Source organism: Aquarana catesbeiana, linkage group LG10 (genome assembly GCF_042186555.1).
Source record: "Aquarana catesbeiana isolate 2022-GZ linkage group LG10, ASM4218655v1, whole genome shotgun sequence".
Lineage (NCBI taxonomy): Eukaryota > Metazoa > Chordata > Amphibia > Anura > Ranidae > Aquarana > Aquarana catesbeiana.
Window position 1 is genome coordinate 210,732,831 of NC_133333.1, and position 142,028 is coordinate 210,874,858.

The following is a 142,028-nucleotide window of genomic DNA, read 5'->3' on the forward strand; positions in this document are numbered from 1 at the left end:
TGCAGCTTTTCCTCTGCTGTTTACTTTCGAATTCCAAGGACTACATATCCCATGGTACCTTGTTGTCTGAAAACTGTGATTCCTGTACTAACTCCTCCTCCTGAAACTCCTCCCCTTAGCACCTCAGTAGGCAGGCTCTGTGAAATGTGTGACACGGCAATGCCTACTCACAGAACATTGTGAAAAAATGGCACAGAATTGAAGGAAGTAAATGTGTGAAGATCTTCACAGAGTAAGTTTACAAACTTCAAGATCATTCAGAGTAAGAGCAGTAGGCTAGAAATCATTAAAATACTAGAGTTGTCCCAATACTAGTATTGGTACCGATACCGAGCATTTGTACTCGCGCAAATGCCCCGATGCTTGACCCGATACTTGGGCAGTCAGAGGTGATCGGTGCGACAGTAGGGGGGGGGGAGTTACAAGCAGTGATTTCCCTGTATATATTTCAATAAAGCAGCTGACAGATGCTCTTCCTCCTCTCTCCCCCCCTGCGGCTTTCAGCTGCTATATTGAAATCTATACAGGGGGAATCGGTGCTTGTAACTCCCCCCACCGTCGCACCAATCACCTCTGACTGTCCCCGGTGTCCTCCTTCAGTCCCCCTCTGTGTCCTCCTCTGTGTTCCTCCAGTCCCCCCCTCCTGTCCCCCTCTGTGCTCCGCTCCCTTCTCCGTGCTCTGCTCCCCCCTCCGTGCTCTGTTCCCCTCTCTGTGCTCCATTCCCTTCTCCATGCTCCGGTCCCCCCTCCGTGCTCCGCTCCCCCCCTCCGTGCTCCGTTCCCTGTTCCCGTCTCTGTGCTCCATTCCCTTCTCCATGCTGCGGTCCCCCCTCCGTGCTCCGCTCCCTTCTCCATGCTCCGCTCCCCCCCCCTCCGTGTTCCGTTCCCTTCTCCATGCTCCATTCCCTTCTCCATGCTCCGGTCCCCCCTCTGTTCTCCGCTCCCTTCTCCGTGCTCCGCTCCCTTCTCCGTGCTCCGCTCCCCCCCCCCTTTCCATGCTCCGTTCCCGTCTCTGTGCTCCATTCCCCATGCTCCATTCCCTTCTCCATGTTCCGGTCCCCCCTCCGTGCTCTGCTCCCTTCTCCGTGCTCCATTCCCTTCTCCGTGCTCCACTCCCCCCTGTCCTCCTCCGCCCCCCCTCCCAGATCTTTCGGGATGGAGAGCGGATGAACGAGCTGGTAAATCTTTCATTTACTGGCTCCTTCCTTTTCCAAATAAACAGAGTCAGTGATCACTGACACTGTCCATTCAAAACTGAGCATCGTAATCTGTGTTTACAATGCTTCAATTTATGAATGGAGAGGAGCCTCTGTCTCCTGAGGCCACAAAGGGACTGGGGAATATGTGTCCCTTTCCCTGTCTCAAAGGGGAGATGTCAGGGGTCTATTTAGACCCCTGATATCTTGCCAAAGTCCCCCAACAGGGCTGATTAAAAAAAAAAAAAAAAAAAAAAAGAATTGTAATAAATATTCAAAGGTTAAATTTTAAAAAATAATGACAAAAAATTAAAAAAAAATTGTAAAAAATTAAATTGTAAATAAAATAAAATAAAAATAAAAAAACTACTGACACAGTCCATGCGTCATCAGTGCTGCATATTAGTGCCACTGTCACATGACATTTAAAAAAAGTATTGGCGAGTACTTGAAAAAAAGTATCGGTACTTATACTCGGTCTTCAAAAAAGTGGTATCGAGACAACCCTATAAAATACAATGTAGAAATTAATACATGAGTTGCCAATAGATATGCTTTTATGTTATCCTAATGCTACATTAACAATTAAAGTGGCTGTAAACCCGATTTATGAAATTTGACATGGGCACATATTTCTGTAGTGTTTTCTTATCTCTCTCCAAAGCCCTGAGTCTCTGTTATCAGCATAATAACTTCTGACAAGTTCTCTAAGATGGGAGATAAAAGCAGCTGAAAATGTGTGTCGTGGGAGGTTGCTCTAGTATAAATAGATTGGCACAGAGCTTGTCTTGTCCCAGCACAGCTTTGAAAGTATCTTTGTACTTCTATGTGGAGGGGGGGGGGGTTCCTCCAATCAGCTGCCTCCCAGTGCTAAAGAATATAGCAAGCTCAAGACAGCAGATATACATGTAGGGAGCTTTGTAAACTTATGTAGGGAGATTTGTTTAATCTCTGTGCATCATCTGAGGCTGTTCACTTCACTGGGTATATGTGAGGGTTTACATCCACTTTGCCTAGGTTCACATTGGAGAGAGTTGTCATGAAATTTGAGAAATCAAATCGCATGACAGGTCGCAGCCTATTGGAGGAAATAGCACTGTTGCAATCGTTGCAATGCCGATTTTGCGGTGCCGCACTGATTTGCAAAAGTAGTTTGCGCGATTTCAAAGTAGCATCAATGTGAACCAGGGCTCTAAGCAATCTGCTTTTTGCCTGCATGAGTTGCAATGTAGCGTTGAAAGGAAAATAACATTTTCCTAAATTAAAATATCTGTTCACTTTGAGCTTTACCAATCCAATACATTGCATAGAAGTCACATAAATGTAATGCCATTTTCAGAAGACGATTTTGATTATTACATTTTGGAGTAAACATATAGGGGAATGCAATTTACATAAACACTGCGATGGAAGAAATTACACGAAAATGCATTTTTACTCTTTATCCCCCCCCCCAAAAGAAAAAAACAAGAAAATAAAAACCATTTGTATTCAAATTTACTACCAAATTAAATCCCTACCCATTATGCCAAAACAACCTAGTTTATAATACATTTGAGTAGACAGATGCTAAAGGGTATAATGTGCCGAAGCAAGCAGGATCGGATTAAGAGCATCATTGGCCTGGTGGGAGAGGTAAAGAGGGGGCAGAGAGAAAGAGTAGGGGTAAAGAGTGAGTGTGAGAGAGACAGAGGGGGGAAAGAAAGGGGTGATAGAGAGACAGAAGGGTGAGGGAGAGAGGAATGGGGGGTAAGGGAGATAAGAGAGAGAGAGAGAGAGAGAGAGAGAGAGAGAGAGAGAGGGGGGGGGGTAATAGAGAGAGGAGGATAGAGAGAGGGGGAGAGGTGGAGTGAGAGAGGGGGAGAGGTGGAGTGAGAGAGAGGGAGACAGCAAAAGAGAGAGAAATGGGGGAGAGAGGGGTAATAGAGGGGAGTAAGGCAGAGAGAGAGAGAGAGAGAGAGAGAACAGGGGGGAGAGAGAGGGAGGGAGGGAGAGAGAGAGAGAGAGAGAGAGAGAGGGGGGTAAGAGAAAGAGACAATAGAGAGGCAGGATAGGGTGTGAGAGGGAATGGGGGGTGAGAGAGAGAAAGAGGGTGTGAGAGAGAGAGATAGAGAGGGGGGGGGTAGGAGAAGGAGAGAGGGGTAATAGAGAGAGGGGAATGGGAGGGGGAAAGAAAGGGGAAATAGAGAGGGGAATAGGGGGAGGGGGAGGGAGAGAGATTAGAGAGAGGGGGAGGGAGAGAGATGAGAGAGAGGTGAGAGATAGAAGCGGAGTGAGAGAGATAAGGGGGAGTATGAAAGAGAGGGGAGTAGGAGAGTAAGAGAGCGTAAGGGGGTGAGGGTACGAAAGAGAGAGGGGAACAAGAGAGAGAAAAAGGAATGGGGGGAGAGAGAGAGGGAGTAAGAGAGGGAAATGAGGGGAGAGAGGAGTAAAAGAGGGGTAACAGAGAGAGAGGGGTAATAGAGAGAGACAGCAAAAGAGAAATGGGGGGTGAGAGGAGTAATAGAGGGGGGTAAGGGAGAGAGGGAGAGAGAGAGAGAGAGAGAGAGAGAGAGAGAGAGAGAGAGAGAGGGAGGAAAACAGGGGGAAGAGAGCGGGGGGGATAGAGGGGGGTAAGAGAAAGAGACAAGATAGGGTGTGTAAGAGAGGGAATGGGGGAGTGAGAGAAAGGGGGTGAGAGAGAGAGAAGAAGAGGGGGGTAAGAGAAGGAGAGGGGGGTGAGAGAGGGGAATGAGAGGGAGAGGGGTAATAAAAAGAGAGGGGAATGGGGGGGAGAGAGGGTTAATAGAGAGAGGGAAATAGGGGGGAGATGAGAGAGGGGGAGATGAGAGAGGGAGGAGGGGGAGAGAGGGGAGTAAGAGAGGGGTAATAGAGAGAGGGGGGTGAGATTGAGACAGCGAAAGAGAGAGAAATGGGGGAGAGAGGGGTAATAGAGGGGGGTGAGAGAGAGAGGAGAACAGGGGGAAGAGAGAGAGAGGGGGGATAGAGGGGGGTAAGAGAAAGACAATAGAGAGGCAGGACCCCAAAGACAGACAGACCCTGAGCCTGTACAGACTGAGCGCCCACAGCCTGGAAATCGAATTAGGATGGCACAGACAGACCTACAAGCCCAGGGAGAGTAGACTGTGCCAGCAATGTGACCAGGGGGTCCTGGAGGATGAGGACCACTTCCTGCTACATTGCCCAAAGTACTCATCAGTGAGGGACACTCACTTCCAGAGACTCTCCACTCTCATCCCAAACTTCAATTCTATAGAAGAGAAGAGGAAACTCCAATTTCTACTGGGAGAAGTGGAGCCAACAGTAAAAATTGTTGCCCAATATGTGACAGCGTGTCACCGACTGAGAGGGACATGAAACACTGAGGACTTAAAAATCCTTTACACGGACTTATGCCAATTCCCCTCTATATTACCCCCTACCCCTCCCTCCCCCCTCTTTTTCTCATAGAAACTCAACTGCTTTGGCAATGCTAACTTGTATGTGGTCCTGCCAATAAAGCAGAATGGGGGGTGAGAGAGACAGAGAAAGAGAGAGAGAAATGGGGGGAGAGAGATTATAGAGAGGAGGGATAAGAGAGAGAGAGGGGAATAGGGAGAGATGAGAGAGAGGGAGAGAGAGAGAGCAAGAGAGAGAGAGAGAGAGAGAGAGAGCGAGCAAGAGAGAGGAGGGACAGCACGAGAGAGATGAGAGAGAGGGGGAGGGAGAGAGAGATGAGAGAGAGGGGGAGGGAGAGAGAGATGAGAGAGAGGGGGAGGGAGAGAGAGATGAGAGAGGGGGGGAGGGAGAGAGAGATGAGAGAGGGGGGGAGGGAGAGAGAGATGAGAGAGGGGGGGAGGGAGAGAGAGATGAGAGAGGGGGGGAGGGAGAGAGAGATGAGAGAGGGGAAGGGAGAGAGAGAGATGAGAGAGGGGAAGGGAGAGAGAGATGAGAGAGAGCGAGAGAGAGAGAGAGGGGGGAGAGAGAGAGAGCGCGAGAGTGGGGGAGAGAGAGAGCGCGAGAGAGGGGGAGAGAGAGAGCGCGAGAGAGGGGGAGAGAGAGAGAGCGCGAGAGAGGGGGAGAGCGAGAGAGGGGGGAGAGAGAGCGAGCGCAAGAGAGATGAGAGAGAGGGGGAGGGAGAGAGATGAGAGAGAGGGAGAGAGAGATGAGAGGGAGGGGGGAGAGAGAGATGAGAGAGAGGGGGGGAGAGAGAGATGAGAGAGAGGGGGGGAGAGAGAGATGAGAGAGAGGGGGGGAGAGAGAGATGAGAGAGAGGGGGGAGAGAGAGAGATGAGAGAGAGAGAGAGAGAGATGAGAGAGAGGGGGGGAGAGAGATGAGAGAGAGGGAGGGAGAGAGAGATGAGAGAGAGGGAGGGAGAGAGAGATGAGAGAGAGGGAGGGAGAGAGAGATGAGAGAGAGGGAGGGAGAGATATATGAGAGAGAGGGGGAGGGAGAGGGGGAGGGAGAGAGAGTGGGGGGAGAGAGAGTGGGGGGGGGGAGAGAGAGGAGAGTAAGAGGCGGGGAGAGGGAGAGCGAAAGAGAGGGGTACAAGAGAGAGAGAGTGCGAAAGAGAGAGGGGTACAAGAGAGAGAAAGAGGAATGGGGGATAGAGAGAGGGAAATGAGGGGATAGAGGGGAGTAAGAGAGGGGTAATAGAGAGAGAGAGGGGTGACAGAAGAGGAATGGGGGGTGAGAGAGACAGAGAAAGAGAGAGAGAGAAATGGGGGGAGAGAGGGGTGAGAGAGGTTATAGAGAGGAGGGAGAGGGGGGTAAGAGAGAGAGGGGAATGGGTAGAGATGAGAGAGAGGGGAATGGGGAGAGATGAGAGAGAGGGGAATGGGGAGAGATGAGAGAGAGGGGAATGGGGAGAGATGAGAGAGGGGGCAAGAGAGAGGAGGGGAGAGAGCAAGAGAGGGAGAGAGAGCGAGAGAGAGGAGGAAGAGAGCGAGCGAGAGAGGGGGGAGGGATAGCGAGAGAGGGGGGAGAGAGAGCGAGAGAGGGGGGAGGGAGAGCGAGAGAGGGGGAGGCGAGCAAGAGGGGGGAGGGAGAGAGAAAGAGAGAGGGAGAGAGAGAGAGAGAGAGAGGGAGAAAGAGGGGGGAGGGAGAGAGGGAGAGAGAGAGAGAGAGAGAGAGAGAGAGAGAGAGAGAGAGAGAGAGAGAGAGAGAGAGAGGGGGGGGGAGAGAGGGGGGGGGGAGAGGAGAGGGGGAGAGAGGGGGTGAGGGAGAGAGGGGGTGAGGGAGAGGGGTAGTGTGTGTGTGAGAGAGAGAGAGGGAGGGGGGTGAGAAAGAGGTGTGTGAGAAAAAGGTGGTGAGAAAGCGCGAGAGGGGGATAAGAGAGAGATTGGAATGGGAGTTAAAGAAAGAGGGGTAATAGAGAGATAAGTGAGAGAGAGAGAGAAAAAGAGGGGAATGAGGGGGTGAGAGAGAGAGAAGGGTAGGATAGAGGGGAATGGGGAGAGAAAGAGAGGTAAGAGAGAGTGGAATGGGGGGGAGAGAGAGAGGTAAGAGAGAGGGGAATGGGGGAGAGAGAGGTAAGAGAGAGTGGAATGGGGGAGAGAGAGGTAAGAGAGAGGGGAATGGGGGGATAGAGAGGTAAGAGAGAGGGGAATGGGTGGAGAGAGAGGTAAGAGAGAGGGGAATGGGGGGAGAGAGAGGTAAGAGAGAGGGGAATGGGGGGGGAGAGAGGTAAGAGAGAGGGCAATGGGGGGAGAGTGAGAGGGGAATGTGGGGAGAGAGGGGGGGGGGATGGGGGAAGAGAGAGGGGGGGATGGGGGAAGAGAGAGAGAGGGGGATGGGGGGAGAGAGAGAGGGGGATGGGGGGAGAGAGAGAGGGGGATGGGGGGAGAGAGAGAGGGGGATGGGGGGAGAGAGAGAAAGGGGGATGGGGGGAGAGAGAGAGGTAAGAGAGAGGGGAATGTTGGGGGAGGTAAGAGAGAGGGGAATGGGGGGGAGAGAGAGGTAAGAGAAAGGGGAATGTTGGGGGAGGTAAGAGAGAGGGGAATGGGGAGGGGGGAGAGAGAGAGGTAAGAGAGAGGGGAATGGGTGGGGAGAGGTAAGAGAGGGGGATGGGGGGAGAGAGGGGTATGAGAGGGGAATGGGGGTGAGAGAGGGGGATGGGGGGAGAGAGGGGTATGAAAGGGGAATGGGGGTGAGAGAGAGGGGAATGGGGGGAGAGAGGTAAGAGAGGGGAGAATGGGGGGAGAGAGGTAAGAGAGAGGGGAATGGGGGGAAGAGAGAGGTAAGAGAGAGGGCAATGGGGGGAGAGTGAGAGGGGAATGTGGGGGGGAGAGTGAGAGGGGAATGTGGGGAGAGAGAGGAGGAATGGGGGATAGAGAGAGGTAAGAGAGAGGGGAATGTTGGGGGAGGTAAGAGAGAGGGTAATGGGGAGAGAGAGAGGTAAGAGAGAGGGGAATGGGTGGGGAGAGGTAAGGGAGGGGGATGGGGGGGAGAGAGAGGCATGAGAGGGGAATGGGGGGGGGGGGGGGGAAGAGGGAAATGGGGGGAGAGTGAGAGGTAAGAGAGAGGGGAATGAGGGGGAGAGAAAGAGGTAAGAGAGGGGAATGGGGGGGGGAGAGGTAAGAGAGGGGAATGAGGGTGAGAGAGAAGGGTAAGAGAGATGGGAATGGGGGTGTTGACAAATAGCCCTGCAACACCTTCATCCATCACCTCACTAATCCCCAACCACACAGCACACCAAGTGGTGGAAAGGGTGGAGCCGGACACTCTGGTCTGGTCTGGTCTCTTTAGCCTTGCTAACCAGAGATCAGGAGGCTGCAAAGTGGAATCTCCGCCCATATTTTCTCCCAGGTGTAGTGCTCGACTTTTAGGGTGGAGGGCAGGGCTTATCAGCTACATTGAAAGAGGGGGGGTAGAGCGGGGCATTGGAAGGACAAGCATGGCCTGACCAGCCAAATAGGGCGCATGTTAACGCCCAACTTCTGCTCATCCTGCGCCCCATTAGTGCCCATCTTCCGTCCACCCTGCGCTTCTTTGGCGTCTATTTTACGTCCACCATACGCCCCATTGGTGCCTATCTTCCGCCCACACTGCACTGCGCTAATTTCTCCCTACAGCTCTCCATCATGCTTCTCACTGTAGCTGTCAAACCCTGCCCAGCACCTCCTTAAAAGTACTTTTAGAGACTCAGGAAACGGGCAAGGAATCTCTGGCCGCATCCATTTCTAGCAGCAGTGCTCCATTGTTCCATCAGAATCAGCGACCCGTCAGATTAAGTGATGTTCCATCAGCTGAATACTTACTGCACATGCGCCGGTTTGGTAATCTGACAGAACACCTGCAGTCATAAAACGCCCGCGGACATTTTACTAAACCCAGCTACATCTTGAATTTCTCAGTCATTTTACCGATAAAGTGAGCGTATGTAAATAAACATAGTATATTCAGATCCGTCATGCTCGTTTCATGTTACATTTTCAATGTGTAAACATTTAGCGCTGACCAGTGTGGGGTGTAGCAAGATGGCCTCCGCTACCTTCCTACTGCTGGCGTCCAGCTTCTTTCAAAAGGTAACATTAAAAACAGCATCACAGAGGTCAATATACTAGATTTATTTATATCCGCTCATTTTATTGCTAAAATGTCTGTGAAATTCAGGACGTAGTCAGGTGTAGTAAGATGTCCGCTGCCGCCTTATGACTGCAGCTGCTCTGTGAGATTAGCAAACCTGGTACGCATGCGCAGTAAGTATTCAGCGGACAAAACATCACCTCCATTACCTAATCTGAGGGGGTCGCCTATTATGACGGAACGCCTGTTCTGCCGAGAAAGTTCCGCTCGGCGGCTAAGTTCCCCCCTCTACTGAGCAGGCGCTGCGCCTGCGCAGTAGGATTCGGCGGAAATAGCCGAAGCGGAAAAGCTGAAAATCAGCTGTACACGGCGCCTGTAAGAGGGCCCCTCGCGGGCTCGCTTCGCTCGCCATGCTTCGGGCACGGCCTCGCTTCGCTCGGCTCTTTTAGATTCCCCCTATAAGTCCACTTGGATGGTGGGGAAGGAACCTGGACCTAGGGCGCAGGCGCCGTGTACAGCTGATCGAAGCGTTTGAGCTTCGGCTACCTCCGGCGGCTGACAGTAGTCCGTACTGCGCAGGCGCTGCGCCTGCGCAGTACGGGGGGGAACTTATCCACCGAGGGAACTTTCTCGGCAAGACACCGGTTCTGGAAGTGGTGGGCGGGGCTTGCCAGCTATAGCGAGAGGCAGAAGCGAGACGGGGCGCTAGAGGCACATGTTAGGCACTAATGGGGTGCAGGGAGGGAGCAAATTAGGCACTAATGTGGTGCCAGCTGTGCGCCTATTTAGCCTAGTACAGTTACACTTTTGCCTCTAGTTATCCCACTTCCCCACTCACCTGTAGGAGCAGCGCTGTCACACTGTCACTGATAGTACTCACCGAGGCCGAGATGCCGAGAGCGGTTTCGCCTTTGCGACTAAGCGCAGCTCGCCCCCTGGAGTTGGTACAGGGAGGGAACGGCACGAAGAGGCACAGGCTCCCCAATGGACTGTGGATGACTTGTTTGTGGAGTCTTTGGCAGAGAAGGGCCGCTGTGCAGGTACTGGTAGACAAGGTGCAGCTGGAGACCACAGGCGGGAAGTCCAGAACCAGGCTGGGGATCAAACACCGGGATGGTGCTATGGCACTGCAGGATCTGCAAGGTAGGATAACAAGATAGGAGAGTCCAGGTACAAGCAATAAGGTCAGGCTAGGAGACAGGAGATAGTCCAGGTAACAGGCCGAGGGTCAAACACAGGAGATTTGGTGGGAATCCGATAAACAGGCCGAGGTCAGGTCCAGGAGAGAGGCAAAGAGAAGTCCAAAGGCAAAGCCGGGTCACAACGGGTAGTCAAGCAGAGATACAGGATACAGGTTCAGATAACACAGGAAGCTGAGACAAACCAGCAACTTGTGTAATTCTCTGAGCGCCTTTTATAGGCTGCCCAAGGAATCACGTTGGGTGTGCACCAATGCGCGTGCGCGAGCGCCGAGCCACGAACGCGCATGCGCCGAAACGCCGTTCCGCCGGGAATGCGTGAGAAACGACCGGACCGGAATGAGGGCTTCTTCTGACAAGAGCATTGCCCTTAGGACAGAATATGCACTTGGCAGGTACAAGTTAGGTGCTGGTGGGCGTGACTATAGTGCAGGTTAGGAGATGAGAGGAGGCGTGTCACGTGAAACAGACACTCTCTCTGGTAACTGGTACTGTCTCTGGTAACTGGCACTCTCCTTGGTACTGTCTCTGGTAACTGGTAATGTCTCTAGTAACTGACACTGTCCTTGGTAACTGACGCTCTCTCTGGTAACTGGCACTGTCTCCGGTAACTAACACTCTCCCTGGTACTGAGTCTAGAAATTGATACTCTCTCTGGTGACTGGTACTGTCTCTAGTAAATGACACTGTCCCTGGTAACTGGTACTTTCTCTAGTAACTTACACTCTCCCTGGTAACTGATACTGTCTCTAGTAATGGAAACTCTCCCTGGTAACTGGTACTGTCTCTAGTAAATGGCACTGGCTCTGGTAACTGGCACCGTCCCTGATAAGCGGTACTGTCCCTGGTAACTGACACTGTCCATGGTAACTGGCACTGTCCCTGGTACTAAGTCCAGAAACTGACACTCTCCTTGGTAACTGGTACTGTCTCTAGTAACTGACACTATCCCTGGTGAGTGGCACTCTCTCTGGTAACTGGTAATGTCTCTGGTAACTGACACTGTCCCTGGTAACTGACACTGTCTCTAGTAGCTGACACTCTCCCTGGTAACTGGCACTGTCTCTGGTAACTGGCACTGTCTTTAGTAACTGACACTCTCCCTGGTAACTGACACTGACCACGGTAACTGGTACTGTCCCTGGTACTGAGTCTAGAAACTGACACTCTCCCAGGTAACTGGTATTGTCTCTAGTAACTGACACTATCCCTGGTGACTGGCACTCTCTCTGGTAACTGGCATTCTCTATGGTAACTGTTACTGTCTCTGGTAACTGACACTCTCCCTGGTAACTGGCACTGTCTCTAGTAACTGAAACTCTCCCTGGTGACTGGCACTGTCTCTGGTAACTGGCACTGTCTTTAGTAACTGACACTCTCCCTGGTGACTGGCACTCTCTCTGGTAACTGGTACTGTCTCTGGTAACTGGCACTCTCTCTGGTAACTGGTACTGCCTCTGGTAACTGGCACTCTCTCTGGTAACTGGTACTGCCTCTGGTAACTGGCACTCTCCCTGGTACTGTCTGGTAACTGACACTCTCTCTGGTAACTAACACTCTCTCTGGTAACTGGCACTGTCTCTAGAAACTGCTACTCTCCCTGGTAACTGGTGCTGTCTCTAGTAACTGACACTGTTTCTGGTAACTGGCACTCTCTCTGGTAACTGGTACTGTCTCTGGTAACTGACACTCTCCCTGGTAACTGGCACTCTCCCTGGTAACTGGCACTGTCTCTGGAAACTGCCACTCTTCCTGGTAACTGCCACTGTCTCTGGTAACTGGCACTGTCTTTAGTAACTGACACTCTCCCTGATAATTGGTACTGTCTCTAGTAACCGACACTGTCCCTGGTAACTGACACTGTCCACGGTAACTGGCACTGTCTCCGGTAACTGGCACTGTCTCCGGTACTAAGTCTAGAAACTGACACTCTCCCTGGTAACTGGTACTGTCTCTAGTAAATGACACTGCCCCTGGTAACTGACACTGTCCACGGTAACAGGCACTGTCTCCGGTAACTGGCACTGTCTCTGGTACTGAGTCTAGAAACTGACACTCTCCCTGGTAACTGGTACTGTCTCTAGTAAATGGCATTGTCCCTGGTAACTGGTAATGTCTCTGGTAACTGACACTGTCCCTGGTAACTGACACTCTCTCTGGTAACTGACACTCTCTCTGGTAACTGACACTCTCTCCGGTAACTGACACTCTCTCCGGTAACTGACACTCTCTCCGGTAACTAACACGCTCTCTGGTAACTGACACTGTCCCTGGTAACTGACACTGTCTCTAGAAACTGCCACTCTCCCTGGTTACTGGCACTGTCTTTAGTAACTGACACTCTCCCTGATAACTGGTACTGTCTCTAGTAACTGACACTGTCTCCGGTAACTGGCACTGTCCCTGGTACTGAGTCTAGAAACTGACACTCTCCCTGGTAACTGAACTGTCTCTAGTAAATGGCACAGTCCCTGGTAACTGGTACTTTCTCTGGTACTGTCTCTAGTAACTGGCACTGTCACTGGTAACTGGCACTGTCTCTACTAATTGACACTGTCCCTGGTAACTGACACTGTTCACTGTAACTGGCACTGTCTCCGGTAACTGGCACTGTCCCTGGTACTGAGTCTAGAAACTGACACTCTCCCTGGTAACTGGAACTGTATCTAGTAACTGACACTGTCCCTGGTGACTGGCACTCTCTCTGGGAACTGCCACTGTCTCTGGGAACTGCCACCCTCCCTGGTAATTGTCACTGTCCTTGGTAACTGGTTCTGTCTATAGTAACTGGCACTGTCCATGGTAACTGGTACTTTCTCTGGCAAGTGGTATTGTCTCTAGTAACTGACACTATCCCTGGTGACTGGCACTGTCTCTAGAAACTGCCGCTCTCCCTGGTAACTGGCACTGTCTCTAGTAACTGACACTCTCCCTGGTAACTGACATTCTCTCTAGTAACTGACACTCTCTATGGTAACTGACATTCTCTCTAGTAACTGAAATTCTCTCTGGTAACTGACACTCTCTCAGGTAACTGACATTCTCTCTGGTAACTGACATTCTCTCTGGTAACTGACACTGCCCATGGTAACTGGTGCTCTCCCTGGTAACTGGCACTGTTTCCGGTAACTGACACTCTTCCTAGTAACTAACTGGTACTTTCTCTAGTAACTTACACTCTCCCTGGTAACTGGCACTGTTCCTAGTAACTGTTCCTGATATCTAGTACTGTCTCTGGTATCATCCCTGGTAACAAGCATTGAGCTTCGCCTCCCGCAGTGACCCCTCCCACAGCCCAGCACCTGGCAGGTACATAGAGAGGCCGCAGCCAATCAGCGTCCTCGTCTCATCCTCCCAGACACCCTCAGCATAAGCAGAGCACTGTGAATGGATCAATACCCGCCAGCCAGTCAGGTGACTTCTCTCCTCTTACCGGAAGTCGGACGCTGTTGCTGTGGGAACCTCTAGACGCGGCCGTTTGAAAGTGTGTGTGTTCTGTGGAGGGAAGATGGCGCCGCCTGCAGTCTCTGCTCTGAGGAAGAGTCCGGAGCGAGGGAGAAGACACAGCCGGCTAGTGGTGAACCAGGCTGTACTGGCCGAGAGGAACCCGGGGGCTGTGGCCGCTGTGGGGGCCTGGATAGAGGCGGCTGAGAGGGGGGCCCCCAGCAGGGCCCTGGTAAGTGCTGAGTGAGGGCCCCGGGGAGGGCAGTATACTGGAGACACCACCATACTATCAGAATAATAATAATAATATTGTGTGATGAGGTGTCAGAGCCCTCCATAGATGATAGATATGGGGGGGTCTCCCTGTGCCTGGTGTTGAGTTGCTGAGTGAAGGAAGAATTCTTATAAATGTCCTGTAATAGGGAACCATCGTTCTCAGCTGTGCCCCCCGATCTTCCCTGGGTGACACCAACTATTCTCTGACTGTCACCGGAAGAGAAAACATTCAAATCTTCCCCCTTCACCACTTCAGCCCCGGACCATTTGGCTGGCCAAAGACCAGAGCACTTTTTGCGATTCGGCACTGCGTTGATTTAACTGACAATTGCGTGGTCGTGCGACATGGCTCCCAAACATTGACATCCTTTTTTTCCCCACAAATAGAGCTTTCTTTTGGTGGTATTTGATCACCTCTGCAGGGATTTTGCTAAAATAAATATCCCCAAAAAATATATTAACCACTTCCCACCCGGCCACTGCACATATACGGCCGGGTGGGAGCTCCCTCCTTCTGACTGGACGTTCCCGAACGTCCTTCAGAAGGAGCGGGATCACGCGGGCGCGCTCCCGCGCAGCCGCGCAATCCCGATGCGCGCGTGTCACTCGGACACGCCGCATCTCAGAGCGGCAGGAGGGCAATGTGATTTGCCCTCCTGATCCGCACGATGGCTGTGTGTAATCACAGCCATCGTATAGTAAACAAGGGGGAGGGGGTGGCAGATGACAGGAGATCGCGCCGCCACGTGCCCGCGCAGCGGCGCGATCCCGATCTGCCTGTGTCCCCCAGAGACAGCACAACACAGGAGGGCCCTGTGATTGGCCCTCCTGATCACATGACGACTGTGTCCAATCACAGTCGTCATGTAATGTAAATAGAGAGCGTAGTAACTGCTCTCATCTCTTCCTCTCCTCACACAGAGCCTGTCAGTGAGGAGAGGAAGAGAGATCTGTGCTGCAGCCAGGAGATCAGTGAGTAATAAAGCTGTTTGTCTGCTGTTTACCCACTGATCACCCAGCTAGTGTCCCCAAAACACAGTGTCCCCAAAACACAGTGTCCCCAAAACACAGTGTCCCCAAACAGTGAAAACACCTGTCAGTGAACATCTGCCCGTCAACAACTGGCACATCTGTCCGCCAACAGCGGGCACATCTGTCCGCCAACAGCCGGCACATCAGCCCGTCGTCATCAGGCACATCTGCCCGCCTGCCATCAGGCACATCTGCCCGCCATCAGGCACATCTGCCCGCCTGCCATCAGGCACATCTGCCCGCCAGTCATCAGGCACATCTGCCCACCAGTCATCAGGCACATCTGCCCACCAGTCATCAGGCACATCTGCCCACCAGTCATCAGGCACATCTGCCCGCCAGTCATCAGGCACATCTGCCCGCCAGTCATCAGGCACATCTGCCCGCCAGTCATCAGGCACATCTGCCCGCCAGTCATCAGGCACATCTGCCGCCCGCCATCAGGCACATCTGACACCGTCAACAGCTAACACATCAGCCCGTCATCAGCTGACACATCAGCCCGTCAACAGCTGACACATCAGCTGCCCACCATCATCAGGCACATCTGCCTGCCTGCCATCAGGCACATCTGCCCGCCAGTCATCAGGCACATCTGCCCGCCTGCCATCAGGCACATCTGCCCGCCTGCCATCAGGCACATCTGCCCGCCAGTCATCAGGCACATCTGCCCGCCAGTCATCAGGCGCATCTGCCCGCCAGTCATCAGGCACATCTGCCGCCCGCCATCAGGCACATCTGTCGCCCGCCATCTGACACCGTCATCAGCTGACACATCAGCCCGTCATCAGCTGACACATCAGCCCGTCAACAGCTGACACATCAGCCGCCCACCATCATCAGGCACATCTGCCCGCCCGCCATTAGGCACATCTGCCAGCCGCCATCTGCCCACGATCAGGCACATCTGCCACCCACCATCTGGCACAGCCGCCCACCATCTGGCACATCTGCCGCCTGCCATCTGACACATCTGCCCGCCAACATGACAAAAAGGTCTTACAGCGCAGAGGAGGCTCTCCAAATACTCCAGAGTATGTCGGACGAGAGTAGCGGGGAATTCTCTCCGTCAGACTCGGATAGTGACTATGAGCCAGTGGAAAGCAGTGGCTCCGAGTTGGAAACAGAGGAAGATACAATCCTAACAAGGAGAATCAGGAGAAATGAGCAGGAGGAGGCATTCACCAGCAGCGCAGCACTCCAGGGCATCCACCAGCAGGCATCCACCAGCAGCGCAGCACTCCAGGATGATATGCAGGCATCCACCAGCAGCCCAGCACTCCAGGATGACATGCAGGCATCCACCAGTAGCGCAGCACTCCAGGGCATCCACCAGCAGGCATCCACCAGCAGCGCAGCACTTCGGGATAGGCGGGCATCCACCAGCACTTCTGCAACCTTCCTAGAAGATAGGCCAGATGCTAGCAACGGATCCCATCAACGAGGCAGTGCCCATACTAGCCTCCCAGATGTTCTACTGTATCCAACATGGCTGCCCGATACATCAGTAGAACCTGTAATACCCCTTTTCACAGCCCAGCCAGGCCCTCAGATGCAGACGGAAAATGTAACCCCACTTTATTATTTTCATTTATTTTTTACCAATGAACTCCTAACCTACATTGTGGAGCAATGTAATCTATACGCCAGCCAACACATAGCCAACAATCCCAGTTCCTCATATGCCCGTCCTTTTGTTTGGAAACCCCTCACCGTAGAAGAATTTAAAATTTTCCTTGGCCTAACCCTCAACATGGGGCTGACAAAAAAAAATGAACTCCATTCCTACTGGTCTACCCAACCTATCCACCACATGCCGATCTATTCGTCATTTATGCCCAGAACCCGTTATGAGATGATCATGAGATTTTTACACTTCAATAACAATGCCCAATGCCTCCCTCGAAATCATCCCAGTTACGATAAGTTATTCAAAATTCGGCCCCTAATCAATTTTTTTTGCGCCAGCTTCAAGGAGATGTTTACCCCTGATAGAAACATATGTGTGGATGAATCCCTGGTGCACTTCACCGGAAGACTGGGAATAAAACAATACCTCCCCAGTAAAAGAGCCAGACGTGGGGTAAAATTTTATAAGGTGTGTGACAGGGCCACGGGTTACACATATGATTTTATGATTTATGAGGGAAAAGACAGACAGCTAAACCCCCCTGGATGCCCTACCTACATGGGAACAAGTGGCAAAATTGTCTGGCAGCTGATCCAACCATTACTTGGGAAAGGTTACCACCTTTACGTAGACAATTTCTACACTAGTCTCCCACTTTTCCGCCATTTGTACCTGAAGAACACTGTGGCCTGTGGGACAGCACGGACCAACCGCAAAGGCTTCCCACAAAGATTGGTCACCAAGAAATTAAGGAAGGGTGAAATGGCCAGTATGCGAACTGAAGAAGTACTAGCGGTGAAGTGGAGAGATAAAAAAAGAGATGTCTACATCCTTTCAACAATACATGACGACACCTTGGTGGAACTTCAGAGAAGAGGAGGCCCCATACAGAAGCCAAAATGTGTGCATGAGTACAACCTATACATGGGGGGGGTGGATATGAACGACCAGATGATGCAGCCCTACTTGGCCACCAGGAGATCACTATTTTGGTACAAGAAAGTCGCCATTTATTTGATGCAACTTGCCCTATTTAATTCCTATATCATTTTTTCTAAGTGCACCCAAAGTTCCCTACCCTATCTAAAATTCCAAGAAGAAGTTTTCACAGCCCTTCTCTATCCCCAAGGCCAAGCCCCTCAACTAATTCGCTCAGATGCGTTAGCCAGACTCCATGAAAGGCACTTTCCCGAAATCCTCCCTCTTACCCAAACAGGTCGCAAACCCCAAAAAAAATGTCGTGTATGTGCAAGTAGAGGAATTCGCCGTGACACCCGATACTACTGTCCCGAATGTCCCTCCGAGCCAGGGCTCTGTATTGGAACATGCTATCGGAGCTATCATACTTCACTACACTATTAGTACAGTGAAGGTGATTTTTTTCCACTATCTGCCATTTCTGTGAATGACCCGGACTGTTAACGACTATGCCTCTGCCAAACATGTTTCTGCCTTCAACGTAAATTGACCCGGACTGTTAACGACTATGCCTCTGCCAAACATCTTTCTGCCTTCAACGTGAATTGACCCGGACTGTTAAATGACCATGATTTTTGCCTGCCTCCTGAACTGATCATTTGCCCTGCCACTGTACAGCACAGGGGTCTCACATATGTGAGGGGCTCCAGAAAAGGTTTTCCGAGTGGAGAAAACATTTTTCTCCGGGTTTTTAGTTTTCTCGGATTAGGGTCTGGAGACTCGGAGGCTTCGTAGAGATTTGGGTGGGAAGAAGCCTCTACCCCTGTCCTCAGGTCTTACCTGACCAAGGCCCAATGTACAAAGTGCTGCCTGCTGCCACCTGAACTGGCCATGCCTTTTGCCTGCCACATGACCTTGCCATGCATTTGCCTGCCACATGACCTTGCCATGCCTTTGCCTACCACCTGGACTGGCCATGCCTATGCCTGTTACCTGAACTGCCTGCTAAACCTTGGACTGTACTGAACCATGTTCATACTTTTCCATATCTGTCTGCTGCCTGGACAATTCCTGGACATTTCCTTTGGCTGTCTGGACAAATGCTTTGGCTGCTCTGGAACGGTATTCCTGCCTGCTAAAACCACAGGTGAGCTTTTTTTTTTACCTTTTGCTCAGCAGAATGTATTTTGGGGTGTAATTCTTGGTGTGTACATGCTATGTGTTAGAAGCCTGGAGGTGCTACTTGCATGTTGGGCCTCTGTATGTGGCCAGGTAGTGGAAAAGTCTCACACATGGGGTATCGCCATACTCAGGACGAGTGGCAGAATGTATTTTGGGATGTCATTTTGGCTATGTACATGCTATGTGTAAGAAAGATCTTCTAAATTGACAACTTTGTGAGAAAAAAAATAGGTTTTCATTTTCATTTTCCAAAAACTTGTGGAAAGAAATTACATGTTAAAAAGACTCATTATGCCTCATAGAATATACATTGGGTTGTTTTCTTTCCAAAATGGGGTCATTTTGTGGGTAATTCCATTGTCCTGGTGCTCCAGGGCCTTCAAAAATGTGATAGGTACTCAGGAAATGAAATGTGTAATTTATGCCTTTAGAACGCCTGATGGTGCTATATGGATGTTGGGCCTCTGTATGTGGCCAGGCTGTGGAAAAGTCTCACACATGGGGTATCGTCACACTCAGGACGAGTAGCAGAATGTATTTTGGGGTGTCATTTTGGCTATGTACATGCTATGTGTTAGAAAGATCTTCTAAATTGACAATTTTGTGAGAAAAAAATAGGTTTTCATTTTCTTTCCACATTTTCCAAAAACTTGTGGAAAGAAATGACATGTTCAAAAGACTCATTATGCCTCATAGAATATACATTGGGTTGTTTTCTTTCCAAAATGGGGTCATTTTGAGGGTAATTCCATTGTCCTGGTGCTCCAGGGCCTTCAAAAATGTGATAGGTACTCAGGAAATGAAATGTGTAATTTATGCCTTTAGAACGCCTGATGGTGCTATATGGATGTTGGGCCTCTGTATGTGGCCAGGCTGTGGAAAAGTCTCACACATGGGGTATCACCATACTCAGGACGAATAGCAGAATGTATTTTGGGGTGTCATTTTGGCTATGTACATGCTATGTGTTAGAAAGATCTTCTAAATTGCCAACTTTGTGAGAAAAAAATAGGTTTTCATTTTCTTTCCACTATTTCCAAAAACTTGTGGAAAGAAATGACATGTTCAAAAGACTCAGTATGCCTCATAGAATATACATTGGGTTGTTTTCTTTCCAAAATGGGGTCATTTTGTGGGTAATTCCATTGTCCTGATGCTCCAGGGCCTTCAAAAATGTGATAGGTACTCAGAAAATGAAATGTGTAATTTATGCCTTTAGAACGCCTGGAGGTGCTACTTGCATGTTGGGCCTCTGTATGTGGCCAGGTAGTGGAAAAGTCTCACACATGGGGTATCGCCATTCTCAGGACGAATAGCAGAATGTATTTTGGGGTGTCATTTTGGCTATGTACATGCTATGTGTTAGAAAGATCTTCTAAATTGACAACTTTGTGAGAAAAAAATAGGTTTTCATTTTCTTTCCACATTTTCCAAAAACTTGTGGGAAGAAATGACATGTTCAAAAGACTCAGTATGCCTCATAGAATATACATTGTGTTGTTTTCTTTCCAAAATGGGGTCATTTTGTGGGTAATTCCATTGTCCTGGTGCTCCAGGGCCTTCAAAAATGTGATAGGTACTCAGAAAATGAAATGTGTAATTTATGCCTTTAGAACGCCTGATGGTGCTATATGGATGTTGGGCCTCTGTATGTGGCCAGGCTGTGGAAAAGTCTCACACATGGGGTATCGCCATCCTCAGGACGAATAGCAGAATGTATTTTGGGGTGTCATTTTGGCTATGTACATGCTATGTGTTAGAAAGATCTTCTAAATTGACAACTTTGTGAGAAAAAAATAGGTTTTCATTTTCTTTCCACATTTTCCAAAAACTTGTGGGAAGAAATGACATGTTCAAAAGACTCAGTATGCCTCATAGAATATACATTGTGTTGTTTTCTTTCCAAAATGGGGTCATTTTGTGGGTAATTCCATTGTCCTGGTGCTCCAGGGCCTTCAAAAATGTGATAGGTACTCAGAAAATGAAATGTGTAATTTATGCCTTTAGAACGCCTGATGGTGCTATATGGATGTTGGGCCTCTGTATGTGGCCAGGCTGTGGAAAAGTCTCACACATGGGGTATCGCCATACTCAGGACGAATAGCAGAATGTATTTTGGGGTGTAATTGCAATTATGCCTGTACCGTGTGTGAGAAATAACTTGTAAATATGACAATTTAGTGAAGAAAAAAAAAAAAATCTATATTTCTTAATTTTCCAAAGCATTGTGGGGAAAAAATTTCAACTTCAAAAAATTCACTATGCCTCTTACTAAATACCTCAGACTGTCTTCTTTCCAAAAAGGGGTCTTTTGGGGGGTTATTGTACTGTCCTGACATTTTAGGGCCTCAAGAAATGAGATCAGTGCATTAGGCCATCAGTGCATTAGGATTGATACATTTTCAATAATGCGTAGCATGGCTTGTAGACTCTATAACTTTCACACAAACCAATGATCATACAATTATCAGGATTTTTTTTACCAAAGACATGTGGTAGAATACATTTTTGCCTAAATTTTCGACAAAATTAAATTTTTTTTGGTTTCTTTTAAAAGAGAAAGTAGAAAATTTTGTTTTTTTTTCAAAATATTCGCTCTTTTTTCGCTTATATCACAAAAAATAAAAAATGAAGTGGTGAATAAATACCACCAAAACAAAGCTCTATTTGTGTGAACAAAATGATAAAAATTTCATTTGGGTACAGTGTAGCATGACTGAGTAATTGTCATTCAAAGTGAGAGAGCACTGAAAGCTGAAAATTGGTCTGGGAAGGAAGGGGGTGAAAGTGCCCAGTATTGAGGTGGTTAAAAAAAAAAATATTTTTTTTTCCTCAGTTTAGGCCAATACGTATTCTTCTACATATATTTTTTGGTAAAAAAATTGCAATAAGCGTTTATTGATTGGTTTGCGCAAAAGTTATAGTGTCTACAAAATAGGGGATAATTTTATGGCATTTATATATATATATATATTGTGACTGCGACATTATGACGGACACATCGGACACTTTTGGCGCTATTTTGGGACCATTCACGTTTTATACAGTGATCAGTGCGATTAAAAATGCATTGATTACTGTGTAGATGTGAAGGGGTTAACCACTAGGTGGCGCTGTAAGGGTTAAGTGTGTCTTAGGGAGTGATTCTAACTGTGGGGAGGAGGGGCTATGTGTGACACAACACTGATCCCCGCTCCCAATCACAGGGAGCTGTGATCAGTGTCATTAGGCAGAACGGGGAAATGCTTGTTTACATCAGCATTTCCCCATTCTTCCTCTCCGTGAGACGATCGTGGGTATCCCCGCGTACATCGAGTTCACGGGACCGGCAATCACGCTCCCGGCATGCCTACAAGCCGCCTCTTAAAGGGCAACATACAGGTACGTGATTCTGCCTTTACGTGCCCTTCTGCCACAGTATTTCTGCGTGAGGCGGTTGGGAAGAGGCTAAAAGAAGAGTCGTTCCCCCCCCCCCCCCCCCCCGCTCTGATCTTCACACCCTTGCAGAGTTCCCACAGCTGAAATCTTTAGGACCTGTCACTTGGGGTGTATTGGATGTCTGTGTGTAATGGGGGGAGGGTGTTTTTGCATTGAAGTCAGTCGGATGTGATTTTTGCATTGAAATCAATGGGACGCAGCATGCCGTTGTTGCCACTTGTTTTTTGCCCGCCAATATATATCGGTGCATCCCTAATCTCAAGCCCAGGTCTTGCCAGTAACTAGAGAGGGCTAAGTCCATATGTGGTTCCAAAGGGGCAGCCAGGGAGGTGTGCAAGTTTGGATGGTGCTGTCTGAAACAGGACAGACGGAGGCCTGAGAGACGGAGCAGCATTTGTATGAGAGCATAGCGGGGCTGTGTTAAAGTTTCAGGAGGATCAAGGCACTAGGTCTTCCAAAGAGAGCCAGGGGGCTGAATATTGTTAATTTCATATTGATGGTGGAAACTCCCTGCGAGTGAAGTTGTTCGTTTGTTAGACTTTTCTTTCTGGTAAAGGGGTTTTAAAGTCTCCAGGTTTTTCATCTTAATGCATGTGATCCATTAAGGTGAACAACCTTCTGTGCTGCAGCTGCCCCAGACCCCTTTTTCTTACCTGAGCTCGTCCGTTCCAGCAATGCGCACAAGCCCAGCGACTCTAGCCGCTGTCTCCATCCTCATTGGATAGATTAATAGCAGCAGGAGCGATTTGGCTCCCGCTGTTGTCAATCAAATCCAGTGACGGGGGGAGCATGGCTGAGTCCTGCTGTCTATGTCAATGGACGCAGCAGCAGGACTCGCGAGCGCGCCTGCACGGGTGCCCCCCAGGGAAAGTGGCTCTCCATGGGGGCACCCAATAAAGAGGAGGAGCCAGGAGCGCTGTCGGGGCACCCCAGAGGAAGAGGATCAGGGCTGTTCTGTGTAAAACCCTTGCACAGAACAGGTAAGTATAATATGTTTTTTAAAAAAAAAACCATGAACCTTTAGGGCCCTTTCACGCGGGGGCGGCGTCGGCGGTAAAGCGCCGCTATTGTAAGCGGCACTTTACCGTCGGTATTCGGCCACTAGCGGGGGGGGGTAAAACCGAGAAAAGCGTTAAAAACCACCGGAAAGCGCCTCTGCAGAGGCGCTTTGCCAGCGGTATGGCCGCGCTGTCTCATTGTTTTCAATGGGCAGGAGTGGTGAAGGAGCGGTATACACTCCGCTCCTTCACCGCTCCGAAGATGCTGCTAGCAGGACTTTTTTTCCTGTCCTGCCAGCTCACCGCTCCAGTGTGAAAGCCCTCGGGGCTTTCACGCTGGAGACAAAGCAGCGGCACTTTTGGGTCGGTTTGCAGGCGCTATTATTAGCGCAATAGCGCCTGCAAACCGCTCCAGTGTAAAAGGACCCTTACAATCACTTCTAAATTAAAACAAGCTCTAAAATGGCATATCTGATGTGAACTTTAACTCGCCATGAAGCACTACCAATGAGCTAAACAACCCCCAAGTTGTCACACCATTGAAAAAGCCCATTCAGCTGTAAAAAAAAAAAAATAGGAGATTTTTCTATTCCCTTCTAATTTATAAATGGAGCTTTAGATATACATTATTGTTTGTTTTTTAGATCTCTGCGGAAGAAGTTGAAGAACAAATAATTCAGTATCAGCTGGAAAAAGAGCAGAGACTGATTCGTTTTCAGGGGGAAGTGAAGCGAAGGGTTAATCAACATGCCAAACAGCAGAAACGACTCCAGCTACAGAAATCATATGATGTGGTAAGTGCCTGTTGACCTTTATCAGTTCAGTAGTTCCATACCAGCTCTTTCTGGATGGAAGCCTAATTAAACCCTGGTTCACACCATTGCGGCTTTTCAATGCCGCAGATCAGTGCGATTTGGATCAGCGGTTTCACTTCGTCTTGCGACTTCATTTAACAGAAGTCTATGCAAGTTGCAATGAAATTGGAAAAAGTTCCTGCACCACTTTTCTGCAAAGTCGCTGCGACTTCGCAACCATTTGAACTGTTCCATTACCAAAAATAGTGTGCGACTTGGCATGCAATTTTGAACTGACAAATCCGCATGGCAAAAGCATTGGTGTGAACAAGGGCTTTATCCATCAGATCCTTCAAAAAAGTATTTAAATTAGCAAGTGTCATTGCAGTAAAATAGAACAGATTCTGGCAACCGCAAATCAAACATTTTGTATTAACCTCCCTGGCGGTATGATTATTTCGGATTTTAGGTGCTGAAAGCGGTACCATTATTTTGCATGGAAATTTGGCGTTTTATATTGTAGGTCTGTAAATCTTAACAATAACACACTTAAATCTGTCCAAACCAGAGTCTAGTAGATATCCCGGGTATGATAAAGTTTGAAACACAAAAACATAAATTATAATATAATAAATAAAAATAAATAATTAAAAAAAAAAAAAAAATAGTAATAAAATAAATTTCCCCACAATTCACTATCGCTCAATTCTGCAAGTGTTCTAATTTACTATCGCTGTTTTCTAGCTGGTCTAAAGCCACTTTTGACGTAAAGGGACACTTTTTGGTTGCTATGGACAATCTCCAGTTTCCAGGCAGAAAGAACAGTGTATATCATGTAAAATTGCATGCAGGGCATGGGAGAAAGCACTGGGGACAAAAGGGATGTGAAATCATTTCATACAGTAATTTAATCTGTAAGATTACAGTACTGTATGTGTTATGCTTTTGATATTTTTTTGAATTTGCCGCCAGGCTCCGCCCCCGTGCGTCGCGCCGCTCGCAGGGAACGGAGCCTGGCACGGAGAGGCTTCGGAGGAGGACGGAGCCCTCGGACACTGCGGGTGACATCGCAGGATCCCGGGGACAAGGTAAGTAACGCCGCACCAGGATCCTGCAATGCGATCCCGAGTGTGGCTCGGGGTTACCGCTAATGGTACTGAATTTTAACCCCGAGCCACACTCGGGAAAACCGCCAGGGAGGTTAATTGAGTTAATAGTTACACCTTTATTGGGTCAGAAAAACTATACGCACTGTACTTGTAATAAACAGAGGCACATATATTGCACAGTGCATGCCCGGTACAATGTCACTGAGCAAGGAACAATATTACAAGTTATAGCAGATCACTGTATCCTCCTTCCTTCTTTTTTTTTTTTTTTAACCTCTCTCCCCTGAGATCAGGAAGCCATCAACATGGGGAAAGAAAAGTGCAGACCACAGAGCTGGCTGCCTACTCTGAGTGTCTGTTGTCTGGCAACTCATTACAGAGAACCTGGTAGCTTCCAATTCTCCAATTTAGCTAGGCAGGGGGAGGAGATAGCTTCTCCCAGCTAATTCTCCCTCCAGTAAACATCTCTACAGATACTTATCAGAGGGAGTCAGCCCAATATGCAAATCTGCGCCTGGTCAGACTAGGTGGAGATCTGTGCCTAAATGTACATTGTAGCACATACATCAGTTTGTAGGGCACAGTAACTGCAACATTCCTGTAACAAATTTCCATTTGTGATTTTTCTTTCTCTGGCACACCTGTCACAAATCCTCTTTAACAAAGACGCACTGTATTGTTTAATTGACACATATCAAACGCACCAAAAAGTGTTGGAAAAACAATAGCTAATTGGGCCCATTATCTTGTGTCTGTGTTTCCATCTTGGTATGTGAAACTGTACAAGCTTTATTGCATGCTTTTTATTAGAAGTACCTGGTGTTCCTACCAGCCCACTTTGTTTTTGCTGACCTGACTATGCCAAGCATGGAAGCAGATCCGTGCAGACATGGTCAGTTTGCAGCTTAGTGCCTCTCTGTCAGAGTTGCAGGTTATTGTTTCTATGCATGACATGTCTCTGTGCTCAGTTCAGCCACTATAGGTTTGGTTTGCAGGACAGAAATGGAGCACAAAAACTTGGTAAACGGTGGCTTGAGACCTTAGACAGAATTTCAGGAGTCAATCTTTCATTTGTTCTTTTATTGCCAGGTTTACAATGCATTGTATACGAAGCTGCAGATGATGTGATCTTAGAAAAATAACTGATGCTCAGCATGATTATCAATGGCTCCATCCTACCTCTTGCCGGGAGCAGCTATGGCCTGTTTGGCGAGTATATTTGCTATGGCACCTATAGATGGGCAGATTCCTCACCATGAATAAGGGATGATGAGAATTTTCCCTGTTTTATGACCAGCCGCAGTGCAACTTGTGACTCAGCTGGGGTTATATTTGTCATTACCACTTCCTTCCCTTTCCAGTAACCTTCATTTGTGCAGAGATTTTCCTACAAGTTAATAGCAAGCACCTAAGTTAGTCCCAGCCTCTTATTTTCTCGCAATAAGAATTTCCTGCTCTATCCAGTTATTATTGAATTGTCACATTCTAAACTAGAGTTGTGCTCTGTATGTCCTCCCTTAGCTATAACCTCTACCCCCAATGCAAATATCCTCTCCTAGACTGTCTATAAATGGACAGATTTTCACAGAGAGATTACTGGAGTCAAAAGACAGTTAAGGCCTGTCATTGTCTCCTCTAATCGGTCAACAGATAGCTGTAAAGGATCTGTTCTCATTTCTACATAGAAAACTTAATGATTGGCCACTAAACACAGCATGCAGCATTTGGGACAGGGCAGACTGCACTGTTATTATTCTACTGGATTTATATAATGCCAACAATTCACACAGCGCTTTTCAATAGAACGGGAAACATTGCAGTTACAATACAAATCAAGACAAGAGAGTTGAGCGTTGCTTGTGAGCGCTTACAATCTAAAAGGGAGGAGCAAGGGATTAGAAAAGGTAATGGCTGTGTGAGAATAGGTTGATGGAGAAAGTAAAAGTTCAGCTTTTAGGTAGAGATGATTTTTCAGGGGGCGTGGCCTAGCGCAGGATTTGATCAGATGTGTTTCTGTCCAGCTCCAGTCTCTCCTACCATCCTGCATCATCCTTATCGACTATAGGTGAAAATCGACTCTAATTCACGTCTGCCCAGGTAGGATCATTTTCCGCATCCTGGGGAGACATTTTGGTGAATGGGAAAGCAGCGGGGGGACAAAGAAACCTCCAACCACGATGAGCATCACCACCCGCTCCTGCCAAGATGGCTGCCGCAACACCATCCATGGGCCTAGCGCATCACCAGCCCTCCACTCCTGATCTCTTTTGGGACAGCCAGGACGCTTTGCGGCCACCTTCTCCTGAGATCCCAGACCCCCCCGGCCGTGTCCCTGCAAGCAACCCAGGGTGAGGATGTCACGGATGACGGCAAGGGGCCTACACTGTCGGAGGTCCTCGCTATCATTAAGTTAAACCACACAGACCTTATGGGGAAGGTGGACGTCCTAAAGATCCACTTAACGATCATGCAGCAAGACATGCAAAAAATATGATGCCGGGTTACTGAGACTGAACAATGTATTCGTGACCTAGAGGGCACCATTAACCCCACACTGCCCAAACTTAATACATATGGGGTGAAAATTGCAACCCTAGAAGATAAGGTGGATCACCTCGAGAACCGTCTCCACAGGAATAACTTGCGTCTGGTTGGTCTCCCGGAGCGGGTGGAGGGATCTGACCCTGTAGCCTTCCTGGAAAGCTGGCTTGAACAAGAATTTGGCCGCAATCAACTCTCCCCCTGCTTCGTGATTGAGAGGGCCCACGGAGTCCCTGGGCGCCCCCTCCCTGAGGGACACCCTCCACGTACGATGGTGATTCACCTCCTTTAATTAGAGGGATTGTGACTCCATTTTGGGGGCAGCCAGGAAGAAGGGAAGTCTCCGTATCAACAACACTGTGGTGTCCCTGTTCCTGACTACTCTGCGACAGTCCGCAACTGAAGAGCCAGCTATCAGCGTGTCAAGCAGAAACTCCGGAGCAGAATATCCAAAACTCCATTCTGTTTCCTGCTACCCTCCGGGTTACCCACCAAGGGAGGGTTCAATTTTTGCAATCCCCGCAAGATGCCCTATCTTGGTGGGAATCATTAGCCCCCCCTCCCCCCCAAGCCACCTGCTTGATGGATGTCCGCACACTAAGCTGGAAAAGCTGAATTATCTTTCTCTCCTTATCCTTTTGTTATCCACCACCAAAGCTCTGTTAAGCGAAAGTTTGGTTGACCATACACATCTACTGCAGGAGAGTAACTGGCTCTCAGTTACTAAGCCGGCCTGAGCTGCCATGAGGTGAGTAACTCTAATGCCCCGTACACACGGTCGGATGGATGGAAAATGTGTGATAGGACCTTGTTGACGGAAATTCTGACCGTGTGTAGGCTCCATCACACATTTTCCATCGGATTTTCCGACACACAAAGTTTGAGAGCAGGATATAAAATTTTCCGACAACAAAATCCGTTGTCGGAAATTCCGATCGTGTGTACACAAATCCGACGGACAAAGTGCCACGCATGCTCAGAATAAATAATGAGATGAAAGCTATTGGCCACTGCCCCGTTTATAGTTCCGACGTACGTGTTTTACGTCACCGCGTTTAGAAAGATCGGATTTTCCGACAACTTTGTGTGACCGTGTGTATGCAAGACAAGTTTGAGCCAACATCCGTCGGAAAAAATCCTAGGATTTTGTTGTCGGAATGTCCGAACAAAGTCCGACCGTGTGTACGGGGCATTACTCCCCCCATTTATTTATTTATTTATTTATTTATTTATTTATTGTTGTTGAACACTGACTATTTTGTTTTTCTGAAACTCTTTGCTTTCTGTTGCTGGCCATGCGCCCCACGTATGGTACAAGTTCAGGGTATAAGCCCACTCCCCTTTTTTGGAGCTGGGCAGGGGTAATGCTACCCTTACTGGGTAATGATTATGCAATTGTACATAGTTTTGCTGTTGTGTGGATGATGTATGATTGTGCACCACTGCGACCCTCTCGACCTTCTGGAGATGGGGAGCCCTATGTGAGTCCCCCCCTCGCCCCTGCGGTTTTAATATCCTACCCTATGTCCACGGTAAATATTTGTTTGTGGAATGTCCGCGGACTAAACTCTAAATATAAAAGAGCATCTGTCTTTGAGGCCTTGAAGCAACATAAACCGCATGTCCTGTGTCTCCAGGAAACTTATCTCATAGGTTCTAAGATTTTGGCTGTCAAAAAACTTTGGGTGGCTCATAACTACCACTCTACCTATTATAACTACGCCCGGGAGGTTGCAATCCTAGTTCGTAAAGGATTACCATTCTCATGTCATCAAGTTATTCGGGACCCTAAGGGGCAGTATATTATTGTACATGTGACTATGTATGGAATTCCCCTCCTGTTGGCCACGGTGTACCCCCCCCCCCCCCTTCCAGTCACGGCTGCAGTGTTCTCTGAACTTGATGTGCATTTTGCCTCATTTCCTAGCTGTCCTATGCTCAATCTTGGGGATTTTAACTCTGTGTTGCAGCCTGAATTGCATAGGTTGAAGCCTCTACAATCTGAATCTAAATTGTTTCGTGTGTGGTGCAATACCTATGGATATGTAGATCTTTGGCGCTGGAAGTATCCTAGAGACGAGGTGTTCTCCTGCCAGTCCAGGTCCTATGCTGCCCTCTCCAGAATAGACTATGCACTGGCCACGGGTGACCTTTTACCCTGTGTCCAGTCCATAGCATATCTGTCCCAGATGGTGTCTGTTCATTCCATAATACAGGTGGGTGTGACTTTGGGCCACCCTCGTTTCTTGGCTTGGAGACTCAGCCCTCTCTGGATCTCTACGCCGGAAATACTAGAGTCTATTCCGACTGAGGTGGCCAATTACTGGTCCTCCAACTCAGACTCTGCAGCCGGGGGCCCTGTCTGGAGTGCATTTTAAGGCGGTTGTCAGGGGTTCCTATATCTCACGTATAAAACGTTCTAGATCCATTGGGCGGGCCACGCAAGAGGCTCTCCAAAAAATATTGGATGAGGCACGCTCCCGTCACATGGGTAGCCCTTCCTCCGAGACTCGTGATATGCTGAGATGCTCATCGGGTGCCGCAGCTTCATATGGTGGACTTGACTAGGAAGCAACAATTGTACCTCTCTGTTCGTATCCATGAGCATGGGGAGAAAAAAATGGTAGGCTTCTTGCGTATCTCGCCCACATGGACTTTCAGGATACTTCAATTGCTGAAATTCAACTTCCAGATGGGTCAACTACCTCTGACGCATTGACTATCAACCAAACCTTTGCAGAATTCTATAGCAAGCTCTTAGAAGATAAGACTGTACCTTTAGAGCAAGCCTTTATGGGTTTCTTTGAATCACTTGACTTTCCACTTGACTTAGTACCCCCCAGCAACTCCACATAGTATCACGTTAGAGGAAGTAACTATGACCATACGCCTATTACCAATCAGTGAAACTCTGGGCCTGGATGGCCTCCCCTCAGAAGGGTATCAGGCACACATAGGAGACCTGGCTCCCAGGCTCCTTAGGACATTGCAGGACTCTCTTAAGCAGGGGAAACTTCCTGACTCTATGAATGAAGCACTCATTGTTGTAATACCCAAACCTGGTAAGGATGGGTTGCAATGTGGGTCCTATCGTCCCATATCTCTCCTAAACAATGATGCAAAAATACTAGCAAAGATTCTCTCTTAGACAGATGGTTATTCTATCTCTCATACCGCTGGACCAATCCGGTTTTATGCCTGGCAGGAGCACCTTTGATAACATTCATAGGCTATTCTTGCATGTCCATAGTGCATCACATGCAAAACGTTGTGGATTGGTTCTATACTTAAACGTGTTAAAAGCCTTTGACACTGTGAGTTGGTCCTTTCTATGGGAAGCTATGGCATGGATGGGTTTTGGTTCACACTTTTTCCAGTGGGTTCGGCTATTATATGCAGACCCGAGGGCCAGAGTCCGCACCAACAATTTCTGGGTCATTTTCCTTGCAGAGGTGTACCAGGCAGGGGTTCCCTCTTTCTCCACTTCTGTTCGCACTGGCCAGTGAGGCCCTGGCCCTGGCGGTGTGGCAGACATCAGAGATGGGGGGCATCCGCTCTGGTCCAATAGAGGAGAAGATCTCTCTCTGCGAGGTTCGATGCCCTTATGTACTTGCTTATATACTCGGTAGAGAGAGCTTATTTACTAAACTGCTGCATGTGGTGGAGGAGTTTAGTGTGGTTTCGGGGCTTCAGGTGGGATGAAAAAGAAACAAAAGTGTAGCGCTATATATCACATCCACAGCCGTGTGTATTACAACAAAGACATATGTAAACGGAGAATATTACCAAAATATGTGTGACCATAATATAAATAATGTCAAATAGTTAATCAGTGTTGATCACATGTAAGGTAAATAGACAATAATACTTAGTTATCAGATGTGCCAGTGATTAGTAGAAACCCGTGCTGGTTCCATAAACCAAACACCAAACATAAAAAATAAAAATAAACACCAAACATAAAAAATATTAGAACTTAACAGTCCATAAAAGATGTGTGGAAAAATAGTGAAGAAAACATCAGCAGAGTTCAATGGGGGTGATGCATGGCCAGATGGTATTCACAGATGTATGATTACACCGAATCTGGTGAGTAGACAGAAGGAAGACCACAAGTGTGCGTAGATTGTACATCAGAAGTAGAGAAGGCTTACCGGAAAGAATTGACCTGAAATGGCGTACGCCAGACAAGTCAAAAAGGCTTAATAACCACTGGTTCTGAGAAATGCGTCTTGTCAGATGTCATCAACAGATGGTGGAAAGAAAAAGGGGAGGGTCCGCACGGCTTCCTCTCCCATAGGTAATCCAGCATAAGCCAAACGTGTAGTTCATATGCCATGCAAGGAGCAAACAAAACTCGCATAGCGTAATAACGTTTTAAAACACTAGTTTATTAAAATAATAAAAAACAGACTCACATTTTGGAAGAACAAAACAGAGCTCAAATATCAAATAGCGGCGATCGTGAGGGGTCCACCCGACATGTTTCAGCTATGGAGCCGTCATCTGGGGTATGGACCACCCTCACCTCACCACTCTATAAACAAGGAATGACGCCCACTGGGAGTGTCTACAAACTGGAAGTGCAACAAGTGAAAATCACTTCCGGTTTTCAGGGTCATAGGATGACTAATTGAATAGCTATATTAAAAACAAATAATGAAGCAGAGAACCATGTATCTCATGTTTCAGAGATTAGGAAATTAAAAATGGAAACTATGTACTATGTATCCCAGTTATATATTACTTGCCCAAAGTCCACAAGGACCCTCTCCACCCCCCGGGTCGACCTATAATTAGTGGTATCAACTCGGTCACCTCAAAAATTGGGAAATATATTAACTTTTTCCTACAGCATCCGTACTTAAGATGCCGTTCTACTTAAAAGACATTAAGGATGTGATTAAAGTGTTATCGAATGTTTCCCATTCTGGTGACCTTATCATGGCCACTGCGGACGTTGCGTCCCTTTATACCTGCATTCCACACCGTGAAGGGGTGGATGCGGTACATTGTTTTCTAAACAGGGATGCCTCCCTTGCTTCACCCCAGATAGAATTCATTATTGATTTAATTGAGTTTGCAACGCAACACAATTATTTCTGGTTTGGTGGTAAATTCTATCGCCAACATAAAGGGGTGGCTATGGGAGCAAAATTTGCTCCCAGCCTGGCCAACCTGTTCATGGCCAAGTGGAAGGAGGATGTCGTCTATGCCATGGAGAACCCACACCTTCTGTTGTGGGCCCGGTACATAGACGACATCCTCCTCCTATGGACAGGAAGTCATGATGGTTTGGTTGATTTTTTTCACAACTTTGAATAATAATGATAGGGGTATTGCCTTAGCCTTTGAAACTAGTAGCACCTCAATCCACTTTTTAGATCTTGTCATTAAAAGAAGTGGGTCCTCATTTATATTTAGTACTTATTTTAAATCCACCGACAGGAACGCATATATATCGACTGATAGTTGCCACCATAGTTCCTGGATCAGATCTGTTCCTAAAAGCCAGTTTCTACGATTACGAAGGAACTGTACTGATTTAGACACTTTTAGACTTCAGACTATGACCTTGAAAGATAGGTTCCTGGAGAAGGGTTATAACTCTGTGGATTTAGATAATGAGATTGAAAATGCTTGTACAACAGACCGTCAGTCATTATTAGAGGATAGACCTCGACAAATGAATGATGAATTCAAATGGTCCTTCTTGACATCTTTCTCCATGCAGCACAAACATGTTAAGAAAATCTTTGAAAACCACTGGGATGTTTTAAAAACAGATAAAATCTTGGGACCTTTGTTGCCCAAGACTCCGAAGGTGGTGTTCCATCTCTCCGGAACAGCACCTAATGTCATCAACCCACCAGAGAGACCATCCTTTTTCCATAATTTAATTGGATTTTATCCCTGTAAAAAGGGCTTAGTCTGTAAATTTAATACCTGTGGCAGAAGGGCTAGTCATAGTTTTTCTTCCACCGTAACCGTCCGTACTTACAAAATTAAACATTTTTGCACGTGTGCCACCACGGGAATAGTTTATCTTTTAACTTGCCCTTGTGGCAAGCAATATGTCGGTCGGACCATCAGATCTTTTACTACATGGGTTTGGGAACACATTAATCTCATCAAAGCGGGCAGTACTAAACACACTGTCCCTAGACACTACAGGGAAGTTCACGATCGGAACCCTGTGGGTACTCAATTTCTCATTATAGATAGGTACGTGCCCCCCTGGCGGGGCGGGTCGATTCTTAGAGGTGTCTCGCGGTTAGAGACCTACTGGGTATATGAGTTGGGGTCCCATTTTCCACAGGGTATCAACGTGGAGTGGGACATCAACTCCTTTATTAACCAAGCTTGAATATGAATATGATCTGTCTTTTATTGTCTAAATAACAAAGAATATGGTTATATCTTTACCATACAAGGTGATTATTGGTTGTTTTAATTTATATTATGGAGTCCGGGATAATTATGATTTAATTCAGAATGTAATATACATTTTTGCTATGTACGCTATCGATGCCCCCCATTGGCAGTGTCCCTTTAATATTATGGTTCATGATTTCAATATTGAACACTAATAAACCATAGTAGAATGCCCTTGTATCCTCTTTATAAGGTAATGTCATTGCGAGCATTAGCCTTGTGTAATATTTTTTAATTCTTTTTTCCTCTTCTTTTTTTCTTTTTTATCTGTTTTTATTTTAATATTAATGCCCCTTTCCCAGCTGACTTATTCCTCTCTGCTGACACTCTGCCTCAAATCGAGGCTTGGTTTCTTCCCTGTGAAGCGCAGTGGTATTGTATCCACTCTATGTGATGGGAAGTACATCACATATGAGAGTGAGGCATGAGGAGCAGGCTGGCTGACACTGACGCCGCCACGCCGAGCGGAATGACGCCACGACGTCCTTCCGGATATGACGTGCACTGGTGTTTGCACAGGAAGCGCCTCTTGGCACTGAAAGTGAGTCTTGGCTAGCGCTCTGACTAGTTCCAGTTAGATGGACTAATTCAGGGGGCAGCTTACTGTTTTTTTGTACATAGTTTCCATATTTAATTTCCTAATCTCTGAAACATGAGATACATGGTTCTCTGCTTCATTATTTGTTTTTAATATAGCTATTCAATTAGTCATCCTATGACCCTGAAAACCGGAAGTGATTTTCACTTGTTGCACTTCCGGTTTGTAGATACTCCCAGTGGGGGTCATTCCTTGTTTATAGAGCGGTGAGGTGAGGGTGGTCCATACCCCAGATGACGGCTCCTTAGCTGAAACATGTCGGGTGGACCCCTCACGATCGCCGCTATTTGATATTTGAGCTCTGTTTTGTTCTTCCAAAATGTGAGTCTGTTTTTTATTATTTTAATAAACTAGTGTATGAACTACACGTTTGGCTTATGCTGGATTACCTATGGGAGAGGAAGCCGTGCGGGGCACCCCCTTTTTCTTTCCACCATCTGTTGATGACATCTGACAAGACGCATTTCTCAGAACCAGTGGTTATTAAGCCTTTTTGACTTGTCTGGCATACGCCATTTCAGGTCAATTCTTTCCGGTAAGCCTCCTCTACTTCTGGTGTTGGCCCCGGCACTGATGTACAATCTACGCACACTTGTGGTCTTCCTTCTGTCTACTCACCAGATTTGGTGTAATCATACATCTGTGAATACCATCTGGCCATGCATCACCCCCATTGAACTCTGCTGATGTTTTCTTCACTATTTTTCCACACATCTTTTATGGACTGTTAAGTTCTAATATTTTTTATGTTTGGTGTTTATTTTTTATTTTTTATGTTTGGTTTATGGAACCAGCACAGGTTTCTACTAATCACTGGCATATCTGATAACTAAGTATTATTGTCTATTTACCTTACATGTGATCAGCACGGATTAACTATTTGACACTATTTATATTATGGTCATACATATTTTGGTAATATTCACCGTTTACATATGTCTTTGTTGTAATACACACGGCTGTGGATGTGATATATAGCGCTACACTTTTGTTTCTTTTGATTTTTTTTTGCCTTGAGTCTATAGGTGTGTTAGCTGCTTTTTCATTTTTTCTAAACGTAGCGCTGCACTTAATTTTTATTTTTGTTATCTATGCTTCAGGTGGGATGAGAAAAATCTCAGGGATTTCCCATAGGCCCCCCTTTCCCTATTGAATATCTACAGAGGTCACATCTCCAATTCTCCAATTAACCACTTGAGGACCAGCCTCGTTTTGAGATTTTGGTGTTTACATGTTTAAAACAGTTTTTTTTGCTAGAAAATTACTTAGAACCCCCAAACATTATATATTGTTTTTTTCTAACACCCTAGAGAATAAAATGGCGGTCATTGCAATACTTTTTTTCACACCGTATTTGCGCAGCGGTCTTACAAGTGCACTTTTTTTGGAAAAAAATTCACTTTTTTAAATAAAAAAATAAGACAACAGTAAAGTTAGCCCAATTTTTTTTTCTATATTGTGAAAGATAATGTTACGCCGAGTAAATTGATACCCAACATGTCAAGCGTCTAAATTGCGCCCGCTCATGGAATGGCGTCAAACTTTTACCCACAAAAATCTCCATAGGCGATGTTTAAAAAAATTCTACAGGTTGCATGTTTTGAGTTACAGAGGAGGTCTAGGGCTAGAATTATTGCTCTCGCTCTAACAATTGCGGGGATACCTCACATGTGTGGTTTGACCACCGTTTACATATGCGGGCGCTACTCACGTATGCGTTCGCTTCTGCGTGCGAGCTCATCGGGACGGGGCGTTTTTAAAAAAAAAAAATTTTTTTCTTATTTATTTCACTTGATTTTATTTTTACAGTGTTTTAAAAAAAAATAAATAAAAATTTGGGTCACTTTTATTCCTATTACAAGGAATGCAAAAATCCCCTGTAATAGAAAAAAAGCATAAGTCCTCCTTAAATATGAGTTCTGGGGTCAAAAAGTCCTCAGATCTCATATTTGGACTTAAATGCAATAAAAAAAAAAAAAAAAATTGTCATTTGAAAAAATGTGCCTTTAAGATATATGGGCGGAAGTGACGTTTTGATGTCGCTTCCGCCCTGCAGTGTCATGGAGACGGGAGGGGGCCATCTTACCCTCACTCGTCTCCATGCACAGCAAGTGAGAGGACGCGATCGCTCTCCCGCCACCGATAAAAGTGGTCTTGCTGCGAATCCGCTGCAGAGACCACTTTTATCTTGTAGCTGACCACCGGCCGAACACAGGGATACTGGGGTTATGGCAGCTAGCTGCTGCCATATCAACGATATCCGTCCCCAAAAAAGGGACGTACATCGGCGTGCGGCGGTCGGCAAATGGTTAACTTCATCCTTTTAAATACCTAGGCATCCAAATACATGGTGGTCTATCTAAATATGAAGAGCTCAACATCACTCCTATCGTCAAACAGATGATGGAAAGGTTTAATGCCTGGAGGTCACTGCCCCTCAATCTAATTGGCTGCATAAATATATTTAAAATGATTTAAAATGGCCTACGGCCATGCCTGGTTACACTCTGACCCCCAAACTTCCTCCACAGTGCTCCTGTGGACCCTCTACCTCTCTCAGGGACAAGCTACATAGGTCAAGGAGATCTGGGGGTTCCAGATTTCCCTTATCGTCTTTCAGGACAGCACTTGAGAGAGTGACTCCTCCCCTTGCCAACAGGAAACACTTCTTCCACCAAAGTTTAAAAGGAGGCTCCTTTCCACACATTGTCAGTTTTTGTGTTTCCTCCGGAGGGAACACTTCGTGGGAAGTCAGGGCTCTCAGGTGCTGTCCTGGGAGCTCAGGTTTCCTGGATTTCCATCAAACACTTTTTTACCTCATGAGAGCTGTTCCTCCCATTCCACAGCTGAGGTGAAGTGCTGCTGGCTGGGCTCCCTCTCCCTCTTCATATGGGCTCAGGGTGAGTCCGACTGTCGTGGGCATCGCTCCTAGGCGGCGGCAAGACAGACGGTGGCCGTTTACTATATTTTTTTCTCAGGTCCACCGCCTGTTGCTTATTGCACCGCCGCCATCTTGGGGATGGCAGCGGGGCTCCATCCGCCGGAAGTGAGGCATCCGGAGGGGGCGGCGCCCACGGAACAGGCGTGCGGCGTCATTTCCGCCGGAAATCACAGAGGGAAAGGGGAGGAACGGGGCTGGGGCTTATTTAGCGGTTCTGGTCCGGCGCACTGGCGCTATTGGAGTCCGGAACCGGCGTTTAGCCACACAAACACAGCAAGCGCTCCTCGATGGAATCGATGGCGGCAGCGAGTGGGACAGGCACAGGCACCAGCAAGGCCCAGGTAAGGTGCAGTTGTATACTGTCTTCCTTGTACTGTGGGGTCTCTCTCTCTCTATCTCTCCCCCCCCCCCCCCGGTGGCAGGGGCCTGTCTGGGCACATAAAGCAGTTAGCTCTTACTGTGCACCTGTGGTGAGCATCCTTGGGTATAGGACAGGTTGTCTCACTGGGATGGTTTCTTCTTTTGTCTCATGGCAGGCCAGAGCTCTGATCCAGTGGCAAAAAGAAAATGTCCTTCATGTAAATCCAAGCTACCTGAAGGATGGAAGAAGACGTTATGTCAAGCTTGTATTGATTTGCTAGTTAAAGAAGAAGCTTCTTCTGCTTGCAGCGACTTGATTGCATCGGTTAAAAAGGAACTTGATGCGACTATTCAATCATTTCGCTCTTCCCTAGCAAACCCATCCCTGAGTCAGCCTACTACCTCACAGTCCTCCCAAGGCTCACTTATAGTCCCGGCGATGGAGACTGAGGCATCTCCTACCCCAGAGGGACATTCCCACTCTCAATCTGAGGATTCTGATGAGGGTGAGGAAGGAGAAAATTTACCTTCAAGATTTAAATTGTCTTTAGAACAGGTAGATGGCCTGTTAAAAGCAATCTATACCACACTGGGTCTGGAGGAGGAAAGAAAGGAGTTATCTCTGCATGATAAAATGTATGCAGGGCTTAGCGAGCACAAAAATCGCAATTTCCCAGTACACTCTGTTATTTCTGAAGCTATTAAGAAAGAGTGGGCAGAGCCAGAGAGAAAGCCTTTCTTTCCCAAAGCCTTAAAAAGGCGTTTCCCTTTTGATGAAGATCCAGTGGCGGTTTGGAACAAAAACCCCAAACTAGATGCCGCGTTTTCCCAGGTCTCGAGGTCTACAGATTTGGCATTCGAGGACATGGGGGTGTTTAGAGATCCCATGGATAAAAGGATGGACCAGCTACTAAAGAGGGCTTGGCAATCCATCATGGGAAATCTTAAACCTACTATGGCAACTACAGTGGTATCCAGAAATATGGAGTTCTGATTAGAGCAACTTAAGGCCCATATCTCAGCAGACTCACCAAAACAAGAAATTTTGGATTCATTTTCAACTCTGTCTGCCGCTGTCGCATTTATATCTGATGCTTCAGCGGAATCAATTAAAATGACAGCTAGATCTGCTGCCCTAGCCAACTCAGCCAGAAGGTCTCTGTGGTTGAAAACTTGGCCGGGGGACGCGGTATCCAAAAACAAGCTGTGTGGGATACCGTTCCTGGGTGACTTGCTTTTTGGACCTGATTTAGATGCGGTTCTAGATAGAACTGCTGATAAAAAGAAGTCTTTTCCCATCAAAAAGAGAAAGCAGCCAGTTAAACGTTTTTTTCGTTCCCAAAGGGCTCAAGAACAAACCAAACCCCAGGAGAAAAGAAAAAATTGGGCATCGCAGAAGGGTAAAGGCAAAGGAAATGTCCTTTTCCATCCTCCTGCAGCCTCCGGTAAAGCACAATGACTTGTGCGTACCAGTGGGGGGAAGGCTTCAAAGTTTCCTTCCCCTTTGGGCCAGCATGACAGAAAGTCTATATATTTTGGACATGCTGTCCCAAGGTTACAGGATAGAGTTTTCGGATCGCCCGCCAGAAAGATTCTTTGTAACAAACCTACCAAGGGATCTAACAAAGGCTCTGGCCATGAAGAACCTTTTAAAGGATCTGAGGCACCAGAGGGTAGTGATACCAGTATCCCCAGAAGAACGGGGTCAGGGTTTCTATTCACACATCTTTCTGATAAGAAAACCATCCGGAAACTTCCGTCTTATCCTCAACCTAAAACCCCTGAACAAGTCAGTCCTATACAAAAAGTTTTGTATGGACTCAATTTTCACGGTCAGAAACATTCTGACAAAAGATTGTTTTATGGCATCAATCGATCTGAGGGATGCTTATCTTCATATTCCTGTAGCACCTCAGTCCCAGAAGTTCCTGAGGTTTGCGGTGAATATGGGCAAGGAGATTATACATCTTCAGTTCAGGGCCCTTCCCTTCGGCCTGTCGTCAGCTCCTCGTATTTTTACGAAGATAATGGCGGAAGCTCTCGCCCCTCTTCGACTCCAGGGGATTGCGGTAATTCCATATCTGGACGACCTCCTCTTTTTTGCCCCATCCAGGGAAAAGTTGCAGGAGGATTTGAACAAATCCCGCAGTCTTTTGGAGTCACTAGGGTGGATAGTGAATGTTCAAAAATCAAATTTCATCACAGCTCAGCAAGTACTGTTTCTGGGTTATTTGATAGATTCAGTGGAGCAAAAGATTTTTCTCCCAGAAAAGAAAAAGATCAAGGTCCAAAGGGTAATAACGGCACTACAAACAAATCAACTGATTTCAGTCCGAAAAGGTTATGTCGGCTCTGGGGACATTAACCTCTTCAATGCCAGCCATCCAATGGGCAAGGCTGCATTTCAGGGCCCTCCAGAGGTTCCTTCTAAGGACATGGAACCACAGGACAGAGAGTTTGGATACAAAAGTAAAGATTCCCACCAGAGTCAAACGTTCACTTTGGTGGTGGAAAAGTCAGGTGGTACTGCAAAGAGGTCTTCTTTGGTCTTTTCCGACCGGGAAAGTGGTCACAACAGACGCCAGTTTGCAGGGATGGGGGGCCCACATGGGTCAAGCCTTAGCGCAGGGAACATGGTCCCAGTTCGAGGCCCAAAGATCCTCAAATTGGAGAGAGCTGAAGGCAGTTGCCCTAGCATTAGCTTTCTTCTCTCAAAACCTCATAGGTTGCCATGTCCAGATTTTGTCGGACAATGGCACGGCCATAGCCTACCTGAACAAACAGGGAGGCACAAGAAGCAGGGCCCTTCACTTACTGTCAGTAGAGATTCTGGAGTGGGCGGAGAACCACTTACTATCTCTATCCGCAGTCCATCTAAAAGGCACATTGAACGAAGTAGCGGATTATCTGAGCCGACAAAAAGTTCAGGAATCAGAGTGGAGTCTGAACAGGAAGGTGTTTGCATTAATCACCAGTGTTTGGGGCCTTCCGCAGGTAGATCTGTTTGCTTCAAAACAAAACACGCAGCTCCCGAATTTTTTCTCCCTTCAGAGAGACATTTGCTCTCAGGGGATAGATGCTCTGGCACATCCGTGGGATTTTCACCTAGGGTATGCTTTTCCTCCATTTCGATTAATCCCTCTAGTGTTGAGGAAAATACTGAAAGAGAGAGTATCAATCATTTTGATTACTCCATATTGGCCAAAGAGAGCTTGGTTTTCCACGATTCTGCAGTTGGCAATCAAACCATGTTGGCATCTCCCGCTCAGTCAGGATCTGTTGATTCAGGGGCCAGTGCTTCATCCAGAGGTAGACAGGTTAAAGCTCACTGCCTGGTATCTGAGGAGCAATTAATGAGAAGCAAAGGCTTTTCAGAACGTTTAACTGCTACGTTGCTTTCCAGTAGGAAAAAGGTAACCAGGGATATTTACGCCAAAGTATGGAAAGTCTATGTTTCTTTCTGTCATTCCGAACATAGGGGGGTTAAAGACCTAGTTTCAGTGCTGGAATTTTTGCAAAAAGGTGCAGACAAGAATCTGGCGGTCAGCACTCTTAAGGTGCAGGTGGCTGCCTTGGGAGTTTATCTGGAGAGATCCTTATCTTCAGAAACTCTGATCATGAGATTTTTCAAAGCACTTTCCAGGTCGAGACCGGTACCGGTGAAGCATTTCCCAAATTGGGATCTCTCGGTGGTTCTGCAGGCTCTGGCAAAAGAACCATTTGAGCCTTTACAGGCCATATCCCTAAAGAATTTAACTTTGAAGACTATTTTTCTGGTCGCAATTACTTCAGCAAGAAGGATTAGTGAACTGCACGCCCTATCAGTAAAAGAGCCTTTTTTGTCAGTTTTTCCTGATAGAGTTGTCCTTAAAGTAGATCCGGGGTTTTTGCCAAAAGTGGCAAGCTTTAGTAACAGGTCTCAAGAGATTACTCTACCAACCTTTTCTGCTAACCCTTCGGATGCAAAGGAAGAGCAGTTTCACAATTTAGACGTAAGACGTATCCTATTACAGTATTTGGAAGTAACAGGAGGGTTTAGAGTTTCAGATTCATTATTTGTTCTTTTTTCTGGAAACAAGAAAGGCCAACAAGCATCAAAAGCATCATTGGCTAGATGGCTTAAGACAGCTATTTCTGTAGCCTATTCTCAAATGGGTTTATCTTCCCCGCTGGGAATTAGGGCTCATTCAACAAGAGCGCAGGCCACTACATGGGCAGAAAGAGCTGGTGCCACCCCAGATCAGATTTGTAAGGCGGCTACGTGGTCAAGCTACTTAACGTTTGTCCGTCATTACAGACTGGATCTCCTATCAGCAGGTGATCAGGCTTTTGGCAGAAAGGTTCTGCAGGCTGTGGTCCCTCCCTAGGGGGGTAAGTCTCTATTATCCTCTCAAGTGCTGTCCTGAAAGACGATAAGGGAAAATTCAAGTTAGACTTACCGGTAACTTGTTTTCCTTGAGTCTTTCAGGACAGCAGCATCCCGCCCTATTGTTTTTACCTATATATACTGTGACTAATCATATCTCGATTATGTGTTCCAGTTTGGGGCCGGAGGTTCTCTACTACTACTGACAATGTGTGGAAAGGAGCCTCCTTTTAACCTCCCTGGCGGTATTCCCGAGTGTGGCTCGGGGTTAAAATTCAGTACCATTAGCGGTAACCCCGAGCCACACTCGGGATCGCATTGCAGGATCCTGGGGCGGCTTTACTTACCTTGTCCCCGGGATCCTGCGATGTCCCCCGCAGTGTCCGAGGGCTCCGTCCTCCTCCGAAGCCTCTCCGTGCCAGGCTCCGTTCCCTGCGAGCAGCGCGACGCACGGGGGCGGAGCCTGGCGGCAAATTAAAAAAAAATGTCAAAATCATAACACATACAGTACTGTAATCTTACAGATTACAGTACTGTATGAAATGATTTCACATCCCTTTTGTCCCCAGTGCTCTGGCCCATGCCCTGCATGCAGTTTTACATGATATACACTGTTCTTTCTGCCTGGAAACTGGAGATTGTCCATAGCAACCAAAAAGTGTCCCTTTTACGTCAAAAGTGGCTTTAGACCAGCTAGAAAACAGCGATAGTAAATTAGAACACTTGCAGAATTGAGCGATAGTGAATTGTGGGGAAATTTATTTTATTACTATTTTTTTTAATTTTTTTTAATTATTTATTTTTATTTATTATATTATAATTTATGTTTTTGTGTTTCAAACTTTATCATACCCGGGATATCTACTAGACTCTGGTTTGGACAGATTTAAGTGTGTTATTGTTAAGATTTACAGATCTACAATATAAAACGCCAAATTTCCATGCAAAATAATGGTACCGCTTTCAGCACCTAAAATCCGAAAGAATCATACCGCCAGGGAGGTTAAAGTTTGGTGGAAGAGGTGTTTCCTGTTGGCAAGGGGAGGAGTCACTCTCTCAAGTGCTGTCCTGAAAGACTCAAGGAAAACAAGTTACCGGTAAGTCTAACTTGAATTTTTCTCCTGTTGATGTCGGTTTTATGGCTTGGAGGGCGGGGGGATATCTGGGTATCTCGCCACAGACCCCCTTATGGCAGAATTCTAATCTCCCTGAGCTCTTTGGTCACCCAGACTTGCCATGGTGGGGTCGATTTGGAATTACTCATCAGTCATAAACACCTTACATGCCTGTAATGTAAGTCCGTTTCTGGGGTCAGCCTGTCAGTGCTCAGACCATACGCCGCACACTGCATAAAATTGTTCTGCATGGATGTCATCCTAGAAGGAAGCCTCTTCTAAAAATGATACACAAGAAAGCCCGCAAACAGTTTGCTGAAGACAAGCAGACTAAGGACATGAATTACTGGAACCATGTCCTGTGGTCTGATGAGACCAAGATAAACTTATTTGGTTCAGATGGTGTCAAGCATGTGGGGCGGCAACCAGGTGAGGAGTACAAAGACAAGTGTGTCTTGCCTACAGTCAAGCAAGGTGGTGGGAGTGTCATGGTCTGGAGCTGCATGAGTGCTACCGGCACTGGGGAGCTTCAGTTCATTGAGGCAACCATAAATGCCAACATGTACTGTGGCATACTGAAGCAGAGCATGACCCCCCCCCCTTCGGAGAGGGTAGTATTCCAACATAACGACCCCAAACACACCTCCAAGACGACCACTGCCTTGCTAAAGAAGCTGAAGGTAAAGTTGATGGACTGGCCAAGCATGTCTCCAGACCTAAACCCTATTGAGCATCTGTGGGGCATCCTCAAACGGAAGGTGGCGGAGCGCAAGGTCTCTAACATCCACCAGCTCCGTGATGTCGTCATGGAGGAGTGGAAGAGGACTCCAGTGGCAACCTGTGAAGCTCTGGTGAACTTCATGCCAAAGAGGGTTAAGGCAGTGCTGGAAAATAATGGTGGCCACACAAAATATTGACACTTTGGGCCCAATTTGGACATTTTCACTTAGGGGTGTACTCACTTTTGTTGCCAGCGGTTTAGAAATTAATGGCTGTGTGTTGAGTTATTTTGATGGGACAGCAAATTTACACTGTTATACAAGCTGTACACTCACTACTTTACAATGTTACAAAGTGTAATTTCCTCAGTGTTGTCACATAAAAAGATATAATAAAATATGTACAAAAATGTGAGGGGTGTACTCACTTTTGTGAGATACTGTACATGAGTCATATACTTCTTGTGGAGCAATACTGAGAAAATGCCTGCACTGAGATGTATGTATTCCTCTTGGTTGTTCCCGCAGTCCTCATAGATTAAAAAGAATTGCTCGCTCTACATGTTTCGTGACCTGAACTGTCACTTCTTCAGCAGCTTCAATATTTCTATTTAGAAAGATCTACTTTAATTAGAATACAGTACACAATTTTTGTGTACAGTGCATGTGTATACAGAACTATACATGAACTCGCCAATAGTATGGTGCTTAAACAAAGAGTTTCAACGCTCACCTACGCCAGGAGGATCGTGACCGCAAGACGACCCCTTCCAAAAGGAGGTGACAGCTGGGGACACTGGTGCGGGGGGACAACCACAAAATTAGGCACATGTGTCAGGGTGTGAGGATGTACAAGGTAACTGAACATAAAGAGTATTTGAATAAGTATTAACAATTACTTCAATTAAAATTGAATAAGCTATAATTCTAGGTCCCATACTCGCATATCGATTGATATGTAGCCACTACTGTTCTAAACAGTAGTACTGTACTAAACAGGTACTTTCCCAATCTATAGAAAAAAACAGAGTTGGTCCTCTCAGAGTCTTTAACCATGTGATGGCACACTTTAACAAGTAACTTGGGCTGAGAAAGAAAGATGGTAGCTGACAAACCCGAAAATACCTTAGGTTCACTGATCCGGGATAGAAGTCGTGGTAGTGTGTGCACACATCCTACACCAGCAAGCTTTTACATCCACTTCCTAAAGGGCAGAGGAGACAGGGATGCCATGAGGACAGGGAGGATATATATATACACACTGGTGCCAAATAACTACTTAGCTGATACCAGAGCATGGTGCATGGTAAAGTACATGGAATTGCGGTGGTTCCGGGTCCCGAGTATGGGGCTGCCTATTTGCTGTTCCACGGGGTATGGTGGACACCTCCTTCCCTCCAGATTGCCTGGGGAATGATGTCCTATCCTCGCTATTTGTACACCCCAACTGAGCTCGGTCAGACTGGCGTCTGACGTCACTCACTCAGCCCGGCCACTGATGCACCGCGTATGCGCCCTAGAACACCGGACGCGCCGATCCTAGTGCCCGCCGTCTTCAGCGTCCATGGTGAACCTAGGAGACACAAGTTGAAGTGTGTCTCTGTGGTTGCCGCGGGTGGATGCAAGCCCTGTCTGTCCTAGGTCTGTATGACCTGGGAGAGTGGGCTGCAACCCCAATGTCTTGGGCGGTCACACATCCCGACTATGCCAATCATGGCGTCGCATAGCTAATGCCTCCAAGTGGCCAAAGGAAGAACTGCGGTCAGAAATCCTGGTCACAAATGAGGGGATACATACATACATACATACATACATACATCACATAGTGTAACACAGTGCCAGAAAACGAGATTCTTAGGTAAAATGGTTCAAATCTAGCAGTCCAATAAAAGTTGGATAAATGCTATACTGACACATACATATTGATTGAACATTGACTTTTAAAAGGCATTTCATGTTTGGATCTATTTAGTGATTTGTAGGCAGGAAAAATCTCATGTATGTTTGTTTGGAAGCTGTCAGAGCCAGCAGTTTAGCATATTGGGAATAGTAGATATGATCATTTATGCATTGTTTAAGCTGGCGGATTGTCTTGCCTACATAAAATGCTCTGCATCTACATACCATCAAATAGATAACTCCCTGCATATTGCAAGTTGCATGGAAATGTGGGTAAAACATTTCCCCATTGGGTAGATGGAATCTTGTACCCATGGGCAATAAGTGCATTGTCCGCAAGTGGAGATTCCTCGTCTTGTCGTTAGTGTTGTTATTTGGTATGTATTGACTGGTTGTAATTTTGTTACCTATTGAAGGGCTTTTGCGGAATACTATCTCTGGGGTGCCTCTGACATATTTATGGCGAATGGCATCTTCAATGAGAAGATGAAAGTGTTTTTGCATGCATATTCGAACTTGTTGGTGCTGGGCAGAATATCTGGTGATGAACTTAGTGGTCTGATCTTAGGAATTGGACTTTGCATTGGAGTAAAGTAATAGGTTTCTGTCTCTATTTAAGAGCTTTATTGTATGCCTTCCTAAGCAGGCTTTTGCTATATCCCTGTTGCCGCAGGCGTTACCCGAAGCCCGGCTGCTTGAGTCTTAAAATCGGATTCATGTGTACAGTTCCGCAGAAGGCGGATGTACTGAGCGTATGGTATGCTGTGAACAAGAGAGGAGGGGTGTCCACTCTGTGCATGCAGCAGCGTGTTGCCCGCGGTGCTTTTCCGATATAGTTTTGTGCCTAGATTATTAGATACATCTTTGTATATCAGTAAATCCAAAAACAATATAGTCTCCTTATGCCAATTCACTGTAAATTTCAGGTTGAACTGATTGGTGTTAAGCTGCTGCATGAACTCCTGTAGTGATTTGACAGTGCCTGTCCAAATCAAAAGGATATCATCGATATACCTAAACCAGCAAATGGCTTGGTCCAGGTATCGTCTGAGTGCCTCATTTGAAAAAATATCACGTTCCCACCCCCCCAGGTACAGGTTGGCATATGTCAGGGCACAGCAAATGCCCATGGCCATGCCCTGTAATTGGAGGTAGTGGGAATCAAAAAAAGAGAACCAGTTGTGTCTGAGGATGTAGGATAACAGCCTCAGCACAAATTAATAGAACTCATGCCACTGTCGGTGATCCTGTTCCATTAGGAATATTTTAATGGTTTGCAAACCTAGTGAACGGGGGGGATGCTGGAATATAATGCTTCTACATCAATTGTGACCAATAATGCATTCGGAGGGATTGTCAATCCATCCAGTCGCTTTTAAAAGGTCTGACGTATCCAACATAAGAGGGAAGTCCAGTCACATGAGGCATGAGGAAAAAGTCCACAAATCTGCTCGCATTCTCTGTTATGGAGCCGATTCCAGACACTATTGGTCTACCTGGAGGTTTCTCTATGTTTTTATGTATTTTTGGAATGGCATACAAAATAGCCTCTCTTGAGAAAGGTATGTTTTTAGGTACTCATATGTTTGTTTATCAATTAGAGCATTCATAAAGGCAGTGTAGATAAGCTGTTTGTATTCCTGCTTAAATTGGGAAGTGGTTTCAACTGTGATTGGTCGATACCACTCCACATTGTTTAAAATGTTAAAGCACATTGTTTCGTATTGTTGCTGGGTCATGAGCACTATGTTTCCACCCTTATCTGAGAGTTTGATGACTGTGTCCTATCTACAGTGTAATTGTTTTAGGGCTTGTTGTTGCACAGTAACGTTGGAAGTATTCGTTGTCATTGGCATGCATTTAATTTCACTAATCATAGCGATGAGGAAAGCTGATATCTGGGGATTTGTAGTGAGGTCAGGGAATTGATTTGATTTATTCTTAAAATGTGTATCGCTTTGTGGTTGTATATTTGATACTGAGCTGGATTCTATTTGTGAACTGTCGTTGTGCTCCTGATTTTCTTCCAACATAGGGCATAAGGTCCCTCAGGGCTCGAACATCCCTCATTGTAAATTTCTTAATTTGTTCCAACAGTTCTTTTTCTGTCCTTATCCACTTTTTATCTGGGTCAAATATAAATTTGTATGTAAGCTTTCCTCGCAAAGAGGTACAAATCCTTTATTACTTCATATTTATCCATTTTACTACTAGGACAGAAGCTAGGGCCTAATTGGAGGACTGTCAATTCATCCTGAGATAGGGGGTATGGGTTTAGAATAATTGCACTGAGTTTGTCATCATTAGTGCGGGGGGGGGAGCTTCCCCTAAAGCAGTGGTTCTCAACCCCTCTAGTGCTGTGACCCCTTGATAAAATTTCCCAAGTTGTGGGGAACCCTCACAGTAAAATTATTTTCGTAGTGTGGGTTGTCGGCACCCAAGGCAAGACAAGTAATTTGCGCCCCTAACCCACGGACATTTAGTGCTCCCTGAGCCCCTTCCACTCGTACAGTATTAAACCCCTTATGGTACATATGTTCAGTTACCTTGTACATCCCCCACACCCTGACACATGTGCCTATTTTGTGGTTGTCGACCAGCACCAGTGTCCCCAGTTGCCACCTCCCGTTTTGGAGTGGGGTCTTCTTGCGGTCACGATTCTCCTGGGGTAGGTGAGCGTTTAAACTCTTTGTTTAAGCACCATACTATTGGTGAGTTCATGTATAGTTCTGTATACACATGCACACTTGTATCATGGTACAAAAAATTTGCGTACTGTATTCTAATTTAAATGTCTTTCTAACTAGAAATAGTGAATTTCCTGAAGAAGCGACATTTCAGGTCGCAAAACATGTAGAGCGAGCAATTTTTTTTGATCTATGAGTACTGTGGTAACAACAAAGAGTAATACATACATCTCAGTGTGGGCATTTTCTCACTATTGCTTCACAGGAAGTATATGACTCAAGTATATCCTCTAGGACAAACCACTGTGTCCCATACCCTTTTATAAACATTATGTTGTATATGTATGAATTTTATGAGAACTATTAAAATGTGTTATTTTTATACGTGCCTACAAAGTCCATTATTCCCAAATTTCAGCATTCATAGATTATGTAGGATGTGGCACGTTTTATACCAAAGGTGTTTGATTGCCACCAGAGGGCAATGCAATCAATTAAATTTCATAGGCTGTACTTGGAGTCAATCCAACAGCATTTTCTGATGGTGATGAAGCTTGCCTGCCCCCTCCTGATGGTCAATATGGCAGCCCATTATAGTGATGGGCTAATGGGAATGATGGGTGCAGATGTCAGCGGCATACTGTGCCTATGTGAGCCTAACCCAATGGACTGTGAACTATTTGGTGCCATATCAGAGACTTCATGTTTTAGACTCATTTCTTGTCTCTGGTTCCCTTGATCAGTTGGCACGAGAGGGTCTTATCGTCAAGCAGTCTTCAGACGCTGCCATGCACCTCACTCCAAAGAGAAACACCTGTACTTACCGTAACACACAAGTCGTCATCGGTAGTCCTCACATCCGTTGTGTCTCGGCACAGAAGATAGGAAACAATGAAGAGGAAGCAGATGAAAATGGAAACCATTTATTTAAAGAGCATTCCAAAACTGTGAGTACTATATTACTATACAGACAAATTAATTCACAACTGGAACCAAAGTATGCCTTTAAAGGCTTTGAAAATATTTAGTAAAAGCTTTCTGTACACTTACTGTATATACTGAGGTCTGTGTGTGTATGCAGTCTTGTGCCCCATACACACGATTGGAAATTCCGCCAGCAAAATTGCGATGTGAGTTTTGGTCGGAAATTCCAACCATGTGTATGCTCCATCGGACTTTTGCTGGCAGAATTCCTGCCAGCAAAAGATTGAGAGCAGGTTCTTTATTTTTCGGTCGGAAAAAGTGCCGACCGGAAATTCCGATGGTCTGTACCAATTCCGACGCGCAAAATTCCTACATATGTTCGGAAACAATTCGACGCATGCTCGGAAGCATTGAACTTAATTTTCTCGGCTCGTCGTAGTGTTGTACGTCACTGCGTTCTTGACGGTCGGTTCAGAGAACTTTTGTGTGGGCGCGTGTATGCAAGCCAAGCTTGAACGGAATTCCGTCGGAAAAACCATCCACGATTAACCGACGGAAATTCCGCTCGTGTGTACGGGGCATTAACGTGGATAACTGTCATGGAAATGTTTTGTTTTAAAGTTACCATTGTGAGCATAATATATGTAAATACATATGGGGATGTGAGCAGTATGACCTGGATAAAAAAGTGACATTGTTTGGAAATAACCTGCTGCACATTAAGGGATGCTCGGTAGGGCTTACCTATGACTTATTATGGTTCAGTAGGTTCTTCTTTCTTCCTCCTTTTTTTTTTTTTTCTTCTTCTTCCTCCTTTTTTCCATCTTCCTTCTTCCTTTTTCTTTTTTTTATATATTGCATGTCATTTTGCACCAGTGTGTTTTGTAGACTCAGTGATGATGCTTTTCTGTTTATGAACATCTTTTAAAGCTTAAATCCAGCCTTCCCTTCAGTCTTGCACAGATGTACAGGCTCCTCTCCTGGACTGAAATTGCTTACTCTGATTTCACTGCACACATTAAGCCTCTCACAATGTGTAGTAGAAGCTGCAGCAAATCAGATGTTTGGTCAGCTGAAGGAAGTGATGGCACTTGTCAAAATTTTCTCAGTGTCTTTATTGTTTTCTCTTTTATTGACAGCTAAAGGAAACGATGAGACAGGTTCGTGGCCGTCTGGCTGCTATGAAAACTGTGGAGAGTGAGGAGTTAACCCTGCCCGGGGGCCTTTGGAAGGTTTCCCCCACCAGAGATGTAAGTTCAGAGCTTCCTTTATTGCCTTTTACTATACACTATTCCAAAGGGCAGAGTGGTTTCACCCTCCGAGTACCAGCCAGGATGCAATGCCTAATCCCAAATTTCCTGTTTATGATGCCTTATGTAGACTGAAAATCCAGATCATAAATTTTTATTCTTGTAATTGTATGTTGCAAAACCATCACTGGCTTTTCTTCTGCTGTAAAGTATTTCAGCATCTTCATGTCAAGGATAAAAATTGTGTCAAGTGACACAGAGGCCTTAAATGAAGGCAGAGAGATTGGAGGCGCACACACATGACTACGCACTAATAGAACCAAGTATAGCATATGCTTTCCCGACACCTCCAACTTCTCCTTTACAGCATTATATTTTTTTTTTATTAATGAACAAGTTTATTTGCAATATTAATAGACATACAGAAGAAAGACCATACATGTAGACAGTATATAGGCATATTTTACACTTTGCATATTTCCTGAGTGGTTATGTAGTTTTATATACATGTACAAGCCTTTTGTGAGAGAATAAACTAGAGAAGAATAAAAAAAAAAGTATATTAATAAAACTAATAACTCTGGCACTTTGTATAATGGCACTTGAGATTTGCTGGTAAGGCACATATAGTCTCCGATTTTCCGACCCATGGTATGATAACTTAGCCTTGCAGAACCAGGATAGCTCCACGTAACACTTCCACCGCCCCACACCCACCTATGCATCACATGTGTTGGTATTGTTAAGCCATGTATTCCAAATCCTGTCGTATTTAGCCGGACATCCCCTGTGTTTGTATATAACCTTTTTGTAAGGTAGGGACAGATTTACCATTTTGATCCATTCCTGAAAGGTAGGAGGGGAGGCCCTCATCCAGTGTTTTGCCACCAGTTTTCTAGCGCAAAATAGTGTTTCGTATAGAAAAGTAGCAGTGAATTTGTCTATGGTAACATCTGGGAGCAACCCCAACACACACAACCTTGGATCCACCTGAACTGGGGAACCCATTTCATCATGAAGAAATTTAATAATTTGATGCCAATAGGTTTGGATAACCGGACAATCCCATATCAGGTGGAAAAAAGAGCTTGACGGACTCGTACATCTTGGACATTGAGTGTCTTGGGTTTGGGAGAATTTGGCTAGTCTAGCTGGCGTGAGATAGGACTTGTGAATTATGTACAACTGCGTCATACGTTCTGGAAGACTGGGGGAGGTTTTTTTAACATTTTCTAGAATCTCGTCCCAGTCGTCTTCTTCCACTGGGCCTATATCCTCTTCCCATCTAACCTTTGCTGTATTAATTATGCCCGCAACCGAGCGCGCCCGCAGGGCTGAGTACAGGGTTGATATCAGTTTGGTTGGATCTGCGCCCGTTATAACATCCACCAAAGGCAGCACTTGTGGGTTTGGGAAGCCCGTAGCAAATTGTGCCTGTAGGGCATGTGTGAGTTGTCTGTAGTTAAATAGCATATGTGTGGGCAATTGGAACTCATCTCTCAGAGAGTTAAAATCTCTTATTCCCATTGGGGTGATTACTTGATGAAGGAAGATTATGCCTTTCATAGCCCATTTAACTGCCCCGGGAATCGAAAGTAGTTCTCTTAATTGTGGGTTGTGCCACAGGGGGGTATGCGAGTGAAAAAAGTCTGTATCGGTCAGTTTTAAGGCTATCTCCCATACTCGTCTATGTTGTTTCAATAGGGGTCCCCGGCCAGCCGTTCCCCTTCGACCTGAGCTACCTCTAAACAATACCTGTAAGGGGGTATGGGTATCTTTATTGGGTTTATTGCAAACCAGAGTCTGGTATTTAACGCTATCTGTGTTGTGAATGTGGTAAAAATGAGACAGTTGTGCGGCTATATAGTATGAATGAAAGTCGGGTAGGGCTGTTCCTCCTGATGTGGTGGGGTTTTTAAGGGTGTTCCATGCCAGCTTGTGTCTACCCGAGCCCCAGATGAATGAGTTAATAAGCTTGTCAATTGTTTTAAAGATTTTAAGAGGGATCAATATTGGTGAGTTCCAGAAAACATATAGAAACTTTGGCATTATGATCATTTTGATAAGGTTGACCCTACCCATGATCCCCAGTGGGAGCCGTGCCCATACCTGCATGTGTGATTTGAGGTAGGAGAAAAGAGGTTCTACATTGTTGTCTAAAAATTCCATGGGGTCCCTAGTTATTTTAATTCCCAGATATTGAATGCATGCCACCCTCTGCAAAGGAAGATTCGCTGATAGTTTATTGGGCGGTGAAATATCTAGAGGAAGGATTTGTGACTTTGCCCAATTCATATGTAGTCCCGAGTGTTTTCCGAAGTTTTCAATTGTGGTGAGAGCAGACTGTAGTGATAAGCCAGAGTCTTCTAGATATAAGAGCATGTCGTCAGCGTATAAACTGACCTTTTCGGTCAGGTTTTCAATTCTAAGACCCTGTATCTCTGGGTTGCTCCTGAGGGATATGGCGAGTGGCTCCACCGCCAAGGCATAAAGGAGCGGGGAAAGTGGGCAGCCTTGTCTAGTCCCTCTTTCAAGGGGGAATGGGTCAGATGTTCTCCCGTTCACCGACACCCTGGCTTCAGGTAGATAGTAAAGTAGCTTAACCCACTTTATGAAATTGGGTCCAAATCCAAACCCCCTCAAACACTCCCAAAGGTATCCCCATTCCACAGAATCGAACGCCTTGGCGGCGTCCAATGCTACCACCACCCTGCCACCCGACTCCTCGTGTACCGCCGAGACATTCATATGTAAGCGGCGTAAATTCATAGCCGTGTTTTTTCCCGGCATGAAGCCCGTCTGATCCGGATGAATTAGGGATAAAATGATTTGGTTTAGGCGCATCGCAAGTACTTTGGCCAAGATCTTAATATCGGCCTGAAGTAAGGAGATTGGGCGGTAGGATTCGGGATACAGTGGGTCCTTACCCGGCTTGGGAAGCACTATAATCACCGCTTGTCTAAGTGAGAGGGGAAGGGACTCAGACTCAAAAATATGGTTGTACAACCTTAGTAGCTCGGGCACCAGCACGTCCGAGTAGGCTGCGTAGAAATCCAACGGCAGGCCGTCCATCCCGGGGGCCTTAGCAGGCGCCAGGGAAGCCACCGCCGCCGAGATCTCGTCCACAGTAAGCGGGGCCTCAAGGGCCTCCAATTGTGATTCCGATATTTGGGGAAAGGGAATGTCCCGCAAGAACACCCCAGTTTCCTCTGCGGTGACCTGCACCTTAGATGAGTACAGGTCTGCATAGTACGCCCTAAAAGTGTCTGCCACCCCGATGGGGTCCGTTTGCAACACGTCACCCATGCCCCTCAGGGAGACAACCACCGGAGGCCTGGTGTCTTGTTTAGCCAAGTACGCCAATAGTTTACCCGCCCTTTCGCCTTGTTCAAAAACTTTTTGTTTCGTGAAAAATAGTTTTTGTTTGGCCTTTTCAAAATGCAGTTGATCTAACATTCGGGTATACAGTTTAAGTGCTGAGGCTTTGTCCGGTGTGGGGTCTGTGTTAAATTCATGTGTAATCTTGTCTAGTTTCTCGGTTGCCTCGTGGAGCACTGTGCTCGAGGTGGTTTTTAGTCTATTTATACGGGCTGTTAGTAGGGCCCTAACGTGCAGTTTGAATGATTCCCAGACCGTGCCCACGGGTGCAGTGTGATTGTTAGTGTTAAAGAAATGGTGCCATTCTCCCGGTATGTCTTCCTGATCCTCCAAAGTCGCCAGCCAAAAGGGGTGGAGGCGCCAAAGCCTAGGTCCCGGTGGCGGGGATAGTGATAGGGAGGCCCAACATGGGGCATGATCGGAAAGGGATCTTGTATGGTAGCCTGAGTCTGTCAACTGGGGGAGTAGAGTGTCCGAAATGAATATCATGTCTATTCGTGACATGGAGGAGTGTGATGCAGAAAAACAGGAGAATACTCTATCACCCGGGTGTTGATGTCTCCATGTGTCCGTGAGAGAAAACTCTGTCAATGTGCGTCCTAATCTGGTAATGGTAGAGGGTTGGGTATCTCGATTTATCTGTAGTCTATCGGCGGATGAGTCCAGTATCATGTTGAAATCCCCTAGCCAAATGGTTGGCAATAAGGGGTGTTGAGTCATGTATAGAAGTCCTTCGTTAATCAAGGTGGAAGTGTATGGTGGGGGTATGTAGAACGCCAGAATGAGGTATTGTGTGCCTGATATGGTGCAGTGCAGGAAAATGAATCTGCCCTGGGGGTCAGTCTTTACTGATATACAGCTGAATGGAACAAACTTGGCTATTAGTATTGAGACCCCTCGTGAGTATGGGGTGTGGGTGGCATGGTATGACCATCCTATCCAGGGACGTTTTAAGGCGCTCTGAAGGTGTCCAGTGACATGCGTCTCAGTAAGGACCATAATGTCGGCGCGATATGATTTAAGGCATCCAAAAATCGCGGATCGTTTGATCTTATCTCTGATACCTCTAACGTTCCAAGTTAGGAACTTTACACTAGTCATGTTTGGATTGTTTGTGAGTATCGAGACGCATGTCAATGGGGTGTGCTCGGGTCCCTAATGTCCTCCGCCCAGAAGGCTCCCAACCATGCATTCTTATACTGTGCCATTTAGGGTATCTATCAGTGCTTACTGTTGTGCCATCTATCCATAACCATAATTGTAACAAATAACAATTCCCCTCCCCCCTCCCTGCCCTCCACCTCCCAAACTTGGTTGGGGCATAAATCCCAAAACCTGTGCGGTCGCGCGAGGACGACAGTCCACTCATATAGACAGACGTACCACGCACGATCCTAACCTCCGTCCACTGGGGGCGTATCATCGCCCAATATAGCAAAGCACACGCCACCAGTGAGGGCGAACAAACGCTGGTATAAAGTTGGCAATGCAAAAAACAACGGCATTGATTAGCAGTAATCGGTATATAGCCGACCACTCCGCCGTGATATATAGTAAACATTTATGACATTTCTATAAAATGGTAACTTAAAAAAAAAAAAAAAAAAAAAAAAGGGGGGGGGGTGTAACAGCACAGGGTACCATACTCCATATATCTTCTCCTCCCCCTCCTCCAGGGGTTGTTAGAGGCCTTTCTAGTAAGGGGGTTATTGTGTAGAAGTTCTGATTGCCGTTTTGAAGCATGTATCTGGAAGGAAAAAAGTTTTCGCTGGTGCAGATCAGTGACTTGTAAAATTGATGTGTTCTGGGTAAGTCCTTTTGGACGAGCAATCTCTAAGTCACTCATTTGTGTGGAGTAAGTCTTCCCATACTCATAGTGGGCACAGGGGTGACACAAGGGCCCTATGTGAGTTTCGTATGAGTGTCAATGTTCACGGGGAGAGTAAGGTAAGGAAGGCAACTTACAGACGCCGGATCCGCGGAGCCAAAAGCCTAGCTGGTTGGGCGATTCCTTTCTGCCTCTCGGTGATCCAGCCAGGCCACTACTTGAGCCGGATCTTCGAAGAAGTGTGCGCGGTCTTCTCCAACAACCCGAAGGCGAGCAGGAAACAGCATTGCATATTTCAGGTTGTGGGCCCTTAGGCGTCGTTTAATTTCACCAAATCGAGCCCGCTGTTTTTGTACTTCTGCCGAAAAGTCCGGAAAGGCCATCACGTGACCCGATTGGAATGGTATATTCCCCTTGGTTCTTGCCATACGTAGAATGGTGTCTCGGTCCCTGAAATTCAATAGTTTTGCTATAAACGTGCGCGGCGGTGCGCCTTCAGGGGGACGGCGAGCAGGCATACGGTGGGCACGTTCCACCACGAATGTAGTAGAAAAGGCCTCCCGGCCATATGTGTTGATGAGAAGCTTTTCCAAAAATGTGGCTGGGTCAGGGCCCTCCGCACCCTCCGGTAAGCCGATGAATCGTACATTGGATCTGCGGGCCCGGTTCTCGAGCTCGTCATGTTTTTGAGCGAGTTGTTGGAGTTGACGCTGCATGTCCTCTTGGCTGTGCTGTAAGGGGTGAATTATGTCCTCCGCTCGGCTTATCCTGGCCTCCGTTTCTGTGACCCGTTCCCGGATCTTAGTCATGTCCTGGCGAATCAGTGAAATGTCCACTTTTACTTCTTCTATTTTGGAGGTCAGTGTGGCTTGGCACACTGAGATCGCCTCAAGGACTCTGTTAGTGTCTGCTGCCTCGTGTTCATCTTGCTGGGCTGCAGGAGATGTTGCCGAGGCGCCATCTTGTCCCCCCAGGTCCCGGTCTACACGGCGGTACCTATCTAGGGAGGAGGATGCCGCGGTACTTTTTCTCGGAGGAGACATGTTAGACCAGGGGGTGGCTGGATTAGTTACCCTCGTTGTGGATCGGTTTGCCGGTGAAAAATGTGCAGGAGATCGCTGTCAGGATATATCGCCGGCGGAGCTCTGCTCAGACGCGTCCGCTCACATTGCCGTCCAGGCCACGCCCCCTACAGCATTATATTTAAAGCCCAATCCATTCCATTTAATTTTTTTATTGTTATTATTAATAATGAGGCCAGCCCATGCGAAAGATTTTTTGTAAAATATACCCTTGTAGTAAGCCCTTCTCACGCTGCAAGGATTACATGTTCTAAGGGTAGTGGAATAGGGTGTAATATTCACTTCAGTCCTTGCTCGGGCAGGCTTCCACCACGGTAAATGACCAGTTCTTTGAAGCCTATTCTCTAAAGTGCTGACCAGTGGTCATATGTTGAGGTCACCACATACAACACAGGACCGTTAGCCCTGCATTGTATGTGAAGACAGCATGGGCCTGCTTAGAGAAGAGGAGAGCATTGGAAGCCTATCCAAGCTTCTGTAACTCAGTGGTTCTCAACTCCTGTCCTTAGGACCCACTAACAGGCCAGGTTTGCAAGTAAACTGAAATACATCACAGGTGGTATCATTTGCTGCTCGGTGATTGCAGTATTCTAGTCTGTATCTCCCCAAGGTAATACTTTAAAATCTGTCCTGTTAGTGGGTCCTGAGGACAGGAGTTTAGATCCATTGCTGTAACTGCTCCAGCATCCTTTGCCTGAGAGTGACGACTCGTTCACACCATACATGCATGAAAACTGATGGGAACCCAGCAGAGACATAAGTTTTTACATTCATCTTCATCCGTGTTTCAGTGATGTTTTGTGCACGTTGACATCAGGTTTCATGCGTGTCAGTTATGTGCTTTGTTTACACCAATGTTGATGCTGTGTCAGTTTTTTTTTCCTGTGCAGAAAACTGTATACACCTTGCAGATTCCTGCACAGAAAAAATCCACACGTGGTGTAAACGGGGCACATTTGTTTTTCTTTTTGTTTTTTTTTTTTTTGTGCTCTTGCAGAATGCGTGCAGAAAAAATGACATCTCTGCACCATGGTGTGAACGAGGCCTAAAGCAGAAGTTAAAGCGGAGCTCCGCCGAAATTTTTTTTTTTAAAAGTCAGCAGCTACAAATACTGCAGCTGCTGACTTTTAAAACATGGACACTTACCTGTCCAGGGCGCCCGCGATGTCGGCACCCGAGGCCGAACCGTCTCTCGGTCCTCGGGTGCTGCCGCCTCCATCTTCAGGAAGGGAATCAGGAAGTGAAGCCATGCGGCTTCACTTCCCGGTTCCCTACTGCGCATGCGCGAGTCGCGCAGCGCAATATGGCTGGTCCCTGCTGTCTCTGGGACCCGTGTGTTTCCCAGCAGACAGCTGGGGGGGGGACCGGAATGTGGCGTAAATAACCGCAGATTCTGCGGCTATCTACGCCGGAAGTGGTTACAGATACCTGTAATATACAGGTATCTGCACCCCCCTCCCCCCGAAAGGTGCCAACTGTGACACCGGAAGGGGGAGGAATCCGATGAGTGGAAGTTCCACTTTTGGGTGGAACTCCACTTTAAACCCTCCTATCCTTTTCAGCCAAGGAAGCTGCCATCATTGCCTCTGTTTGATCTGCAACTGCCATGGTGCTGCACATGTGATCAGCTTTGACACCCGCCGTTTAGGCTTGACTATTTGGTTTGGAGCACAAGCAAATGTGACAGTTAGCATTCCCAACATGCCGGGAATGCTAAGGCCCCTTTCACACTGGGGCGGTTTGCAGGCGTTATTGCGCTAAAAATAGCGCCTGCAAACCGCCCCTAAACAGCCTCCGCTGTTGTTCAGTGTGAAAGCCCGAGGGCTTTCACACTGAAGCGGTGCGCTGGCAGGAGAAGAAAAAATCTCCTGTCAGCCGCATCTTTGGAGCGGTGAAGGAGCGGTGTATTCACCGCTCCTAATCCGCTCCTGCCCATTGAAATCCATGGGACAGTGCGGCTATACCGCGGTAATACCGCGGCTATAGCCGCGCTATACGAGGGGTTTTAACCCTTTTTCGGCCGCCAGCGGGGGGTTAAAACCGCACCGCTAGCGGCAGAATACCGCGGTAAAACAGCGCTAAAAATAGCGCTGTTTTACCGCCGACGCCCCCTACCACCCCAGTGTGAAAGGGGCCTAACTGGTGTTTGAAACCGTTAAATTGCAAGGTTTAGTTCTGCTTTTAAACTGAGCCACAGACCTGCTTTTCAGTTAGAACTGTTCTGAACAGTCTTGGTGGTTAGAACTTCTGCTTTGCAGCACTGGGTTCCTGGTCAGGGCACTGTGTGCATGCAGTTTTATGTTCTCCCTGTGCTTGTGTAGGTTTCCTCCCACAATCCAAAGGTATGCCAGTAGGTTAATTGGATACTGTCTAAATTGATCCTAGTATGTATGCATGTGAGATCGTGACCTTTTAGATTGTAAGGTGGTGGAGGTTTTCCATATCAAACATTCAGATTGCAGCTTCAGCCATGAAAAGTTCATTGTATAGGCAAAGTGGTCACCTTCCCCTGAAAAGCAAGAATGCACAAAACTGAAGAGCGGCCCTGTCTATGTCGAGGCAAAGCAGAAAAACGGAGGAGTGTGACTGTACACAAATATATAAATGTGTGTTTTTTTTTCTTTCTGTAGAATCCCATCTCCCGGAGATCTCCTGTTCTGCATCAACCACATGCAGAGGAAGACCGATCCCTTCTGAGGGGGTATCATGACCTGCCAGTGGAGCTGCTTGTTCCCGAGCATGAGGGGCAGACAGAGAACAGAATGGGATCTGGGAAGCTGGTAGGTTTAGTATAGATTATCTTTGAACAGGAAATTTATGAAAAGTCTCCCCAATAGGGCACAAATGACAACAAAAACTTGATAGAGCTCCTAACCTCTCCTCAATTACATTTTTTTTCTTTTTTTTTTATGTCTGTATCCTGGATATAAAGTATGATGATTTATGTGAATATATATTTAGCTTCAAATGGACAGATGTTTAGGATCTTGGTCTACTTGGGAAATTTCATTTTAGGACTTCTGTCCACTTGCTTTCATCAACAAAAGTTCCTGTATACAAGATTTGCCCTCTCAGGTGTTCTTGGGATTACACAAATACAAAACAATTTAGCCTCATGGCTATTTGGTTTGCCTAGACCACTAGACTGTTTCAGCACTGGCTAAACACTTCCTCAGGCAGGGTGCATGTCTATAAGGCCAAGCAGGCCTGGGAGCACACTCCCATCATGTCTATCCGTGCACACTACTTCTGCAGTAAATTGTCTTCTGGGGGGAGAGCACCGGCTTTCTTACCTGATTCCCTTTTGTGAGCAAGACCCACCTGACTACACCTGCTCAGGTACAATTTCACTGCTGAAATGGATACTATCTGCATCTTAAGGCCTCATTCACATGGGCATACTTAAAGGGGTTGTAAACCTTCAAGGTTTTTCACCTCAATGCATTCTACGCAGCCATTGGCTCCCGTTGCTGTCAATCAAATCCAATCCAGTGCTCCTCCCAGGGGTTATATAATGTGGGGAGGAGCCACGAGAGCCGCTGAGGGACCCCAGAAGAGGATGTTCAGTGGAGGTAAGTACGACATGTTTGTTATTTAAAAAAAAACAAAGCTTTAGTGTCACTTTAAGCGTACACCCATCTGAGAGCCATGTTGTGCCCGCATGGGATGCACAGAGGGGAAGGAAGGGAATTAACACTTCTATACTTTTGTTGAAATCCTTGGGTGCCAAGATAGTACACAACAATTTTTGTTGTCATGGGGCAATTTTTGGAGTAGCCCCTAACACACCTATTTTTTTCATCATTCCCAGTTTTGCCTAGTGTAAAGTCCTAATGGCTGCTTGCTGTACTGGATTTGATTTCTGCTTTGTGATGCACCCAGGCATTGCTTTGTCAGAGAATGCAGGTGTAGGGCTGCAACTAACGATTATTTTCATAATCGATTAGTTGGCCGATTATTGTTTCGATTAAACGATTATTCGGTTAATAACCTTAAAAAAAAGTGTGGAGTATAATTTAGTTAATGTGTAAAGTTTTAAAAAAAGGTAATTTATTCTTAAATATCTCTATGCAGTGGTAAATATAAATAACCAACTATATGGTTAGAGAGCAAAATATCAAATCCACTCTGAGAATAACAGACAGAAGAGATATACTGTATATACTATTAGAGAAGATATACTGTATATACTATTAGAAGAGATATACTGTATAAACTATTAGAGGAGATATACTGTATCTACTATTAGAGGATATATACTGTATATACTATTAAAGGGTGAATCTGGTAAATATCATCAGACTCAGTGATCAAATTTTTTTATTAAAAACAAAAACAATGTCTTCCTTCAAAAAAAATGTAATTTTAAGAACGTTCATTCTTTCATTCAGTGAATGTACAAAGATTTTTTGTTTGAATATTCTTGTCTGAAAATTGATCTGTGTGGCCAGCATAAGGCTCGGTACACACCTATTCAGTTTACTTTTGATCCGTTTCTGCAGTGCTTTTTGCTGTGCGTTTTGTTTTTTGTGCACGTGATTTTGCTGCGATTTGCATTTTCTTTGGCCGATTTGTTGTTGGGCAGATTAAAAATCACATATTACTGCAAAAATGCATTACATGCTTTTCTGCAGCTTCTCTATTGAAGTATATTGAACCAAAAAAAACACTGTTTCTTTCTCGAACATCACGGGACACAGAGCCACAGTAATTACTATGGGTTATATAGGTATCACTGGTGATTGGACACTGGCACACCCTATCAGGAAGTTCAATCCCCTATATAATCCCTCCCCCTTGCAGGGATACCTCAGTTTTTACGCCAGTGTCTTAGGTGATGGAGCCATCGGGGTCAGGGGCTACACCTGCTTCTGGCACTTCAGCCCCTGTATATATTACACAAGAGGTTTTTTCCTCAACCATTAATGGTCTAGAGGAAAGATTAATGGCCGTGATTACGTCTTCACTCAGTGGAAGAAAACGCACTAGGCTTTCCTCTGTTCCCCAAGACCCTCAGACAGAGGAGCTCTGGGATAAAGGAGATGAATCCCTTTCAGAGGATCGGGATGGGATGGATGATTCCTCTTCGGAGGATTCAGGTGGAGAGGGACCCTCTGCGACTTCCCAAGAGGAGAAAGTCTTAGTGCAGATCCTCACTGGATTGGTCCGCTCCACATTTAAGTTGCCCATACCTGAAACTGCTAAAGAATCCTCTTCTGCTTTGGGGTCACTGAAACCTTTCCAAGCAGCACATTCTTTTCCTGTTCATACTTTACTTGAAAAGCTTATTTATTCTGAGTGGGATCACCCAGACAAAGTTTTTTTTCCGCCGAGAAAGTTTTCAACACTTTATCCGATGGAAGAAAAGTTTATTAAAATGTGGGGAATACCGGCTATTGATGCCGCCATTTCCTCCGTAAATAATAGCCTGACTTGTCCTGTAGACAATGCTCAGATGCTCAGGGATCCTGTAGATAAAAGGATGGAATCCCTATTGAAGGATGTTTTCTCCTTAGCAGGATCAGTGGCCCAACCTGCAGTAGCAGCGACTGGAGTCTGTCAATACTTAAGAGACCATGTTAAGCAGGTCATCAAAGTATTACCTGAACAGCAGGCCCAGGGGTTTGCTAACCTTCCAGCGGCCTTATGCTTTGTGGTTGACGCCATTAGAGATTCTATCGTGCAAACCTCCCGTCTTTCACTGGGGTTGGTGCATATACGTAGAATCCTATGGTTGAAAAATTGGTCAGCCGAAGCACCATGTAAGAAGCTACTGGCTGGGTTTCCATTTCGTGGTACAAGGTTGTTTGGAGAGGACTTGGATAACTATATCAAGAGAATCTCTTGTGGGAAAAGCACTCTTACCTGTCAAGAAGAAGAGTAAGCGTCCCTCTTTCAAACGGACTCTTTCCCCAGCGCCGGGGGCTTCAGCCTCCACCAGGCAGTCTCGACGGCCGCCTCCATCGGGGTCCAGAGACAAGAGTCAACCCCAGGGACAAAAGAAGTCCTGGGGAAAGAAGCCTACTAGGCAAAACACTAAGACCTCTGCATGAGGGAGCGCCCCCGCTCACTCGAGTGGGGGGAAGACTGCGACAGTTCTCAGAGCTCTGGCAGGAGGACTTCCAGGACAGATGGGTAGTCTCCACGGTAACCTTAGGGTACAAGCTGGAGTTTCAGGAATTCCTTTCTCCTCGGTTCCTCATATCAAATGTTCCCAGAGACCCAGAGAAGAAGCAGTCGCTCCTTCTAGCGTTAGAGCGACTTTTGTCGCAGGAGGTCATTATGATAGTTCCCGCAAAGGACCAGGGATTGGGCTTCTATTCCAACCTTTTTACGGTCCAAAAGCCAAATGGGGATGTCAGGCCCATTTTGGACTTAAGGGATCTGAACCGATTCCTAAGGATTCAATCCTTCCGCATGGAATCAATTCGAACAGTAGTTCCCACCCTGCAGGGAGGAGAATTTCTGGCATCAATAGACATCAGAGATGCATATCTGCATGTGCCCATTTTTCCTGCTCATCAGAAGTTTCTGCGCTTCGAGGTAGGAGGGCGCCATTTCCAGTTTGTGGCTCTGCCTTTCGGGATAGCCACTGCACCTCGAGTGTTCACAAAGATCTTGGCTCCTCCTCTGGCCAGATTAAGGGCTCAGGGTATAGCTGTCATAGCATACCTAGACGACCTGCTCTTGATAGACCGGTCGGTAGCCTCTTTGAATGGAAACTTGAGGACCACGGTCAGGTATCTAGAACACCTGGGTTGGATCCTCAACTTAGAAAAGTCTTTCCTAAAACCAGTAAGAAGACTGGAGTATTTAGGTCTGATTATAGATACAAGCCAGGAGAAAATATTTCTACCCCAGGCAAAGATCACTGCTTTGAGAGAGCTGATTCTGACAGTAAGGACCAAGAAGGGTCCCTCAGTCCGCCTTTGTATGAGGCTACTAGGGAAGATGGTGTCTTCATTCGAAGCAGTTCCCTATGTTCAGTTTCACTCAAGAATGCTGCAACACAGTATTCTGTCGACCTGGAACAAGAAGGTTCAGACATTAGACTTTCCGATGCACCTGTCGCATGCGGTGCGTCAGAGCCTCAATTGGTGGCTCATACCCGAAAACCTGCAGAAGGGGAAATCCTTTCTACCGGTTACCTGGACGGTGGTAACAACAGATGCCAGTCTGTCAGGTTGGGGAGCAGTTCTGGAACAGGCTGCGGTCCAAGGGGTATGGTCCAAGACAGAGAGGACCTTACCCATCAACATTCTGGAGATCCGGGCGATACATCTAGCTCTAAAAGCCTGGACTATCAGGCTACAGGGTTGTCCGGTCAGGATCCAGTCCGACAATGCCACAGCAGTGGCTTATGTCAATCATCAGGGAGGCACCCGGAGCTGAGCTGCTCAAAAAGAGGTGAACCAGATCTTAGTCTGGGCAGAGATGCATGTGCCATGCATATCGGCAGTTTTCATCCCGGGAATAGAGAATTGGCAGGCGGACTATCTAAGTCGCCAGCAGTTACTTCCAGGGGAATGGTCTCTGCATCCCGACGTCTTTTGGGCCATATGCCAAAGATGGGGGGTTCCAGATGTAGATCTCTTTGCATCCCGATTCAACAAAAAGATAGACAGATTTGTGGCAAGGACAAAAGATCCTCTTGCATGCGGGACGGATGCGTTGGTGATTCCGTGGCATCGGTTCTCACTGATTTACGCATTCCCGCCTATTCTGCTACTACCACGACTCCTTCGCAGGATCAGGCAGGAAAGGAAGTCGGTACTTCTGGTGGCCCCCGCTTGGCCCAGAAGGACTTGGTATGCAGAAATAGTAAGGATGACGGTGGGTTCCCCGTGGACCCTACCGGTACGCCCAGACCTGTTATCTCAGGGTCCAGTGTTCCATCCTGCCTTACAAACGCTAAATTTGACGGTTTGGCTATTGAGACCCACGTTCTGAAGAGTCGTGGGCTCTCAGGTCCTGTCATATCTACCTTGTTTAATGCAAGGAAGCCAGCTTCCAGGATGATTTATCATAGAGTCTGGAAGGCTTATATAACCTGGTGTGAATCCAGAGGTTGGCATCCCAGGAAATATGTCATAGGTAGAATCCTTGATTTTCTACAGATGGGATTAGAGATGAAGCTGGCCTTGAGTACCATCAAGGGCCAGGTTTCTGCTTTATCAGTATTATTTCAGCGGTCACTTGCTTCGCATTCTTTGGTCCGAAACTTTATGCAGGGGGAGATGCGTCTTAATCCTCCGGTTAAAGCGCCCCTAAACCCCTGGGACTTGAATTTGGTCCTGGCTGTGTTACAGAAACAGCCTTTTGAACCAATAAGTCAGATTCCTTTGGTCTTGTTGACAAGGAAATTAATTTTTCTGGTGGCCATCTCTTCTGCTAGAAGAGTATCAGAATTAGCAGCTCTTTCCTGTAAGGAGCCTTATTTGATTATACACAAGGATAGAGTGGTACTACGCCCTCATCCTAGTTTTTTACCGAAGGTGGTTTCTGATTTTCATTTAAACCAAGACATTGTTCTACCTTCCTTTTTTCCAGATCCCTGTTCTCCGGAAGAGAGATCTCTACATTCGTTGGATGTAGTAAGAGCAGTTAAGGCCTATCTAGGGGCAACTACTCAGATCCGCAAGACGGATGTTTTGTTTGTGCTGCCAGAGGGTCCCAATAGAGGACAGGCAGCGTCAAAAGCTACCATTTCTAAATGGATTCGACAGTTGATCATTCAAGCTTACGGTTTGAAACAGAAGATTCCTCCGTTTCAGATCAGGGACAACCAGAGATTCCCTCACATTGGAGGGTTTTCCTCTCACATCCTGTTCTGGCTATGGGACAGGAAGTGAAGGCAAATTTCCTCTATGGAAGACAGATGACAAAGATAAAAATAAAATTCAAATTGTTTTTTATTTTTTTTAAAGCCACATAGCCGCCCTACAAATGGGTCCTTAATTCAGCACTGCAGGATCCATGACACGTTTTGGCCTATCCTTGTATGCTGAATATACAACCCCAGACCAAAGTGCCTGTTAACATGGGGTAGGTAATATGCAGTGATGTTGGTCGCAGTGGCACGTCACATGTTCTTCCTTATTATCGCATAGTAGTCATTAATTGTTGTTTTGACAACTGTGTGTTTCAGATATGTAATCGTCTAATGAAGGCATCTTATCCCGCTGGTCCGGCGCCAGCATTTAACACAGATTACCGAGCTGCTCTTGTACTTCGCCCAGGAGCTGATGAAGAGGAAGACCGAAAACAAGTGGGTAAAAATGTCTATGACTAATTATTTCTACTAATTACTGTGCTGCATGATTGCTCTTTAATTAGTAGGAATAGCAGCTGGCTGACCCTGCAATTCAGTTTCTATGATAACTTCTTTGTTTGTTAAAGCTGATTCGGCTGACCCTTCCCTGCAGTCTTGCACAGTTTTACTGGCTCTTCTACTGTACTTAATTGGCTTACTCCAATTTCACAGCCCACTGACAGGGTCTCATAGTGTATATTAGAAGCTGCAAGAAGTCAGAGCCTGCCTTATTTCCTGGCTGGAGAATGCCCAGCATCATCTAGATCTTTCCTCCCCAGCCTTACTGTCCCTGCCCACTTTATTTCATTGGATTTTAGTCCTTTCAGTCAAGGGGGCTCTAGATAACACATGGGTGTTACTCATGCGTTTAACCCAGTGAGCGAAATAAAACTTGCAGATAGCTGCAGTGCTGTGTCTTGGCCTAGGCCAACAAGGCCCAGGCCTAGGGCGGCACTGTGCGGGGGGGCGGCAAAAAGCCGCCCCCCAACCCCCCCCCCCCCCCCACCGAAAATGGCAGCAGCGCCCTCTTCCCGACTCCCGCACAGCAGGGAGTACAGCTTAGCAGTGCAGTGCAGTGGCGTCCCGGGTGCCGTCAAGCCGCCCCTCTGTAAAGCTGTGATTCTGTCTCTGATTGGCCCTCTGCTGTGGCCAATCATGGGGAGGAAAACAGCGGTCAGGAATCTGGGCGGCGGCACGGTAAAACCAATTAGAGCCACTCTCTCTCTCTTCTCCCTTCGGCTGACAGAAAGGGGAGGGGGGGGCGAGCGGGGGAGTTCTCTGGCAAATTGAGCAGCAACGCTGTGACAGGGAGAGGAGAGATGCGGGCTGTCTGTGTATCTCCCCCACTCGCCCCCCCTCCCCTGACAACCCGCATCTCTCCTCTCCTTGTCACAGATCTGCTGCTCCATTTACCAGAGAACTCCCCCGCTCGCCCCCCCTCCCCTTTCTGTGAGGGTAAGGGAGAAGAGAGAGAGAGAGCGGCTCTAATTGGTTTCCCTGCGCCATCGCCCAGCTTCCTGACCGCTGTTTTCCTCCCCATGATTGGCCACAGCAGAGGGCCAATCAGAAGACTCTGGGGGGCATCATGGGAAAAGTAGTCCCTGAAGAGTGGCAGCCCCTGTGTGTCCACAGACATGCTACAGCCCCCAGCATGCATGCACTCTGCTGAGGGGGGGTGTTAGAGGAGAAGAAGAGAGTACTGTGCTGGGGGAAGCCAAAGAGGGAGCCACGCTGTACCCGCACCACCAGAGAGCCACGCTGTACCCGCACCACCAGAGAGCCACGCTGTACCCGCACCACCAGAGAGCCACGCTGTACCCGCACCACCAGAGAGCCACGCTGTACCCGCACCACCAGAGAGCCACGCTGTACCCGCACCACCAGAGAGCCACGCTGTACCCGCACCACCAGAGAGCCACGCTGTACCCGCACCACCAGAGAGCCACGCTGTACCCGCACCACCAGAGGGGGAGAAAGATAAAGCCACTGCCAGGGTACAGACATGCTACACTACTGACCAGAGTCAGCCTGGGCAACCCAGAGTGAGCAAACGTCCAGCCGGAGGGATCACTGTTGCGGTTTCACCGGGTCTGGTAAGAGCCTGTTGGCCATTATTCATTACTGTTCCCAGGGACTGAGCCATTAGGAAGTGCCTAACCTGATATCCTCTAGGCCTTGTTGACCGCCATAATGAACTCCAACGCTGGGCCTCCAGTCAAAAAATTAAGGGGGATGACACAATTTTTACAGCTCCAGGTGACACCAAACCTAGTGATGCCACTGTCCCGGAGCCCACAACAAGTTCCGGCACTGAGCTTCGATAACTGGCAGCCAGAGTGCGCTAGCGTGGGCACCCAGGACATCTGCCACCCGGGGTCCCACAAGCAGCGATCGGCTTTCCGTAGCAGCCGCCACCTCTCTCCCCACTGTCAGCCACACACACTCCTCAGCTCCTCCTCCTTCTCAGCTCCTATGTTCTAGTGTACACAGCCAGGAGGAGAAGGAGCCACAGAGGAGGGACACGACTTCAGTGCAAGAGCCGCGCTTCTGCTCTGAGGTCTGTGTATAGTTTACAGTGGAGGGGGACACAGTAACCGGGAAGGGGGCAGATAACAAATGCACACATGGATGAGGGGAGGGGGGGTAAGGGGATATGTGCTGGATGCTTTGGGAGGGGTCTGATCCTCCCCTCCCAAAGCAACCAGCACATATCCCCTTACCCACCAAATGAAAAGATGCTGCATGCCTCTCTGTCCTCTTCCCGCGGCGTCCCTCTGTCGTCCTCCAATGAAGATGACAGGGCGGATCTTTAAAAGAAAGGGGTGTGGCCTTGACAGGAAGGGGTGGGTCATATTTAAATTAGGGGGTGCACAAGCTCAGTCAGGCCTAGGGCAGCACAAAACCTAAATACACCACTGGATAGCTGTAATAACACAAGTGATGTTAGTGCGGTGATGTCCCCGCTGTATCATTGTGTTCTGACAGGGGGGTCTGCCCCCTGCCAGAGCACACTGATCAGTGCTCACAGCCATTGGCTGCAATCACTGATTGGATGCTGTTTTTCCAGCATGTTCGTTCATCAGAAGCCAGTTGTGGGACCGGCTTCTGTCAGACAGGGGGCTGTACACACGAGCCAAAAGTTGGCCAGTTCCTGCCGAACCAACTGTTTTTAAACGATTTTCGGCCTATGTGTACCCAGTGATGATAACTTTCAGGAAGAGTTCTAAGCAGGGTGCTTTGGTGTTTTCAGAATGTTATGTACAGCACCCTGCCGGCCCCTCCCACCAGTTATATTCTGCCTGAATTGTATAATAAAAGCACAGAGTCCCAGTGAAGATATCACAAGTCTAATATAAGGTTTGTAGTGAAAATGTATCGGTTTAATTTAATTTAAATATTTCTTAAGCATGTTGATATGGTGGGGCAAGGAGGAACCAGGGAAGGCAAAGCATAAGCAGATGAAACTTCTTCAGCTTTAAAGCTCCTGTTTTAGTAGTACATGGCTGATGCTTTCTAGTCTAAATATGTCTGAAATCACAGTTTTAGATTGTGTCAACACGTTTGCCAGTGTAATGTGTGCCCCGTGTGTTAATCACCCTGTGTTGTACTAGATAAAAGTTATAAAAATATAAGAGATGTGTAATTATTCTGGGAGTGTTCCACCAACAATAGTAATTGGCGACTTCCAGATGTTATTTGTATATTGTAACCAGAGGTTAAAGTTTTCTGCAGGTCATGAACAATCCTTATTCCTGATTGCTTTATCAGTACAGCAGTCTTATGTTTTATGTGACCAAAATTTTATTTTTCTCATTTCAATGGGAGCACCAAAAGCCTTTAAAGGAGAAGTCCAGCCAAAGCTCGTTTTGGCTGGGCTTCTCCTATGGATCACAGGAGTGCAATTCGTTTTTCACTCCTGTGACCCATTTTCAGCAGAGAGCGAACTGAAGTCCACTCTCTGCTGGCGACACGGATATCAGTCCAGGCACCACGTCATCCAGACAATGGAAGTCCAGGTCTGCCAGGTTCCTGGACTGACACCTGGCTCAGGCTTTTGGTGAGCCAGTAAGAGGCTGAGACGCCCACTCCGCCCCCTCCACAGCTCAGCGCTCCAATGAGCACCAAGGGAGATGAGCGTACAGCTGTGACTGACAGTCTACAGCTCTCTGCTCGCGGAGCTCTAAAACCGAGTGATCGACAGTGTTTGATCGCTGGGTTTTCAGTGCAGAGGCGCCAGGGAACAGATGCAGCATTGGTTGCTGCATCCACCTAGGTAAGTATAAATCTAAAAAAAGAAAAAAAAAAAGAAACCCATACTACTTTTTTTTTAATCTTCGAGTTATACTGCCACCTACAGGAGAATTGGTCACTGGCAAACAAACTAGCTCAGGATAACCCCTCCCACTACTAGCATGCTTCTGTTTTTGCTAGTATCCTAGGTGGATGGACATCTTTTATTTAGCCTTCTTTTTTAACCACTTGCTTACTGGGCACTTAAACCCCCCTCCTGCCCAGATCAATTTTCAGCTTTCAGCGCTGACGCACTTTGAATGACAATTGCGTGGTCATACAACACTGTACCCAAATGAAATTTTTATCATTTTTTTCCCACAGTTAGAGCTTTCTTTTGGTGGTATTTAATCACAGCTGGGATTTTTATTTTTTGCTAAACAAACAAAAAAAGATGGAAAATTTTCATAGTTCGTTATAAAATTTTGCAAACAGGTAATTTTTCTCCTTCATTGATATGCGCTGATGAGGCGGCACTGGTGGGCACTGATAGGCTGCACTGATAGGCACAGTTAGGGCGGCACGGATGGGGACAGATAAGGCGGCACGGATGGGGACAGATAGGTGACACTGATGTGCAGCACTGTTGTTGAGGCACTGATTGTGGGCACTGATGGGTGGCATTGTGGGCACTGGGTGGCGCTGGTGTGCACTGGTAGGCGGCACTGCTGCCTATTGCTAGGTGGCACTGGCAGAGGGCATAGGTGGGCACTGAGGATCTGGTGGCGCTCGCCGTGATCGGGACTGATGTCCCTCTCACGGCCGCCGGTGATCGTCTTTTTTTTCCTCCTCACGCTGTCAGCGCAAGGAGAAAAAATAGCCGATTACTGGCTCTGTTGATGTCACATGATCAGCTGTCATTGGCTGACAGCTGATCATGTGGTAAGGGGTCGGGATCGACCCCTTACTCCGATCCGTGATCAGGCGAGTCTCATAGACTCGCTGATCACAGAGCGCGCTGTGCGCGCCCTGCAGGGGGCGCTCAGGCCGCTCGTGCACGGGATGTCGTCTCGGCAAAGCAGGTCTGCGCTGTAGCCTTCATTCGGCTATAGCGCGGATCTTTAGTGGCTAGGGCTACCCTATTTTTTTGATGGCATGTTTGTTTTTTGTCAAAGCTTCTTTGCATCACTGCTAGAGCTGGTCTCTGATTGCAGCTATATGAAGCTTCCTTTTCCCAAACTAGCTTTGGAGTGCAGTGCCTGGATGGTGCTGGAGAGAGCTTTTTTAGGCCCCCGTTCACACCTATGCAATTCACAGGGCATTTTAAAATGCATTCATTTGAATGCATCTGGTTCACATATGTGCGTTGCATTCGCACTGCGCATTCCCCCAAAAAAGTGTGCGTTTTCTGGGCATTGCGGTGCAAATTACTAGCACATTATCTTCTAAGGGGAACACATCTGATTCGCAGATGCATTCCGTTCTGAACACAAATTCTCTCCTTCTCACTACACCTCCCCCCCTCATCCCTCTCCCTGCTCACTGATCCGCAGCTACAACGGAGAGGAACTGCTAAACAGCTGTTTTTTTTTCTCTCTTTGCAGAGAAAACGGAGCTGGAATTCGCACCACACATGTGTGAACCCAGCCTTAGGGATATTTGGTAAATGCCCTCTTAAAGTGACAATGTCTGTAATCCTGTTTATCCTATAATTATAGCGTTTACCTTGTCCTCTGATTCCATCTTGGCTCGACTGGATGGGACTGAGTCCCATGCATTATCAGCTAGGGTCTCTACTGCAGTTAAGCAAGACCTTGTGGCCCAAATCACCCAGTGATTTGGGAGTGACTTTGACTGCAGAGATTATAGGCGTACTCCTTTTGCCTTCCACAGCAGAGTCTATAGCTGATCTGCATATTCCCCTAGTGACTTCTGAGTGACGGCCCTGCTCTTAGTCCTATTCTAACAATGTCTTTTATTTGCCAAACCATGTCAGAATTGTCAAATCTCTCGACATCTCTACTGTAAAAAATGGATCCTTCACTGGTAGAGCTTGTGGTACAGATTGCTGAAACCTTCTGCTTCAGCTGTGATGGCCTGCTAGAAGCATCTAAGCTTGGCTCCCATATTGCATCTTCTTTAATACACCTGTTCAGAGCACTCTGGTTAAAGTGCTGGCCTACATACCCTGTTTCAAAGGAGCTCTGGACCTGCATGACCTTCAAGTGACAAACATCTCTTTGAATGAACCCTTATATTATATTATTTTCAAGGATGTCACTGGAGGCAACGGCACTCTCCTCCCTCTGCACAAGAAGCCTAGAGAAAGGGCCACTAAGTCTGCCTTTTTGTTGCTTTACTTCTGATATATATACATTCTAGGCTTTCCAAACTTGGTCCTCTGGCCATCTGGGGTAGAAAATCCACCAAACCCTCAGAAAAAGCTATATTAAAATGAAGGTTTGCCCACACTTTCCACAATGGGGGGGGCATGTTTTGTTATTTTGTTTCTGTCTGCCATGTGTCTAAACAAACCATATTGGCTGCCCCTAAGGACCAAGGTAGTTCCTGGTATGGGGAATCAGTCTTGCAGCTCTGAATTCTTCTCTTCCCACCTTCTGGCAGATCATATCATAGGTGAATTGTAGTTGCCCAGTCTATTCTGACATTTCAGGAAATATGGTTCCTTTTTACATCACTGGATCATCCCCTTGGTGGGCTTCCTGATCTGGATCCAGTTGGACAAGGTCATAGCTCTGGTGTGCCTTAACCATTTAGGTGGAACAGGAGATCTTAATGCATCCATAAAGTTAGTTTGAAACCAGACTGGGGAGTGGCCTTAGTTCTAGTTCTGAAACAGAGGGCTTTAAGACTTTAAATGAGGTATGTGGGATCACACATCTCCATCCCTATATTTATATGCAAGAAAGAGAAGGCTTGGGACTTTAAATGAGGTAGGTCTAGCATGGGTAAAAGATGAGTCAATGTAGGAAGACATGTTTTATTCAATACATTAAAAAACATGACATAGCAAAATGAATACATGAATATCAATCGCATATTATTAACCAGACATTCATGAAAACAATCTTAGCAACTTTGAGATGACCTATTGAGGTATAAGACTGTTGTCAATCATATAGAATCGCTTGAAAAGCAACATGGTGAGGTAACATGGGAGTGTATGAAATAAAATCTAAAAAGAAAATGGTGCACCAAAATTAGCCCGACACACGTTTTGTGGTTTCCTACCACATCATCAGGGGGCGAGTGCACCAATGTCTGTAAAAAAAAAAGCATAAATAAAATGATATGGTCCAATGTTACACCCAAACACGAGGGAGACTGTATATGTCAAGGAGGGGAGAAATGAACTCATCCCGCTAAGTACTTGCATGTCAACTAAGACTAAACCATGTGAACATGAAAACTGGTGGCTGCTTAAAATGTTCATCCTGGAAGCTGAGGAAGGAGCCTGCAGAAAAGCCAGATGCACATCATGATCCACAGAAGAAAGGAAACCAGTGATCAAAAAGAAATCCATTTTGGGCTCCAATGCTGTAAAAGTGAGTAAATCGGGTAGACTGTGAATACATGAAGATACAGTGGGGACGGAAAGTATTCAGACCCCCTTAAATTTTTCACTCTTCGTTACATTGCAGCCATTTGCTAAAATCATTTAAGTTCATTTTATTTCCTCATTAATGTACACACAGCACCCCATATTTACAGAAAAACACAGAATTGTTGAAATTTTTGCAGCTTTATTAAAAAAGAAAAACTGAAATATCACATGGTCCTAAGTATTCAGACCCTTTGCTGTGACACTCATATATTTTACTCAGGTGCTGTCCATTTCTTCTGATTATTCTTGAGATGGTTCTACACCTTCATTTGAGTCCAGCTCTGTTTGATTATACTGATTGGACTTGATTAGGAAAGCCACACACCTGTCTATATAAGACCTTACAGCTCACAGTGCATGTCAGAGCAAATGAGAATCATGAGGTCAAAGGAACTGCCTGAAGAGCTCAGAGACAGAATTGTGGCAAGGCACAGATCTGGCCAAGGTTACAAAAACATTTCTGCTGCACTCAAGGTTCTTAAGAGCACGGTGGCCTCCATAATCCTTAAATGGAAGACGTTTGGGACGACCAGAACCCTTCCTAGAGCTGGCTGTCCAGCCAAACTGAGCTATCGGGGGGAGTAGAGCCTTGGGGAGAGAGGTAAAGAAGAACGCAAAGATCACTGTGGCTGAGCTCCAGAGATGCAGATGGGAGATAGTTGTAGAAAGTGAACCATCACTGCAGCCCCTCCGCCAGTCGGGGCTTTATGGCAGAGTGGCCTGACGGAAGCCTCTCCTCAGTGCAGGACACATGAAAGTCTGCATGGAGTTTGCTAAAAAACACCTGAAGGACACCAAGATGGTGAGAAATAAGATTCTTTGGTCTGATGAGACAAAGATAGAACTTTTTGGCCTTAATTCTAAGCGGTATGTGTGGAGAAAACCAGGCATTGCTCATCACCTGTCCAATACAGTCCCAACAGTGAAGCATGGTGTTGGCAGCATCATGCTGTGGGGGGGTGTTTTTCAGCTGCAGGGACAGGACAACTGATTGCAATCGAGGGAAAGATGAATGCGGCCAAGTACAGGGATATCCTGGACGAAAACCTTCTCCAGAGTGCTCAGGACCTCAGACTGGGCCGAAGGTTTACCTTCCAACAAGACAATGACCCTAAGAACACAGCTAAAATAACGAAGGAATGGCTTCACAACAACTCTGTGACTGTTCTTGAATGGCCCAGCCAGAGCCCTGACTTAAACCCAATTGAGTATCTCTGGAGAGACCTAAAAATGGCTGTCCACCAACGTTTACCATCCAACCTGACAGTATTGCTTTTTCCACTATTTTCACACTTCATTTGTACCTACCTTTCATCTTGGTGTTAGGGTCCAGTTACTGTTCAATACTTTTTAACACTAGTATATTCCTTCATGTATTCACAGTCTACCTGATTTAATCACTTTTACAGCATTCGTATCCAAATGGATTTCTTTTTGATCATTTGTTTCCTTTCTTCTGGGGATCATGATGTGCATCCGGCTTTCCTGAGGGCCCCTTCCTCAGCTCCCTGAATGAACATTTTAAGCAGCCACCAGTTTTCATGTTCACATGGTTTAGACTTAGTTTACATGTACAGTGGTTATAAAAAGTCTACACACCCCTGCTAAAATGTCAGGTTTCTGTGATGTAAAAAAAATGAGACAAAGATAAATTAATTTCAGAACTTTTTTCCACCTTTTTAATGTGATCTCTAAATGGTACAACTCAATTGAAAAACAAACTACAATCTTTTAGGGGGTAAAAATAAAATAATGTGGTTGCATAAGTGTGCACACCCTCTTATAACTGGGGATGTAGCTTTGTTCAGAATTAAGCAATCACATTTTACTGATTCCTATGTTAACCACTTCCCGCCCGCCCACGTCATATGACGTCCTGGGCTTTGGGCGGGTATATCTGAATGATGCCTGTAGTTACAGACATCATTCAGATATTGCCGGTTTCAGCCGGCGAATCTCTACACCATGGGAACGATCATAGCGGCCGTTCCACCGCTTGATCGTTCCTATGGGAGGCGAGAGGGGACGTCCCCCTCCCCTCTCTCGCCACCCTCCGGTGCTTGCTCCGACTCACCGTTACGATCGGTGAGGCGGAGAGCGGATCCACCAGCGCCGGATGTAGATCATAGAGATTTCCGGCGGACCAGATGGTCACCGGAGTCTCTATGATCATCGGAGGCTGGGCGTGACGTCATAACATCGCGCCCGGCCTCCGATGATCATAGAGACTTCTCCATTCAAAAAAACAGCGCCGCTTTGGCTGGGAAGCGGTGATCGTTTTTATTTATTTTTTTTTATTTCAGGCTTCCCAGCCTAGTGGTGAGATATGGGGTCTTATTGACCCCATATCTCACTATTAAGAGGACCTGTCATGTTATAATCCTATTACAATGGATGTTTACATTTCTTGTAATAGGAATAAAAGTGATCAAAAATGTTTTTTTTTCAAAAAAGTGTCAATAAAAAAAAAAAAAAAAAAATGTTTAAAGCGCCGCTGTCCCCGTGTGCTCGCACGCAGAAGCGAACGCATACGTAAGTCCCGCCCACATATGAAAATGGTGTTCAATCCATACATGTGAGGTATCGCCGCAAACGTTGGAGCAAGAGCAATCATTTTGTCACTAGACCTCCTCTGTAACTCAAAACATGTAACCAGTAAAAAAATTTCAAGCGTCACCTATGGGGATTTTTAAGTACCGAACATTGGTGCCATTCTACGAGCGTGTGCAATTTTGAAGCGTGACATGTTAGGTATCTATTTACTCGGCGTAACTTCATCTTTCACAATATGCAAAAACATTGGGATAACTTTACTGTTTTGTTTTTTTTTAAAACACAAAACTTTTTTTTTTCCAAAAAAAAACGCGTTCAAAAAATTCCTGCGCAAATACCGTGTGAGATAAAAAGTTGCAACAACCGCCATTGTATTCTCTAGGGTCTTTGCTAAAAAAACATATATAATGTTTGGGAGTTCTATGTAATTTTCTAGCAATAAAATGATGATTTTTACATGTAGGAGAGAAATGTCAGAATTGGCCTGGTAAGGAAGTGGTTAAATAGGAGTGAGTACACACCTGCCATCATTTTTAAAGTGCCTCTGATTAACCCCGAATAAAATTCAGCTGTTTTAGTAGGTCTTTCCTGACATTTTCTTAGCATCCTACGGCAAAAGTCATGGTCTGCAGAGAGCCTCCAAAGCATCAGCGGAAACTCATTGTTAAAAGGTATCAGTCAGGAGAAGGGTACAAAAGAATTTCCGAGGCATTAGATATACCATGAAACACAGTGAAGACAGTCATCAAGTGGAGAAAATATGGCACAGCAGTGACGTTACCAAGAACTGGACGTCCCTCCAAAATGAATGAAAAGACAAGAAGAAAACTGGTCAGGGAGGCTGCCAAGAGGCCTACAGCAACATTAAAGGAGCTGCAGGAATATCTGGCAAGTACTGGCTGTGTGGTGCATGTGACAACAATCTCCTGTATTCTTCATAAACGGCTATATTTTGCAAAAAACACATATGAAGTAGGGCTGGGGAAAAAATCGATCTAAATCTTGAATCGAGTTGACAGGTCAAATCGATTCAAAATGTAAGCAAATCGATTTTAGATTTTTTTTTTTTTTTTTTTTTTTTTTTTTTTTCCCACCGCGCCGGTCCTGAGGAGCTGTGGGCAGGAGTTATTAGGTGAGGCCACGGCTTCGTCCTAGTCCGCGAGGCCAGACGCCACGTACTTTTTCACAAAAATAAAAAAAAAAATCGCCCAGCCCTAATCTGAAGTCTCCCAACAGCATGTGTTTGTAGTCTGATGAAATCAAGATTGAACTTTTTGGCCATAATTCCAGAAGATATGTTTGGCGCCAAAACGCTGCACATCACTAAAAGAACAACATACCCACCATGAAGCATGTTGATGGCAGCATCATGCTTTAGGGCTGTTTTTCTTCAGCTGGAACAGTCAAGGTAGAGGGAATTATGAACGGTTCCAAATACCAGTCACTATTGGCACAAAACCTTCAAGCTGCTGCTATAAGCTGAACAAGAGGAATTTCATCTTTCAGTATGACAACGACCCAAAACATACATCCAAATCAACAAAGCAATGGCTTCACCAAAGGAAGATTAAAGTTTTGGAATGGCCCAGCCAAAGCCCAGACCTAAATCCAATTTGAAAATCTTTTGGGTGATCTGAAGAGGGCTGTGCACAGTAGATGCCCTTGCAATCTGACAGATTTGGAGTGTTTTTGCAGAGGAGAGTGAGCAAATTTTGCCAAGTCAAGATGTGCAATGCTGATAGACTCATACCCAAAAAAGACTGAGTGCTGTAATAAAACCAAAAGGTGCTTCAACAAAGTATTAGTTTAAGGGTGCGCACTTATGTAACCATATTTTAGTTTTTTTTTTTTCTCCATTTCTCTCCACCTAAAAGATTTCAGTTTGTTGTTGAGTTGTACAGTTTAAAGGTCACATTAAAGGTGGAAAAAGTTCTGAAATGATTTAGCTTTGTCTCATTTTTTTACATCACCAGAAACCTGGCATTTTAACAGGGGTGTGTAGAGTTTTTATATCCACTGTAAGTACTTAGCGGGGTGAGTTCATTTCTCCCCTCCTTTACATATATAGTCTCCCTCGTGTTTGGGTGTAACATTGAACCATATAGTTTTATTTATGCTTTTTTTTACAGACATTGGTGCACTCGGCCCTGATAACGTGGTAGGAAACCACGAAACGTGCGGCAGGCTAATTTTGCACCATTTTCTTCTTTTTAGATTGTTTTTATTTCATCCACTCCCAAGTTACCCCACCATGTTGCTTTTCAAGCGATCCTATATGATGGACAATTGTCTTATACCTCAATATGTCATCTCAAAGTTGCTTTGATTGTTTTCATGGATATCTGGTTAATAATATGTGATTTGATATGTTTGTTTTACCATGCATGTACTCCTTTTGCTATGTTATGTCATGTTTTTTAATATATTGAATAAAACATGTCTTCTTACATTGACTCATCTTTTAGCCATGCTAGACCTACCTCATTTAAAGTCCCAAACCCTCACTTTCTAGTGTTAGTTCTGTTCCCTGTGCTTATTTCAGATGTAGCCAATGGGGGGGGGGGGGGGGGGGGCAGGCTTTCTCAGTTGGTTTCATGTGGACTTTGGGGAATGATCTACACACCTGAGTGTGTTCCAGAACCGGTGTTTACAGGTGGATGATGCCATTTGTAAAGCCCTTGATACCCTAATTCAACTCCACGCTGAACAGGTTTGTCCAGGTATAGGAATCCTCTGGTAGTAGATGTAGGTGCTGTGGAGACTCGGAGGTATGGCCTTATGGCTGTATCTAGGCCTTTCCTCTTCCAATGCTTCCTCCTCATCAGTTTCTCAGACTCGAGAGGGAGGGCTTTCACTGATCTTCCTTGTTCTGGATTGATCCAGGTGAATGTGCTTCGCTAATCCAATGAGGCTTTTGTTTGCTTTGTCGGCTCAAACAGCTCATTAGATTTGAGAAGCTGGGAGCATCTCTAAATCTGTACTTTTACAATGCTTCTTCTTACAGATAGCGTTGAGATCTGAGCTCTGGTCCAATACTATCAAATCGGACCTGTCCTTGATAACCTTCTATCCCTTGCTTAAGACTTTGTGTAGAGGGTTTTCATGTTCTTCCCCTATTTATCCATTGTGACTCTGTTGAATCAAATTTCAGTTTTCACTTTATTCTGAGTAACTGCTGTTTGAACTCTTGGAAGTACAGCATTTCAACTTCCTTTCTCCCTTAAGGGGTTCTTACCCTGGCAGTACTTGCTTCTGTAACTTGAGAATCTGACAAATCGGCCTTTCCAGATATGGGGGGGTGATTTACTAAAGGCAAGTGCACTTGGAAGTAAAGACGCTGTAGATCCGAGGGGGACATGCAAGGAGAGTTCTTCAGCAGTGCAGAGTATTTCAAGAGACTAGAGTTAGAGGAAGGAGAAGCGTCTTCCAGCAGTACAAAGTATTTTGGTAGAGGAAGGAGTAGAGTATTCCAAGAGAAGAGAGTTAAGCTGGCCATACACCATACAATTTTCTTATTCAATTTTCTTTAGATTTACCTTCAACTATGTAGTGCAAGCGCCTGGCTGATTGCATACAAATTGAAAGTGTTTAGGTTTTACCTCCATATTATATGGTTTTGGTAAATCTAAAGGAAAGTTGTACAAGAAAATTGTATAATGTATGGCCAGCCTAAGACAGAGGAATGGAGTCCTTCAACAGCACAGAATATTTCAGGAGAATTCAGGAGAATTAGATGGAAGAAAGGAACAGAGTCATTCAGCAGTGCAGAGTATTTCAGGAGAGGCGAGTTGGGTAGAGGAAGCAGACAAGTCCTCCGGCAGTGCAGAGTTCAGTGCATCCGGAAAGTATTCAGTGCTTCACTTTTTCCACTTTTTGTTATGTTACAGCCTTATTCCAAAATTGAGTAAATTTCATTATTTTCTTTAAAGCAGGGTTCCACCCAAATTTTGAACAATATCTGTATGTATTCTCTTCCTTGCCTAGATGCTGACATGCCGTTTAAAAAAATTTAAATCGCCATAATTACCTTTTTTATTTTTCTATTCTTCTTTGCACTTCCTGGTTCTCCTCCCGTGGGAGTAGGCGTGTTTCTAGCCTCTCCCAGACTCCTGGGAGCTAGTCTCAGGCTTCCCAGGATGCCACTGAGCATATGCGGGAACGAGCGGTGAATGCTGGGAGCACAGCATTCACCACATCCAGGAAATAAATGCTTGTGGGCTTCAAATGCCCACAATGAAGATGGAAACCGCCTGCAGTGAATAATATAAGTTATTCTTTCCGACGAAATCTGACACAGGCGGACATATTACACACAATATGCGAGTATGTAATGCTGAGAAGAAAAGTTTGTCAATGAACTCAAAAAAAAAAAAAACGATAGATAGGTGGACCCCCGCTTTAAAATTCTACAAACAAAAACCCATAATGACAACGTGAAAGAAATTTGTTTGAAATATTTGCAAATTTATTACAAATAAAAACAAAAAAATCCCATGTACATAAGTGTTCACAGCCTTTGCTCAATATTTTGTTGAAGCACCAATTACAGCCTCAAGTCTTTTGAGTATGATGCTACACGCTTGGCACACCTATTTTTGGGCAGTTTCTCCCATTCTTCTTTGCAGGACCTCTTTAAGCTCCATCAGGTTGGATGGGGAGCATCGGTGCACAGCCATTTTCAAATCTTTCCAGAAATGTTCAATCAGGTTCAAACCTGGGCTTTGGCTGGGCCACTCAAGTACATTCACAGAGTTGTCCCATAGCCACTCCTTTGTTATCTTGGCTGTGTGCTTGGAGTTGTTGTCCTGTTGGTATATGACCCTTCGCCCCAGTCTGAGGTTCAGAGCGCTCTGGAGCAGGTTTTCATCAAGGATGTCTGTAGGTTGCTGCATTCCTCTTTCCCTCAATCCTGACTAATCTCCCAGTTTTTGCCGGTGAAAAACATCCCTACAGCATGATGTTGCCATGACCATGCTTCACTGTAGGGGTGGCATTGGCTAGCTGAGGAGCGGTGCCTGGTTTCCTCCAGACATGAGGCTTGCCATTCAGGCCAAAGAGTTCAATCCTTGTTTCATCAGACCAGAGAATTTTGTTTCTCATGATCTGAGAGACGTTCAGTGCATTTTGGCAAACTCCAGGCAGGCTGTCATGTGTCTTTTTACTGAGGAGTGGCTTCCATCTGGCTACTCTACCATAGAGGCCTGATTGGTGGAGTGCTGCAGAGATAGTTGTTCTTCTGGAAGGTTCTCCTCTCCACAGAGAAACGCAAGAGCTCTGTCAGAGTGACCATCGAGTTCTTGGTCACCTCCCTTTTTCTTCTGATTGCTCAGTTAGGGCTGGGCGGCCCGCTCAAGAAGTGTCCTGGTGGTTCCAAACTTTTTCTTTTTACAGATGATGGAGGCCACTGTGCTCATTGGGACCTTACATGCTGCAGAAATTTTTCTGTATCCTTCCCCAGATCTGTGCCTCCATGCAATCCTGTCTCGGAGGTCTACAGACAATTCCTTGGACTTAATGACTTGGTTTGTGCTCTGACGTGCACAGTTAACTGTGGGACCTTTTTATATAGACCGGTGTGTGCCTTTCCAAATCATGTCCAATCAACTGAATTTACCACAGGTGGACTCCAATCAAGTTGTAGAAACATCTCAAGGATGAGCAGTGGAAACAGGATGCACCCAAGCTCAATTTTGAGTCTCAAAGGCTGTGAATAAGGTACTTACCTGTATGTACATGGGATTTTTTTTAGTTTTTTTTTTTTTTTTTCTTTTAATTTGCAAAGATTTCAAACTAACTTCTTTCACGTTGTTGTCATTCTGGGGTATTGTTTGTAGAATTTGGGAAAATAATGAATTTAATTCATTTTTTGGAATAAGGCTGTAACATAACAAAATGTGGAAAATGGAGGAAGGAGCAGAGTCCTCCAGCAATGCAGAGTATTTCAGGACATGGTTGTATAGATAGTTGATATAGCTGCTTTTATACAGAAATCATTTTTCAGTTTGATCAGTATCCTGGTACAGGTAGGACATCTTTATACAGCCAGTGCCTAGTAATCTACCTACACTTTGTAAAGGTTAAATAAACCCTATACTTTATATAAAGTGTTTTGTTTAAAACACTCACACAGGGATTTTATTTTATTATTTGAGGGAGGTACAATATAATCCCCAGTAATTGCACAGTTTGCAGTCATAACAGACGTCACTGGGAATATTGGTGACTAGTGCAGTTTCTATTGGATGTGCCTCAGTTTTGAAACTTATCACGTTTTGCTTGAAAGATAGAACTCTCGACTAAATTGCATTTCTAATTTTTCAGACGGCAAATTTGATTAGATCTGTAACATATTAGGCATTCTGTCATGGTTCAATTCATCCAAATCATCCGATTTTGTGTCTCCCAGTATAAACTCAATTTAGAGTCAGTTGCAACCACTGTGTCTGTTTAGTGAGTCAAATCATAATAATGATGTAATGAGTATGACCTGAATGAGTCTGTGAAGTCCATGTTCTATAATGGTGTACTTAATTTTGTATGTATGATATTATGCCAGGTATAATCTTGCAACCTTTAAAGAGGACCTTTTTATTGTTAAAGCTGTGCCCATAAAAGGCAGCCAGAGAACAAATGACTAGTCCCTGGTATTACGGTGTTGCCTGTTGCATACCTCACAACTTTCAGAGATGGGAACAAGGGACAATATCAAAAGGTATGTAGGCGCCCCCCTTTAAAGGAGAATTATACAAAAAATGATTAGTTAAACCTAAAAGTGCTTTTGTTTACCACTACTATTCCTTTTATATTGGCTTTTAACATTTACAAATGCAGCAATTTAGAAATTGGATGAAAGATTTAGCACTGGGAAACACTTTTTGAAAGATAAATAGTGCATTTTATATACAACTATATAGATCAAACCAAAATGAGGAGCAAAGAGGGACAGAGCGATTTGTTCCAAATCAGGTACAGTCCCTCGAAATCAGGGACAGATGGGAGGTATGCTGTTGTCTCACTGCAGTTGAGCTTTTCCCAATTACTGACTTGCTTTGCCTTGTTCTACACACTCTGTGTGGAGGCCGCTATATTTAGAGGCAAGGCTTTGCTTCCTCATGTCAGAGCTGTCTCCATATGACTACTAGTCTGATAGGTGGGGTAATGATAGAGGTAAAAAAAGCACCTATTCACAGAATGAATGAACCTGAAGCAGGGAGATCCTTGCACTGCATATGTTCATTACAGCTTCCTCTCCATGAAAGAATCTGAGACTGAAGCTCCACAAAATGGCTTAATAGTCCAGATATAGATTTATTCCAGTGTAAGATCATGTATAAGACTAGTATGAAAGAGCCCATGCATTTTCCAGGGGCAGAACTCGCCCCCATTATTGGGGTTTAAGGACGAAGTTTAGTCAAAAAATTGTTTTGTTCTCTTATGGCTGCAGCCACACCAGTTAAAGTATAACTAAAGTCCAAAGGTGGTGTGTGTGTGTGTGTGTGTGTGTGTGTGTGGTTTTTTTTGTTTTTTTATTTTTATTTTTTAAAGTTTTGGACAGAGTAAAGAGGGATTAGAGCCCCTGTCAGTTTTTATTGTGGTCTGTGCACCTGTTAAGGAGATTCACACGCTCAAACCTGTTTACCATTATCCTTGAAAGTAAAAGTAAAAAGACCCACATTTTTGGATTGTCCCCATAAAAGTATGAGGGGAAATCTTCCAATGGGGACACTAGTTCTAGTGAGCTGGGGGTCCAAAAAAATTCCTGTTTGGCTATGGGACAGGAAGTGAAATGAAAGAATCTCCACAATGGGACAGAAAAAAAAAAATCTGACAGGGATTACCCTCCCTTGCTCTATCCGAAATGGGGGAAAAAAAAAGTTTTGCCCATAGTTCTACTTTAACTGTAACAAATTATTTCCCACATCTGTCAGGCAGCTGGATCCTGTAGTGTTTTCTGCCATGATGACCAGTCCCCTTCCTGCTGCATAATAACATAGAGATTTGCACGTTGTGGCCCCAGATACTCCTCTTCTGTGGGTACACCAGCGGCGCTCCTGGCTCCTTCCCACATAGAGTGCCCTCTCACAGACCCGCATTCCAAGGGGGCACCCATGCGGGCGCGCTCCCGAGTCCTGCTGCTGCGTCCATTGACGCAGACAGCAGGACTTGGCCCTGCCCCCTGTCGCTGGATTTGATTGACAGCCGTACGAGCCAATGGCTGCTGCTGCTGCTGCTATCAACCTATCCAATGAGGACCCGAGACAGTGGCTGGAGCTGCTATGCTCGTCCCCGTCACTAGAAAGATCGGGTTCAGGTAAGTAAAAAGGGGGGGGGGGCTCTAGGGGCTGCTGCACTACAGAAGGTTTTTCACCTTAATGCATAGAATGCGTTAAGGTGAAAAACCTTGAGGGTTTACGTACCCTTTTAATAGTTTTCTGTGAGTTGCAGGGAAAAAAGATTAATCAGAGCCCACCCCTTCCTCCCTTCCCATTCATTGGGAAGTGACCATGCATCGACTACACTACATGTTACACAGTCTGTGAATAGGGGAAAGTCTGGTGAATGACAAGATTCTGTCCCCATTCACAGATCGTGTTGCATGAATCATCACTGCGCAGAAGATTTCTATGTGATCCTGCTGCCTGACAGATATACTTTTTCTCTCCTTTTTTTTTTGTCTCCTTTTACAGGTAAGTGATGAGACTGCAGCTGTAGGAACAAATTATTTTTGACTATCTTTTTTTAACTTTTAAGGATCATGTAATAGAGCAGTGTTTGTTAGCAACTGGTTGGCTCACTTATCCAGATTAATTAGTTGCATTACAAACCAAGAAACTACTTATGTATTCCTCCAAGTCTCCAGCAAGGGGAACAGGGAGCAGCACTGTAGTGACGTCACCAAATCTCACCCCAAACCAGGTATGACTAGCAATTGGAGGCAGCAGTGCCTGAGATGGTTTCACACTGCACTTCACCTATGCACAGAAAGACAATAGGCACATTTTTGGGGTACTGCTCTTGCTCAACTTACATTCTTAACTGTTCCCTATAAAATAGCAAATCCTTTTTTGAGTTGAGGTTCTCTTTATTTCCGAGTTTGTGATCTCCTGTCTTTGTGCTTGTAAATTTTTTTATCCATAACATGTTATAGAAACTCTTATGTATCCTAGAGACAAAACCAGTACTTGATGTACAGACGACTTTTCATGGACATTGAGCGAGAACAAGTGAAGGAAACACGAAGACAGAGGGAGCACAACAGGAAAATATTAAAGTAAGGATAATACACTATACTGTGCAGTGTCTAATGTTCTTCTCAATATCAACTGGTAAAAACCTGAAAATGCCACCATGTGTAAAGTAGCAAAGAGACAGATTTTTCTGGAAGATCGGGGTTTATAAAGCACTGATCCTTCATGGATTACTGTTCCAAAAAAAAAAAGGAAGGCAAAAAGTACAACATATGGAGATGCTGGAATAAAGATCATGGGAGAGCGGATTAGGGTTAGTATTCTTGGGTGTTGAAGCCCCACTCTTGGCAAAATTCAATTTGCACTGCATATTGTCTGCCTGCATCCTTTTTGAAGCGTTTCTCACAAATCATTTCTGATTCCAATTTCAAAGGCTTTTCCATCCTTCTTTCCTTTGTAGGGGACCAGACACTTTCTCTGCTTATGATCTGCTGGGCGACCAGTTCCCTCTGCCCTCATGTAGTCTCTGCATTCTTGTGTGGATGTAACCATGCCAATGCAGTGGGGCATCTAGTACAGAGACTGAACTTTTTCCCGCCTCTCACTGGCCAGCTCCACCCATCTGTGTTCCATCATTACCCTAACTGTGGGGGTTTCTATTACTATGCAAGTGGTTCTTGTTGCCTCCACTAGCCAGCCCCACCCATCTATGAATCGGCCAGATCCGCCCATCTTTGCATTACAGCATTCCTAAAGCCTAGTACACAGTAGTAGGGTGGGTTTGTTTTTGTTTTGTTTTTTTTTTTACCCAGCAGGGCTGAACGAAATAAAAAAACCCTGACCGTTCAAGAGGAGCTGCTATGCTAACTATCAGATGTTAGTACAGCTATCTCCCTTGCTGTTCTATTGTGTTCTGACAGGGTGACAGCCGACTTAGAGCGCCGATCGGCAGACCTTTTTCGGTCATGCCCCTTCGAAAGGCCGACTGCAGTACACACAGACCAAATGTCGGCTGGGTTCTATTGAACCGGCCAATGCCACCCAGGATTTGGGCCTTGTATACTAGGCTTTACTGTGGTGGTGTCTATTACAGTGACAATGGCTCCTCCCACCTTTCGCTGCCAGATTTGCCTGTCCAATCAGAAAAGAAAAGCCTGCCAGTGAAAGTGGGTTACAGAAACAGTAAAGAATAACTCCCCTGACACTGCCCAGAGAACCACCCAGTGGTGCAACTACAATCCCAAACATTTATGGGGTTTTGTGTGGTGTGATGTGAGCGACGTGCAAGGTCACATAGTCCCCACCAACTATACCCAGACAATACTAGAGATCAGAGCTCAAGTTGTGGCATCACATGTGTTTGTTTTTTTTTTTTTTAAGCTTGCTTCAGGTTGTTGAAATGGGGTTGTGAGAAGGAGGGAGGGTCAGGAGGTTGATAACTGTTCGCCTCAATTTCAGTTTATTTTATGTTATTTTTTTACAGATTGCTTGGGGGGGGTAGGCATTATAACTTTTTTGATGAGGTTGTAGTTTGGTTTTAAAGGTGGATCAAGCTGTAGGTAGGAGTAGTGGACCAGGAGTTTGTGATTTAGCATTAATAAATTCCCCAAATTGAAAAAAAAAAAAAAAACTTTTCTTCTGTTTCTATTTCAGAATGAAAAGAGAGCGAGAGACTGAGCGCCTAATAGAGGAGGAGAGACTTCGCACCACAGCTCAGCCTGGCCTAGAAAACCAGACCTTTGAAATGGAGTTAATGAAGGAGCAAGAGAGGAATTTGGAGCATCGAGAGAGGGCACAGAAAACAAGAGAGTATAACCGGTATATTTGATATCATCACTAATTGTCATTGGGGGATTTTATAAAAAGTGTCTACATTATTTATATATCCAGTCACATGGCATCAAAAGTTTTCTTTGTCAGAACTCTGGTATTCTGTGAGGTATCTACTGAGAACAAAAAGGGAGCTATTTATTTATTTAAAAAGAGACCCAATCCAACACCTTTAAATTGATGTCATCACGCTCTCCTTTGCTTTCCTTTCTTGGTCATCCTCTCTTTTATCCGGCCTATACTGAACCTGCCTCGTTTCAGGTCTGGTCTCAGTCCGGTCTGAGTCGCATATATGATCTGATCACTGGTAACACCGTGAAATCGTTTCCAGCCCTTCAAACGCAAGCTCAGCTTCCTCACAAGGAATGCTTCCGATACCTTCAAATTGCTCACTTTGTCCAAACAATTATAGGAAGGTTAGGTTAAGGAAGGTAAAGGTAAGGTTAAGGAAGAACTCTCATCAATAACAAAATCTTACCTACTGGTACGGTGATTCATGTTTAAACCAAAATCTGTACTTGAGGAAAAAAAAACCTAAACCATTTATGAAGAAAACCACATCTATATATCTGTTTATTATTGGGTGTGAGCCCAATCCTAAAGCCTGATTTGTTGGTATTTCTATCCTCTAGCAGTGCCCAGTCTCTACCGCCCCCTTGGCTGTCTGAGTATGCTTGCCAGGCATGTAGACATCATTTATTCATCAGGTGCTTTAGAGAAGCTGCCCATAGGACACTGCATGAATGATACCACACTATGGATCTTTGTATGTGCCGATCACACCCCCTCCATCTTGCTGACATGCTCTCTCCCCCGCTGCATGAGTGACACTACACTATAAATCTGTGTTTGCGCTGACATGTTCCCTTGATCAGGGGCAGTGCTAGTCTCCGGCGCATGCATGCTGAGGAAAACAAACACTGTCAATCACAGTGATGTATTTGTCTCTGACTGAACTGTGTGGTCCAACAGCAGTAGGGGGAAGATGGGTGTGCTGTCAACCATGCTAGTTCTTCATCCACAGCACCTATCAAAACCGGACAAAGATCTGTGTGCACTTTGTCCATTGGGGACAGGAAGATGTTTATGCGTGAATTATTTTAATTAGGAAATCGTTACTACTGGAGTGAGCTAAAGTGTATTGAGCTGTAATAATGTTGCATTTACTGTGTCAAAAGATTGTTGATATTGATATTCCAGCTACGTTGAAGCTCTGCGGGCTCAAATGAAGGACAAGATGCTGCTGCATAATGTCGAATTGCCACCGTTGTGTTGCTGCGGTTCAGATTTCTGGGACGCTCATCCAGACACCTGTGCCAATAACTGTATTTTCTACAAGAACCCCAAAGGTATGGTGCACTGATGGTCCTTGCTGCCTTTTAGATTCCAGCTGCCAGATTATGGTTAGCTCAGGTAGGGAGTATTAAACACCGGATGACTTACTATGGGCAGGTGCAGGATTTTAACTATTTTTATCAGAACCCACCATGTAAATCTTTAGAGTCCATTCACACTTGTGTGATTTGTCATGTGACTTTGAAGTCAAATCAATGATAAATCGCACACCATTGTTTTTAATTTTTTTTTTCAATGGCAACCGTTCAAATCATTGTGACTTAGAAAAGGTGCCTGTGCTACTTTGGTGTAACTTTTGATGCAACTTTGATCCATGGAATGTAAAGTCTAATCAAAATCACACCAAAAGTCTCACTGAACGTGTTGCGACTTCAGAGATGCACTTTTGTGAAAGGAGCCTTAAGTGACAAATAGCAAGACTGTTGTCTTCAGACTGAAGTTGTGAGTATAGTTATTGGGGGGCCATTGTCGGATTTGTTTCTAAGGGAAGCAATCATGCAGGTTTAGTAAAGACATGTTCAGAATTGTAACATTTTACATACATTTTGACTTTTTACATCTGTTTGTTGGGGTAAATTGCAGGATAAGCCACCCATACATTTTATTCACCCATATTTTTTTTCATGCAGCAGAATGAAAGACTTGCATAAAGGCTAACCTCCAAAATGGCTAAATTGAAATTAAGGATGCCTCATTACCTGCCAAAGGATTTGTATCTGTGCATTCAGTTCTGAGATTTCCATACAACACAGCCATTGGGATGACACAACATTCTCTGTTATAGTTATGTACTGTAGGGCAGTGGTTCTCAACCTCAGTCCTCAAGTACCCCCTACAGGCCATGTTTTGGGAATGTCACTTGGATAAAATAGCTGTCCAAAAGCCATTGACTCTGATTTAAAGCACCTGTGCAAGATAAAGGAAAACCTGCAAACCTGGCCTGTTGGGGGTACTTGAGGACTGAGGTTGAGAACCACTGCTGTAGGGGGGAACGTATGTGTGTTATTTCTCCTCCCCCAGTCTGCTGTCTTGACAGCAAAAAAGCTGCAGTAGGGTGATAAGGATATCATTCTACTCACTGTGCTGTCTTCTATCAGCATGTTTCTGGTCAGGTTGATTGCAGCACACCTGATTGACTCCCAGTCCTGCCCCTCTCTCTGACTGAGCTCTGCTATATAGAGACTGCACAGGGCTGATACCAGGTCAAATGTGGGTAAATGCACTGATTAGACTTGGCGTATATGGCACGGTTTGTTAAGGTTTACCTGTTTAGCAATGTGTGGGTCATTACACCACCAGAGACTCCTGTTGCTGAAGCCAAGGTATTAAAAAAAAAAAATAACAAATTGTGATAAGGTGCACACGCAAAATCCAGAGCTACCTCTTTTTAGCTCACATTTTATCATAGGTTCAGGCATTTGTGAAATCTTTACACTCAGTAAGTCACTGGAAGGCATCGGTGATGTAGCCTTCTCGGGTTGCAGCTGGACGTCATTGATGACATCACCAGTGTCTTGGAAAAGCGAGGAGGTGCAAAAAATAAAAGTATTAGGCCTCTTGCACACTGCAGCTTGAAAAAGCTCACTACAGCTTATTTTTTTACTGAGCTAAAATACAGCCCATTAATTGTAATGTGCCTATGCACACAGGCGCGTAAACAAGCCCTGTGTATTCTTCAGTAAAAACAAAAAAAAAAAAGAAAGGAAAAATCTGCGTTTTTGGTCAGTAATTTATGCCTCATACGTGCAAATGCTCACATTTGTGCGAAAATGTCCATTATGTTTTGTGAACGTGAGAATAAGTGTGCGTGATATTGCGCAAACACATATGTGCAAAAATATGCACGAATAAATACGAAGAAGAGGCTGAAAAAAATAAATGCTCAAACAGGAGTATCGTGTGCAGGAGGCCTAAGTGTTTTCAGAAAAAAAAAAAGTTAAAGCGGAGCTATACTTGCCTTCTCTCCAGTGCTGCAATGTCCCAAAGCTGCCCACAGGCTGCTGACCTGTTCAGCTCAGCGGCTTCCAGGTATCGATCCCCGGCCATTTTGATTGACCGTGCATAGATAACATCACTCACACACATGTACGTACGCAACTCGGTATACAGTGTGGACAGGAAGCCAAGCAACTTAAATGCAGAAGAAACATGTATGTCTTTTGTGCAATACAAATCCTGGCTGTTCGTAGTTTTTTTGTTTTTTTTTTTTTTAATTCCCACTTTAATGTCTATTAAATGACTATAAAGCGATTACTGTTCAGCATGCTGATGTGATTTTTCCGTTGAAAGGAGAATTGTCTGTTTTAAACTGTATAAAAGTAGAGGACAATGTTTTTAAAAGCTGATTATTAAATAATAATATTATTATTCAGGATTTATATAGCACCAACAGTTTGGACAGCATTTTACAAAATGGAGGCAGACAGTACAGTTACAGTACAGTTCAATGCAAGAAGAGGGTACTGCTCATTGGAGCCTACAATCTAATAGGGAGGTTATTGATGATCTATTATCTTTAAAGTGATAACAACAATGTCTATTTTTGGCAGCGTACACCCGAGCCTTGCAGTCGGTGCTGTCATCGCGTGACATGTGGGATGGAGGCTCAAGCTTCAGATTTGGATTTGGTAACATCGGCATTGGTCGACCTTGACCCTCTGACCAATGGGAAACCCCCCCAGACGGACTAAGATGAGTGTCTGTGTGCAATAATTTATTTTTGGGGTGATTTGATGTTCCATATATTGACCGAGCACAAGTAATCTGAACACCTCCAGCTTTGGTACCGCATACCCAAGAAGAATCCTGTATACCATACCATTTGTAGTGTGGTCATAGCTGGACAGATCCCTCTCCCAGCTTTGGATGTGGAAGTGTCTCACCAGAGATGGAGCTCCCATTGCAGTAAAGATCAGGTCATTTCCAGGGTCATCCTATTCATCCCAGTGGGTAAACTTTTAAGTGTTATCTCAAACGCTATAGCCTGCCTACAGACTAAAAACTTTTGCCTGGTCACAATAAAGAGAAATGTAAAACTTTTGGATGACTGTAAAAATACCATCTGGCTGCAATGGCAAGGGGAAAAATCTAATTGAAGAGGATCCTGTTGCCACGTGCTATTTTTTGAAAATTAAAGGCAGGCAGATTTTCTTTTTTTTTTTTTTTTTTTTTTTATGTGTAGTTACAGAAACTCTGCCTGCTGCCTTAAACTTTATTCGACAGATCTTTGTGGCAATCCCACAGAAATATTGGCACTTTCTAGAGTGTCAAAAAATAGAGCTCCCCCACCCCATCCCAAACAGCATGAAATACAGGCTCAGTTCACACCGCCATGACTTGTCATACGACTTGAGACTTCAAAGGCACATTACAAGTCGTACCCCATTATGCAATGGAACTGTTCTAATCTGTGAGACTCAAGTCACAGCAACTTAGAAAAAGCTTCCTGCACTACTTTGGGGCAACTTCATCATGGCTTGCATTGACTTCTGTTCATGAAGTCGCAAGTAAGCCACATGGCAAAGTCGAGCGACTTTCTGGTCGTGGCAGTGTGGACCCAGCCTGAGACCTTCTTAAAAAAAAGAATGTATGTATTGGTTGAGTGCTAGATCCCAGAATAGACCGAAATCAGGAATCAAAATCTAACTCTAATGCCCCGTACACACAGTCGGATTTTCCGGCGGAAAATGTGTGATAGGACCTTCCAACCGTGTGTAGGCTCCATCACACGTTTTCCATCGGATTTTCCGACACACAAAGTTTGAGAGGAGGCTATAAAATTTTCCGACAACAAAATCCGTTGTCGGAATTTCCGATCGTGTGTACACAAATCCGATGCACACGCATGCTCAGAATAAATAAAGAGATGAAAGCTATTAGCTACTGCCCCGTTTATAGTCCCGATGTACCTGTTTTACGTCACAGCGTTCAGAATGATCGGATTTTCCGACAACTTTGTGTGACCGTGTGTATGCAAGACAAATTTGAGCCAACATCCGTCGGAAAAAATCCTAGGATTTTGTTGTCGGAATGTCCGAACAAAGTCCGACCGTGTGTATGGGGCATAAGACCCCATACACACTATTAGATTTTCTGCAGATTTTTGTCTTCAGATTTACCAAAACCATATAAAATGAGGTCAATTTGTATGCAATCAGGCAGGCCCTTGCACAACATGGTTTCGGTAAATCCAAAGACAAAAATCTGCAGAGAATCTAATAGTGTGTATTGGGCTTTAGAGGCAGCTCTCTGTCAACAGCAGTATCACATAGGGTCCCTGGAGTAGTCTGTAGAGCAATAAAGGAATGCACCACAGAGTTTGTTTGATTCATTCAAGGTACAATTTTATTTTTTACAATGGGTAGTCAAAAATTCATGACATTTTGGTGGCTCAAAGCTTCCCCTTCATCGGGGCTTGTGTGCTGGTAGTAAAATCAGATTTGTCAGCTAAAAGCAAACAGTCAGCAGATCTGGGGCTTCTGGAAAAATTACACTTTAAAACAAAAAATGAATGAGCTGCTGTTATAATAAACTATTATTGAAAGAAAGTAACCCAAGAAGTTCATATATGTAATTAATACCTGCTTTATAGATAGTGTCTCGCGGTGAGAACCAGTGTGGAGCTGCGCGTTGTGTGTACGAGGGGTTACATTACCCAAACGCACTTATTATAAGAGTTGTTCGGCCTCCCCGTCTAGTCACTCCTATTGAGAAAGACGTAATGACGAAACGCCTATAGGCGTGACCAGGTCAGCTGCTACGATCTCCACCTGGGCATCACCATGGACGAGACATCTCGCTGAAGGTGAGAGTATCATGCTGTGCTGTACAGACCAGATGGTTATACCGTGAAACGTTTTTTTTTTTATATCGATCGGTTTGTAAGTGTAAATCTTAAAGGGGGTTTTGTTTTGCTGGAAATAAAACTTTTTGAAACTGGTTCACGTTATGAGGATTGTTTCTTTTTCCTTATGTAATGATCCAATAAGCCAGCAATGAACCTGTGAGTGGAATTCCTTTTATGATTTATCGTATCTGTCGGGAATGATGCACTAACCCCTTGTGACTATAAATAAGGATGTGGTGCGGTGAAGTCTGTCATCCTTTCTGACGAGATCCAATATGAACACTCTTTAGGATTACTAAAAGTCTTTGCTGGAATTGCCCTTCATGGGGCTGTTTATCACAATCCAGTGTTTATTTATATCACCTTTTAAGCGCTGTTTCAACCTATGAATTACATATATGAACTTCTTGGGTTGCTTTCCTTCAAAATCAGATTTGTATTGGATAACAATTGTTAAACATTAGAGATGGAAAGAGATTCAGGTCAGTTTGGTGACCTGGATCTTATGCTATTTGTATTGTTCTCATCCTTCTAATGCCCCTCCTAATATAGAAGGTATTTGCAGATCTTTTCTTCCATCACAGATATAGAAAATAAGGGGTTGATTCCTCAATTTTAAAATGGTCAGTGAAGCCATGCAAATCACTTCTTTATGTCCTTATATGGCTAATTGCACATCCAGAATGACTGACTGGTTTATATCACAGGTACAGCTTAACATTATAGAGCCTTTTATTTAAAATTGCTTACAGCTGTGTCAAATTAGTTGACCGTCAGAAGTATGGAAATTATGAGGGAGACTTAATAAGACGCACAGAATCTGGTGCAGCTGTGCATAGTAACCTATCAGCTTATAGGTTTTATTGTCAAAGCTTAAAGCCTAGTTCACACTGGCATTCAAAGCAGGCGTTTGAGGGGTGTTTTTAATGCTCCTAAAACGCCTATGTAGTGGATATGGACAGCGCATAGTGCTGTTCACAATATCAAAACATGAAACGTTGGCGTTGCTTTGCTTCAAAATTGATGCTTCATGACGAGTTTGAAAGGAATTGAAGCATTTCAACTCCTTCCTTTCAAGTCTTTGGTAACACAGTTAATAGGTGTTTGTGGTGTGGCCAAAAACACATGTCAAAGCAAGAAATGTCACCAGCACATCATGGGTCTCCAAAAATGGGGCCAAGGCTTTATTCAGCGATCCTATTGTTACAGCAATATTCCTGAGCCTTGCAGGACCACTTCATCAGGCCTGATGAACGGGTCCTGCGAGGCTCCAAAATGTTGCTGTTTGCTGTAATGATGTGATCACTGAATAAAGCTTTTGTACCCATTTTTGGAGACCAGTGGTGTGCTGGTGACATTTCTCGCTCTGATTTGCTCATGATTCCAGCTGGTGGTCTCTTCAACACTCACTTATACATACAGCCACTTCTACAGGAACGTGTGCATTAAAAACACGTCAAACGTGCATAGGGTGTTTTGGGGGAACTTTTTACCTCTCATTAAAAGCTGATCAAACTCTCCTATTAACGCTATAGGCACACTTGATACACGTCATTATTTTGAGCAAGTGTGAACAAGCCCTTCTTAATAGAAGCTGGAGTTAGCATAGAACACAATCTATGGGTGGTTTTGGTCTCCCTAACCTCTGGTTATATTTCCTTGCTGCAAGACTGACGCAACTCTCTCAGTGGTTCACACCTACCTAGGAAACTCCATGGAAACAATTCAAAGACACCTCAATTTCCCCACTATACTTACAGGGGATTCTATGGTCTAATACCACATCACACAGCAAAGTTGTCAAACATAACACAATTGTAGCACATTTTTTTCAGCTGTGGCTCAAGGTCAATAAAACCTTTTATCTATCCTCAGATACTTCCCCACTCACCTCCTTCCTAGGTGACCCTAGATTTACTTTGGCCTATAACATACACTCCTTTTCCCTCTGGATCAGTAAAAAATTAACCACATTAAAATCTCTACAGACAAAATGGGAATTCTCTTCATTCCCCACTTTACAAGCCAAATACGATCTCCCTTCCTCAGAGCTCCAACACTATCTTCAAATCGGAGCGTTTTATGCAGAGCATTTTTCGCTCTCCGCTCACTCTACTAACACAATCTTTGAACAAATTTGCATCTCTTCAACCAGAGACAAAGGCCTCATATCAAGACTATACAGCTACCTCAATAATTTTGGTTTACCAGACAAATCTGGTCCAATGCTCCATTGGGAATTGGATCTAGATTGCTCTCTCACAATAGATATGTGGCACACCATGTCAGACAACTTACACAAAAGCAACAAAGCTATCTCTTTTAGGGAAACCCCTTTAAAAATATTCTCTAGATGGTACCTTACTCCCTTTTAAACTCCATACTTACTATCCCTCAATCTCTCCAAACTGCTTTAGAGGATGCCCAGAACCTGGCACAATCTTGCATACATTTTGGAGCTGTAAATATTTAGACCATATTTGGTGTAATGCTGTAGAAAAAATTGAACTTTCATCCAAACAGAAAATCACCCCCACCCCCCAAATATGCCTATTGTATGCAAACATACCTAACATTCCTAGACCTTGCATGAAACTATTCCACTCATTATGCAGCTCCATTCAATGAATGATAGCATATAACTGGAGATCCAACAATCTACCATGGCCACAAGTACTAGCTAGAATGGAAATGCTCAAGCTTTCAGAATGGATTCTCCATACTTTAAATGACACCATCCACATATGTGAGAAAAAATGGTCTTACTGGAACTCAAACTAACTCTAACTTACCCCTCAGTATCTCACACTACCTCTTTCTACTACAACTTATCATACATAAACTGTTACTACCATCTGACTCTTACATAGGATATAAACCCTTTTCACGTTTGAAGTATTTTGTATGTTACCTGCTGATATATATTTTTCAAAGACATATTTTACTGCTGATTGTCTTTATTGACTCTGTTCGACTTTTGTACACTTGAACTTCCAAATCAAACATTTGTAAACAAAACAAAAAAAAAGCTGGAGTTAGAAACTGGTTACTATACACAGCTGCACTAGAATCTGAGTGCTCCAGTTTTAGTAAACCTCCCTCTATGGCTTCCATTGAATATGGACTTGGCTTGTTGACAAGCGTAATGGAACAACCAGAGAAGGTTATGGTAACTTAGGCTAAGGTTGTTCAACATTATGAAGAAAACCATTTATAAGATTGCCATTAAAAGCAGCAGTATGGTAAACTGGGCTTACTGTGCAGAGGCTTTTAGTGCTGAGCTTACAAAAAACACTTGGTGATCCTGCCTGTCCTGAGGTCTTCCTCTATGGGAGTGACAACGTTCTAAGTGTGCAGTGAACGCACTGCAGTGTTGCTAATCTTGGTTGTTGCACATGTCTGCTTCAGTAGACACATTGAGGAGAGGGGGCTATTTGCAATGCTGACAAGCCTCCCACTCACTGTCACTAGCTAATATGATGCCTTCCACGGTGTATGACAAAAGCAGCGTCTTCAGTGTTGCTTGCCCTATCACCCGCCCGCCATTCAGACTTTCAAATGAGACATCCAGTGCTGCACAAGTTTAGTGACGCCTAGCTTTATCCAACCCCCTCCTGAGGGTGTTTCATTGTACAAGTTGGATTTACAGTACTCCTGGCTTGAGCGGCACTTACACATTATGTTGAGAGGGATGGACCACCTGTTGGAGGAATAAGAGGAAGGACCTATGATGTCATAAGACCAGCCTGAAGATTGCAAGAAAATAGTATTGGGGGAAATAGATTCAAGATGGCTCCAGGGAGGTGAGGGAAACTGGAGTTCTGCTTTAACCATAACTTAGGCAGAAGTCAAGACCCCGTCTGCTGCCTAGGATCCTAGGGGCTCCACAGGAGCACAGGATTTTGATATAAAGATTAACAATTTTTAGGATAGGTAAGGTTTGCCTTTCAAAATGGCTGGATTCATCTTGATTTAAAGCTGAACTCAAACTTTTATATTTTAATATATAGATTAAATCCACTTTATGTGCACCAAATGCTTGCAAAGCTAGATATTACCTTTGTAAAGGTGTTAGTGACATCATCACTGTGCTGTATATAGCCTGAGCAGAACTGTGGGAGAGACCCAGCAATCTCCATCCACTATAGGCTGCCTGCAGTAAACTACAGAGGGGAGTGGAGAGAAGACCGGTCACCCTGCACAAGGAAAGAGAGCAGCAGTGACCGGTCTTTATTACAGGGTAGGCTTCACACTGGGTTACTGCATAGATCTGGAAGAAATGCACAAAGCACACCAGGATTCATGCAGGAACACACAGGTCACTTGTATTTGGGAAATATTCACATATCCCTGAGTTCAGCTTAAACAAAAGTGGAGTTTTTCTTTAGATGAGAATATTTTACCTGGTGGATCTTTTGTGAATCGTGAGATTTACTCAGCTATCAGCACTCACTATTTGCACATTTTATGGTGTTCCAATTATTTAACATTAACTGTCTTCTTGATCAATCTCTGGCACCTAACCTATTGATGGGCAGAGCTGCAATTACAGGCCAGGTTTCAGATAGTTATGTAATATTGCACTAGGTTTTATATCATCATTTGGGTTATCACTGATTTGCCAACTTTTAGGGTACGGCCATAAAATACTTTTCTCAGGTTGATTTCCGTCAGGGACAGCTAAATATGGCTGCCAGGGAACAGGCCCAGGATAGGGATGTTCACTTGAATGATAATATTGGACTGCAAAAGAGGTTTCACTGCCACAATTTGATTTTACTATTGACAAGTTTATTGGGAAAATGGGACTTTTAAAGGTACCAATATAACAATATATTCATAAAAAGATGTTATTAAAAGCCAAGTTCACCTTTTGCATAAAACAGACCTGCAGTTAAGGGGCCCCAGTAGGTTAAAATACACTATGCAGTTTTGAAAAATATTCCATACTTGTAGGCCATCTGCAGCACCCCTGAAACCTGTCAGAAAAACGCCCAAGACAATATTTTGATTTAAAAAATACACTAAAATAATTTTTAGCCCACAAGCACAGCATAACTTGCACAATTCCTACTAAATCTTAAAAAAAAAAGACAAATATTTAGTAAACTTTATTGTGCGTTTTTTGCAAAAGGATGACATCATTAAAAGGGATGCAAAACTGTAATAAGCAACTTGTGCTAAAAATCTCGAGGTTGGCCTCAAGCCTGTGTGTTGTGGAAACCCCCAATGCACATTGTGTACTGCATTGTTGTGCATTGCATTCACATTTTATTGCAATTCAGTGTGTTGCAATGCATCGCAATACACTTCAACACACAGAGTTCAATAAATGTAATTTTAAAAAAGTAAAAAAAAAAAAAAGCACTGTGATGCATTGTAACAATCCACTGCAGCGCAAGTGTATAATGCACACCAGGACACGGCTTATGCAACATAATGCGCCCCTGGTGTGAATAGGCCCTTAGTGTGTGTGTGTGTGTGTGTGTGTGTGGGGGGGGTTTATCTTGAATTATGTAACAAGAATATCTTTTTGTAATGGCACTGAATGCTGTTTTAGTATTATTCTACGGCACCTTTCACCCGTGCAGGATCTGTTTTTGCTTAGCAGGGAATCTGTCCACTGAACTGAGCGGAGTCGGCAGATGACATGTCTGTGCCCGCTATGCTTATGCAGAATGGACAGACCACTCTCCTTTAGGAGCAGCTGGATGTAAATGGACCATCTGTCCATTTACACCTGGCTGCCCTCCAATCGCTGGAGGGGAATGGACTCTTTTTTTTTTTTTTTTTTTTTTTTTTTTTTTTTGCTTGATCGGACTTAGAGGTAGCCGGGTGTAAATGGACACAAGTCCGTTTACATATAGCATTCCATAGGGGAGAATGGACGGTCCGACTGAGAAACCAACAGCCGGACCCAATGGGATGTCTCAGGTGATAGGGGCCTAAGTGTGTTTTTAGGTATTTTGAATAAAAAAAAAAAATACTATAGAATATATATATATATATATATATATATATATATATATATATATATATATATATATATATATATATATATATATATATATATATATATATATATATATATATATTCTTAGTGAATATATTGGTACCATTTTGAAGTCTTGTTATCCCGGTATATTTGCCAATAGTGAAATCAGAATGGGGATGTTTTCGATTAACTACAATTAAGCCCTAATTGGGTGAAACGCATTGGAGGGGGCAGTCCTACATCAGGACTGTCATTGCCATGTTTGTGGACATGCTACAATAAACGTGGAAGTCTCTGATTCATCCAGTGTGCGGTGGTTCTTTCAATTTAAAAAAAATTTTTTTTTTTTGCACCCGGTGTTATAGTGGCGGTAGGTAGAAGTTGCTTAGAGTGTACAGTTTCTCCAGTTGTCATCTAGAATAGGATTGTGTTGGATTGTAGGGTTGGGCATTCTGTAGCCACCACTTTCCAGCTCTGTATACACACAAGAAGTCTGTGCTCTTCAGGCAGGAGTTGGACATTCTTTTCAGTTTAGTTTTTCTTAGAGTGTAGGCTGTACAATTGCTGTGAGAGTTTGTGTTCAGTGACAGATCCTCTTTTAAATATTTCTAATTAATGTTTCAAATACAACATCTCCTGAAAACCAGTTGTTGAATGTTTTGCATGCTTGCAGGCAAGTTGAAGCATATGCTGGCTTCTTATGTTTTTCAGGGGTCCAGCAGTTTGATGTATTTTTATTTATTTTTCTACCAGAGTTTCCAGTTGTGCTCGACCCTTCCACCCCGACAAAGCTAGATGTGTTACCCTCCCCCAGTGGGTTCCCCATAATATAGAACAGCATAACTGGGGAATCCAGCTGTGACCGAGAATTATGCTTTCATTGTGGCTTTGTGTGAGGTGCAGAAGTCACCAGTGCCCCCCCCCCCCCCCTTCATTTTCCAAACTAGTTCTTAGAAGGTTTTCGTGTGTAATTGCAAAGAAAAAAATTTAATTAGTTTTGATTTTTGTAAATGATTACACTTTTGAATGTTACAATAAAAGTTTTTATGTTGCTAGCTGGTTTATCCTGTTTTTAATGTGGTTTTTCGATTTTTTTTTTTTCTGGAAACTCTCACTATGCTTGAAGTAGATATGTATGTCTTTCTTTCTCATCCATTGAGGGACACGGGAATTCAGATGCTGTCTGGTTATATTACTGCCTAGGAGAGGATTTGTACATTACATTGGTAGGTAAAAAAAAGATATCTGTCGATAATTTAGATAACTCCACCTTTTCGCAGCATGCATTAGTTTTTTGCTAGTGTTCTAGGAGGATGGACTTCCTTTATTTAGCTCTGCTGAGAAGTACAGTATTGAACCTTTTGTGCTAGCTTTTTACCTGTGAGGGATATATAGTTAAGTTTTGGGACACCTGCCTTTACACGCACATGAAATTTAATGGCGTCTTAGTCTGTAGGGTTCAATATTGAGTTGGCCCATGCTTTGCAGCTATTACAACTTCAACTCGTCTGTGAAGGCTGTCCACAATGTTTAAGAGTGTGTCTATGGGAATGTGTGACCATTCTCCCAGAAGCACATTTGTGAGGTCAGGCACTAATGTTGGATGAGAAGGCCTGGCTCACAGTCTCCGCTCTAATTCATCCCAAAGGTGTTCTATCAGGTTGAGGTCAGGTCTCTTTGCAGGCCAATCAATTTCCTCCACTCCAAACTCGCTCATCCATGTCTTTATGGGAACATGAAATTTGTCCAAAATATCTTGGTGTGCTGACTCCTTAAGAGTTCCCTTCACTGAACCTTAGGGGGCCAAGCCCATACCCTGAAAAACAACCCCACACCATAATCCCCCCCTCCGCCAAATGATTTGGAAAAAATTACACCAAGTCTGGCTCCCAATCTGTCTGCAAAGCTTGGAGGTTCAAGTCTACAAAAAATTAAATACAAATGATTATTTTGCCATGGGACTTTAAGCGAGGCATGAACATAAAACTAGATTGTACATAAACTTTTTTTGAGCAATACATACAATTTTTATTGCATACATTAGAAAGTTAAAATAGCAAGCTGGTTCTTTTGTCTGGCATGCATCAACATAATGTATACAAATCTTAAATAGTTGTACCATGGAATATTACAATTAATAAACAACTCTGTTGAAAGGGGAATGCGTCCTTTAACACTACGAGTTTTGTGAATATTGTCTTCACTTCCTCAGGAGTAGATGCTTTCCACAGAAAATCTCTGAACTATAAAATAACAAATATTCAAATTATATTGCAATACTCCTCTAAAATAATGGGGGAAAACAATACTACTTCAACTACTAATTGGCTGATGAAGCAGTACTTACCAGCCTGGTGATTGATATAAAATCATTAGAGTGACTCTTCCAACTGATATCCACCTCAAGGTGTCTGTTCTGGGAGTTGTGGAAGGAGCCCATAAGGCCCCTTTCGGGGGGGGGGGGGGGGGGATAAAATTCAGCTTTTAGCTGTGGATAGATCAAGTTATCTACTGCAGCTAAACTCGGACAATGCTTTCCTATGGGCCCCATTCACACACTGCATTTAGCAACGGTTTTGTTACATGGGGTTTTGTGCAGTTAGCAAAAAATGAATTTGATTGCGTCCAGGACTTATTTATTGCAGCTATTTGCACATAACTGCAGGTAATCACAGTGTACTATTTCTCCTGCGGATAGAAGCAGCAACAAGGAAAGAAAAACAGGAAGCACATCAGAAATGGCAAGAATGTTCCAATGTAGCTGCATGTAAACGCAAACAAACAACAAAACATGCTTTTAACAGCAGCAGAACAGCCGCCCGTGTGAAAGAGGCCTAACACTCCAACAGGACAAACCAATGGGGCACATGGCAGTGCATGGATGAGGAATGGAAGACCAGAATCCTAACAAAAACAAAGAAATAACCCTATCAAGCAAAAAAAAAAAAAAAAAAAAAAAGAGTAAAATAAAGTGTATATTAACTAGGTGCAGTGGATTACCACCAGGTATAGAAGGAGAGCAAGTGTCTCAATGTATACTATTTGCAGATGTGCATCCAGGGTAGCTGGATTCAAAAACATATTTCCCTCTTTATTTTAGGGGAGTGTTGAAACATCATTTGAAAATTTGTTATTTTGTAGTTCACAAATTTTATGTGGAAAACATCTACTCTTGAGAATGGAAGTGAAGACAATATTTGCAAAACGCATGCATTCATCCTTTCAGTAGATTTTTTTATTTGTTGTAATATTCCATGGTACAACTTCTTTAGATTTGTATACCTTATGCTGAAGTATGTCAGTAGTATGTATAATCCAGTTATATGTTCATGCCTTCTTTAAAGTCCCACGGGCAAAATAATCGTTTGTATTTAAAGTGGACCTTCAGTTATTTTTTAACTTTCCATCTATTAAATCTTCTGCCCTTTTGTTGTTTTAACTTTGGATAGTAAAACCATATTTTTTCTGCCAGTAAATGCCTTATACAGTGATAAAAAGAAAAAAAACAGTGGCGCTTGATTATAACAAAAATAACTGTTCAACAAAACTGTGAAAAATGATATGATGAATAGACAATTGAATCACCCTGTGACAAGTGAATCTCATACGTGAATCAATCTACGATAATATAAACAAAAAGTCCATAAAGTTATTGTCTAAATGTCCTTGACTTTTATAGTGTCTTCTTAATACATCCACCACACCAAAGTGTTATACTCCACTCCCTTAAGAAATGCACTCACCGACTCCCAATGCCTGCACTGCACATGTCAGGCTAAAACCCTTTTCAACCACACGTTATCCAAATGTGTATGCGGGGATCACTCCACATGTAAAATAATAAAGGTGCTCCAATAGTGTAAAAAAGTATAAACCAGTTTATTGCGAACACTTCAAATCTTCAACCTTTACACTCACATTTCACAAAATGCAAAGCCAGCAAAACCTCAGAATCACAGCAAGCATTTCTAATGGATAACACAGTGTTGGACTGCGGGCACGGCGCACCCGAGGTGTGCAGGCGTTATAATGTATCTCTCACCCCCTCCTCGGTGTCTGGCCACAGTATCGAATCACCACTTCCTAGTTCGGCTTCAAGCGTCACACGTCACTGGTGATGATTGCCGTACAGCCACGCACCCGACATGTTTTGTCACAAACTGACTTATTCATGGGATTGGCAGCACAGGACGACAATCATTCCTTTTATATCCCTCGTGTTAATCAAATGTTAGAGAGCCCTATACAGCGCCTGCGCACAGCTCGTGTCCCTGCAGACATAATACTTCGGTCATCTAGATCATAAGTGAGCAGTCATAAGATCTTTATAACTTATATCATCTACAATACAAGTATATTTCTCCCACATAGATCATAAGCTAGATTACTCAGACCGTAGCCTCAGGGTTACCCCAACATGATTCCTTTTTAAGTGTATATTTCTCAATATACCAAACAATCATATTTTTCTCAGTCTGCTGGTTCAAACCGTTACTCAAAAAAATATTGAAAATATATATAAAAAAATGAATAAAACCCAATACTATTAATATAATAAAAATCATTAAAACAAGCATGGATGGCTGGAACATACAATCCAACATCATATTCTTTCCATGATGTATATGGATTATATATAAAAATACATCTTGGGTAAATCTGCATAGTTATATGAGATCATATAAGCCCATATTCCAAGAATGAATACATAAAACCCAGTATCACACTAAAAATCATTAATGAAACTGTTTAAATCTACTTCAATATTTAACCCTCTAGGGGCAAGACATTTCAAAAGGAAAATCCACCGAGCTTCCCTTTGAGACAAATCCCTTACCCTATTTGAACTTCTCCAAGATGGATGAACTACATCGATTCCGCAGAATTGTAACAAAGAAGGGTCCTGATGGTGTTTCTCTTTAAAGTGTAGGGATACACTATGAAATCCATTCTTTATGTTCGCTAAGTGTTCTGCTATGCGAACTTTTAGAAGTCTCTTAGTTCTCCCCACATAAAATAAACCACAGGGACACCACATCAGGTATACCACGTACGAGGAATTACATGTAATAAACTCCTTTATATCAAAGGTTTCATCATCTCTATTGGTGATATTTGTCACTCCCCTATTCTTTCATTTCACCGTTCTACAGCATATACATTTTCTACAGCAGTAGAAACCTTTCAAATCTATTTTCTTTCTCGAACATCACGGGACACAGAGCCACAGTAATTACTGATGGGTTATATAGGTATCACTGGTGATTGGACACTGGCACACCCTATCAGGAAGTTCAACCCCCTATATAATCCCTCCCCCTTGCAGGGATACCTCAGTTTTTACGCCAGTGTCTTAGGTGATGGACGTGTAAAGATGTCCTGTTCTGAGCTCCAAAGGAAATATCCTAAGATCCTATACTGGGGCAAGCCAGGCGAACCGGATCCATTCAAAGTGTCTTTTCATGGCCGAATTGAATGGTACCCGGGCCTCGTGTCCGAAGAAACGAGGTTTTACCCGTAATGCTTCTCTTTTTAGAGAGCTGGACCCCGCAGATCAGAAAATGGCTTTAAACTTCCTAATTTCTGGCGAGGTGCTTTACGGTCCCAGAACTGTTGGATCCCCCTACTGATGGGGGCCCCAGTCTCTGACGTTTTTTTCAAACGGAGCCCACCGTGAGAGGTGAAGATTGGGTCTGTGTAAACAGCACCCTGCGGCTGGATAAGGTAAGAGGAGATTCCACAGAATTTTTGAGTTCTAGTGGCTTTTCTCCTTTAAGGTAAATGCATGCTATGCCTATTGTGACCACCGGGGGCTGCCAAGAGCACAAACCTACACATGCTGACTGACTGTCTCAGGTGTTCAGTGCTGATTATGTCCCAGCATCTCAAAGCAGGCTGCAAGCAGGTAAGGTGGAAAAGGGGGATTTCTCATGTTTGAATGTTCCGCCCAGGCTAGAGAGGGGCCACAGGGGTCTAGAAAGTGGTTATACCACCCGGGCTCTGCGGCCTAATGGCCACCATCTCTGAAGATAGCCGTTCAGGCAGATCTTGTTACCAGCCTCCCTCCCCCCCCCCCCCCATCCCCACCCTTTTCTCCAGAAGCATGACAGGAGAGTCGGCAGTGCGGGAAGCGCTCGTTTTTTTCAAAACTCAGGGGGGGCGGTAGAGGAGGGGGCGGGACGTCAGCACAGAGTGTTTAGACTCCCACTCAGGCCAGCTGCAGGCTATTAAAGGCACTCTGTACAGGTGCACTCAGCCTTCTGAGAGACACAGAGCTGACGGTCGCATGTAAGGTGGGACACAGGCATTCTCCTAGGCAGCATTTACTGAAGTAACACCAGACTGAGCATTGGGTAGCAAGGCTTTTAGCCAGACTACATCGCTCAGCGGGCAGTGTTCATTTGTATACCTCACACCTTGTTGCTTTGCACTATGGGTAGAAGAGGTTCAAGCACCCCAGGAACCAGAGACACTAGGGGATCTCGTTCAGGTTCTGAGGGCCCCATGTCGGCAGCATCCTCCCCCCCTAAAGATGGGCCAGGGACGGCTAGCCAGGGAGAGCCATCGGGGTCAGGGGCTACACCTGCTTCTGGCACTTCAGCCCCTGTATATATTACACAAGAGGTTTTTTCCTCAACCATTAATGGTCTAGAGGAAAGATTAATGGCCGTGATTACGTCTTCACTCAGTGGAAGAAAATGCACTAGGCTTTCCTCTGTTCCCCAAGACCCTCAGACAGAGGAGCTCTGGGATAAAGGAGATGAATCCCTTTCAGAGGATCGGGATGGGATGGATAATTCCTCTTCGGAGGATTCAGGTGGAGAGGGACCCTCTGCGACTTCCCAAGAGGAGAAAGTCTTAGTGCAGATCCTCACTGGATTGGTCTGCTCCACATTTAAGTTGCCCATACCTGAAACTGCTAAAGAATCCTCTTCTGCTTTGGGGTCACTGAAACCTTTCCAAGCAGCACATGCTTTTCCTGTTCATACTTTACTTGAAAAGCTTATTTATTCTGAGTGGGATCACCCAGACAAACGTTTTTTTCCGCCGAGAAAGTTTTCAACACTTTATCCGATGGAAGAGAAGTTTATTAAAATGTGGGGAATACCGGCTATTGATGCCGCCATTTCCTCCGTAAATAATAGCCTGACTTGTCCTGTAGACAATGCTCAGATGCTCAGGGATCCTGTAGATAAAAGGATGGAATCCCTATTGAAGGATGTTTTCTCCTTAGCAGGATCAGTGGCCCAACCTGCAGTAGCAGCGATTGGAGTCTGTCAATACTTAAGAGACCATGTTAAGCAGGTCATCAAAGTATTACCTGAACAGCAGGCTCAGGGGTTTGCTAACCTTCCAGCGGCCTTATGCTTTGTGGTTGACGCCATTAGAGATTCTATCGTGCAAACCTCCCGTCTTTCACTGGGGTTGGTGCATATACGTAGAATCCTATGGTTGAAAAATTGGTCAGCCGAAGCACCATGTAAGAAGCTACTGGCTGGGTTTCCATTTCGTGGTGCAAGGTTGTTTGGAGAGGACTTGGATAACTATATCAAGAGAATCTCTTGTGGGAAAAGCACTCTCTTACCTGTCAAGAAGAAGAGTAAGCGTCCCTCTTTCAAACGGACTCTTTCCCCAGCGCCGGGGGCTTCAGCCTCCAGGCAGTCTCGACGGCCGCCTCCATCGGGGTCCAGAGACAAGAGTCAACCCCAGGGACAAAAGAAGTCCTGGGGAAAGAAGCCTACTAGGCAAAACACTAAGACCTCTGCATGAGGGGGCGCCCCCGCTCACGCGAATGGGGGGAAGACTGCGACCAGTTCTCAGAGCTCTGGCACGAGGACTTCCAGGACAGATGGGTAGTCTCCACGGTAACCTTAGGGTACAAGCTGGAGTTTCAGGAATTCCCTTCTCCTCGGTTCCTCAGATCAAATGTTCCCAGAGACCCAGAGAAGAAGCAGTCGCTCCTTCTAGCGTTAGAGCGACTTTTGTCGCAGGAGGTCATTATGATAGTTCCCGCAAAGGACCAGGGATTGGGCTTCTATTCCAACCTTTTTACGGTCCAAAAGCCAAATGGGGATGTCAGGCCCATTTTGGACTTAAGGGATCTGAACCGATTCCTAAGGATTCAATCCTTCCGCATGGAATCAATTCGAACAGTAGTTCCCACCCTGCAGGGAGGAGAATTTCTGGCATCAATAGACATCAGAGATGCATATCTGCATGTGCCCATTTTTCCTGCTCATCAGAAGTTTCTGCGCTTCGAGGTAGGAGGGCGCCATTTCCAGTTTGTGGCTCTGCCTTTTGGGATAGCCACTGCACCTCGAGTGTTCACAAAGATCTTGGCTCCTCCTCTGGCCAGATTAAGGGCTCAGGGTATAGCTGTCATAGCATACCTAGACGACCTGCTCTTGATAGACCGGTCGGTAGCCTCTTTGAATGGAAACTTGAGGACCACGGTCAGGTATCTAGAACACCTGGGTTGGATCCTCAACTTAGAAAAGTCTTTCCTAAAACCAGTAAGAAGACTGGAGTATTTAGGTCTGATTATAGATACAAGCCAGGAGAAAATATTTCTACCCCAGGCAAAGATCACTGCTTTGAGAGAGCTGATTCTGACAGTAAGGACCAAGAAGGGTCCCTCAGTCCGCCTTTGTATGAGGCTACTAGGGAAGATGGTGTCTTCATTCGAAGCAGTTCCCTATGCTCAGTTTCACTCAAGAATGCTGCAACACAGTATTCTGTTGACCTGGAACAAGAAGGTTCAGGCATTAGACTTTCCGATGCACCTGTCGCATGCGGTGCGTCAGAGCCTCAATTGGTGGCTCATACCCGAAAACCTGCAGAAGGGGAAATCCTTTCTACCGGTTACCTGGACGGTGGTAACAACAGATGCCAGTCTGTCAGGTTGGGGAGCAGTTCTGGAACAGGCTGCGGTCCAAGGGGTATGGTCCAAGACAGAGAGGACCTTACCCATCAACATTCTGGAGATCCGGGCGATACATCTAGCTCTAAAAGCCTGGACTATCAGGCTACAGGGTTGTCCGGTCAGGATCCAGTCCGACAATGCCACAGCAGTGGCTTATGTCAATCATCAGGGAGGCACCCGGAGCCGAGCTGCTCAAAAAGAGGTGAACCAGATCTTAGTCTGGGCAGAGATGCATGTGCCATGCATATCGGCAGTTTTCATCCCGAGAATAGAGAATTGGCAGGCGGACTATCTAAGTCGCCAGCAGTTACTTCCAGGGGAATGGTCTCTGCATCCCGACGTCTTTTGGGCCATATGCCAAAGATGGGGGGTTCCAGATGTAGATCTCTTTGCATCCCGATTCAACAAAAAGATAGACAGATTTGTGGCAAGGACAAAAGATCCTCTTGCATGCGGGACGGATGCGTTGGTGATTCCGTGGCATCGGTTCTCACTGATTTACGCATTCCCGCCTATTCTGTTACTACCACGACTCCTTCGCAGGATCAGGCAGGAAAGGAAGTCGGTACTTCTGGTGGCCCCCGCTTGGCCCAGAAGGACTTGGTATGCAGAAATAGTAAGGATGACGGTGGGTTCCCCGTGGACCCTACCGGTACGCCCAGACCTGTTATCTCAGGGTCCAGTGTTCCATCCTGCCTTACAAACGCTAAATTTGACGGTTTGGCTATTGAGACCCACGTTCTGAAGAGTCGTGGGCTCTCAGGTCCTGTCATATCTACCTTGATTAATGCAAGGAAGCCAGCTTCCAGGATGATTTATCATAGAGTCTGGAAGGCTTATATAACCTGGTGTGAATCCAGAGGTTGGCATCCCAGGAAATATGTCATAGGTAGAATCCTTGATTTTCTACAGATGGGATTAGAGATGAAGCTGGCCTTGAGTACCATCAAGGGCCAGGTTTCTGCTTTATCAGTATTATTTCAGCGGCCACTTGCTTCGCATTCTTTGGTCCGAAACTTTATGCAGGGGGTGATGCGTCTTAATCCTCCGGTTAAAGCGCCCCTAAACCCCTGGGACTTGAATTTGGTCCTGGCTGTGTTACAGAAACAGCCTTTTGAACCAATAAGTCAGATTCCTTTGGTCTTGTTGACAAGGAAATTAATTTTTCTGGTGGCCATCTCTTCTGCTAGAAGAGTATCAGAATTAGCAGCTCTTTCCTGTAAGGAGCCTTATTTGATTATACACAAGGATAGAGTGGTACTACGCCCTCATCCTAGTTTTTTACCGAAGGTGGTTTCTGATTTTCATTTAAACCAAGACATTGTTCTACCTTCCTTTTTTCCAGATCCCTGTTCTCCGGAAGAGAGATCTCTACATTCGTTGGATGTAGTAAGAGCAGTTAAGGCCTATCTAGGGTCAACTACTCAGATCCGCAAGACGGATGTTTTGTTTGTGCTGCCAGAGGGTCCCAATAGAGGACAGGCAGCGTCAAAAGCTACCATTTCTAAATGGATTCGACAGTTGATCATTCAAGCTTACGGTTTGAAACAGAAGATTCCTCCGTTTCAGATCAGGGCACATTCCACAAGGGCTATTGGTGCTTCTTGGGCAGTGCATCACCGGGCCTCTATGGCTCAAATCTGCAAGGCCGCAACCTGGTCTTCAGTTCATACATTCACTAGATTCTATCAGGTGGATGTGAGAAGGCATGAGGATATCGCCTTTGGGCGTAGTGTGCTGCAGGCAGCGGTACAGGGTCCTCAGGTCTGATTGCACCCTACTTGGTCGTGGTTCCCCCCTCTCTGGTAGCATTGCTCTGGGACATCCCATCAGTAATTACTGTGGCTCTGTGTCCCGTGATGTTCGAGAAAGAAAATAGGATTTTTTAAAACAGCTTACCTGTAAAATCCTTTTCTTTCGAAGGACATCACGGGACACAGAGGTCCTGCCCCTCTTCTAATACACTATATTGCTTGGCTACAAAACTGAGGTATCCCTGCAAGGGGGAGGGATTATATAGGGGGTTGAACTTCCTGATAGGGTGTGCCAGTGTCCAATCACCAGTGATACCTATATAACCCATCAGTAATTACTGTGGCTCTGTGTCCCGTGATGTCCTTCGAAAGAAAAGGATTTTACAGGTAAGCTGTTTTAAAAAATCCTATTTTTATAGCATCTATTCCTGGGGGATCCAAGATCTTTTTCACTACTTGATCCCCAAAATTGGGGGCTCTCCTGTAAATAAATTTAGGTTGCTGAGGTAATATCTCTCCTAAATGTCTATCTCTACAAAGGATATGCCAATGTTTTTTGTATATACTTTCTATTTCCTTATACTGACAATGGAAACTTGAATTAAAACCCAATTGATGCTGGTTATTAGATATCTGGGTTTCCTTTTTCTTGAAGCATTGGTCCCTCGGAATGTTTGCTACTTCCTGAATAATTTCATTAACGATATTATTATTATTATAACCTTTTTGTACAAATTTCTCCTTGGGGGTATTAGCTTGCGAGAAGTAATCTTCTATTCTGGTACAGTTTCGTCTGACCCACAATATCTGACCCTTAGGGATATTCCTTATTCATGCAGGGTGATGACCACTCCTGATGGATAAGTAGCTATTGCGATCCGTTGGTTTAAAATACACTTTTGTGCTAAGTGTATTCAAATTCTTTTCTATTGTGACATCCAGGAAATTGACCACTTTGTCAATAATCTGATAATCTAGTAACTAAAAACTGGCCACTGCCCCCACCTATAACTGGCCTTCACAGCAAGGAGCACATGGAGGGCCATATACATGTAACACAAAAACAATTCCATAGCTCAGCTCACCAACCAGTCTGCTGACCAACCAAATTAACCTGTCTAACCGTCTGTTAAAAGCAGGGGTTTAGTTAGCACACATTTGCAAAAGCATGTGAAAGCTGTAAGGCCTCGTCATGGCACCCTGTGTTGCTTGCAGTCCTAACACTAATTTATAAGTGTCTCCACAGTGGAAGCACATGCATGGAATGGATAGATGTGGGGCAGGTGAACCTGGAGGCAGCCCATGTCCCCTTAAAGGAACAGGAGCACACTGGACACCCAGCAAGAGCACAATGGCAGCGAAGGTGCCCAGTGTGTCCCCGGACCATATATACGAACAGTAACAAAAAACTGGCCACTGCCCCCACCTATAACTGGCTTTCACAGCAAGGAGCACATGGAGGGCCATATACATGTAAGACAAAAAAAAATTCCATAGCTCAACTCACCAACCAGTCTGCTGACCAACCAAATTAACCTGTCTAACCGTCTGTTAAAAGCAGGGGTTTAGTTGGCACACTTATCACGTCTGATGATGTTGGTATTCCTATTTAAATCCTCCAAAAATTCCACCGCAGATTCCTCCGATCCCTCCCAAATAAACAGGAGGTCATCTATAAATCTGCGGTAGAATTTTAATTGCGGTCTCTGTTTACTAAACACCTGTCTGTCTTCCCATTCAGCCATGAACAGGTTGGCAAGGCTGGGAGCATATTTAGCTCCCATCGCCACGCCAACCTGCTGGGAAAAAAAATTGCCCATTGAACCAAAAGTAGTTTTGCGACATACAGAATTCAAGTATTTGTCCCAAAAAACGTTTCTGTATGTGTGGGATATTTTCTGTCTACTAAGCACCCAATTTAAGGCCAAAGATGCATCCTTATGCTGGATGATAGTATACAAAGAGGCTACATTGGCCATTACCAAATAAGATGTGAAAGATGTATTCAGTTTAACCTCTTCTAATAATTGTAGTAATTCAGAAGTATCTTTTAAATAAGCCTTAGTTGCTTTGACACTAGGTTGGAGAAATGTATCCAAATATTCTCCTAACCTCGCCGTTACAGAACCGATACAATTGACAATTGGTCGAGGTGGCGGAAACTGTGTATCTTGTGTATTTTATGCCGCGTACACACGAGCAGACTTTACAGCGTACTTTTCAACGGATTTACGAATGAACGGACTTGCCTACACACGATCAACCAAAGTCCGACGGATTCGTACGTGATGACGTACGACTGGACTAAAATAAGGAAGTTCATAGCCAGTAGCCAATAGCTGCCCTAGCGTTGGTTTTTGTCCGTCGGATTAGTATACAGACGAGCGGACTTTTCGACCAGACTCGAGTCCGTTGGATAGATTTGAAACATGTTTCAAATCTAAGTCCGTCAAACTTTTGAGAAAAAAAAGTCCGCTGGAGCCCACACCCGATCGAATTGTCTGACGGACTCCGGTACGCCGGACCAAGTATGCCGGAAAGTCCGCTCGTGTGTACGCGGCATTAGGTAGCGTGTAGATTACTGGAATTCTACATGCACTAGGGACAAGGTATCTTTTTTTTCTTTGAGATTCAGGGCGTCTACCAGTGTTTATGCATCCCTCAATCGTTTTTTTGGGTTGTTTACACCTTCCTGCCCTACATCCCCTTCTTCTCTTTGAAAGGGTATGATCTGTTTGTTTTGGTTCTGGGGAGGTCCACTTCTTCCTCTGCCCCTCTGATTTGTTATATGAGGATTCCTCCTCGGTGTCCCTCCTCCCCTCCCCAGTTGTCTTAAAAAAGAGGAATTCTGTGGATAATTGACATAATACTCCTCATCCGCTAATGGTGAATATCTATTATAAACAGGTATTTCCATCCTTGGATCAGGATACTGATTAGACGGGGGATGATGCTGCCATTGTTGATAACCTTGTGGAGGGTTATAGCCTTGTGAAGCATTTCCCCTATAAGTTCGGGGTGTTTGGTGATTATAAATTGCTTGTGGGTATCCCCCACTTCCTTGTTGTGGTGGTTTTGGTGAATAATAATTCCCACCATACTGATTACCTCCATTGCCTTGAGCCTTTTTCTTTTTATCACTATATTTATTTAAGGATAAAAAACACCATTCACAGTTCATAATTTCTTAAGTGGCAGCTCTGTTTTAGGTAGGACTTTCTAGGCACAGTGGTGGGTTTTTAAGTGGGGGCGGATTGTTTAAGGGCTCTTTCACACGGGGCGGATCAGTGATGATCCGCCCCGTGAACACCCGCTTGATCGGCGGAGCAATCCCCGCTGAGCAGGAAAATGCTATGGGGGATCGGATGATGACGGACCCTAGAGTCCGTCGTCACCCGATCCGATCCAAAAACGGATGGAAAAGTAGGGTTTTCCTCCATTACACTTTTCGGATCGGAGCGGGTCGGATGTCAGCGGACATGTCACCGCTGACATCCGATGCTCCATAGGGATACATGTATGTCCGTTTTTCATCCGAAAAGGGAAGGATGAAAAACGGACATAAGGATCCCCCGTGTGAAAGAGCCCTTACTTAAATGCCTTATACAGCCTGCTTCTTGTTTCTTGTCTGGTAAAAAGCCTAGGCCCATAACATTATGCACAGCTCTCTCTCAATCTTGTGAGAGTTTGCCAGGAAGGGAGGGGGGTGAGTCATAATAGGGCCAATGAGAGTTGCAGGGCTGCAGAGCTGGAGGTGTGTTTCTGTGTGTGTGTGTCTGTGTAAATCTAGGAAGTGAACAGGCAGCAGCTTCAGCTTCCCACAGTTAAAATGGATGCAGTCAGACTCGGTGGAGGGAGATTTCTGCAGCATATTTGGCAAGTACAGAATAACAGTATATATAAAATAATATGCAAAGTGGTTGTAGGGAAGCTTCAGAATGGCAAACATGCTTTTATTACAAATTATGTGAGCAGACTGCAGTTCCTCTTTAATTGTTGAATAGGGATGGAGGCTTTTGTTTAGGGACCAGGTCATCATTTTATTATTTTTGATTCAAGTCTACAAACCCTCAGCCAAGTGTTTTTGTCATGAATGTGTGCCCCTACTTTCAAAAGTGGGAGGATGTGTGTTTAGCCTTTGCAGACACTTGGACATCCTGCATCTCAGATGTTTGCATGTGGAGAGTGTGGTGGGGGGGGGGGGGGGGGGGGATACAAGCCAGATATTTATTTCCTGCCCCTACTCAGTTTATTACCTTCAGCCTGATGTCTCGCAGCACAGTGTGGAAAATCTCCATGCAGCCCTAGCAGGTCTTATGGATCAGGTTGTCATTGGCCCAGTCCCAGTGGCAGAATGGTTTCAGGGGTTCCTCTCTAACCTGTTTATATCTCAAGCCAAAAGGGACATCTGCTCCATCTTTAATCTCAAGGCTCTGAATGTCAGCATCCCGGGCCAAAAATTGCACTTGAAAACAGGTCTGTCATAGCCTCCCTCTGCTGTGGAGACTTTGTGGCCTCTGTGGACATCATAGATGCATACTTTCTAATGTATCAATTCCTAAGCTTTGCTGTGGGTCCTCTGCACTTCCAGCTTTTGGGTGTTCACCATGGTGCTGGCCCCAGTACTAGCCTTTGCTATGCTCTTGTGGAATATCTGGATGACCTGCTGAGGGACCAGCTGGCACAAGTTCTGGCAGACAATGTATCCTTGACTGTCCAGATCCTGCAGAAGTTCTGTTGCATGCTGAACCATCATAAATCTGCTCTGAAACTGACTCTTTGCTTAGAATATCTGGGCCAAGTAATAATCCTAAACACTTACAAAAGTGTTTTTAACACCTAAAAAGAAACTGCAAACTTTCTGCTCCCAGACTCATACTTTTAAGTTCAGGATTTGCCCAACTCTTCACCTTTGCATGAGAGTCTTGCTAAACTCTTTCAAGGTAGTCTATATTGCCTACAACGGACCCCTAAAACTGTAAAGCAAAATAAACCCAAACCATAAATGGTATTATATTGCAGCTTACCATGTGATCAATGTGGTGGCTGCATCAGTTTTCTTTTCTTTGGCTTTTTTCCCCTTTGTTTTCACCTGGTGATCTGGCAAGTAACATACCTCCTGTATTGGCAAGATACAACTCGGGAAGAATGAACACAGGAAGCACAGCAAACAGCATCATTGTCATTAATCATGCCTGCCAGTGTTCAGTGGTTTGTCTTATCCATGTAAACTGACACATTCTGCTGGAGAGCTTGAACTTGTGAAAAAAAAACAGACTTGCTGCCTGGATCCTTAGATGAAAATAGAAGAAAGAGCCTAAAAAGGAAATGGATGCAGCCATCACGTCTAAGAAATGGTAAGCTACAATATAATAAATGTTTGTTTTTTGGTTTAATACTGCTTTAACAGTCTGTCAGCATGGGATCATTCAGTTGATTTCTTGGACAATCAGGTTTGTCTGGCTTTGAGGACCAGGTTGTGCCTGGTGGCTCAGAAATCCAGCTGTGGATTTGAAAGTCCTTCCTTTCTGTCTTTTGGACGATTCCCACAATGGATGCCAGCCTGTCTGGCTGGGGAGGAGCCCTGGACAAGCTGTCCCAAGCAGAACTTCATGTCCTAGCCTTTACATATGCCAGGTGAGGATAATTGGCAGACAGACTTCCTCAGTCAGTATCTGGACCAAGGATAGTGATCCCTACACCCAGAGGTGTTACAGGACCTGTGTCACAGGTGAGGGGTTGTGAGTTATGGACCACTTGGCACCCAGGTTCAATTAAAAAAAACTTGAGAGATTTGTTTCCAGGTACAGGAATTCTCTAACAAAAGCAGTGGATGCCCTCATGGATCAGATGTATCTGTGCATCCTGCTCTATGCTTTTTCTCTACTGAAACTTTTGTCTGCTTACCAGAATCAAGATAGAGAGAGCTCTGGTTATACCTAAGGCCCAGGTGGATATGGTACTTCAATGTAATTAGACTCCTAGTTGATGCTGTATGCCTTCTTCCAGATTGTCAGGACCTCCTGTCTCAAGTTCCAATTTTCCATCCTGTTTCAAGGGTGCTGGCTTTACTGCCATTGCTGATGGAGCACAAGTGCAGAGAGATGGGGACATCCCTGAATTGGTGATTCCCACAATGCAAAAGGCCAGGATGTCTACTTCCCCCAAGGTCTATTAACATAGATGGAACAATCATAATATCATCTTTTGTATCAGGTAGATGTTAATGCCTATTCTGATACAAGCTTTGGCCATAAGATCCTTCAGGAAGCTCTTTGAGATGTAGGCAGTCTCCCACTCATCATCAGTGTGTTAGTTATATTTAAGTCTGCTGTGTTGCCAATTCTGCAGTTGGACTACTTCTGGACATCCCAATAATATCTGAATTCCTAAATACTTTAATAGACGGAAAAGAAAATAGGATTTTTCTAGTCACCATAAAAATGTTTTCTTGGCATCCAGTTAGGGACCCAAACAATATAAACAAGATATTTGGGGGGCACACCCTAAAAGATGCATCAAAGATGGTGTAGCCATTTTTTTTTTTTTTTTTTTTTTGCATGTGTGCGCTGTAATATTTTGTTCAGTTAGGGACACGGGTACCACCCCTCAGTATTTATGATCATGCTGTAGGTAATGTTTCCTTCAAAGTTGAAGTATGGCTGGCTTACAGTTTTTTTTATATGCTTCTCGGTGTCCAAATCCTCCTGTAAGAGGCCATATAATCTGAATTCCTGTGTTCCTTCATGGATTTTATGGTAAGTACAAAATTCCTATTTTGTGCCCCTACAGTGGATTGTTTGGTAACCTAAAATAAACCCATGGGCCTACTTTGCCTGATTTTGAATTTTAGGCGAAGGAGGTTCAGATTTCCATCATAAAAAATATTTCCATACAGCTCTTAAATGTGAGCCTCTAGCTATACATACAAGCACATACCTTTTTGGATAAATATTCAAGATAGTGTTTATATAATACATACAGTATCTAACAAAAGTAAGTACACTCCTCATTTTTTTGTAAATATTTTATTAGCTTTTCATGTGCTAACACTGAAGAAATTACATTTTGCTACAATGTAAAGTAGTGAGTGTACAGCTTGTAATGTGTAAATTTGCTGTCCCTTCAAAATAACTCAACACACAGCCATTCATTTCTAAACCACTGGCAACAAAAGTGAGTACACCCCCTAAGTGAAAAAGTCCAAATTGGCCCCAATTAGCCATTTTCCCTCCCCGGTGTCATGTGACTCGTTAGTGTTACAAGGTCCCAGGCGTGACTGGGGAGCAGGTGTGTTAAATTTGGTGTTATCACTCTCATTCTCTCATACTGGTCACTGGAAGTTCAACATGGCACCTCATGGCAAAGAACTCTCTGAGGATCTGAAAAAAAGAATTGTTGATCTACATAAAGATGGCCTAGGCTATAAGAAGATGGCCAAGACCCTGAAACTGAACTGCAGCATGGTGACCAAGATCATACAGCAGTTTAACAGGACAGGTTCCACTCAGAACAGGCCTCGCCATGGTCGACAAAAGAAGTTGATTGATTGCATGTGCTCAGCATCATATCCAGAGGTTGTCTTTGGGAAATGGACGTACAAGTGCTGCCGGCATTGCTGCAGAGGTTGAAGGGGTGGGGGGGGTCAGCCTGTCAGTGCTCAGACCATACACCGCTCACTGCACCAAAATGGTCTGCATGCTTGTCATCCCAGAAGGAAAGATGATGCACAAGAAAGCCCACAGTTTGCTGAAGACAAGCAGACTAAGGACATGGTTTTCTGGAACTATGTCCTGTGGTCTGATGAGATTTGGTTCCGATGATGTCAAGCGTGTGTGGCAGCAACCAGGTGAGCAGTACAAAGACAAGTGTGTCTTGCCTACAGTCAAGCATGGTGGCCTGGAGCTGCATGAGTGCTGCCAGCACTTGGGAGCTACAGTTCATTGGGGGAACCATGAATGCCAACATGTACTGTGACATACTGAAGCAGAGAATAATCACCTCCCTTCAGAGACTGGGCAGCAGGGCAATTTTCCAACATAACGACCCCAAACACACCTCCAAGATGACCACTGCCTTGCTAAAAAAGCATCAAAACTATATAGTCTAATTATGGGGCTTTTAAGGCATAGCATTTAGTGCAAAAATAACATTTACTTCAGTCAGTTGAATTTAGACAATATTAGTCCATACAGTAGCAGATTGTTTTACAATTGTAGTATATTTTAGAATAATCGATCCCAAATACTGTGATAAGTGCATACAATAGTCATTCAAGCTCAACGCGTTTCCTGGACATGGTCCTCTTCAGCAGGAGCTATCAATGTAGACTTTATTTGTGCCATCTTTTGCTTTAATATCACAATTCCGTTTAGATGAAAAGAATATGGGAGTTTATTGACTTTATCCTTCTATGTTGCAGCTTATGGCATGATGTAAGACATATACGTCCTTATTGCTAGCGTGGTGGTAAAGGGTCCGTGGGGCACATAATTAATGAGCCCCCTTTGTAGATTTTAATATGGTTTCTCCAAGTGGAGTCGTAAAACAAAGAGAGAACAACGCTGGTTACAGATCTTTAAATTCAGCAAACTCCAAAGATAGCATCATGCTGCTTCATTCAAGCAGAAACTGACACAATGGGGTTGATTTACTAAAGGCAAATTCACTTTGCACTGCAAGTGCACTTGGAAGTGCAGTCGCTGTAGATCTGAGGGGAAGATCTGAAATGAGGGGAATCTCTGCTGATTTTATCATCCAATCATGTGCAAGCAAAAATGCTGTTTTTTATTATCCATGCATGTCCCCCTCAGATCTTCAGCACATGCACTTCCAAGTGCACTTGCAGTGCACAGTGGATTTGCCTTTAGTAAATAACCCCCAATCTGTAGTAGTATTGTTCTGCCAGACATGATCATTCAGCCTGTTTGCAGGCTATTAAAAAGGAAGTCTCTTCTAAAGATTATGCACAAGATGGCCTGCAAATAGTTTGCTGAAGACAAGCAAACTAAGGACATAGATTACTAGAACCATGTCCTGTGGTCTGATGAGACCAAGATAAACTTATTTGGTTCAGATGGTGTCAAGCGTGTGTGGCGGCAACCAAGTGAGGAGTACAGAAACAAGTGTGTCTACAGTCAAGCATGGTGGTGGGAGTTTCATGGTCTGGAGCTGCATGAGTGCTGCGGCACTGGGGAGCTACAGTTCATTGAGGGAACCATGAATGCCAACATGTACTGTGACATACTGAAGCAGAGCATGATCCCCTCCCTTCAGAGACTGGGCCGCAGGGCAGTTTTCCAACATAACGACCCCAAACACTCCTGCAAGACTACCACTGCCTTGCTAAAGAAGCTGAGGGTAAAGGTGATGGACTGGCCAAGCATGTCTCTAGACCTAAACCCTATTGGTCATCTGTGGGGCATCCTCAAACGGAAGGTGGAGGAGCGCAAGGTCACTAACATCCACCAGCTCCATGATGTCGTTGTGGAAGAGGACTCCAGTGGCAACCTGTGAAGCTCTGGTAAACTCCATGCCCAAGAGAGTTAAGGCAGTGCTGGAAAATAATGGTGGCCTCCACAATTTTTACACTTTGGACATTTTCACTTGGGGTGTACTGACTTTTATTGCCAGCAGTTTAGACAATAATGGCTGTGTGTTGAGTTATTTTGAGGGGACAGCAAATTTACACTGTTATACAAGCTGTACACTCACTACTTTACATTATAGCAAAGTGTAATTTCTTCAGTGTTGTCACATGAAAAGATATATCAAAATATTTACGAAAATGTGAGGGTGTACTCACTTTTGTGAGATACTGTATTTTCTGTTTTCATGTCAAGCTAGCAGGTGGAACTGTTAGTTGCCTTTTCACATTTTTTCAAGGCGATACCTGCCTTCTTTTCTTGAAATTTTTTTTTCTTTACAGAGGTTAATAGCTCAAGCTGACATTTACTGTACATACAAATAAATTAGAACAATGATTCCTTTTCCTTTTGCCCCTTTTGTACAGATGACCCTGCTGAAGTTTCAATTAGAGAGAGGGTGACTGAAGGCAAACTACTTGTGCTGTGCTTTCTCTTTTGAAAACTCAGGTTGCTTAAAGAATTTAGTTTTATGGGTGCGCCCTCTATGAAAAGTTCTGATTTGGAACAAATAAACCAGTTAGAAAAAAAAATGGCATCACAACTGACTCAAATCCATTAGAGTTCTTTTTTAAGTTGAGTAACATACAGTTGTATACATAAGTTTACATATCCTTGTCAGAATTTGTAAAATGTTAGCCATTTCGTCTGCACCAATGCCATAACAGCCCACTTGCAATCCACAAACAGCATCTAGAAAAGATGAAATTTCTCAGACAAAATCAGAGTGATGAAATCAACATTTAATTTTTAGAGCAAACCTATGTTTAGTGAGGAGTCAGCAAGGCCTTTGAAACGAAGTACACCAGAAGAGAAAGAATTTCCATATAGACTTTTCATTCTCACTAGAGGGATCAGCAGTAGGAGGAAGGAAGCCATAATGTTCCTATATAGATCTTAAGTTATCTCTAGAGGGATCCCTAGAAGCAGAAAAAAGGTTCTGATTATTTTATATAAATCTTTAGTCATCACTAGATGGATCACAAGCAAGAGGTAGCAAGTCCTGATTCCTCTATGTAGATCAGGGGTGCCCAACCAGTGGCCCGGTGGCCACATGTGGCCTGTGGAGCCCTCTGATATGGCCCGCGACCTCCTGCTCTGGGGTGGCTGGTTGACAAGCCCAGATCGCGGGTTCCCGACCCGGCATCCCAGAGCATCAGTGTTGTGAATGAAGCTGGCGGTAGAGGAAGCAAGCGGCTGCGTAGCAGAGCCACATAAGACAATGCTTCCTGTATAGCGTCCCCTCCTGTCACAGGCGGGGTGATACCAAATGCACTCTGCCTGGAAAAGCAACAGCTGGCAATACCCAAATTTAAGACTTATTAACCACTTGCTGACCGCCTCACGACGATATACGTCGGCAGAATGGCACAGGCAGGCAGAATCACTTACTTGTACGTGATCTGCCTCCCGCTGGCGGAGGGTCCGATCGGACCCCCCCCCCGGTGCCCGAGGCGGTCGGCTTTTGTCCAGCGGCGATCGGAGGTGAGAGGGAGGCCATCCATTCGTGGCCCCCCCTCGCGATCGCTGCCGGCCAATCGAATCATTCCTATGCTTGCTGCTGTATGCTAAACAGCAGCAAAGGAAATGATGTCATCTCTCCTCGGCTCGGTATTTTCCGTTCCGGCGCCGAGGAGAGAAGACATCACTGTGAGTGTAAAACACACACACAGTAGAACATGCCAGGCACACAAAACACCCCCCTTTACCCCCCGATTCCCCCCCCCCCCCGATCACCCCCAGTCACACTGACACCAAGCAGTTTTTTTTTTTTCTGATTACTGCATGGTGTCAGTTTGTGACAGTTAGTGTGGTAGGGCAGTTAGTGTTAGCCCCCTTTAGGTCTAGGGTACCCCCCTAACCCCCCCTAATAAAGTTTTAATCCCTTGATCACCCCCCGTCACCAGTGTCACTAAGCGATCATTTTTCTGATCGCTGTATTAGTGTCACTGGTGACACTAGTTAGGGAGGTAAATATTTAGGTTCACCGTCAGCGTTTTATAGTGACAGGGACCCCCATATACAGTACTACCTAATAAAGGTTTTAACCCCTTGATTGCCCCCTAGTTAACCCTTTCACCACTGATCACCGTATAACCGTTACGGGTGACGCTGGTTAGTTCGTTTATTTTTTAAAGTGTCAGGGCACCCGCCGTTTACTACCGAATAAAGGTTTAGCCCCCTCATCGCCCGGCGGTGATATGCGTCGCCCCAGGCAGCGTCAGATTAGCGCCAGTACCGCTAACACCCACGCACGCAGCATACGCCTCCCTTAGTGGTATAGTGTCTGAACGGATCAATATCTGATCCGATCAGATCTATACTAGCGTCCCCAGCAGTTTAGGGTTCCCAAAAACGCAGTGTTAGCGGAATCAGCCCAGATACCTGCTAGCACCTGCGTTTTGCCCCTCCGCCCGGCCCAGCCCATCCCACCCAAGTGCAGTATCGATCGATCACTGTCACTTACAAAACACTAAACACATAACTGCAGCGTTCGCAGAGTCAGGCCTGATCCCTGCGATCGCTAACAGTTTTTTTGTAGCGTTTTGGTGAACTGGCAAGCACCAGCCCCAGGCAGCGTCAGGTTAGCGCCAGTACCGCTAACACCCACGCACGCACTGTACACCTCCCTTAGTGGTATAGTATCTGAACGGATCAATATCTGATCCGATCAGATCTATACTAGCGTCCCCAGCAGTTTAGGGTTCCCAAAAACGCAGTGTTAGCGGAATCAGCCCAGATACCTGCTAGCACCTGCGTTTTGCCCCTCCGCCCGGCCCAGCCCAGCCCACCCAAGTGCAGTATCGATCGATCACTGTCACTTACAAAACACTAAACACATAACTGCAGCGTTCGCAGAGTCAGGCCTGATCCCTGCGATCACTAACAGTTTTTTTGGTAGCATTTTGGGGAACTGGCAAGCACCAGCGGCCTAGTACACCCCGGTCGTAGTCAAACCAGCACTGCAGTAACACTTGGTGACGTGGCGAGTCCCATAAGTGCAGTTCAAGCTGGTGAGGTGGCAAGCACAAGTAGTGTCCCGCTGCCACCAAGAAGAAGACAAACACAGACCCGTCGTGCCCATAATGCCCTTCCTGCTGCATTCGCCAATCCTAATTGGGAACCCACCACTTCTGCAGCACCCGTACTTTCCCCATTCACATCCCCAACCAAATGCAGTCGGCTGCATGAGAGGCATTTTTATGTCCTCCCGAATACCCCTACCCAAGGAACCCCCCCAAAAAAGATGTTGTGTCTGCAGCAAGCACGGATATAGGCATGACACCCGCTATTATTGTCCCTCCTGTCCTGACAATCCTGGTCTTTGCATTGGTGAATGTTTTGAACGCTACCATTCACTAGTTGAGTATTAGCGTAGGGTACAGCGTTGCACAGACTAGGCACACTTTCACAGGGTCTCCCAAGATGCCATCGCATTTTGAGAGACCTGAACCTGGAACCGGTTACAGTTATAAAAGTTAGTTACAAAAAAAAATGTAAAAAAAAAAATATATACAATAAAAAAAAATAGTTGTCGTTTTATTGTTCTCTCTCTCTCTCTCTCTATTCCCTCTCTATTGTTCTGCTCTTTTTTACTGTGTTCTATTCTGCAATGTTTTGTTGTTATTATGTTTTATCATGTTTGCTTTTCAGGTATGCAATTTTTTTATACTTTACCGTTTACTGTGTTTTATTGTTAACCATTTGTTTGTCCTCAGGTACGCCATTCATGAATTTGAGTGGTTATACCAGAATGATGCCTGCAGGTTTAGGTATCATCTTAGTATCATTCTTTTCAGCCAGCGGTCGGCTTTCATGTAAAAGCAATCCTAGCGGCTAATTAGCCTCTAGACTGCTTTTACAAGCAGTGGGAGGGAATGCCCCCCCCCACCATCTTCCGTGTTTTTCTCTGGCTCTCCTGTCTCAACAGGGAACCTGAGAATGCAGCCGGTGATTCAGCCAGCTGACCATAGAGCTGATCAGAGACCAGAGTGGCTCCAAACATCTCTATGGCCTAAGAAAGCGGAAGCTACGAGCATTTCATGACTTAGATTTCGCTGGATGTAAACAACGCAATTGGGAAAGCATTTTATCACACCGATCTTGGTGTGGTCAGATGCTTTGAGGGCAGAGGAGAGATCTAGGGTCTAATAGACCCCAATTTTTTCAAAAAAGAGTACCTGTCACTACCTATTGCTATCATAGGGGATATTTACATTCCCTGAGATAACAATAAAAATGATTTAAAAAAAAAAAAAAAAAATGAAAGGAACAGTTTAAAAATAAGATAAAAAAAGCAAAAAAAAATAAAGAAAAAAAAATAAAGCACCCCTGTCGCCCCCTGCTCTCGCGCTTAGGCGAACGCAAGCGTCGGTCTGTCGTCAAATGTAAACAGCAATTGCACCATGCATGTGAGGTATCATCGCGAAGGTCAGATCGAGGGTAGTAATTTTAGCAGTAGACCTCCTCTGTAAATCTAAAGTGGTAACCTGTAAAGGCTTTTAAAGGCTTTTAAAAATGTATTTAATTTGTTGCCACTGCACGTTTGTGCACAATTGTAAAGCATGTCATGTTTGGTATCCATGTAATCGGCCTAAGATCATCTTTTTTATTTCAGCAAACGTTTGGGAAATATAGTGTGTTTTAGTGCATTAAAATTTAAAAAAGTGTGTTTTTTCCCCAAAAAATGCGTTTGAAAAATCGCTGCGCAAATACTGTGTGAAAAAAAAAAATGAAACACCCACCATTTTAATCTGTAGGGCATTTGCTTTAAAAAAAATATATAATGTTTGGGGGGTTCAAAATAATTTTATTGCAAAAAATAATAATTTTTTCATGTAAACAAAAAGTGTCAGAAAGGGCTTTGTCTTCAAGTGGTTAGAAGAGTGGGTGATGTGTGACATAAGCTTCTAAATGTTGTGCATAAAATGCCAGGACAGTTCAAAACCCCCCCAAATGACCCCATTCTGGAAAGTAGACACCCCAAGCTATTTGCTGAGAGGCATGTCGAGTCCATGGAATATTTTATATTGTGACACAAGTTGCGGGAAAGAAACACATTTTTTTTTTTTTTTTGCACAAAGTTGTCACCAAATGATATATTGCTCAAACATGCCATGGGCATATGTGAAATTACACCCCAAAATACATTCTGTTGCTTCTCCTGAGTACGGGCATACCACATGTGTGAGACTTTTTGGGAGCCTAGCTGCATACGGGACCCCGAAAACCAAGCACTGCCTTCAGGCTTTCTAAGGGCGTAAATTTTTTATTTCACTCTTCACTGCCTATTACAGTTTCGGAGGCCATGGAATGCACAGGTGGCACAACCCCCCCCCCCCAAATGACCCCATTTTGGAAAGTAGACACCCCAAGCTATTTGCTGAGAGGTATAGTGAGTATTTTGCAGACCTCACTTTTTGTCACAAAGTTTTGAAAATTGAAAAAAGAAAAAAAAAAAGTTTTTTCTTGTCTTTCTTCATTTTCAAAAACAAATGAGAGCTGAAAAATACTCACCATGCCTCTCAGCAAATAGCTTGGGGTGTCTACTTTCCAAAATGGGGTCATCTGGGGAGGGGTTTGTGCCACCTGGGCATTCCATGGCCTCCGAAACTGTGATAGGCAGTGAAGAGTGAAATCAAAAATTTACACCCTTAGAAATCCTGAAGGCGATGATTGGTTTTCGGGGCCCCGTACGCGGCTAGGCTCCCAAAAAGTCCCACACATGTGGTATCCCCATACTCAGGAGAAGCAGCTAAATGTATTTTGTGGTGCAATTCCACATATGCCCATGGCCTGTGTGAGCAATATATCATTTAGTGACAACTTTGTGCAAAAAAAAAAAAAAAAAAAAGAATTTGTCACTTTCCCGCAACTTGTGTTAAAATATAAAATATTCCATGGACTCAACATGCCTCTCAGCAAATAGCTTGGGGTGTCTACTTTCCAAAATGGGGTCATTTGGGGGGAGGTTGTGCCATCTGGGCATTTTATGGCCTTCAAAACTGTGATAGGTAGTGAGGAGTGAAATTAAAAATTTACGCCCTTAGAAATCCTGAAGGCGGTGATTGGTTTTCGGGGCCCCGTACGCGGCTAGACTCCCAAAAAGTCCCACACATGTGGTATCCCCATACTCAGGAGAAGCAGCTGAATGTATTTTGGGGTGCAATTCCACATAGGCCCATGGCCTGTGTGAGCAATATATCATTTAGTGACAACTTTTTGTAATTTTTTTTGTCATTATTCAATCACTTGGGACAAAAAAAATTAATATTCAATGGGCTCAGCATGCCTCTCAGCAATTTCCTTGGGGTGTCTACTTTCCAAAATGGGGTCATTTGGGGGGGGGGGGTTTGTACTGCCCTGCCATTTTAGCACCTCAAGAAATGACATAGGCAGTCATAAACTAAAAGCTGTGTAAATTCCAGAAAATATACCCTAGTTAGTAGACGCTATAACTTTTGCGCAAACCAATAAATATACGCTTATTGACATTTTTTTTACCAAAGACATGTGGCTGAATACATTTTGGCCTAAATGTATGACTAAAATTGAGTTTATTCGATTTTTTTTTATAACACAGGGGAGATGAGGGTCATTAAATTTTCAATAAATACACAAGTTTATATTGAGATTTTGGACACTTTTCTTATGCCATCAGTTGAAAGGATGTTTGGTGATGATGACATAATTTTTCAGGATGTAATCTGATGCAGATGTTTGTTTTAGAACTGCATGGTGATTTCATAATATTTTCTTCAGAACTGAGTGATTCCATATTGTTTTCCTCTGTTTTATCTGCAAAAACAGTTGCAATTGACTACAGTTTTTTTTTTTTTTTTTTAAGCAATTCTTAAAGCCAGAAGGTTGGAATGTTAAATGCAAATAGTTTTGAGGCATGTCTGTAATTGTTTTTTTTTTCACAATTAAACAAATGAATAAACCTTTTCCAAGAGTGGTGATTCCATACTTTTTGCCAGAGGTTGGAGAAATAGTTCCTTTACGCCGAGTCAACATAAACATAGAATTCAACTTTAATATGTACAGCTCGGAGGAAAAGGGGGGGCATAATTAAATTCATGAACTATATGAATAAGGCTCAGGAAACCAGTATTTATAATATGAATCTACAATGAAGAACAGAGGGACATGACCTCAAACTAGCACGTGGATGGTTCAAAAATAACCTTAAAAGATATTTTTAGTGAGTAGTTGGTGCTTGGAAAAGACAGTCAGCAGAGGTTGGCTGGTCATACGTGGATCAAAATTTCTCCACTTCAGGAGTGACCAGCTGAATTTCGATCCATGTGTGGGCACTGTAGTTGTACAAAAGTCAGTTTGCCAATCGACTTCTCTAGAACCAATTTTCCCCTCCCGGTCAGCACTGCAGGCTATAGTCAGTAGCGCTGATCAGCGTATTCTGACATCAGGAAAGCTCAGTGGGAGGAGTCCCCCACCTTCCTCAAATGTGTGGTTGGGGAAAAAAGTTTTTTTTTTTTTTCCGCTCAGCTCGCTGGTATGGGCTGCCTTAGTCAACAGTAAGTGAATTTAAACATGCTTGGGACAAACCTAGGTCTATACTCAGACAAGAAAAAATAACGGGACAGACTTGATGGAACAATTGGCCTTTTTCTGCTGTCACTCCTGTATGTTTGGTCTGATCACATGTTTTATTAAAAAATGATCTTAATAACTCTGCCAGGGATATGAAAACTCATGAGCATTTAGCTCACTCTCGCAAGAGCCGCTGTCTTTGATTGGTCCTGTTTCCCCAACTTAGTAGGCGTACAGTATTTTCTTCTTTCTCATTGGCTTAGATAAATAGTCTAGGGGTGTCTTTTGTGTTTTCTTTTTTTTCTTCTTTTGCTGAGTAGAGCTTGGATGAGTATGGGGGGGGGACTGAACATAAGAACGGAAATAACTGAGGACACGTCTCTTCTCACTATCCTGGCAGAAAACTTCCACAAAGACACTACTTTGCTTCTTTTTAGAGCTGAGAAAAACATACAGGCCCCAGGGCACAGACCTTAGGTCAGTACTCACAATGCCTCAGGATCATCAGCTGTCACCTTCTGATATCCACTGGGCACTTCTCAGTAAGGGAGACCCAGATTCATGATATCACAAACCACTGGAAATCCTTCCCTCTAGCCTTCGCCTGGCATCCTCCCGTGACCTTCTCCCAGACTATAAAAGAGAGATTCCAGACTTTAGAGAATAGCCCCAAGCTGGGACCTCGATGACCTCCAAGCAGCGTCTCGAGTAAACTGGCCAGAGAGGCAGAGTCCACCAGCCTGTGCCCATCAAACACTGCAACTGTGTCATCAAATGCTGCCACTGTGCCATCGAATGCCGCCACTTTGCCCCCCCCCCCGCTCGCTTGCCCTGTCTCGGTGGGGCAGCGGGTGACGGCAGTGGTGTCCTCCATGCATCTCCTCCCATCCTCTCCTCCTGATAGGCATCCAATCACAGCGCCTGTTGTTTCAGGTAATAGACCTGAGCACCTGATTGGTGGAGAGGCGGTTCAGTGTTAGGAAAGCGAATATTCATTTGCTTTTCTAATACACCTGAGTGGACTGCGAGCGCCAAGCATGGTGCTTGCAGTTCACCTATTTTGAAGCCTATTAGAGCCTATGGCTTTAATCAGGTGCTTCAAAAACACCCCCCGCTGTTGTAATTCAGGCGCCCAAAAAGGGGCCCGGGCGCCTGAATAGGGGCTAGCAGCAGCGGCCATGGATAGATTCATGCTATGCATGAATCTATCCATTGGTCGTAGAGGGGTGGCTGGAGAGAGGGGGCGACGCCCGTGTGCCCTTATAGACGCACCACCACTGCTCTCCAGGGATTGGCTGGGTCTCTATAAATATTGAAGCTGCACTCCCATTCTTCCTCCCACTGTAATTCTAGAATTTTCTAGAATGCTGGGGGTAGCAATCAGACCAACAGCCTGTAAAACATGGAGCAGACCAGAACAATCAACCCCTGCTCCACTGATAACAGAGGAGCTAAACTAAATTTACCTGGCATCCTACACTAACTGGGAGTGTTCTACAAGCACGACGGTAACATAGAACAACCTAGCACTCCATCTACTTCCAGGCAAACTCCTCCATCACTCTGGTCCAAACCACAGCGCAGGATTTTCGTATTAGCTTCCTCTACCCAGGACTTTTCATAAAGCTAAGGAAAAATACAGCACTATTTTGTAGTGCACACACAGGATTGCACTTTTATTTTGCTGTCATTATCGCGCAATTAAAAAAATGATATGATTGCAGACATGGCGTTCTGAATGCAGTAATAAACACGGCTGTTTTGTTTTTATCAATTTAATAAAATGTTATGAGTAAACCTTAATTATTATATTGGTTTCATTACAAGGATTTCCTTCCCCTGAACCACACCTTGACTTAAGGCTTATTAAATGACCATTTATCTGTTTATGGCTTGCCACTTTGCCAGAGCACAAAACGGCACACAAACAGAAAGAGATAACAATAATCCAGACATTTCATGGTGACACAGAATGTGGATCCCAAACCTATGCAAGTGTAGTGCACCCCCTAAGGGCCCGCAGGTGAACTGGGATCCCCCACTCTGCAAAGCCAGGCACACCAAATTTTCAAAGGCACTCCAGAGACAGAGAACAGTCCATGACTTTGTTTTTTGTTTTTTGTGGTTTATTGAGGGTTAATAACTTGGATGGGAAGTTATGGGATGCCCACTTGACTTCAGCAACAAATCTTAGGCAACATCGTCAGGGACATCTTCCTATATACAGTCTATATATAGCCTCCTCTACACTTCTGCACTTTACTTGCTTGCAGACTCTAGCTGAATCACTGAAAAGTATCTGACAGACACCGTCAGACTTAGCAACAGCCTTTTTGTGGGCAGGAACGCAAAGCCCCTTGTGTAGCAGAGCAGTGATCAGCTTGCAATCTCCTTCCTGTGGCTACTGGTCCCAGCACCACCTCTTCAGGCACTGCCAACCCACCTGGCTGCAGCTGCCCCTTTCACCAGTCCTGCAGGCTTACTTCTCACAACAGTCCTCCAAGACTGACTCTCTCACCAGCCCACGTGGCTGACTCTGCAGAAGATCTCTCAGGGAAGGGATGAAGACTTGGCACAACACTGTCTTCAGGGAGAACTGGCTACAAGTGGCAGTCCCCAGTAGTGCTGCTGTGTGCTTACACTGTCCTTTCACTTGCTCCTGTGCCTCCAGGAAGGGCTTCCTCCATGTGTCGTCGCAGGATCCTTCCAGCACATGAGCCCCAGCCCAAAGGTCACTCCATGTGCTTCCACTGTGGAGACACTTATAAATTTGTAGTGTTAGTACTGCAAGCAACAGAGGGTGCCGTGACGAGGCCTTGCAGCTTTCACATGCATTTGCAAATATGTGCTAACTAAACCCCTGCTTTTAACAGACGGTTAGACAGGTTGATTTGGTTGGTCAGCAGACTGGTTGGTGAGTTGAGCTATGGAATTTTTTTTGTCTTGCATGTATATGCCCCTCCATGTGCTCCTTGCTGTGAAGGTCAGTTATAGGTGGGGGCAGTGGCCAGTTTGTTGTTACTGTTCGTATATATGGTCCGGGGACACACTGGGCACCTTCGCTGCCATTGTGCTCTTGCTGGGTGTCCAGTGTGCTCCTGTTCCTTTAAGGGGACATGGGCTGCCTCCAGGTTCACCTGCCCCACATCTATCCATTCCATGCATGTGCTTCCACTGTGGAGACACTTATAAATTTGTAGTGTTAGGACTGCAAGCAACACAGGGTGCCGTGATGAGGCCTTGCAGCTTTCACATGCGTTTGCAAATGTGTGCTAACTAAACCCCTGCTTTTAACAGACGGCTAGACAGGTTAATTTGGTTGGTCAGCAGACTGGTTGGTGAGTTGAGCTATGGAATTGTTTTTGTCTTAAATTCACCCCTCCGCCAGACTAGGGGGTACCCCGGAGGGCCACCAAAAGTCTCCACAGCACTATATCTCCATCTTCCACCCGACTGCCCCTGCTGGCATGGCTCATGCTTATTTATAAGTTGAACCTACCCCGTGCCAGCCCTTTATTGGGGATTTGCTGAGGCCCTCATAAAAATTCCAAACAGCTCATCCTAACCTTCACCCACTAGCTCTAGAAGTTTCTACAACTTTCTAGACCAGGGGGAGGCACCAGAGGAGTTGTCAAGAGGAGTTATCCAGCCCTGACTCACATAAACGCTTCATTTGGAGAGTCAACAAGGCCTATGATGAAAGGTACACCATTCCTACTGTGAAACATGGAGGTGGATCGCTGATGTTTTGGGGATGTGTGAGCAAAGGCACAGCAAATTTGATCAAAATTGATAGCAAGATGAATGCAGCATGTTATCAAAAAATACTGGAGGAACATTTGCATTCATCAGCCAGGAGGCTGCGTATGGGACTTACTTCGACATTCCAACATGACAATGATCCAAAACACAAGGCCAAGTCGACCTGTTATTGGCTACAGCAGAAAAAAGTGGAGGTTCTGGAGTGGCCATCTCAGTCTCTTGATCTCAATATCATTGAGCCTCTCTGGGGAGATTTCAAACGTGCAGTTCATGCAAGACAGCCCAAGAATTTACAGGAACTGGAAGCATTTTGCCAAGAGGAATGGGCAGCTTTACCATCTGAGAAGATAAAGAGCCTCATCCACAAATACCACAAAAGACTTCAAGCTGTCATTGATGTTAAAGGGGACAATACACGGTATTAAGAACTGGGGTATGTAAACTTTTGATCAGGGTCATTTGGGTAGTTTCTGTTGTGATTATGATTTAAAGTGGAGTTCCACCCAAAAATTGAACTTCCGCTTTAAGCGCAGGTGACCCCCTGACATGCCACGTTTGGCATGTAATTTTTTTGGGGGAGAAGCGGGTACCCTGTTTTTACAGGCACGCAGCTCCCACTTCCTCCCCAGGCTCTGCAGCGCCAGAAGGAAGTTCCCCTCTCTCCCCCCTGCAATCTTCTGGGACACGTCACAGGTCCCAGAAGATTTCCCGGCCATTCACAGCCCGCAGCGTGGCTTGAGCATGCGCAGTGTGCGCCTGGCTGTGAAGCCACAGCCGGGCGCCCACAGTTAAAATGCCGGCGCCTTGGAGAGGAGAGGGAGAGGATCGGGGCTTCGTGCGCCCGCATCGCTGGACCGTGAGACAGGTGAGTGTCTGATTATTTAAAAGTCAACAGCTACACTTTTTGTAGCTGCTGACTTTTAAATGGGTGGAACTGCGAGTAAACACAGTTGATTGACAATAAACGGCTTCAGCCAAACACTAACCATGAGTGAAAGAAAAGTATTGGTGTTATCATTCATATGCGCTGAAAAATGGCCAAGAAATCATAAATTCTGCCAGGGTATGTAAACTGAGTACAACTGTATGTCCGGGCATGTGGCGGATCTTGTCTCAAGATGCCAAGCCAAGAGCAGAGCATTGGATAGAGAACATTGCCTGCAAGGAAGAAAACATTGGACTTCACAGACTAGTATGTATGTTTTTTTCCCTTTTAATACAGGGCCAAGTGTTAGGGATGTTAAAGCGTAGACATGTGCACTTTTTTTTTCATTTTTCGGGTCATTCATTCATCGAAATTCATTATTTCCAAAAAAAATCAGAAAATTCAGAAATTCTAAAAATCTGAAATTCAAAAGTTCTGAAATTCGTAAATCAGAAAACAAGAACGAAAATTAGAAAATTCAAAAGAACAAAAAGCCGAAAATAGCAAAAATCTGAAAATTCGATAATCCAAAATAATAACTAACTAACTAATAATAACTATTACTAACTATTAAATTAAAGGTATTGGAATTTCCTTTCAAATTTGGCTGTTAGTGAACGTAACAAATACGAATTTATCCGAAGTTATGAATTATCCAAAATAACGAATGCCGCATCTAAACGAATGGAACTTAAAGAAAAAATAATAATAATAAAAATTATTATTATTATTAATTTGTTACGTTTTATTCGTTTAGATGCGGCATTCGTTATTTTGGATAATTCGTAACTTCGGATAAATTCGTATTCCTTATGTTCACTAACAGCCAAATTTGAAAGGCAATTTCAATACCTATAATTTAATGGTTGGTTATTATTTCAGATTTTAGAATTTTGGGGTTTTCAAATTTTTGGATTTTCCTTCTTAATTTCAAATTTTCGTTCTTATTTTCATTTCTTATTTTCGGATTTTCATTCTTATTTTTGCATTTTTTAATTTCCGAATATGCGAATTTCAGATTTTCGTTCTTTTGAATTTTCATTTTCGGAAAAATTTGTTTTTCGGTAATTCGGATATTTCAGAATTAACGAATTTGTCAAATTTAGTTGAGAAACGAATTCGGAACTAAACGAGTTGCACATGTCTATTAAAACGGAACTCCATTCTTAAAGGGAAGTTCCACTATTTCTAATACCCCTCCAAAATTTTTGCTACTTTATTGTTGGGGAGGGAGTAGCTATTTCTTGCAGGTACCCACTCCCACCTAAACAATCCAAGTGGAAATTGGGTCCCCCATCCGCAACATCCTGTGACATGTCCCAGGAGGCTGCGGGTGAATTCACAAAGTGCAGCATGTCTCGTGCATGCACAGTGGGAAGCTGGCTGTGAAGCTTCAGGGAGTCTCAAAAGACGGCGAAGAACCGGCCAAGGTGAGGAGAACGCTTGATCCCTAGACTGGTAAAAGTCAGCAGCTACAGTATTTGTAGCTGCTGGCTTTTATTTATTTTTTTCTTATAACTGACTGAAGAACCTCTTTAAATTTCATTTTGGGTACGTAGGGTAAAGTTCCTTTTTAGAAAAAGAATTCCAGGTTTGGCTTTTTTACATAGTTGCATTGGTTCAGCGTCGGCTGTTCTGCATGGGTGCCCTTTCGGAGACCATTTTGGATCATCTGAATAAATGTAAAGTGTTGTCTGATTGGACAAGGTGGGGAGGCAGGGCAGTAATGTCATGCTCTTTACCTGGCCAGGGCCGATCCTAGGGTCACAGATGCCTGGGTGCAGAAATATTTCTGGCGCCCCCACGTGGGCGTGGTCATCTTACCAACCCCTCCCCTTTACAAATGTTTCTATGGCAATGACTCAAACACAGAGATGCTCCCCTAAGAAGTCTTTGTTACCCTGGGATCCTCCCATGATCTGTTAACAAAAAAGCAAATACAGGAAGAGCTTACACTAATGAGACCTGGAGGGGAGTCTCTCTGATGCACACAGAGAGGGCTTCTGTTAGAGAGTCTGTTAGAGCCCACAGACATAGTACAGGAGATGGTCAGAGACTGCAGACATGATAGAGGAGATGGTCAGAGACTGCAGACATGATAGAGGAGATGGTCAGAGACTGCAGACATGATAGAGGAGATGGTCAGAGACTGCAGACATGATAGAGGAGATGGTCAGAGACTGCAGACATGATAGAGGCGATGGTCAGAGACTGCAGACATGATAGAGGAGATGGTCAGAGACTGCAGACATGTTACAAGAGATGGTCAGAGACTGCAGACATGATACAGGAGATGGTCAGAGACTGCAGACATGATACAGGAGATGGTCAGAGACTACAGACATGATAGAGGAGATGGTCAGAGACTGCAGACATGTTACAAGAGATGGTCAGAGACTGCAGACATGATACAGGAGATGGTCAGAGACTGCAGACATGATACAGGAGATGGTCAGAGACTGCAGACATGATAGAGGAGATGGTCAGAGACTGCAGACATGATAGAGGAGATGGTCAGAGACTGCAGACATGATAGAGGAGATGGTCAGAGACTGCAGACATGATAGAGGAGATGGTCAGAGACTGCAGACATGATAGAGGAGATGGTCAGAGACTGCAGACATGTTACAAGAGATGGTCAGAGACTGCAGACATGTTACAAGAGATAGTCAGAGACTGCAGACATGTTACAAGAGATGGTCAGAGACTGCAGACATGTTACAAGAGATGGTCAGAGACTGCAGACATGTTACAAGAGATGGTCAGAGACTGCAGACATGTTACAAGAGATGGTCAGAGACTGCAGACATTGTACAGGAGATAGTCAGAGAATACGGACATACTACAGGAGATGGTCAGAGACTGCAGACATACTACAGGAGATGGTCAGAGACTGCAGACATAGTACAGGAGATGGTCAGAGACTGCAGACATGTTACAAGAGATGGTCAGAGACTGCAGACATGTTACAAGAGATGGTCAGAGACTGCAGACATAGTACAGGAGATGGTCAGAGACTGCAGACATGTTACAAGAGATGGTCAGAGACTGCAGACATGTTACAAGAGATGGTCAGAGACTGCAGACGTGTTACAAGAGATGGTCAGAGACTGCAGACGTGTTACAAGAGATGGTCAGAGACTGCAGACGTGTTACAAGAGATGGTCAGAGACTGCAGACGTGTTACAAGAGATGGTCAGAGACTGCAGACGTGTTACAAGAGATGGTCAGAGACTGCAGACGTGTTACAAGAGATGGTCAGAGACTGCAGACGTGTTACAAGAGATGGTCAGAGACTGCAGACGTGTTACAAGAGATGGTCAGAGACTGCAGACATAGTACAGGAGATGGTCAGAGAATGCAGACATACTACAAGAGATGATCAGAGACTGGAAATATAATACAGGAAATGGTCAGAAACTGCAGACATACAAGAGATGGTCAGAGACGGCAAACATAATACAAGATTTGGCCAGAGACTGCAGACATGTTACAAGAGATGGTTAGAGACTGCAGATATGTTACAAGAGATGGTGAGAGACTGCAGACATACTACAGGAGATGGTCAGAGACGGCAGCCATAATACAAGATTTGGCCAGAGACTGCAGACATGTTACAAGAGATGGTCAGACTGCAGACATAGTACAGGAGATGGTCAGAGAATATGGACATATTACAGGAGATGGTCAGAGACTGCAGACATACTACAGGAGATGGTCAGAGACTGCAGACATACTACAGGAGATGGTCAGAGACTGCAGACATACTACAGGAGATGGTCAGAGACTGCAGACATACTACAGGAGATGGTCAGAGACTGCAGACATACTACAGGAGATGGTCAGAGACTGCAGACATGTTACAAGAGATGGTCAGAGACTGCAGACATGTTACAAGAGATGGTCAGAGACTGCAGACATGTTACAAGAGATGGTCAGAGACTGCAGACATGTTACAAGAGATGGTCAGAGACTGCAGACATGTTACAAGAGATGGTCAGAGACTGCAGACATGTTACAAGAGATGGTCAGAGACTGCAGACATGTTACAAGAGATGGTCAGAGACTGCAGACATGTTACAAGAGATGGTCAGAGACTGCAGACATGTTACAAGAGATGGTCAGAGACTGCAGACATGTTACAAGAGATGGTCAGAGACTGCAGACATTGTACAGGAGATAGTCAGAGAATACGGACATACTACAGGAGATGGTCAGAGACTGCAGACATACTACAGGAGATGGTCAGAGACTGCAGACATGTTACAAGAGATGGTCAGAGACTGCAGACATTGTACAGGAGATAGTCAGAGAATACGGACATACTACAGGAGATGGTCAGAGACTGCAGACATACTACAGGAGATGGTCAGAGACTGCAGACATGTTACAAGAGATGGTCAGAGACTGCAGACATGTTACAAGAGATGGTCAGAGACTGCAGACATAGTACAGGAGATGGTCAGAGACTGCAGACATGTTACAAGAGATGGTCAGAGACTGCAGACATGTTACAAGAGATGGTCAGAGACTGCAGACATGTTACAAGAGATGGTCAGAGACTGCAGACGTGTTACAAGAGATGGTCAGAGACTGCAGACGTGTTACAAGAGATGGTCAGAGACTGCAGACATAGTACAGGAGATGGTCAGAGAATGCAGACATACTACAAGAGATGATCAGAGACTGGAAATATAATACAGGAAATGGTCAGAAACTGCAGACATACAAGAGATGGTCAGAGACGGCAAACATAATACAAGATTTGGCCAGAGACTGCAGACATAATACAAGAGATGGTTAGAGACTGCAGATATGTTACAAGAGATGGTGAGAGACTGCAGACATACTACAGGAGATGGTCAGAGACGGCAGCCATAATACAAGATTTGGCCAGAGACTGCAGACATGTTACAAGAGATGGTCAGACTGCAGACATAGTACAGGAGATGGTCAGAGAATATGGACATATTACAGGAGATGGTCAGAGACTGCAGACATACTACAGGAGATGGTCAGAGACTGCAGACATACTACAGGAGATGGTCAGAGACTGCAGACATACTACAGGAGATGGTCAGAGACTGCAGACATTCTACAGGAGATGGTCAGAGACTGCAGACATGTTACAAGAGATGGTCAGAGACTGCAGACATGTTACAAGAGATGGTCAGAGACTGCAGACATGTTACAAGAGATGGTCAGAGACTGCAGACATGTTACAAGAGATGGTCAGAGACTGCAGACATGTTACAAGAGATGGTCAGAGACTGCAGACATGTTACAAGAGATGGTCAGAGACTGCAGACATGTTACAAGAGATGGTCAGAGACTGCAGACATGTTACAAGAGATGGTCAGAGACTGCAGACATGTTACAAGAGATGGTCAGAGACTGCAGACATGTTACAAGAGATGGTCAGAGACTGCAGACATGTTACAAGAGATGGTCAGAGACTGCAGACATGTTACAAGAGATGGTCAGAGACTGCAGACATGTTACAAGAGATGGTCAGAGACTGCAGACATAGTACAGCAGATGGTCAGAGACTGCAGACATAGTACAGCAGATGGTCAGAGACTGCAGACATGTTACAAGAGATGGTCAGAGACTGCAGACATGTTACAAGAGATGGTCAGAGACTGCAGACATAGTACAGCAGATGGTCAGAGACTGCAGACATAGTACAGCAGATGGTCAGAGACTTCAGACATAGTACAAGAGATGGTCAGAGACTGCAGACATAGTACAAGAGATGGTCAGAGACTGCAGACATGTTACAAGAGATGGTCAGAGACTGCAGACATGTTACAAGAGATGGTCAGAGACTGCAGACATGTTACAAGAGATGGTCAGAGACTGCAGACATGTTACAAGAGATGGTCAGAGACTGCAGACATGTTACAAGAGATGGTCAGAGACTGCAGACATACTACAGGAGATGGTCAGAGACTGGAGATCAGTGTTGCCAACTTCCCGTTAATTTACGGGCAGCCCGTAAAAATCACCCCATTTTCGGGGTGCCCGTGAATGCCCGTTAAAAAAGATGGCTGCGGGCCGGCCATGCAACTGCACATGCGCCGTTCCGAAGCCTGCAGGACTCGGGAAAGATCGTACAAGCTTGGCAGGCCGGCGCATGCGCAGCAATGTAATGACGCCGCCTGGCGCCATTTTTAAACAGAAGCCGCTGGCCGCCGCTCGTTCTTCAGTTCTTGGCGGTTCAGCACGGGGAGCAGGAGAAGCCATGTTACAGTGCCTGGCCACGGCAGGACATTACGGGGGGGGTGAAGCCGCCGGCCCGGTGGAGAGATGAAAGGGTCACAGAAGTGACAGCCTCTGACCATCTCCTGCCCGCAGCCTCTGACCATCTCCTGCCCAGTGCCCGCAGCCTCTGACCATCTCCTGTCCGCAGCCTCTGACCATCTCCTGCCCAGTGCCCGCAGTCTCTGACCATCCCCTGCCCGCAGCCTCTGACCATCCCCTGCCCGCAGCCTCTGACCATCTCCTGCCCAGTGCCCACAGCCTCTGACCATCTCCTGTCCGCAGCCTCTGACCATCTCCTGCCCAGTGCCCACAGCCTCTGACCAGCTCCTGCCCACAGCCTCTGACCAGCTCCTGCCCACAGCCTCTGACCATCTTCTGCCCACAGCCTCTGACCATCTCCTGCCCGCAGCCTCTGACCATCTCCTGTCCGCAGCCTCTGTCCATCTCCTGCCCAGTGCCCACAGCCTCTGACCATCTCCTGTCCGCAGCCTCTGACCATCTCCTGCCAGTGCCCGCAGCCTCTGACCATCTCCTGTCCGCAGCCTCTGACCATCTCCTGCCCAGTGCCCGCAGCCTCTGACCATCCCCTGCCCGCAGCCTCTGACCATCCCCTGCCCGCAGCCTCTGACCATCTCCTGCCCGCAGCCTCTGACCATCTCCTGCCCGCAGCCTCTGACCATCTCCTGCCCAGTGCCCGCAGCCTCTGACCATCTCCTGCCCAGTGCCCGCAGCCTCTGACCATCTCCTGCCCAGTGCCCGCAGCCTCTGACCATCTCCTGCCCAGTGCCCGCAGCCTCTGACCATCTCCTGTCCGCAGCCTCTGACCATCTCCTGCCCAGTGCCCACAGTCTCTGACCATCCCCTGCCCGCAGCCTCTGACCATCCCCTGCCCGCAGCCTCTGACCATCCCCTGCCCGCAGCCTCTGACCATCCCCTGCCCGCAGCCTCTGACCATCTCCTGCCCAGTGCCCACAGCCTCTGACCATCTCCTGTCCGCAGCCTCTGACCATCTCCTGCCCAGTGCCCACAGCCTCTGACCAGCTCCTGCCCACAGCCTCTGACCATCTTCTGCCCACAGCCTCTGACCATCTTCTGCCCACAGCCTCTGACCATCTCCTGCCCGCAGCCTCTGACCATCTCCTGTCCGCAGCCTCTGTCCATCTCCTGCCCAGTGCCCACAGCCTCTGACCATCTCCTGTCCGCAGCCTCTGACCATCTCCTGCCCAGTGCCCGCAGCCTCTGACCATCTCCTGTCCGCAGCCTCTGACCATCTCCTGCCCAGTGCCCGCAGCCTCTGACCATCTCCTGCCCGCAGCCTCTGACCATCTCCTGCCCGCAGCCTCTGACCATCTCCTGCCCAGTGCCCGCAGCCTCTGACCATCTCCTGCCCAGTGCCCGCAGCCTCTGACCATCTCCTGCCCAGTGCCCGCAGCCTCTGACCATCTCCTGCCCAGTGCCCGCAGCCTCTGACCATCTCCTGCCCAGTGCCCGCAGCCTCTGACCATCTCCTGTCCGCAGCCTCTGACCATCTCCTGTCCGCAGCCTCTGACCATCTCCTGTCCGCAGCCTCTGACCATCTCCTGCCCGCAGCCTCTGACCATCTCCTGCCCAGTGCCCGCAGCCTCTGACCATCTCCTGCCCAGTGCCCGCAGCCTCTGACCATCTCCTGCCCGCAGCCTCTGACCATCTCCTGCCCGCAGCCTCTGACCATCTCCTGCCCGCAGCCTCTGACCATCTCCTGTCCGCAGACTCTGACCATCCCCTGTCCAGTGCCCACAGCCTCTGACCATCTCCTGTCCGCAGCCTCTGACCTATTCCTACATCATGTCTGCAGTCTCTGAGGGGAGTCGGGAAAGGAGTCAAGAGTGGGAGCGCCGCCGGGATCATGGGGTCACAGGAGAAGTCAGACGTGTGTGGACTGTGGAGAGGAGACCATAGGAAAACCAGAACCACCAAGCTGGAGCCATCTGACTGAGCCCTACACGATGCACCTGAGAGGAGGTCAGTGACAGCACCGCCAAGTCAGTCTAGGGGGGTTGCTGATGTAAGGGGGAGTGAATACAATAATGTAAGGGGCACTGATATAAAGGTTTCCCCCTAAATTAGTAACTCCCCTTACCTTAGTGTATTCACTCTGCGGAAGGTGGTCTCTGGTCACCAGAGTGCCCACCACATCAGAGTTCCTGGCATTCCCCTTTACATCAAAGTCTGCAGGATTGCCCCTTACAGTGCAAAGGGGAACTCAATCTGCAGACCCTGATGTAATTGGGAACTCTGATGTAAAGGGAACACAGTGGTCTCTGATATAAGGTGGTCTCTGGTCACCAGAGCCTCCCCTTACATCAGAGTTCCCCCTTAGATCATGATCTTCAGCGTTCCCCTTTACATAAGAGTTCCCTTTGACTGTAAGGGGGATCCCTGCAGACTCTGATGTAAGGAGGGAACCTAGTGCTAGCTGGGTTATAGTAACCTGACTTTCATGTCAATGGAGAAATATGTTTTTTGACTTTTGTTTAGCTTAAACACATTGCTAATAGCACTAGCTATATGTTTATAGTTCAAATATGTATCCTTGCACTGTTTAGCACTGAAAATAGTAATTTTAGGTACTTTTTTGCAGCGCCAGTAAAAAATGCGGATCTGCCAGTAATTTTCATGATTTTTGCCAGCAAAAAAGTGGTGCCGTTTGTAAATTTTGTCATCCTGCCAGTAAATTTCACTTCAGGGGGTTGGCAACACTGCTGGAGATATAATAGAGGAGATGGTCAGAGACTGCAGACATAGTACAGGAGATGATCAGAGAATGCGGACATATTACAGGAGATGGTCAGAGACTGCAGACATACTACAGGAGACGGTCAGAGACTGGAGATATAATAGAGGAGATGGTCAGAGACTGCAGACATGTTACAAGAGATGGTCAGAAACTGCAGACATAATACAAGAGATGGTCAGAGACTGCAGACATGTTACAAGAGATGGTCAGAGACTGCAGTTCCTATGGACGTTAGTAGATAATGGCCGATTGGCCCTCTCACCTGACCCAGCGATACAGCAACAACGGTTCCTCTGATCAGGAATCTGCTCACTCTGAATTGCCCGTGGCGACTCCGTTGGGCAGAGCCCAGATCTGTATTCTGGCAATGACTCCATTCCTTTCTCTGCCAGGGATGGTGCTAGGCTGTGCGGCTTTCCCTCTGGTGGCGCAGGGCAGCAGGGTTCTCTCTCTGATGGTGTTCCCTCAGCACTGTCCTCTCCCTCTGGAGTCCTGGGTGTACTTCCCTGATAGCTTTCCCGGGCTCCTGGCTCTCTCTCCCATTTAGCTGAGCATGCTGTGTGGGCTGCAGTTTCCATGTTACAGTGGGGCTGCCAGTCCTCGGGACTACAGGACATACCACCCCCCCTAACTTAGTATAGACCCCCCAGGACAAACCACCCCCCTACATTAGTATAGACCCCCACCAGGACAAACCACCCTCCAACATTAGTATAGACCCCCAGGACAAACCACCCCTCCTCCATTAGTTTAGACCCCCCCCAGGACAAACCACCGCCCCTACATTAGTATAGACCCCCCAGGACAAACCACCCCTCCTCCATTAGTTTAGACCCCCCCCAGGACAAACCACCCCCCCTACATTAGTATAGACCCCCACCAGGACAAACCACCCCCCCTACATTAGTATAGACCCCCACCAGGACAAACCACCCCCCAACATTAGTATAGACCCCCAGGACAAACCACCCCTCCTCCATTAGTTTAGACCCCCCCAGGACAAACCACCCCTTCTCCATTAGTATAGACCCCCAGGACAAAACCACCCCCCCACATTAGTATAGACCCCCCAGGAAAAACCCTCCCCCTACATTAGGCTAATTTAAAACACCCGGGCGGCAGCTGGAGAGGAGAGGACAGTGTGC

General features: G+C 45.4%; 1 protein-coding gene across 1 annotated transcript; it reads left to right on the top strand.

Moving 5' to 3' along the window:
* Positions 1-13,315: 13,315 nt before the first annotated feature.
* CCDC15 (coiled-coil domain containing 15) lies at positions 13,316-94,444 on the top strand. The gene is made up of 10 exons (XM_073603240.1): positions 13,316-13,578; positions 23,465-23,614; positions 49,128-49,331; positions 50,448-50,558; positions 59,477-59,626; positions 65,995-66,114; positions 85,234-85,337; positions 86,908-87,072; positions 88,285-88,433; positions 90,990-94,444. The coding sequence occupies exons 1-10, from the start codon at positions 13,411-13,413 to the stop codon at positions 91,091-91,093; spliced, it is 1,425 nt and encodes a 474-aa protein (XP_073459341.1). The 5' UTR covers positions 13,316-13,410; the 3' UTR covers positions 91,094-94,444.
* The last annotated feature ends 47,584 nt before the right edge of the window (positions 94,445-142,028 follow it).

What these genes read in the sequence shown, in the direction of transcription:
- CCDC15 (XM_073603240.1), top strand. Translation starts at nt 13,411, where the DNA reads ATGGCGCCGCCTGCAGTCTCTGCTCTGAGGAAGAGTCCGGAGCGAGGG. An exon ending in TTAAAGAGCATTCCAAAACT is followed by an intron (nt 49,332 to 50,447) that starts GTGAGTACTATA and finishes TTTTATTGACAG; the next exon opens with CTAAAGGAAACGATGAGACA. An exon ending in GAATGGGATCTGGGAAGCTG is followed by an intron (nt 59,627 to 65,994) that starts GTAGGTTTAGTA and finishes TGTGTGTTTCAG; the next exon opens with ATATGTAATCGTCTAATGAA.